This window comes from Oryctolagus cuniculus, chromosome 4 (genome assembly GCF_964237555.1).
Source record: "Oryctolagus cuniculus chromosome 4, mOryCun1.1, whole genome shotgun sequence".
Classification (NCBI taxonomy): domain Eukaryota; kingdom Metazoa; phylum Chordata; class Mammalia; order Lagomorpha; family Leporidae; genus Oryctolagus; species Oryctolagus cuniculus.
Window position 1 is genome coordinate 122,907,344 of NC_091435.1, and position 144,179 is coordinate 123,051,522.

General features: G+C 42.6%; 3 long non-coding RNA genes and 1 pseudogene across 5 annotated transcripts in view; 3 read left to right on the top strand and 1 right to left on the bottom strand.

The window, feature by feature from the left end:
• Nucleotides 1-39,998: 39,998 nt before the first annotated feature.
• Nucleotides 39,999-85,518, bottom strand: LOC127482885 (uncharacterized). Its single transcript, XR_007908776.2, has 6 exons — nucleotides 84,799-85,518; nucleotides 77,983-78,049; nucleotides 52,718-52,771; nucleotides 50,098-50,261; nucleotides 49,317-49,643; nucleotides 39,999-40,230 (listed from the first exon to the last, which is right to left on the bottom strand). It is a non-coding gene; the product is annotated as an uncharacterized lncRNA (long non-coding RNA).
• On the top strand, nucleotides 79,576-93,286 carry LOC127482884 (transmembrane protein 185B-like; annotated as a pseudogene).
• Nucleotides 93,287-114,488: 21,202 nt separating this feature from the next.
• On the top strand, nucleotides 114,489-117,720 carry LOC103350433 (uncharacterized). Its single transcript, XR_001794582.3, has 4 exons — nucleotides 114,489-114,937; nucleotides 115,080-115,120; nucleotides 116,081-116,184; nucleotides 117,537-117,720. It is a non-coding gene; the product is annotated as an uncharacterized lncRNA (long non-coding RNA).
• Nucleotides 117,721-124,322: 6,602 nt separating this feature from the next.
• The window catches only part of LOC127482882 (uncharacterized), a 36,119-nt gene continuing 16,262 nt past the window's right edge, over nucleotides 124,323-144,179 (top strand). For 2 of the 3 annotated variants that reach the window (XR_011388086.1, XR_007908772.2), the window contains exons 1-3: nucleotides 124,323-124,575; nucleotides 126,507-126,640; nucleotides 128,031-128,576. This is a non-coding gene — a long non-coding RNA (uncharacterized lncRNA). The remainder of the gene's footprint in view (nucleotides 124,576-126,506; nucleotides 126,641-128,030; nucleotides 128,577-144,179) is intronic. The other variant, XR_011388087.1, reaches the window with a different exon arrangement.

Sequence of the window (144,179 nt, forward strand, 5' to 3'; positions counted from 1 at the left end):
CCAAGTGATCAAAGCAGCCTCACCACTAATGGGACCAACCAACACCATGAGGCTCCTGATATGATCCCTTGGGAAGCACACAACATTATTTTTGTGATATTTCTGCCAAAAAGGCATACCCTGAATCTGATCTAATCATGAGAAAACACCATGCAAATCAGAGTGGAGGGACATCCTCCAAAATTCTGACTTGTTCTGTTCAAAAAATGTCAAGATCAGGAAAGACAAAGAGAGAAAGGCTGAGTAACTGGATTAAATGAGGCTAAAAAGAACGAGATGTCCAAGAGCAATGTGAGATCCTGGGCTGGGTCCTGAACCAAGGGGGAAATTGCTATAAAAGATATAACTGGGACACTTGGCGAAACTGGAATAGGGCATGAAGCTACAATATTGTATCAAGGTTCAATTTTCCAATTTTAATAACTGTACTGTGGCTGTCAATGATAACATTCTATTCATAGGAAACACACACTGAAGTTTGAGCAAATAAAGGGGATTACATACAACATTTACTCTTGGATGGCTTAGATGTGTGTATATATGTGTGTATATGTAAACACACACACACACACACGAGACAGAAGAGAAAAGGAATTGTAGCATGCTCAAACAGCCTCTTTCTCAGAGAACAGTGGTTCACCATTCTTAAAAGAAAAATACTATTCAAGCAGCAGGAAGAATGTGAGGACAGAGTGTAGTTATTTTGTCTCCTACCCTCATTGGCTGAGTGTACTTGTGTGAAAATGTAGGTGTGGTAAGACACCTACCCTGACATTGAGTTTGGGACTGTCTGGCTAAATGATTGCTTATCTATTTAAGGGGCTAGCGATTTTTCCCTTTCTGGCAAATCAGAATGTAGCCTCTTTTTATACAATGGTCTTTAAAATTTGAGTTTTTATTGTATGTGTACTTTAAAATTTGTGATTAAAACTACAAAATTGGGCCAACAAATTTGAAACCTTCATCTCTCTCTCTCTTTTCCCAGTTTTGGGAGGTAGATGGATTTTTATTTGGCTTGCTTTGTTATAACTCCTTATCAGTCATTCAACAAATGTAACTCCCAAGTAGAAGGGAGTTGTCAATAAGCCTCAGGCTCATTTTTTAAACTAAACTTGATCTTTAACTTTTATTTGCTCAATGTGATAGAAAAATACAGGCTTGGGAATATATTTATTTATATATTTATTTCATAATTTGCAGTCTAAATTTTACATATACATTTATTTATTCAAGTATACTTACTTCATAATGGACAGTCTAAATTTTATGTATTTTCAATATCAGATGCCTCTAAGGGTCTTCAGAAAGTTCATGGAAAATGCTCATTATGAAAAAAAAAAATGTTCTGGCTGGCGCCACGGCTCACTTGGCTAATCCTCCACCTGCAGTGCCAGCACCCCAGGTTCTAGTCCTGGTTGGGGCGCCGGATTCTGTCCCAGTTGCTCCTCTTCCAATCCAGCTCTCTGCTGTGGCCTAGGAAGGCAGTGGAGGATGGCCCAAATGCTTGGGCCCTGCACCCACATGGGAGACCAGGAGGACGTACCTGGCTCCTGGCTTCGGATCGGCACAGCACGCTGGCCTTAGCGACCATTTGGGGAGTGAACCAATGGAAAAGGAAGACCTTTCTCTCTGTCTCTCTCTCTCTCACTGTCTAACTCTGCCTGTCAAAAAAGAAAAAAAAAATATTCAAGAATTTCAAAATTTTTTGCACCAAAATAAACTTATCTCCTAATTCCATTTTCAGGAACTTTTTGAAGTCCCTGCATAGACTAGTAGAGTTGCCCCTCAAAAACTTAGAAGTGGGATAAATATTCTAATACACCTAAAGACACAACCATCTCAGAAATATCTCCTGTGACTGACCAGAAGACAAGGTGTTGGGGACAGACAGTTTTGCATCCAGTCCCACTTCCTCACTGACTGTGTCCTTGGACAAGCTATTTAGCCCTGCTAAACTGAGTCCCCTGGAATCTCGGTGGTCTACCCGGCAGGTGGGTAGTCAGCACAAAATGCGAGAAGGTATATGAAATGGACAAATGTTTTGTTGACTTCCATGGAACAGGTCTTTACAGCTGATCCAGGCAGAGACCCTGTCTTCACGTTCCTGCCCATCGTAGCAGAATGGGCACGTGCTGGCTAAATATAGGTGAGCTCAGTGTACTCTGGAAAGGAGACATTTCCTTGTGACACACAGGAGCTTCTTTAGATCTCGTCATGTCTATCTAATTGGGTGGGGGTGTCTTAAGGTTTTGCACCCCGCTTTTAAAAGTTCCCTTATCAAAATGAAGCATGGTCTAAAGCTTTCTCTCAAAATGTAGGCACTCAGTTTGGATGCCAGCTCTTTTAGAAAAGAGACCAGGTGCTGTGATCTTAGGATAAAGCAGGTAGTAGGTTCCACTCTAAAAGTCTAAACTTTGAGGAATTGCAGCTTTAGAGAAAATATGTTTGAGGTTGGTTTTAAATGCCCTGATACAAGTACTATGTGGGTCAGCCTTGGTGAAGAGTATCAGCATTCCCTAGGGCAGAGGCTTTGGGAGTTAAACACACGGTCAATTATGGCTCATGACTTGCTGTGGAGATGCTATAATGGACCTCATGGAGACAGTACTATTTTCTATTTTTTAACTTGCATTATTCTTACACTGAACTCATGAAGTTCTCTGTTCCTTGATTTAGTAGAAATTCTCCATTTCCAGAATAATCATATCTGATCTCAAAATCTTCAAACAAAATGAAGTAAAAGTACCTACGATTGAGTCACTTTAGTGTTAAAGTAATGTGTATCTTTGTTGTTTGTTCATAGCACTTGTTTTCATGATTCAGAATAACTGTAATTAAGACTTAGATTCAGCTTGCTTGCACTAGATTTTTCAATGCCTTGTATTCCTAGTATGTGGAGCAGGGAATTTCACGGGAACTGTATCTAGCATGTGTGTCCCGAAAGCAAACATTGCTAGTCACACATCCCATAAGTCAGATCAGACTATTAGGAAAATAGTAAACTGCCTAATCAACTTCTCACTAATTGTAATAAAATTGAACTTGGTAATTAATGTAGTCAATTTGCTAATTGAGGCTTAAACCACTTGAGCCTTAGCTGGAGACTTATAGGTATTTTGGATATTCAGTTTGGCTAAAGAGATAAAATTCCTTTGGGGGTTAGTGACAATTATTTTTTTTTCTTTCAGTTTTGTGGAGCATAGTCCAAATAGGTGAACCGGTCTTTTCTTCACCTCTTTGTGATTTTATTCTGAAGCTGGAGGAAGCATCAGAGTTAGTATCTAGGTAGAAATTAGGAGGAGACTCAATCAATTTGAGCTAATCTTAGCTTGATTCAATTCTGAACTAAAGCCAGTTTCAATTTGGCCAAAGCCGATGTTTCTTGTTTCTTGTTCGTGCTTTAGCAGTTGACAAATAGGAAGATGTGTTCCAGTTGCTACAATCCTTCCAGTGGTTTGTAGCCCCCACAGACCTCTGCTATGCGGGCTCCCTCAGTCCAGGACTGAATTCCAAGGTGTAAACCTGTACAGCTGCATGGGTGCCCTGTATTTGGTATAATGCTGCTGTCCTCATACTGAAATTTGTAGTAACTTTTTAACAAGGGGCCCCCCATTCTCATTTTGCACTGTGGCCTCACAATTATGTAGGCGGTGGTAGGTATAGCTCTTCTCCACCTGCGGTTACATAGCTGGTTTCCCAGTGTTTCCATGTGGTGTGAATTTCCTCTCTCTCTTTTTCTTTTCCTGAAGCCACTTCGGCAGAGAGCTGGTTGAGTCTTCTGCAAGTGGGTTTTCTTCTGTACAGTATTATGCCTGATGGAGTTTACATATTAATGGCAATAATATGAGATATGACGATAAAGAAATTCACGAAAAGTTAACTCAAGACTAGTTCATTTCTGAGATTCTACCATTTCTTTAGAAACAGACTTAAGAGCAATGGAGACTTACCATTTTTTTTTTTGACAGCAGAATTAGACAGTGAGAGAGAGAGAGAGAAAGGTCTTCCTTCCATTGTTTCACCCCCCAAAACGGCAGCTACAGCTGGCACTGCGCCCCATCCAAAGCCAGGAGCCAGATGCTTCTCCTGGTCTTCCATGCGGGTACAGGGGCCCAAGCACTTGGGCCATCCTCCACTGCCTTCCCAGGCCACATCAAAGAGCTGGACTGGAAGAGGAACAACCGGGATAGAATTCGGCTTCCCGACTGGGACTAGAACCCGCGTTACCGGCATCGCAGGCAGAGGATTAGCCTAGTGAGCCAAGGCGCCGACCTGTAGACTTGCTTCTCACATGAGGATGATTAAAGCAAGCCCGACCTCCAGAGGAGGAACACAGCGAGAGCTACTGTTCATGAAAGACTGCGTGCCCGAAGCGTGGCAGACGTGTGGTTTGTCACAGAATATTACAAAGCCCTGTGAGTGCCTCCAAGGCGCTGAGGGCCCAGAGGAAGCTGGGAGAAGCGAAGGAGGGCAGCCAGGACTTAAACTGGCTGACTCCCAAGCCCCCATGTTCATCCGCTGCCCTCCACGGCCTCTCATCAATTAAACAAGCACAGGGCTAACCTTGGAGTCACAGAGGCACCTGCCCAGGGAGTTGAAGGAGAGGGTGACCTGGCTGTGACCCTGCCACCCCATTGATTACCGGGGCCCATTAGACTGATGTGGTGGCCGGGTGTCTTCTTTCTCCCTCACTTCTGCCTATGTCAGGGTTCAAGTCGCTGGCTCAGACAACGGGAAGGGCCGTCCCGGATACAGGACGTGCTGTCCTCGGCAGGCTAGGCAGTGCCGACCTGCTCAGAGGGGCTTCGCCATGGGGCTTTTTCTGACACCTCAATTCCTCCCAGAGCGCTGAGGTGAGTGGGGGTGGGAGGAGGCTCGCGGGGTCTCCTTTTGCAGCTCAGCTAGTCTTCCTCGGTTCCCACCAGGGCAGGTTACCAGGGAAGCTTCCGGACGGCTGTGTTTAGCTTGCTCCCTCACAGTTGCTAACTTTTTGGTATTTTTTTGCGGATGAAAGTTATGAAAAGAGTTGGGAATGGGTCATTTGTTACAGAGAAACTCCTTTGCATTTCAATTCATTGTCCATTTAATTAAAGCAATGGTGAAAACACGCTGTCATGGAAGCATATACTCAATACATTAGAGAAATAGCTCATTCTTACCCAGGAACTACCTCTGTCAAATCAATGCAGTGGGGTCACTGAGCACATAAATTCTGTTTACATAGTGTGGAGGCAGCAGAGATAGAGCAGCTCCTCTGAGAAAAAGGTTTGGTTTGAAGTTTGGAATGAGCCTAAACTGCTATTGGTAAGAACCCCTCCGTCAAGTTGGTTGCTATCTCCTATCCCATGGATTCTTTCCCACAATTTTGAAGGTAATGGGAATCAAGTGTTCTTGTCTTCGACTAAAGTGAAGAAAAATGAGATAATGTGTATTAAGACATCAGTGCCAATATAAAAGAGAGCAGCAAATGCTGGTGAGGATGTGGAGAAAGGGGGACTCATACACTGTTGGTGGGAACACAAATGGATGAAACCACTGGGGAAAACAGCCTGGATATTTGTTCAAAATCTAGAAATAGTACGGCCATATAATCTGGAAATCTCACTACTAGGGATATACCCAAAAGACATGAACTCATTTTATCGGAGAAATACATTTCCACCATGTTTATTGCAGCACTGTTCACAATAGCTAAAATATGGAATCAACTAATGTGTCTATCAACAGATGAATGGATGAAGAAAATGCACACCCACACACCCACCTACCCACTGACACCCACACACCCAACCCACACCCACACACCTACATCCACACACCCACCCACATCCACACACACACACACACACACATCCACACACACACATTATTCAGTCATAAAAAAGAATGAAGTTCTATCATTTGCAGCAAAATGGTTGGACCTGGAGGACATCATGCTGAGTGGACATGAAGCAGACACTGAAAGACAAACACCGCATGTTTTCCCTTATATGTGAAACCTAAAATTAAAACAGAAAGAAGGAAAGAAAGAAGAACAAATGAAATACTCATGTCTCTCAGTTCTGTTGCAAGTACAGTGTTTTGTCAAACATCGTTTTAAATATTTGTTCAACAAATTGATAGGAATTAGGTATTATTACATCATTAATGGTTTGAGACTTCTAAAATTTACATAAGGGAAAAAGATAAATACATAGCATTTCCATGTATCTTTCTAAATTAAACCTCCTAGCAATCCATGTGTGTGTTAGAAAACACTCCATATGGGTGCTGGGTTTTGGTCCCGGTCGCTCCTCTTCCAGTCCAGCTCTCTGCTGTGGCCCAGGAGTGCAGTGGAGGATGGCCCAAGTGCTTGGGCCCCTGTACCCGCATGGGACACCAGGAGAAACACCTGGCTCCTGGCTTTGGATCAGCGCAGCCTCGGCTGTGGCGGCCATTTGGGGGGGTGAACCAACGAAAGGAAGACCTTTCTCTCTGTCTCTCTCTATCACTGTTTAACTCTGTCTGTCAAATAAATAATAATAATAATAAAAAGAAAACACTCAATACCTCCTATCTGTTAGCTACGCGTGTGGTGGCAGAGGTGGGTGCCCTGATCAGAATCAGTTTTCTCATCTAGCAATACCTTTGTGCCTCAAATTTTCCTCATCTGCCAAGTTTTAACTAAATGAATAGTAAAATTCCTTCAAACTACCGCAATCTCTGATAGTATGTATTCAGCTCTTTTTCTTTCTCCTTTAATGCTGCAATTTTCCCCAGAAACTTTGCTTTTAAACATTTTAATTTAAAAAAAGAATCTGTTTTCCTAAATTAGGCCATACAATTCATGTAATTTATGGCAAAACCTAAGTGAGGCTTCTCCCACTCCCTTACATAAGATACTGAAAAATAATTCTGAAATTTGTGTGGAAAAACAAACACGCTGAAATAACTGAAAAAAAAATTGGAAAAGGAGGGTGACTTGTTTAAGATGCCACATCCTGCATTGGAGTGTCTGGGTTCAACGCCTGGATCTGGCTCCTGAATCCAGTGCCCTGCTAATGTGGTCCCAGGGAGGCAGCAGGGCTTGCTCAAGAAATTGAGTTCCTGCAACTCATGTGGAGACCTAGAGTAAGGTCCCAGTCCTAGCTTCAGTTTGGCCCAGTCCTGGCTGTTGTGGACATTTGGGAAGTGAATCAGCAGATGGGAGCTCTGAATGTGTCTCTCTCTCTGCATTAAAAGAAAAAAAATCATGGAATCATGAAGATCAGGAATGGGTTACCCAGTCTGGAATTTTATGAATTACAATGGCTCAACACATTAAAGCTGAATGGTCTTTGTGCAATGGTAAACAGATGATGGAGTAAATTAGAAAGTTTAGAAACAGAGTCAGGTATATCTCATAATGCGGTAAAATGCACTCTAGTTCAAGTCAAGGAAAGAATACAATATTATTAAAAAGAAGATGTTGGGGAAAGTGTATTACTAGTTGGAAAAAAAAAGTGTTATTCCTGTCATACATTTAATACAAAAATAAATTCCAGGCAGATTAAAGATTGTAAACATGAAAGGTAAACTCTAAAAACATTTAAAGACAACTGTAGGTGAAATCTCAGGGTAGAGAATGACTTCCAAAGCTTGACTGGAGGCAGAACCCATGTACAGGAAGGTAGACAGAGTCTGTTTAAAACTGGGAAGGACAAAATAGTACGCAAATTAAGGTAAAACTCATGATAGACTGGCACAAGTGTTCCTATATATGAAGACATCTAAAGACAAGGAGTTTTAAAAAAATAAATAGAAGAATTATTATCTTTTATAGAAAAATGTGCGGAGAATTGAGCAGGTAATTTCAATGAAGCGGTACAATGACAATTCACATCAGAAAATGTTTGCTGGTACTTGTAAATAAAAAAACAATACAATTAGAAAGCCAAACAGACTGTGCTAAGTTGTAGAATTAAGAATCCAATATAACCGCAGAGTAGTAAAGGGGGCATTGTCAGACCCAAAGTATTGGAGGACATAACTTTTGTGTTGGCATCTTAAAGAAAATGATGGAATAAGTGGGCAATGTATATAAAGATGTTTATTTTGGATTTTTTAAATAATAGGGAACATTTGGAAACACTGTAAATACTTGGCAACAGGGGTCTGGAAATGTTTTTTAATGGAATACTCTGCAAACATTTAATAACGCTAATGTGGATATATAGTTAGTAAATAAAGAGTCACTATTATTGAGTAAAAAATAAGTGACCAGATAGTACATAAAGTATGATCACTTTTTTGATAAAAACGTTTGAATAAACGTAAAAGTTGAGAAGGGTTGACTTCTGGGAATGTTATTAGGTTAGGGATAAATTATATTTTTTTATGTTTTTGATATTCTAAAATAAAAATCAAATAAAAATTGGCAATAACCAAAAAGTCAAAATATAGCAAATGTCAGCAGGTTTTGAGGATAAAGGAACATTTGTACACTGTTAGTAGGAATGTAGATCAGTGTGACCATTGGGTTAGAAGTATGGAGGTGGGGCTGACACTGTGGCATAGTGGGTAAAGCTGCTGCCTGCAGTGTTGGCATCCCATCTGGATGCTGGTTCTAGTCCTGGCTGCTCCACTTCTGATCCAGCTCTGCTCTGTCCTGGGAAAGCACTAGAAGATGGCCCCAGTCCTTGGGCCCCTGCACCCACGTGGGAGACCTGGAGGAAGCTGGTTCCTGGCTTCGGATCTGTTGCGACCAATTGAGGAGTGAACCAGCAGATGAAAGCTATCCTCTCTCTCCTCTCTCTCTCTCTCTCTCCCTCTCCCTCTCCCTCTCCTTCTCTCTCTGTGTAACTCCAACTTTCAAATAAAGAAATAAATCTTAAAAAAAAAAAGAAGCATGGAGGCTCCTACAGAAAATAAAAATATAACTGTCATAAGACCCAGCAATCCCTCTTCTGGGCATGAATGTAATGGAAGTGAAACCACAATCTTGTGAAAGTCCCTGCACTCACATGTTCACTGCAGCATTATTATTCATGATAGTCAAGACATGGAAATAGGCTAAGTGTCCATCACCAGATGAATGGACAAAGAAATGGTGGTATTTATACAGCCATACATCCCATAATGATGGGGCTATATTCTGAGAAATGCATCACTAGGCAATTGTCCTTGTGTGAACATGACAGCATGTACTTACTGAAACTAAGACAGCTGCAACATCACTGGGTAACACCCCTACATAGGCAGTCCGTTGCTGGCCAAATGTTGGTCTATGGCACCTGACTGTATAGTAGTCTCCCCATGTGCAGGTTTACTTTCTGTGGTTTCTGTTGCCTACAGTCAAACTCAGTCTGAAAGTATTAAATGGAAACTTCCAGACAATTCCTAAGTTTTAAGTGGTGTGGCATTCTGAATAATGTGATGAAATCTTGGCTGTCTTACTCTTTCTTAACTAGATGGGAATCATCTCTATGTCCAGTGATGTTGGGCTGTATATACTACCTTTTAGTCACTTAGTAGCCACCTAGGGTATCAGACCAACTGAAGGTCACAGTGCTTGTGTTCATGTAACCTATATTGTGCTTAATAGTGACCCTTTAATGGTGACCACAGGTACAGTGGTGCTGACAATTTTATTACCAGAGTTAATCTCTTACTGTGCCTAATATAAAAACGGTATCATAAGTATGAACGTGTAGGAGAGAACCCATTGTATATATGGAGTTAGGTACCATTCTCAGTTTCAGGAGTCCACTGAGGGTCTTGGAACGTCCCCATGAGGATGAAGGGGGGTATTGTACAATGGAATATCATTCATCCTTAACAAAGAAGGAAATCTTATCATTTGCTGCAGCCTGGGTAAGCCTGGGGACACTATGCTTGATGAAATAAGTCAGGTACAGAAAGAAAAATATAATCTTTTATAACTCATAATCTCACTTATATGTAGAATCCAAGAAAATAGTCATATATACAGAACTAAAGAATAAAACAGGGGGTACCAGGAGTGGGGCAGGGGTAGGGTGGGAAGAAATGGGGGAGATATAGATCAGATGATACATTTAGCAGATATTAGACTGAATAGTTTTTGAGATCTAATGTATAACATAAGTATTATAGATATTAAAATTGTACTGTACCAGAGATTCCTGCTAAGGCAGTACATTTTAGCTGCTTTTGTCTCAAAATAAAAAGGATAAGTATATGAGATGATGAATATATTAACTTTGCTTCACAATAGTAATCATTTTACTGTTTCTCTTTCTATATATATATATATATATATGGTGTGTATATATATATATCATATATATATACACACACACCACATATATACATATATGTATACCATATACATATACACATATATATGTCTATACACTATAGTATAGACATAATAAATTTTATTTAAAAATTCTAAGAAATTACAATAGTAAAACAGTAAATTAGAGGTAACATTTCAAAAATAGTTAAACTAGTTATTGTAGGTTAAGTATTATAGGTGACTTTAAAATTCTTTCCCTAATTTCCCAAACTCATGCATTCAAAAGTGGTTGTATCTTATTATGAAAATACAAAAAAGCAGAAAGGAAGCAAATAAAATCTATTTATGAATATACACACACATGAAAAATCTGAACCTTTATATGTCAAAATCTTAATAACCTTCTGGATGGTGACTATAGGCAACCTAGAACAGTTTTCCCTTTATCTATACTTACTAATTTTCACTATATACATGCATTACTTGTGTGGTAGTAAGATTATGAAATAAAACTCCTAAAATTTTATATAGTGCAATTAGCCTTGTTGAAAAAAAAAAACTCACAAATTCTAACCAGAAATAAGAAATCTAGAACAGAAATCCCAAATAATGTGGGCTTATAGAGATTTTGGATGGAAAAATTTATTATGAATGTTTCTCAACATCCTTTCATGGGTTTGGGACAACGTGGAGTGAGGCAGTCACGGAGTCTGGGCATGCGAATGTGGACTTGGTTTTTAGCGCATTTTGTTGGCTTCCTTCACCAACACATGCTCACATGTACCAACATTTGGAATTGCAAAGCAAGTGTTGATTGATGGGTCTACAGGGACATTTAAATTTGGGATCCTGGGAACTAGAGGGCATGGATTTTATCTCTGCCAGGCTTGCTCTGTTCTGCCACATGGAACCTGGGTTGCACCCAGGACCTGGGCAATGGTAATTTTACCACAAGAATGCTTGCTTCAGCCTGGGTCCCTAATGACATGCAGGGTGTGGTGGGTCCCCACAAGTGGCCACTGAGCAGCTTTTGCTTCCATTAAGATGGTTGGAACCTCAACCAGTATTAACCTTTCAGTTTCCTTCCACTCTCAAGGGGAAAGCCTCAAGGGGAAGGCCCCACTGCTCTCGGCACTCCCTGCCTCTCTTCCCTTCCCTTGTTGGACCCCACACCTCTTCTGATGCCTGAGGTCCATGTGTGATTACAATAACCTATCCATCCATGCATGTGCGTCCTGTGGGATGTGTTGGGCTTCTTCTGCAGTTTTCAGTATGTGCATTGTGTTGTCTTCCTTCAGGGTAGGAGTCAAATCTCATAGTTCTCTGGATTTTCTATTCTTGTTTGACATTGATAGCCCTATCAGAGGGCAGATCAGTGCTGCGGGATCTGATTTCTGGTCCAGCTCGCCTCCCCAGTCTTTCTTTTCCGTTTGGAATATGAAGGTAGGAAAACATTTAGAATCACAAATGGAAAGGCTGAGAAAGATATGGGTACTAGGAACTATTGTGTGTGTGTGTTTAAACATTTATTTATTTATTTGAAAGTCAGAGTTACACAGAGAGAGGAGAGGGAGAGGGAGATGGAGAGAGAGAGAGAAAGAGAGAGAGAGTCTTCCATCTGATGGTTCACTACCCAATTGGCTGCAATGGCTGGAGCTGCGCCAATATGAAGCCAGGAGCCAGGAGCTTCTTCCGGGTCTCCCACATGGGTGCAGGGGCCCAAGGACTTGGGCCATCTTCTACTGCTTTCCCAGGCCATAGCAGAGAGCTGAACTGGAAGTGTAGCAGCCGGGTCTTGAACTGGCGCCCATATGGGACGCCGGCGCTTCAGGCCAGCGCGTTAACCCACTTTGCCACAGCACTGGCCCGGAACTATTGTGTTTTTTACAAGAACAACTATAGTAAAAGAACCAGATGGCAAACTGGCACTGTGTACATGGACACAGTAGGGACCTTGGCCAGTTGAGGGTTCACGATGAGGCTGTCCTGTGGACTGAGCCACGTTGGAATGGAGGCCAGTATTTCCAGGTTCTCAAGAAGGTTTAGAAAAGCTAGTTATGGAGCTGTTTATGTCAAATCTCCCATATCTAAATGTGGGCAGGGAATGTAATTGAGCTGTAAGAACAGTGAGAGGCAGCCACGTCTGAATGTCTGTAAGCCGCATCCATACGGAAGGCTGAAGGTTTGCACCCGTGGCCTCCAGGCAGCCTGGGTGCCCGACTTGCTCACTTATTCTGTCTCTTCCATGTGCTGGGGGTGCTGCTATGTGAGCCCTGGAGAAGCTCCTGATCAATTTCCCTGAATTCATTTTAAAGAAAATACCCACTTTATGCAGAGCGCATTGAAACATCTTCCAACGTCACCACGGAGGAAAATGATCAGGGCGACAAACGGCACCAGTCCAGGCTTTCCTGTGGCCCCTGGGAGCAGTAGGGTGGCTGAAGGAAAGCTGAGGGTGTGTCACACGCATGAGAATGTCGACTGGCCAGAGGACGCACCCACAGGACGGTGCCGCTCAGGCTGAAGCCACGAAGGGGGTCTGAGCGGCTAGCTGGCGAACAAAGGGGCCTGCTTTGATCTTCTGGCTGCAGCGAGGCGATAGGAACAATGCTGGTGCTCCCACACATGTCTCTGCCTTTAGGACCGAACATTTGTTTTCAATTTGAACAGTTACATCGCATGCTTTCATTACACCATTGTCTAAAATCTCGCCGAGGCCCTAACCGTTGTAATCTATCTTTTGTACGCTCTAATGTGGAGCCGTTCAGGCCAGCAAGGAACATCTGTACTGAAAGGCTGAACTCGACACAGTGTGGAGTTCTACACTGAGCCCGTTCTAAGGTCAGTTTCCTCATAAACTTCGTTATCACTGTTGGTTTTATTCATTCTATTTGACATATTAAGCTTCTGTATCTTGGCATAAAGGACACAATATTGCAGCATATTGGCAAGCTCATTTGCCTTTCCCAGCTAGTGTTGTGTCCAAATATCAATCCCCAGGGATAAACACGTGTGTATCGACTGCAGGAAAATGAAGCTTAGCAGCAGGTGGCCTTTTGCCGCCTAATGAACCTGGCAATCTGTTACTATCACCGCGGCGCTTTTCAGCAGACAATTAGGCAACTAAGCATGTAATTATTCAGGCCAACGCGAAGAGGCTCTCCTCTAATTTCATCTTTTCATTGCTGTTTACTCACCCACACTCCCCTCATTAGTGAGAGATTTTCCAGTCTATGCTAATTGGTTTCAATAACATTCATTTCAGTTGAAAGAGAACGATTCCGTTAATTGAGAATCGAAAGAATCTTTTCATTTTAAGTGCGTCCTGCTATGGAAATCTGAATACTCTCAACAGGTTCGAGCTAATGAAATTAAGTCACACAGCCATTAGTGGTGTAATAGGAATAAAGTAATTTATTTTCATTGAAGCATGTGCTATAGGTCCAGGACAATTAATACAGCTGGAAGAGGGTAGTAACTTGGAGGAAAAAAAATAGATTGAGGATGAACGAGATGATTTCCCTTAGAATGGCTTTGTTTAATTCCTGGTTTAAACCCCTTGTCTATTTGGTGCCCTTTTCTGAGTATTTCAAGTAGAGAGAACGCATTTGTCAAATGACACTTGTACTAATTGTGAATGAAAAGTGGCGCTATTTCTTACAGCAGCCACTTAAATGTATCAGAACGACTCAATTGGTTAGCCGTGTCGGATGGTTTCAGCTGAATGTGCTTATAAAACTTTTACAGCAAGACAATTAGTCACCCTGTGGGTATTTCAGTCTTCTTCATGTCGTATCAGCATATGTACATGCGCGGGATCTTGAGGTGTACTGAGTCCTGTGTCACGGCTCTTACTACTGTTTCGTGGCACCTGGAATCCATCACAGGTGTTAGGACAGTCAGATGCTATACTGTCAGTTCCAGTAGTGGGCAGGGACAGAATTTTAAAAGTAGTGTTAACAAAAGTGTGTATATAAAAAATTCCCCCAAATCAACTCAACGATCAAAGAAATAAATCTTATGTGTAAGTGAAATGAACGTCTTTATTTTGGGGCTACACGTTACAATTCCGTGCTTACAAGATACTCCCGATTAGAAGACCGGTCTATTTTCTTGCCAGCAAGGATTTATTTATTTTTAAAGCAAATCTCTTCCAGTTTCCAAGAGTAAAATATTGAATATATTACTTTCACACATACAAAAATGTACCTGGTTCGTGACACTTTCACCAAAATCCTCATATCTTATTTAGTTGTTATTTTTTTAATGGAATAATCAATATGGACCCGTTTGGGCTGCTGTCAGGCTGGCAGACTGTGTGTCTAATTCCCTTTCCTTCTCACCTGCAAGAACCAGAGTTCTGCTGCGGCCATTAAGCGGATAGTACATGTTTGTCTCTTTCTAGAAGCTGGTGGGGATGTTGGCTGGTCGGTGGGTGGGTGGGTGGGGGTGGTGCGTTATGCAAATGTTATGTCTATTTTTTTTTAGTTAGATTCAAAAATGCATAATGGGGACAGACTTACAAAATAATACACTGCATAGCGTTATGAATATTTCAAAGAATTATTTCTTTATTTTGTGCATAGCTCAGAGTGCTGACATTTGATTTATAGCTGCATGGATGTACCTGGGGTTGCTAAGGTTACCCAATTTCATTCACCCATAGATATTTGAGATCTACATAATGCCATCACATCCTCCACTGCATTTCAAAGTGATGTTGATAAATGGTGCCTTCCTTAGATGATATTTCCATTTAGATGTGATATATCTCATGATTTCTGTCTTTTAAAATATTGTGGTTGATGAAATTTTACATTATGTGCATATACAGAAAGCAGCGCTACATATTTTTTCAGTTTTAAAGGTTCTAAAAACTATGAGTGGGCTTCCCCTCCCCCTCCCCCGCCTTGCACCTATCCCCATATGTTGAGGTTTACTGTGACTAATATTGAGTTCTTTTTTTTTCTTAAAAAAAACCCCCACATTATTGTTTGTCTTATGTTTAGAGATATAACAAAAGACTAGCTAGTCACCTGCAATCGTTTTTATAATGTTTCATATCTGCAACAAAAGCCTAAGTTTTTTTTTTAATGAAAAAATTTTTGAGATTTTGATAGCAAACCTATGGAAGATTTTTTCCAACTGATCTCTTTAAAAGTCACAATTATAAAGTTTTACAAATACAGTATGTATGTGTGTATGTGTGTGTATTTTATAATAGATATTCTCTTATTCTTACAAGTGATCATTGACCTTTTAGCTTGTAATGTATCCCAGTCCTAGAAAGAAGTCTGGTTCAGGCTTTCCTAACTTCAAAGGAATAAGGGATTAGATGTATGGAAAAGAACAGTTAAAAACTCAAAATAACCATAAATTTTTGTGAGGAGAATAGATCTGGCTCCACGGGGCAATAAAGTTGCTGGGGGGGAGAGATGAACACACACAAAATGCTCTGAGCCCTGTCTTATGAAGGACTAATCTGTGACATATATGGTTTTGGTTCTCCCTAACCAGCTGGGTTGAGTTCCGTAAAATTAGTTTTTTTGCTTCCCTCATCTGAGTGAGAAAACACTTATGGAAAATGCTAGAATGATGAAATGCAGAAAGGATTTACAGGGCCTTGCTTAAGGCCTTTGGTGCATGGCCTTCTGAAGGAAGCAGAGACAGGCCGGTTAGGAGTCAGGGGTGCAGAGGCAGAGAGGGCGGAGCATGGAAGAGGTGGGGCTAGAGAACAGGCACGGGGAGGCTCGGGGAGAGGTGACCGCTGAGAGAGTGGGCAGGGAAGGAAGAGGTGGATTTCCAAGGGGCTGACAGCAGTGGCAATGGGTGACTGGGTCAGCCACACTTGTGAGGCCATGTGTTATGAGTCTTTTTAGGATGCAACATGGTGACTTGTAGCTCTGCTAGGTTAGGCTGTACCATGTTAACAGGAGTTTGAATTTGCTGCCAACATTTAAACATTGGAAGATTTCACAGAACTGGTGTGAAATTTGGATTCTTCTGCAAAATCAGAAGATCTGATGGTGCTGGGTCTGTGTGGACCCAGTTGGGTTGGGTGAATACAAGTAGTATCTGATCCCTCCCACAGCTGTCCCCTCCACCCTCACTTCTTTGCATGATTTCTCCTGGTTCTGTTGGGTAGGTGAGTGTACTCCGGCTTGCTCCTGAACTCAGTACTTTTTGAGTCTGATTCTGCTCTGTGCCTATGCTTAGCAGATAGTGGATGGTCAATAAATATTTGCTGACCGAATGGAAGATAACAGGTTGTTTTATGTCCATGTAGATCTTCATGGCTGAATGTGACATCTGGGAGGGTAAGGATTATCTGATCAATTTTGTATCTTCAGTGTCAGCACAGCACAGAAATTGCTTAATAAACATGGGTTCAATTATGTATGGATATATGTGAGCCTGAACATTTGCTCCCTCCTTGTAGGGAAAGAATCACATAGTGGAGACATGGAAGAGCAGGAAAGCTGGTAAGCAGCAGATCATGGCAGCCCAGGCCAAGATGTCAGAGGGCCTGCTGGCCTCCCAGGCTTCAGGAACTGGCTTCTGGAAGCTCTTGCTGGCTGTTCTTTCCACCGCTGGTCTCACTTCTCATGGCTCTACTGTACCTGCTTGGAACTCTCCCGTTTTCCCATTGGGATTCCTGTTTTGCTCTGACGTTTCTTTTCTTTTTTTTCTTTTTTTTTTTTTTTGACAGGCAGAGTGGACAGTAAAAGAGAGAGAGACAGAAAGAAAGGTTTTCCTTTTGCCGTTGGTTTACCCTCCAATGGCCGCCACGGCTGGCACGCTGTGGCCGGCGCACCGCGCTGATCCGAAGCCAGGAGCCAGGTGCTTCTCCTGGTCTCCCATGGGGTGCAGGGCCCAAGCACTTGGGCCATCCTCCACTGCACTCCCTGGCCACAGCAGAGAGCTGGCCTGGAAGAGGGGCAACCGGGACAGAATCCGGCACCCCGACTGGGACTAGAACCTGGTGTGCCGGCGCCGCAAGGCGGAGGATTAGCCTAGTGAGCTGCGGCGCTGGCCTCTGACATGTTTCTTTAACTGCCCTTCCTCAGGGTCTGGTTACCCACTCCCATATTTTCCTGTGCGATCGTGTCCAAACTGATGGTGCCCAAATTGGTCCTTTCTGTCATTTGTTTGGACAGGATTGTGGTTGAGTGGGAGTGAACGTGGTAGGGACTGGAACAGGAGAAGAATCCTTAGTGGTCTGCTCACCGTTAGTGTCTAATTCCTAATTCCTGAACAAAACCACTAGCCAATACCACTGGGGAAGAGATCAGGAGCAAGGGGCCAGACTTTGGGGTTTGTGCTGCCTCTTGTGGCTCTGTGACCTTGGGCTATGTAACATCTCTGGCCTCAGTGTCCTCATTTGTGATGTGACAACAGCCATCGTGCCTGCTCAGGGCCTCACTGTGAAGAGGGAATGAGTAAATGCGAGAACAGTGCTTAGAAGAGTGCTGGGACTCAGTAATTGTTAGCTGCCGCTTTCTTAATTGCTTGTTTATCCTCATTACAGAGCCCTTTGTGGGGCTCTGTGACTGTTAAATCACCAGTTACATAAATATTTTGTTTTCTAAATATTTTTAAATCTCTGGGCATAATAAAACATATCCTTTGAGGGGAAAGTAATGAAGCTGGATTGAACAAAATGAATGAAAAGTGTTCATCTATTTATATTATTTATATTCAAAGGGTAGTTTGGGCATCACCAGTGATGTCTCAAAGTCTTCAAGTCTCTCCAGGGGTGTTTTAAGTATAGATCCAGGGTCCACAAATCTCTAAAAGTTAAGTTTTTTGTTCATAATCTTTGGCAGCAAGATCTGACCCATATTTGATGGCTAAAGCTGCTGTGAGTCAGGAAGAGTCTATATTTTTCTACAAAAATATTAACACCTATTTTTTTATGGAGAACTGTCCCAAACCCCACTTGAGTGCTATATGATATAGTCATTAAATTATCCTGCTAGAATTTGAAAAATTCTCAATTCCAAAACAATCTATGTTCAAGGATATTTGGACCTGTAAAACCACACTTGTGCTCTTGTTTGGACCACAGAAACATCTGTATTTTGTTTTTCACCCAACCTCCCTTCCCCTACTCAAAGTGCAGTGTTTGGATCATCTTTTTGTTTACTCAGTATTTACCGAATGCTTATTTGCTAGATATCATTTTAGGTTCTCAGAGTGAAGAACAACGGGATCTTTGTTTTCATGGGCTTTATACTACGGTGGGAGAAGACACCAGGAAAGGAATACGATCATAGTCAGTGTTTTGAAGAAGATAGTATGATGGCGTGAAGAATTGCTAACTGTAGGGTGTGTGTGCGTGTATGTATGGGCATGCATGTGTGTACTGTGCGTGTGTATGTCATTACTGTAGGCAGGCTGGTTAAGGAAGACCTCTCTAATGGGGGGATTTTTGAGAAGAAATGATTAGAGGAAGTCAGCCATGCAAAGAGCTGGATGAAAGTGTCTTGCAGATAGAGCAAATAGGAACGGTAAAAGCCCCATAGCCAGAATGAACTGGATGGTTTACAGAAGTGGAAAGAAAACAGGTGTGTTGGGACAACACTGGACCATCTTGAAAAGGTTTGAGATGAGGTCAGCCATAGACCTGATGAAGGGGAGCCTTGCAAGGCACAACGCGTGTTTGTATTTTATTCTCTAGGTAAATGGAGTTTCAGAGGCTCTTAAGCATAGAAGTAATATGTTTTATGTGTTCAAAACATCACACTGTTGAGTGACAACCATAGGTATAGTAGGTAGGATGAATAATTTGGTCATATAACTAAATACTATATAAAACCCATAGATTATGTGCAAGAAATAGAGCTGCAAGTAACAGTGACTTAAATAGATTATTTCTGAACTATCTTGTGCATAGTAGCGTGGAGGCAGGCCATCCAGAGCTAATATGGGGGTTCAGCTAGGCTAACACCTGAGGGTGCAGTCCCCTTTCAGCTCCCTGACCCACTGTCCCTTTTTTTACGGTCCAATATAGCTGCAAAAGCTCTAGGCATTGTATTTATCTTCCAGGCAGCTCGATTGATCAAGGGGAAAGAACTTGTACCAGTTGTTTTTTAAGGAAAGTTCCTGTAGAAGTTGACATGTGGTCCTTCTGCTTATATCTCACTGGTGAGAATTTAGTAACATTTAGTTACTAGGAAACACAGTCTTCATTCTGGAAAGCTATGTGCTCAGCTAAAACTCGGTAGTTCTGCTCATATAGAAGACAAGGGAGGGCAGATATCTAGGGCTAATTAGCAGTGTCCTGGGCATGTAGTTTTGTGATTCTACTCAGTCACAGTTCATTGAAGCTGGAACCGACTTGGGGACCTGCTATGTCATTGACACGAGTTCTGTTTCTTGCAGACCCTTTGGCTGAGATGCAGAAGGGTGACAGGCTGCACCTATTGCCAGACAGAGAGTGATTGGCTCCACTGAGGGGCGTCCTGCCTCCTGAGCTGGTTCTAGAAGCAGTTGGGAAGTTCCGCAACTGCCCTCACCCTCCTGCACAGCAACAGATGGCAGAGTGGGGTGGAACAAGTGCACTCGAGTATTTGTACAATGCCGGCCTCAAAGCCCAAGGAGCACCAGTCTCAAGGGTTCCCATCAAGGATGCATGTTTGCTAGTTTCCCAAAACTGGGATCTTTGAAGATCAAGGTCAGGAAGTGCTAGTTTAGGCTGGGGATGGACCTTTAACAGGTGGGGTCTTCCATATCCCAGAATCAGCTTTCATTTCCCCCCTTTTTCTTTCTTATTTTTAAAAATATTCATGTTCTGATGAGCAACAAATTCCCCAGAGCAGAATGGAGATGACCCCGTGGAGCACTGGGCTCTGTTGATGGGAATTGCTTTTACCTTCTGGAAAGAGAATAGGCCACAAAGGATCAATCTTTTCTCTGTTGTATCTCTTTCAAGTTGAACTGCATCGGACAATGAGTGGATTAAAAAAAAATCCTGTGGCCTGGTGTGCCTCAGATGCATTTGCCAATTTTAACATCATTCTCCAAGTTATATAAAACTGGAGAATAAACGCTCGAGCCTTCTGTATGGTGAGCAGTTTACTTCCCAGGCAGGGATCACATTTGTAACAAATCTCCTCAGAGATGCATTTTGTAAGTGAAGTGAAGAAATCATTAGCGAAGCAATATTTGAAGAAGCAGACTGGCCCAGTTCTGAAAGCAACTCTATTTTAACCTTTAAAAGATATCATTTTACTTACCAGGCTGCTTATTACAATTACACAGTGTTTTCCTTGGCCCCTGGCTCCATTAAACATATGTTTTATAGCAAGTTCTCCATTACATTATCCTGACAGGCTGGCTCATAAGGGCATGTTATAAAGTAGAGAGACTGCAAAGCGGTAAACTGGCCCTCATTAAGTTTATAGTTTTATTACCTTGTTTAGGGCACTTTTTCTTCCCTTTCTCTCACTGACTTTCTTTTGTGACATTTAATTTATAAGAAGGAAGGGGACATTCTTGTCGCTCTTTTCCTCCTGGCTGGTGAACTTGCTTGCATGGGGAGTTTAAGGAATATGCGTTTAGCTGTGTAGTGCCCACCCCTTCTCTTGCACCACTCCCCTGAAAAGTAAAGTGTTTTTTGCTCCAGCAAAGGTTATCCAGATGTCGGTACCCCCTTGGTGTTAGCATCCATGCACTGTACATTTCGGTCTATCATGGCTTGCTCTTAGTTGGATGTGAGGGCTTCACAAGTTTGCAAAACCCACCGAGATGGACAGACTTTTAATAAATGATGTGCATTACTTCTTCCAGCTGGCTGGCTTTGCAGAGCTGGGGGAGAAAGTTCTTTTGCAGTAGCCCACAGTCAGCCTCCTGGAGAGGTCGAACTGGATTCTCTCACCGCAGGACTCAGGTCAGTGGAACTATTTTAATTTACAGGACATTATCCATGCATAAATATATTTATATCACCCGACTCCGACCAGGGAATTAAATCAAGTTGAGTTTATGTAAAATGTGTTATCATTATTGGAAGGAGCATTGTGCTAAGATGCCCAAACATCATGTGGCTGCTGCTAATTATAGGCATGTAAAAAATGGCTGGGGGTTGTCTCTGAACCCAGACAGAATCTGTGGAGGTTGATTATAAAGAGCTATTATATATTGATAGGTTAGGATTTATTACTGAAAGTATAAACCAATTGCTCTGGATTGGTTGGTAGTCGGACACTGGGGAATCCATCTTGGAGCTGTTAGACCAGGGTAATCTATCAGGAGGAGGGGAGTGTATTCTATCAATTAAGGAACAAGCAATTCTACTGATTTGCTATTGGCAGACTAATAGAGGTAATGGGTTTTCCTAGACAGTCCAGGTACTGCACGGCTGAGTTGGGGAAAATGGTGACATAAGACAAATAGAAGAGCAGTTCATTAAACCTGCATGAAGGCTGCGATGGAGTGAGAGCTGAGGACTCTGGGCTCTGGCATGTCCTGCGTGGGGGCCTCGGTTGAGTCAGTAGGAACGTGGATGCCTTTTGTTTTTGATATAATGGGCAAACGTATTCATGGGGTGCTCACGGGGACCCTTTGGGGTGACATGTCTTAATCCTGTATTTGTCAGCTAGGGCCACAACAGCGCTGCCTTAAAAACCTTGAGATCTCTCTTTCTTCACTGACAAATATTTAGCTTTCTTGCTCACAGTTCACTTGGCTGCTCTTGGCTCTGGCTCCAGGCCGGGTTTGGCTCTCTCCCATGTGTCCCTCTCTAGTAACAAGGCTGATAGGGCAGTGCCTAGCCAGAGCATGCTTCTCTCATGTCTCTGGCAGGGGCACAGGAGAGGTCTTAGTCAAATCGCACAAGCTCATTTCAACCTGTGTCACTGTCACATCCATTGACATCCCATTGGTCACAGAGAGTCACATGAACCAACCAAAGCTGAGGGGCAGAGAAGTCTGCTCAACCAATGTCAAGGGTGTGAGCGTACACTTTTCCTGGGGGAGGGGGAGTGAAGTAATGATTTGACCCACCCTCTTCTGTCTTCTTTGTTAGTTGGCATTTTCTGTGGTTGAGGCTGAGCGTGGGTCCCCTCTTCCCTCTTTCTTTGCCCCATCACAGTTGGTCCTCTTGTCCCCAGAATCAGTGCATTTGCTCTGACCACCCTTCTCCTCAGGCAATCACAGCATCGGTGTGTATTAAAGTGTAGACCAACATGGTTTATTAAGTTGGACCTACTTATAATTAAAACTTTGTACGAATGGGCAATTATGATATAGAAGTCACCCCAGCAAATCCCTTTACTCTCCAAATCTGTCTCCTAGTTGCTTCCCTTAAGCAAAGCCTGCCAAGCCAGAGGTAAGGGAGATGTAGCTGCAACCCCTCTGGAGGGAGGTAGGAAGGGCAGCGAGGGCAAGGAGGTCACCACACTTGGAACAGAGAGGGGGTGACGTTGCAAGTGGGGTCTTAAAGGCCACTCGATCTTAGTGTATGTATTTGTTCTTCTCTCCTGTAGCTTCTGGCTCCAGATTACCAGAATATAAACTCCATAGAGGCAGGCGTTTTGTCTGTCTTGTTCCATAACCATGTCCCCTGAGCTAACTTGATACTAACACTTTGAGGCCTCTCAATATATAGTAGCTGAATGACTGAATAAAGGTGGAAACAGAGAGCTTGAATTCAGGAGCTAGCAGGCTCTTGCAGCCAGTCAGTAGGAGAAATCTCACCCACAGCATAGACCTCTCCTGAGCAGGAGCCACGCTTTCTTCCTCTGGTCACTTGTGCAAGGTGCTTCGCTAGGAATGGAATTCACTTGTCTGTTGTACCACCTGTAGGGTGAGCGAAGAAGGGCAGCTGCAAAGCACAGGAGCTGTAACACTGGATTCGCTATCTGACCTTGGCACCAAGGTATTTCTAGTATGAATGTAATTTTCGGGCTCTCACCCAACAAATAGCATGAGCTGTTCAGTGCTGGGCTTTGAAGCACAAGCATCATTCTATAACAACTGCCCATTTTTAACCTGTGTTGCTTGAAACAGGCCCTGGTAGAATTATATTGTTTTCTGCCTCATCCGCTGATTTTTCTCTGTCTACCATGGGATATTTCTGTTCATCCTGGGCTCTAATTCCTAAGACCCTTTGTCTCTTCCTGTCTTGTCTCTTTGGCTCTGAGCCGTGAACTTGTCTACCTGGCAACTCCCAGATTTCTTGCCATGGATATTTCCCAAACCAACCTCTTCAAATGTCCCCAGGCTTTCTTTTCCTTCTAGAGCCCCTGTCTTAATTAAGTGCACCAATCCCCTGAGATGCCTTTTCCCATTCCATATCTAATTAACAGCCTCCTATCCATGGTTTGCCCTCAATATTTTCTGAATCCATTTCCTCTTCCCTGCCCCTGCCCACACTGCCCTTGTCTTGGCCTTGTCCTCTCTTGCTGGTACCATCACACTAGCCTGCCACCTGGTCCCCTGCCTCGGGACTTACCTTCCTCTTTGCTGCCACCACAGGGACCCGATTTAAAATGCAAATCTTGCAATGGGAGTCCCAGGTCTGCCATCTCTTCTCTGGTCACCTCCGGGAAAGTGTAAGCTCCTTAGGAGCACACGGGGTCTTTACTGCCTTGTTCAGCTTCCCAGCTTCAACTCCTGCTGCTCCCTGACTAACACTTAACCCCCTGGAGGCTTTGACTGGTTCTGTGGGTTGGCGTTGTGTGCATACTTTCTTGCCCCGGGCTTATCCTTATGCTGGGCTGTCCCCTCCTGAGTTGCTTTATTTGCCTGAGTGATTTCTATTGATTTTGCTGCTCTCATCTCTAATGCCATCTCCTGTGGGTGGGACCAACTGCTCCTCCTCTCTGTTCCCATAACACCTTGGGTGTGCCTTGACAATTTGTTACTAATACCATCCCTTCCAGGGCTGCCCACTGTATGGGGCCAACAACTATTTCAGGACAACATTTTTATGCACCTTATCATCTCTGGCACCAAGCCTAGGGCTCGATGCCTAGCAGGTGCTCAGTAAATATTGGCTATGCCAGGCAGACTTTCGAGGGTACAGTTTTCCTTGTCTCTCTTTCCCTTGCCAATCATTTCCTTGTCTCTGATTTACCAGCCTTCAATGATGAGAAGTCAGTGTGAGGTTGAGGTTTTCTTTTGGAACCTAAAATTGGTACATTTGTCATTGTACACTTAGCCAAAAAAAGGAAAAAAAAAACCCAACTTTGATTTTTTTTTTGGAGGTTACATTTGAAGTTGAAAGGTTGACGTATGCATCATGCTATAAAGTAGTAGTCTTTTCAAATGATTTTGCTTCAACCTTCCCAATAAAACAAATGAACTGTGTCCATGGGATTTCGACTTGCTGGTTTCTCTTTGACACTAAAATGAAATGAATGTGCAAAGGCACAAAAACAGTATGTATCCTCAATTGGATGAAAGCTCACCTTTATCTCCCTTTGACCCTTTTATTTTCACAATACTAAAGAAATATTAAAAATGGTAGGGGCTGGCGAATTTCTAGAAAAAGTATCAGTTCTCACTCCCTTTCCAGCCTGTTGCCCTGGTGTGACCTTGACCTCCTCTCGCCCTCACCTCTGCAAACCTTTCCTGGAATCGGCTTCCTTCTGCTTTCTGAAGCCACAATAGGCGTCTGTGCGCACAATGGCAAGCCCTCTGCTGCATCAGCTCTTCCTGGAATCCAGTGCCCCGGCATGTGTGTGGGGCTTGATCTCATCAGTGATCAGTGTCTGCCACCAGAACGGGCTGCAGGCACCCTGGGCTGCAGATGAGTGGGGCTTTGAGCAGTAACCCAGCCAGGTTCTCACGGCAGGAAGGTGGGCCTGGCGTGGTGAGGTGGGGGTGCCCGTTGGTGGTGGGAAAAACAGAAAGCAAGCACCCTTCTCTGCTTCCACTCCCGGCACCACCCTTCTTGTGGTGTCATCTCACCCCATGGCTGTGTACTATCTACAGATGGTGGGAAAGGCACCGTTTTGGGAGGATGAGCTCAGGAGAGACCATTGGCCCTCTTGTGTCCCTCTCAGTTTGCTAAGGGACTGGGATATTGGGCTTTGGGTACGAGTTAGTGTCAGTATTGTGTGAATGTGTAGGTCTGTGTTTGTGCATGCTTATGTGAAAGCATGTGTGGCTATGTGAGTGTGTGTGAGCATGTGTGTGTGAGTGTCCATGTTTATATGGATGTATTGTGGGTAATTCTGTTTGCTGCTGTGTGCTGCTGTGTGTACTTGAGTATGTGCTAGTATGTGAGTGTGTGTGTGAATGTGTGGCCGTGTGTGTTAATGTGAATGAATGTGAGTGTGTAGGTATACTGAGTGTGTACATATGTATACTGTGAGTGTGTATGTGAATGGGAGTGAGTTTGTGCATGCCTGTGTGCTGGGGGAGTGTGAATATGTGTCTGTGTGTGCATATGGGAGTATATGCAGGTCTGTATGTGTAGAGCTAGTGTCTTGAGAAGAAGCTGTCTTCTTCCACCTGCAGTTTTTTCCAATTGTGCTACACTGACAGTACCAAGGTGATTTTAAATCCCTCTTGAAGTCCATCATGCTCCAGCCAGCCCACCAGCCAGGTGAACTTGTAGTCCATGGATAAACAGCATGCTTTTGGCTTCTTCCAGCTACACATGCAGTACCTCCTTCTCTTGAGGAGATGTGCTGGAGGTGCCCCTGCTCCTGTAATGAGTCGTTAATTACAGGGACCTGGAGAAGAGCAAGTATCTATGTGCAAGTCTGGAAAGTCCCATGCTGAAGAGTGGGAAGGCTTGCAAGAGCAGATAGGATCAAGGGCCAGGCACGAAAGGCGGCAGCTGTAATTTTTTACAGATGCTTGTAGCCATAGGTTTTAGTGGGGGAGGGGAACCTGAAAGGCACTGACCAGAGCAGGATATACCTCCTAAACAGATACACTAAAGTGTGTTTAAAAGCTGGTCACGGCATTGTCTCCTTTCCTATGCCTTGGCAACATGAGCTTGTCTGCCATCTGTTTCTCCTCTTCTTGCATTTGGATTGACCTCGGATCTATTTTGACCAAAACGAGGTAGTAAATGTGATATCGTATAACTCCTGAGTCTGGGTGTTAAGATATCTGCAGCATATACCTTCACCTTTTCAGAGGCTCCTTACTGGAGGCCAGCCTTTGTGCTATTAGAAGTTTGAGTCAGGTGGCTCACATGGAAGAGAACAGCTGATGTCCACCATCAATTACCAGTCATGTGAGTCAGCCACTTAGATATTCCAATTCCTTTGAATCTCTGCACAACGGTAGCCACAGACTGTACTATCTAGAGCAGCAGAATCACCCCGCTGAGCCCAGTCAACCCACAAAATTGTGAATGAAAAGAAATGGTTGCTGTTGTTTGGAGACACTGACTGTTGGGGTAGTTTTTTATGGGACAGCAGATTACCAGCAGAGCAGATGGAGTTGCTACTGTAAGGAGTGAGCTGGATGGAGGTCAGCTTTCTTCACAGTTGCCAGAGAGTAAGCAAAAATGAAGTTGCAGAAGGCAAATGATAGGAGAAAGCACACTTCATTCACATTCTTCTTTATGGAGAGGTAGTCTTCAAATATTTAACCTTGATGTGGTGCAAAATAGTTAAGTAATGGGGGCTTATCTGTATTAAACATTTCTGCAATGAACATTTATTACTTCTGTAACAAGATAAAATATTATTAAAAATGGTTAATAGGCTTCTTCCTTAGCTTTTCTGTAGATGGAATAGTACCTTAAGGCAAGCTGCACCTCACACTGTGAGGAAGGTCAGGAAAATTTTTTCTTAGAACATTAGCTTTTACTTAATTGTTAGAAAATTTTAATGAAGATCATCTCATTTGCCTGATTTCCAATACTTCAATCCTTTGTTTAAAGGGAATGTATTTAAATTATACTTTGTCAGTTTCTTGAAATGTAAAATCCTCTTTCTGAGTCTTGGTTAAGTTGGAGCATAGATTTAGATGGATTTGGGGAGCACAGTCCGTGGGCTGGCAGGATGCAAGGTGCAGTACAGGACCTCCTTTCTATGCTTAGTCCTCTGCTAGCAATCTCTTGTGTCATAGAAGTTGATATGCGTGCTCTTCCTCTTTTCCTGGGAGCATGCCTCAACTACTTAGCCATCCCTGGGCAGGTATGATGTGTCTATGTCTTGTACTGGATAATGATATCATTAATTAAAATCCTTTCATATAATCCCATTAGCCATTCTCTTTCCCACTTTTACAGTTCCAGGAAGGCCACATGATGAAGACAGTGGCATGAACAGATGGAAGGAGGTCCCGAATGTCTAAGTAGACCACACCAACACAACATCCTACCTCAATGTGATGGACAGTGACTTGAATATGAAGGAGATATTTATTATTTTAAGACATTGTGATTTTCTTGTTGTAGCTTCTGACATTCCCTGATACATAGTTATAACTCCACAATGCTTTACATTTATAGATGCTTTCATAGGCGTTACCTAGTTTGATACCCACAACAGCTCTGTGATCTATGAAGGATTAAATATCCCCATTTTACAGAGGAGAAAAGGAAAACATAGAGAGTGATCCTTTGCTCAAACAATGTTCTACAGTCAGTCAATGATAGCACATGGACTTGCTTTTGAATCTACTTCTTTTTATCTTTCCTCTGTTGTCTTTCTGTAACACAGGTCTGTTTTTCTATTTGAATTTCATTTTAATTCTAGTCTGGGGCTAAACATCACCATGGATTGTTTTATCTTCCTCTTTTCCAATGAAGAAAGTCTGATAAAAGCAATACTTGTTCGTAAAGTCAAGGTATATTTGGCAATCATTTCCATGTGCTCCATAGTGGGTAGAACAAGAAAATGGATGGTTTATGCCAATGGTTCACAAAATGTGCCCCACCAACCCTGATTCTGATAAATGACTCCTCTAAAAATGGTTTCTGATCAAATATATCTATTCAGTACTGGACACCATATTTCTTTTAGAGATTGACCATACGCATTAGCATGTTAAAAGCTCTCTTAAACACCTATTTAATGGAATGACACTTCTAAACCTGTTCTGCAGTAGGTTTAATAATCAGAGTTTAGATATTTTCTTTCCTGAGTTAAGAAAAATGGGATTAAAAAATATCTTACAGTTTTCTTTGGTTCCATGGCTGTATTATATTATCAGATTCTCCAGCCTGTTTCTTTATTATTTTTAGTCACATTATTAAAAAAATTTCTATGTCCTCTTTCCTTCCTCTTCCTCTTTTTCTCATCCTCCCTCTCTTCTCCTCTTCCTCCCTCTTTCCTTCTCTTCTTCTACCTCTATCTTTTCATCTTCTTCTAAAGTTGATAGCTTCCAACTCTAGTTGATCAGAGATTGGGGTAGACATAAAGTATCTGACTTTGAATAACCACCCAGCAAAATTCATCCCACTTTCCTTGGACATAAGATGGATTCCTGTAGGTTAAATGGACTATAGTGATTGATAGGCCATGGGAGAAGTAAGGATGGCCACCTTCAACTCCACCCTGTTCAACACTTTTAGCAGTGATTGGATGAGCACATTAATAGTAAACTAATTGAATTTATGAATGACATGAAGAAAGAAGGTCGGATAAATGTACTGCATGCCAGGAAAAATCTTTCAAAATCTTAGACCAGGCTGAATTTAACATGATATCATTTAACAGGGATAAATTTAGAGTTATGCTCTTAAAACTAGAAGCTCAACTATATAACTATAGTATCCGATGACATGACTGAGTAGAACCAAAAAAAATCCTGGGGTTTCCAATTTGATTGCACATTCAACGTATAATCTTGTGGTCTACATTTTAAAATGGCAAAATAAAGCAATTTAACCCTCAAAATCTACCTAAAACTTAAAAAAATGAAAAAAAGACAAAAAAAAAATCTGTTCAATGAAACCAGAAAAATGACACAGCCCAAGCCACAAAGAAAAAAGTATACATGGCGAATGTTGAGACTTTCAGGCTGAGCTTGCTGACAGTAGAAAAGTGGATCCTTAGGGTAGGCAGGATTTATGGCTGTAAACCTGATGAATGGGGACAGTGCTCCCAGGGACAAAGAAGGGTCAAAGAGAGATTGAAAATATCCCTAGAGAGAACCACTTCCACATCACTGAAATGTGGAATTTGAAGGAGAAGCCATGCTGACATACTTTCTACCAGCGACCCATGATGCAACATACTTTCTACCAGGTACCCATGATGCAGTTTGCTAACAGAGAGAATGCTGGAGGTGAAGGGTAAAAGAAAGAAACTGGTAATCGCCAGATAACACAGAAACTTGTCTCCTAATAATCTTACTGTGAAGCCCAAAATGATGAGGAGGAAGGGCCCCAGGGTGGCAGAAATAACGAACTAAGTATACTTTGTTGAAGAAAAGATATACTTTGTATTTAGTAAAGTTCATAATCAGTTTGTTGTAAGCAATAATGGTGATGCCATTGTCAGTGGAATTATGCATTCATGCCCTTCCATGGCTTCATGCTGGCACAGAGTACTTCCCACTCTTTGACTTCGGGTTTGGTCACATGAGTTGCTTTGGACAATGGGCTGTTGCAAACATGATGCAGACAGAGGCATGAAATGCGCGTAGTTTGAGTAGCGGCCTTGCCCTCCTGTAATTGCCAGGAGAAGAGCATGCCCCTGCAAGCTGTGTCCTCTTCACCTGGTCCCAGAGTGAGATGGAGAAGATGCTAACCTTACAGGAACCATGACGCCAACGCTGAAGCGAGTTTTCCCAAGCCAACCCACAAATCTACAAAAACAAGTATTTGGGCAGACACTGAGTTTTGAGGTAGCTTGTTAAGCAACGTTAATTCTGCAATAGCCAATAAATAGAATCATACAGCTAAGTGAGAACCCAGAATTTACCAGGTTCTTCTATCTTCCAAAAATGTCAAACCTATGATACTCTCAAGCAGGTAGTGAGCCCTTTCAAAAAGTAGCAGAAAGATGGGAATGCTGTATGAAAATCTGCAAAGGATCACAGACAAGTAATATGAGGAGCAAACATCCATGGGAGGAATTATTTACAGAAAAGAATGGAAGACTTTAAATAGACCTCCCTATTTTGAGGATGTTATAGACAGTATGAATTCTGAAAATATAAATTCTGAGGTAATGGGAGGACTGAAGAAAGGTTATAGGCCATATCAACAGAAGGAGATGAAAGAAAACAAATAAGAGAACTAGTAAATAAAGGAAAAATAGTGGGGCTGGTGTTGTGTCGTAGCAGGTTAAGCAGCCATCTGTAGCACCAGCATCCCATATGAGCACCTGTTCAAACACTGGCTGCTCCACTTCCTATCCAGCACCCTGCTATTGGCCTGGGAAAGCAACAGAAGATGGCCCAAGTCCTTGGGTCCCTGCACCTGCATGGGAGACCCAGAAGAAGCTCCTGGCTCCTGGCTTCAGCTTGGTTCAACCCAGGCCCTTGTGGCTATCTGGGGAGTGAACCAGTGGATGGAAGACCTCTCTCTGTAACTCTTACTTTCAAATAAATAAATCTTTAAAAAAAGGAAAATAGAAAAAGATTGATACAAAAATACATCACATACCACATAAAGTAGAATCAAATTGACCAAAAAATAAGTAGCATTATGTATAGGTTTGAGAAAGTGAACTACAAAAGAAATAAGTGTAAAATTAATTACAGAGAAAGTGGTAGTTGAAATTCAATGTACACATAATTGATATTCCTAAAAGAGACAAAAAATGGTACTTAAAACATTTAAAGATATGATAAAAGAAAACTTTCTCTAACTGAAGAAATCAGAAATCACAGTATGCTTCAAGAAAAGTCAATATAGACTATTCCATATCAATAAATTATAATGAGTTTACCACAATTCATGGATTAAAAAAAGTCATGCAGGGAACCAGGCTTAAGAAATAAAAGAGGAATACATAAAAGGCATAAAATAAGGGCTGGTTAGAATATATGTAACAGATCTGCTGTATTAATGGCTTAATTTTTGAGCTCATAGCTACTGAATTTCCATCTCATGGATTTTATTTCTAATCAAAATTCTCCTGGAAATTATGAAAATAATTTTAGTGCTTATTTGTAAAATCAAGTGTGAAAAAATAGGGAACAATTGAAAATGAAGAGTAGAAAAGAAAATTTAACATATCTAATATTATAAAATGACAATAGTCAAAACAGTGAGATACTGACACCAGGAAAGGCAAACAAATCTTCTGTACAGAAGAGAAATCCTTGTAGTTCCCCACTATTGTCTGCCTGAAAGTAGCCTAATCATCCTCCAAGTTTTTGGCCAGAGGTCACTTCCTCTGGAAAGTCATCCTTTTTTCCCTATTATTTTTGTTACACTTTCTAGATACTTTTCTCTTTTTTTTTTTTTAAGATTTATTTGCTTATTTATTTGAAAGTCAGAGTTACACAGAGAGAGAAGGAGAGGCAGGGAGAGAGGGAGGTCCTCCATTCGCTGGTTCACTCCTCAGTTGGCTGCAATGGATGGAGCTGTGCTTTCCAAAGCCAGGAGCCAGGAGCTTCCTCCAGGTCTACCCACGTAGGTGCAGGGGCCCAAGGACTTGGGCCATCTTCTGTTGCTTTCCCAGGCCATAGCAGAGAGCTGGATCAGAAATGAAGTAGCTGGGACTCGAACCTGTGCCCCTACGGGATGCCAGCACTGCAGGCGACAGCTTTACCTGCTACGCCACAGAGCCGGCCCCTCTACATACTTTTATATTTGCTTTAGTAATCTGTGTAGGCTGTAAGGGTAGTAATGGAATGAGCCATATTTTAGCTTACATCTCCAGTGCCTGTATTACTTCAATGATTATCATGTTATAGATACCCAGTACTTATTGAGTGAATGAAAAAAACAGGAGATGGAGGAAATAGTCTTAAATCATAGATGTACTCAAAAGAGTAAGAGTTGGATGAATAACTTTAAAGCTCCAATTTTACATGAAATTTTGCAATATGTGACAGTTTCTGGAGGAAAAAAAGACAGTTAGTTAGTCACTAAGTGTTCTGGATTGTCTATTAGAAATGTAACAATTTCCCAAATCTGTATTCATTCATGAATTGCAGGGATGGAAGTCTGGGAACCACTTTTATCACAATCATTGCAGTGGGGTTGCAGGTTAGAGTTCAACAGTGAAAGGTATGCTATTTGGAAGGCAGAAGAGACACAGAAACCATTCTTACCCCGTGGAAGGTCAGGTAGGCTTCAGGATTTGGCAGACTCCTATTATGTTTTTCCATTGGCTTCTAGATTATGTTCCCCTGTAGATCACCCATTTTTGTGTTATAAGCTACCTTTTTTTTTTTTTTTTTTTTTTTTTTTTTTTTTTTTTTGACAGGCAGAGTGGACAGTGAGAGAGAGAGACAGAGGGAAAGGTCTTCCTTTGCCGTTGGTTCATCCTCCAATGGCCGCCGCGGCCGTTGCGCTGAGGCCGGCGCACCGCGCTGATCCGATGGCAGGAGCAGGTACTTATCCTGGTCTCCCATGGGGTGGAGGGCCCAAGCACTTGGGCCATCCTCGGTGATCCGATGGCAGGAGCCAGGTACTTATCCTGGTCTCCCATGGGGTGCAGGGCCCAAGGACTTGGGCCATCCTCCACTGCACTCCCGGGCCACAGCAGAGAGCTGGCCTGGAAGAGGGGCAACCGGGACAGAATCCGGTGCCCCGACCGGGACTAGAACCTGGTGTGTCGGCGCCACAAGGCGGAGGATTAGCCTAGTGAGCCACGGCGCTGGCCTTGTTGTAAGCTACCAATACTTTCACTGAGTTTCCTGCATCCTACAGTTCCTGATTTTCTATATGTCCATGAGTTAGTATACTTCTAATTCCTGATTTAAATCCCTTTCTTCTTGAACCACCCGAAGTAGTTTCTTTTTTAGCAACTGAATTCTGACTGACAAATTGCAGATTAAATAGAATACAGACTCCTTGCTACATGTTAATTGAGGGGAACCTTCAGCTTGTATGTCAATTAGAGTAGATATTTGATTTTTTTTTGTTACTTAGCAGCTACTTCTCCTTTTTACAGAACTTTGATTTCCTTTTGGGGAATAAACTTCCTTCCACTGTGTGAAATTTTGTTGGCATAGTGAATTAGGGGTTCTGCTCTTCTACTCTGTAAGCTGAAGGAAACCCGGGCATCAGCAACCAGATTTTCTCTCAAACCTTTAAATCTTGGAGATAATAACTAAAGGCCCAATGCATGTTGGAATGCCTTTATTTCATCAGAAGTGCCTCTTAAGGCTGGCTAGCCATCCTGTTTGCCAAGACCCTGTAGTACTGCTTGACTCCTATATGTTTTCCAATCTTCTTTCAGATTTGTGAATTTTTACATATCATTACAATACCATTTTTGCTTGTGATCCAAAGATGGACTCTGCTCCTTGTAATCTATGAACTCTGACACACACACACACACACACACACACACACACATATATATCTGGGAATAACCTAAAACAGGCATTATAAGTTTGTAAAACAGCAAACATTCTAGAAAATATTATTTCATTAATGGGAGGAGTAAAATATTTATTTATTCATAATAATATTCCTCCTTTCCATCCCATGCCTATAATACTGCTAAAGTGTTAACCAAGTCAGTGATCTAAATTGGATTCAAATCTAAAACCTAATTAAATAAAATGTGCTGCTACTGCTATTCGAAATGGCATCGCATTTTGCAAAGTACAAGAGAGTGTATTTTATCTTCACAATTAGTGATCTCACTATTAGTGAAACCCTGATCCCAATAATTAATGTCTGGTAATGCCACAGGTGAATTATGAAAGCCCCATTTCGCACACATGGATAAATGAATAATGCTGCAACTATAAGCCCATTAAAAATGCACAGGTTGCAAAGGGTATAGGTTAATAAAGTACCCAATAAATGAATTAAGATACTAGCCATAAATTATTGTGCTCTGTCAACATCAAATTTGTTAACCGCAGAACAGTGGAGAAGATTTTCAGTTGAATTACTGCTGTGGCTGAATTAGTAGTGGAGAACAGAGAGAGTGGACTCAGGAACAGGGTTAGTCACCTCAATGAGTCGGGGCTCATGTGGTTAAGAAAATTAACTTCCTAGTCAGCTCAGGTTAGGTTATGCTGCTGTAACAAAAACTCAAATCCCAGTGGCCTAAAACTATGCAGCTTATTTTTCTCACATGTCACATGTCCATCAGCAGGTAGCTCCTCATCATGGTTGTCCTCATTTCTAGACTCAGGATGGCACAGCAATCATCAGGGGTTTCCAGTTATCATGGAAGAGGGAAATGAAATCAAGGGAGAGTCTGACCCTTCAATGAAATGTGGAATTCAGAAGTAACCTGAGTCACTTCCGCTTTGAAGTGATTGGCCAGAAGCAGTCACAGGCTCCATCCAACACAATTAGGGAGGGGCAGGAAGTACAATCCTACCTTATGCTCAGAAGTTAGGCCAAATCTTCAATAAATAGATGAATGACTATGCCTTACTTAAAAAGAAAATGGCACATGATTTGAAATGACTTTTACAAATATCTAGTTGAAATATATGTTCTTCAGAAAATTAACTCCTGGCAATAAGGAGTTTAGTGCTGGTGTCAAATAAGTAGGATATGAGAGGACTCTGCTCACAGATTTTTCTTTTTTATATATCCCAATCATGATCTACACCTCCTTTCCCTTCCAGAATACTTTATCCTTTACAGAATCCTAAGCGTAAAATCCAATAACCTTACATGGGGGGGGTGTCTTTGTATCTTGGGGGTTAAGGTGGTAAAAGGAAATTGTTTAAAAGCATCTCATAAATTATAGACGGGAATCTAACCGCAAATATTGTGTTTTGCGTCTTTGGGTCCTCAGTCACATAGCAGTGTTTACATTTCTTCTTCTTCTTTTGTTGTTAACTTAAAATGCTTCAGATCATTGGACTGACACATGCTATTTCAAGTGTCTGGCTTTATTTTTATCCACTCATTCTTCCATTCCACTTCATTTTTTTTTTTTTTTAATTTTTACCTCCGGGAAGGAAATGTTGACAAACCCTGAGTCCCTCTTCCGGTTTCTAGGCTGCAGACGGGCTCTAGCAGAAAGCCACATGAAAAGAGCTTTTGGTATCCTTCCTCGAAACGACAGCAACAGAAAGGTTTGGATGATGATATTGCATTTCACTCTTGGCTCTCTGAGCGCAGGAGGAAACCAGCTTGCTAAAGTTGTCGTTAAAGTTCATGAAAGGCATGGTGCCGCTTGTTAGACGCCTCAGTCGAAGTCAGCATTGAGAATGGCACTGGATTTTAACCCTCAAGTCTATACACTTAGGAAAGATATAGAGTACATTGCAGATGAGGGTAATAAACAGAATAATTCACGACTCCCTAAGGGGTTGGGTTTTTTTTCTAGGGGCCAAATGAACAGGAACAGAATGCCTTCCAGCCCTTGAGGGAAGAATGTATTGTGTAGTTAATTCTCCTGGGCACAACTACTACTTTATTCAATGGGAAATTGTATTTTTTATTCAACATCTGTTTTATCACTTTCCTCCCCTTAATCATCTCTTTTTCAACATTGCAGACCACTGAATCATATCCCAAGCATGGAAAAACAATTGCTGGCGATCAATGATTTGTATCCTTTCTGTCTTGATCAGCGGAGGGAAGTTCATCATAAAATAGTTCACAGAGGCATTCGGACTTTATTCCAACCAGTTACTGGGTGCTTGTAGAGTGCAGATGCGTCACTATGTAGCCCAAAGTGAGCTTTTGATACTTGGAAAGCTTTTGAAGTGTATATAGGGCAAAGCTTTCTGTAGATTTGCTGAAACAGTTCCAGTCTTATGTTTTGGAACAAAAGGGGGTCTACTGGTGCAGAATAAAGGTCACAGTAGTGATTGATCAGTACATCCATTGATTTATACATACTGCATACCAGAAACTCTGCTACAGTTCTTTTCTTCTGGTACTTTTTAAATTCTTTGTGGGGCATATTTAATTCCCCCCAATTTGCAGATGAGAAAACTGAGACTTAGAAGCATCGAGTAGAATGCCCAAAGTCATGCATCTGGTCAGTAACCAATTACTAAGTTCTGGTCTGGGTGACTCTAAAACTGCATTCTTTTCTCTACAAAGCGACTTCAAAGAGTTTGTAGAACATGCAACTAGAAGAAGTGTATTTGGGTACAAAAAATAATTGCAATCCATGTATATTTTTCTCTAATACACCTTTCCCATGAGCTTTCTGAAGACCCCTCCTATTCCTTTCCTGTCGCTCTGAAATCTCCAAAACACAGTTTTGTGTTTGGACCCTAGCTGCTGAAATTAGACGAAGTAATGAAGCCACACTGTTGAATCTTTGCTGTCGTATGTCACCATTTCACACACTGCCCTCGGAAAAGGGTGTGAAGGGGGAGGTCCGACACCTCCTGGAACCGCCACTGGTTGCCTAGATGAGCTAGAGCAAGACAGTTCCCTCCGTGTTCTTGCCCAAGGCATCCACTAATGATTACCATCTACCTCTCTTACAGAGCAAATGAGGGCAAGGCCAGGAAAATGTTTGAGGACAAACTGCGGCATAAATGAAAGGCATTAAGTTTACCTGTGTTGATTTGTTGAAGTAGATAAGCAGTGGCTAACTAGAAATTTCAGAATTATCCTTTATCTTCACTTAATTCAAAACAAACAAAGCAAAAAGCAACAAATGTCAGCAAGGCCTTTCAGAAAAAAGAAGCCATCTTGAGTGGCTGCCTCTTTTTTATTTTATTTATTTGAAACACAGAGTTACAGAGGGAGGTAGAGACAGAGAGATCCTCCATCTGTTGGTTCACTCCCCAAATGGCCACAATGGCTGGATCTGAGCCAATATGAAGCCAGGAGCCAGGAGCTTCTTCTGGGTCTCCCACGCAGGTGCAGGGGCCCAAGGACTTGGGCCATCTTCTACTGCTTTCCAGGCCATAGCAGAGAGCTGGATTGGAAGAGAAGCCTCCGGAACACAAACCGTCACCCATATGGGATGCCGGCACCGCAGGCAGAGGCTTAGCCCACAATGCCACAGCGCCAGCTCTAGGTAGCTGCCTCTTGTGACTCTGCCCCTGTCCACTTCACCATGTTCACTCTCCAGACCAATTGTTCCCTTCAGTCTTCCCTTCCAGCTACATCTGATGTCTAAGGTTCTGTTTGCACTCTGGGTACTTTATAATACTTTGGGCTGTAGTCACATCAACATTGTCCCTCCTTTGCTATATTTACTGGTGGAAAATGGAATCTTCTGGTGTCTTCTAGACTTCTCAAATAACAATGACTTTAACTCTTTGTGTAGTGAATTGACTTCTATCAGAAAAGACATGTTTCTCCCTTCACATAGTGTTCAAGGCCATCTCTGGTCTGACCCTTCTGGAATGACCTTGTCTTTTCCCACTTCTCACTTTTCCCAGAAACACAGAACCACTTTGTTGGGTCCGCTGCACCAGCCGTGTGGTTGTTACCTCTGAGCCTTTATTCAGGCTGCTTCCTGTGCCCCTTCCCCACCAGGTTCTGTGTCTTCCCTTGGTTAAGGCAGGCAGGAGAATCCTCACTCTTCACACTTTCTCTGTGCCCACATAGCTCTCTGAGCACAAATGCCCAGTGTCTGTTCCATAGCAGTACTTGGATATAATCTTCTCACCTTCCTTGTTGTCCTGTCTAACCCAAGAATTCCCTCAGAGGGTAACATGATCTTCTTCTCATCCTATCACTTTCATTTTCCAAGAAAGCACTGATGGATGGTAAGTGTCAGAAGTGTTTGTCAAATGAATTAATTTTGATTTTAATGTTATATGCTGAAATTCGACAAATAGGTATTTTGCAGCATTGGTGAGGGGTACTCCTACGCCCAGCTAGTCAAACTGTTTCTGCATGGGCACTCCTTTCTAGTGGTTTCCCTCATGTCCCTCCCCACTGCTCTGCCAAAGAACAGCTTGTTATGAAGCTTTTCAGGAGATGAGGACAGATGGAAGTTATCTATCAAGGACAGATCCTTGAAATTATCTAATTAAAGAAATTATATAACCATAGAACTCTAAGCAAAGTCTAAAACTAGACGTAGCTTGACATTGAGAAAACAAGATCTTGTTATGCCTTTAATGTACCTATCACGGGGTCCAGGATGAGGAACATGGGAACCCACAGAGCTCACACAGTCCTCTGGCAGGGATCCTGGGTCTTCAGCTGTCCAGGGCCTTTGGCTGCTCTTTGTGTGACAAATTTCAACTGTGCGTAAGGCAAATCCTCTGTGGCTGTCTCTCCTATTTTCTAGCAGCGTTTCGTTCCTCTGATGCTCTGGTCTATATGTTCTCCTTTAGCTTTCCTTGGACTCAAGGGCCACACCCAGCAACACAAGCAGATGAATATGCTTATTTGGATGAGTAAGGCCACACGCCTCTCTCCCGCTGACTGAGAGCATCCGTTGAAATGAAAGTGTTGGGTTGCATGGGAGCTGGAATGAGCTGGCTAATTGCTTTGACTCCTCACCATGCTGTGTGTTCAGGAAGATGGAGCCTAAAGACTCTGCCTTGGACATGCATCCCTCCCTCTTCTTGCTGTTTGATTTTTGCTTCTTGTTCTGAGCTGAAGCTCCCTGCCTCCTCCCTTCTCCAAAACCATATTTCACACTTGAATACACTTTCTTCTCTGCTTTTAAAAATTTTGGTAATCAGATGATGATTTTATAGTCCTGATTTATGTTTTAGAAGTTACTTTTCATAAATATCCCAAATGAGATCTATTTGGCCCCTGCTGCAGACCAGATGCTGGTCAGATCTGGCAGAGCAATTGATTTAATCCTGTACATTTTCATAATTGGTAGGAATCAGTTTTCCTTTTATTCTAACATTACAGATTTGTAACAATATGTGAAACAGGCTTCATGCTTTCTCTCTTTGCTTTCATGTATGGTATGGCCTTAATAAACATTTAGTAGTTTCCTGCAAGAGTATCACATACATTAAGATGCTAGGCTTTCATTCTGCTTTCTGTTTTTAGTAAGTGAATTGGGTTAATAGGAAAGATTATTAAAAAAAAAAAAAAGAGGACGGGCATAAGGAAACAAGAATGTATATTTTCCTCATTGAATCTTTTCGTTCTTGCTAAGCATCTGACTCTCTTTCTTCTCAGTTTGTACATTCTCTTGGGAAACTCATCATGAGCCTTATTAGGACTTTTCTAGGTTATTCAGGCAAAACCAACTTGTGCCTAATTTTAAATGAGACAATTATTTCAACTCTCAAGCTGTCTTAGTTTGAGCAAGCTTGATAATGAGGGTAGAGATGGCCTCTTCCTTTTTTTTTAAAAAAAGTATTTGTTTGAAAGGCAGAGTGGCAGAAAGAGGGAGGGAGTGGGGGAGAAAGAGGAGAGGGAGAGGAAGTGGGAGAGGGAGAGGGAGAGGGAGTGGGAGAGGGAGAAGGAGAGGGAGAGAGATATCTTCCACCCATGGGTTCTCTCCTTAAATGCCAGAACTGGGTCAGGCTGAAGCCAAGAGCACAGACCTCCATCTGAGTCTCTCACTTGGTTGGTAGGGGCCCATGTCCTTGGGCCATCATGTGCTGACTCCCAGGATGCAGTAGCAGGAAGCTTGATCTGAAGCGGAGGAGCCAGAACTTGAACCTGCACTCCCATATAGGACTCGGGGGTCCCAAGCAGGGGCTGCTGCAGCACAATGCCTGCTCCATGTTGGGCTCTTTATGAAGAATTCTAGCCTGCGTGTGTTGGGCAGGGCTCTGAAGTCCCAGAGAGAAGACCCAGATCGAGTCTGTGCTCCACCGTCACACACCTGATGCATAATTTGGATAGATTCATGAATGGCTTTGGGCTTATATTTTCTCATTTGTAAAATGAAGATCACAATTCTTACTCCTGGCTTATTCTGAAGATTAAAATGGGGCAACCAATGCACAGTGTAACACAGTGCCTATATAATGAACATTCAAAAATATCCTGTATCTAATTTGTCTTCCATAATGAAACGGTGTCCCTCCTTGATGCGGACAACATTGACTTAACATGTCACTTCCAACACCTGTTGAGAGAGAGGGATAATAATGATGTCACAGAAACACTATCAATTCTTTTTTTTAACTTTTATTTAATGAATATAAATTTCCAAAGTACGGTTTATGGATTACAATGTCTTCCCCCCATAACTTCCCTCCCACCTGCAACCCTCCCCTTTCCCGCTCCCTCTCCCCTTCCATTCACATCAAGATTCATTTTCAATTCTTTTTATATACAGAAGATCAGTTTAGCATACATTAAGTAAAGATTTCCAACAGTTTGCACCCACATAGAAACACAAAGTGAAAAATACTGTTTGAGTACCAGTCATAGCATTAAATTACAATGCACAGCACATTAAGGACAGAGATCCTACATGAGGAGTAAGTGCACAGTGACTCCTGTTGTTGACTTAACAAATTGACACTCTTGTTTATGACATCAGTAATCACCCTAGGCTCTTGTCATGAGCTGCCAAAGCCATGGAAGCCCTTTGAGTTCACCAACTCTGATCATATTTAGACAAGGTTGTAGTCAAAGTGGAAGTTCTCTCCTCCCTTCAGAGAAAGGTACCTCCTTCTTTGATGACCCGTTCTTTCCACTGGGATCTCACTTGCAGAAATCTTTCATTTAGGTCATTTTTTCCCTCCAGAGTGTCTTGGCTTTCCATGCCTGAAATACTCTCATGGGCTTTTCAGCAGGATCTGCAAGCCTTAAGGGCTGATTCTGAGGCCAGAATGCTGTTTAGGACATCTGCCATTCTATGAGTCTGCTGGAAACACTATCAATTATAATAGATGAGATTGCACTTTGAAATGTGCTATGTGCTGGTTTTCTTTTCTTTTTGTTTCGAAATTTATTTATTTATTTGAAGGGCAGAGTTACAGAGAGACAGGACACACACACACACACACACACAGATTTTCCATCTGCTGTTTCACTCCCCAAATGGTCGCAACATCTGGGGCTGGGCCAGGCAGAAGCCAGGAGCCTGGAACTCTACCTGGGTCTCTCATCTGGGTTGCAGAGGTTCAAATACTTGGGCCATCTTCTGCTGCTTTCCCCTGCACATTAGGGAGCTGGACTGGGAGTGAAACAGTCGGGTCTGAAATCTGTGCTCATATGGGATGTTGGTGTTGCAAGCAGCAGCTTAATTCACTGTGCCACATTGCTGGCCCCTATAAGCTGGTTTTCATCTCCAAAGGGCAAGACCTCTGTGAATTGTCCTGAAAATGCACCCTGAAAAATCATCTTGCTAAACCAAATGCATATTTTTAGAACTGGGAAGCACGTTATTGGTGGTTTAGCCAAAACCCTCATTTCCAGCTGAGAAAATTCAGGGCTGTAGAGATAGATGGCTTGTCCAAGATCACATAGCTAATTGGTTATACCAGTTAATCAGTAAAGGGACCAACGTGCAAATAGCACAATCATCATTACATTGCTTAGAAAAGAATCATTTAAACTATTATAATAAGTGGCAAACAGATCCTCTAGAAAGACCAGAGACTCAGCTGGAGGAGGCATGACCCTGGAGGAGCCATTCTCTAATTACACCTGTGGAGGGCTCTGCTGGAGAGCCAGCTGCTATTGCCACAGGGCCAAGGCAGTGTAGTTCCCATGACAGGAGTCTAGTGCTGGGCCTGTCTTACACTGCCTCCCTGGGGCTGGATAACTTTCTGCCACGCTTGGTCTCCTGCACAGTGGATTCTGCATGGAGTGCTCTTCCTTCGTGTGTCTTTCTTCTCACTTGAAATAAAGCCCATCTGGTCAAGAGGTAGCTAACGGCCTGAGACTGGACCACCACCAAGGGAGTTCAGGGAAATCAGCTTCTGGCCTGCCTTAGCAGGCAGCCCTCCAGAGGGGGAAAATTCCCCAAGTGGAAAAGGTGTCAGACAGCCCCAGTGTACGTCAGGTGTCTGTCCTCGCTGGAAGACCCAGGTGGCCATCTGGTGCTACTTTTGGTATTCTGCAGTTCTCCCTCTTTAGCACAGGGCCGGCCCTGGTTTCAAATGTGAGTCACAGTTAAGTATGAATATTAAATTTGTCAGGATTCTGCAGGGCTCTTCTCTGGATATCTGCAGAATCTCAGATAGAGAAGTGCATCAACCTTCTCGGATAGAAAGTATCTTTCTAGGATATTAAGTGCAAATAGATTTGGATAAGTAAACAATGCTTCACCTGAGATAACCTTGGGTTTTTATACATATGCTTATATATACACATATTTTTATATAGTCCAACCTTTTGATTTGTGTGGATCAAAGTTATTAAGTTGCATTCTCTGTCCTAATGTGCCCTGGATTTTTTGAGAAATCAGGGAGAAGAGAAGAAGTCTATGTATTCTAGGCCATGAAATCTGATGCTAATTCAAAGAAGGTTCTTAAATGCATAGTTTACTCTCCCTTGCTGAAAAGGAAGCGGTCACTAGGGCCTGAGTGAATTTACAAAGTTGGAAACATTGTGTGTTTAGATCTATTGGGAATGACCTGCTCTAGGCCAGCTGTTGAATACGCGAATCATTAATGTTCTACTTCAGTGTCAGTTATGATTCAAACCTATAAAAGAATAAGGATAAAGAGAGAGAAGGAAATGTAGAGGCAGAAAGAGACTGGTGGACACACAGGAGTAAAAAAAAATTCAAAAAATTAAAAAAATTCATGGGGAAATGTGTATTAAGAAAAGTTATGTGTGGATTTCAGATTTTTTGCACAGAAATAAACTTATCTTTCAAATCCATTTCCATGAACTTTTTGAAGTGCCCTTGCACAAATTGACCTGTCACATCCATTTGGAATATGCCTGTTAAAATTTTTAAAACTGTTCTGGGCACAGATGGGAATTTTTTGTTCTAAAAACTTATTGCAGATTTATTTTATACCAGGCAAAGAAAATAAATATCTTGGTATGTTCCAGAGGCTATGTGTATCATTATTTCATTTAACAATCGCAATCTCTTCCCAGGTAAAAATCATACAATTTGTTGATTACATTATACTTTTTTTTTTTTTGACAGGCAGAGTGGACAGTGAGAGAGAGAGACAGAGAGAAAGGTCTTCCTTTGCTGTTGGTTCACCCTCCAATGGCCGCTGCGTCCTGCGCGCTGCGGCCAGCGCACCGTGCTGATCCGATGGCAGGAGCAGGTACTTATCCTGGTCTCCCATGGGGTGGAGGGCCCAAGCACTTGGGCCATCCTCCACTGCACTCCCGGGCCACAGCAGAGAGCTGGACTGGAAGAGGGGCAACCGGGACAGAGTCCGGCGCCCCGACTGGGGCTAGAACCTGGTGTGCCGGCGCCGCAAGGCAGAGGATTAGCCTAGTGAGCCGCGGTGCCGGCCTACATTATACCTTTTTATAGATCAACATATTATAGCAGAAAGTTGCTCAAGTAAATTGCCGAGCTGTTTCTTTAAGTACCAATCCCCGCTTAGGTCACACTGCCTCTCACGTGTCCCCCAGAAAGAAGCTTGTCTAAATGGGGACCAGGAGAAGGGACATTAGCAGCATTTAATCTGGATCTTTAAGATGTCACCAGTGAAAGAGAAGGGACACTACTTAGCACAGAAAGAACATGAGGCATCAATCCAGAGCCTTGCATTTATTCTAGGTTAATGAGTTGAAGCTCTCTCTTGGCCAATGGGGATTAACAATCAAGAAAATGATATGATCCTGTATTGTAAGTTGGTGTTTTACTTAACAGCCTAATGAAATAATTCTAAAGATCATATCTGCCTGAAGGAGTTAGATTCCTGTATGTTTTCTAGTGATGAGAGCTTATCTTGCGTCCTCCATTTCTCTGCCCCCTCCACCTAACTGAACACCACCACTCATAAACACAATGGAAGCCAAAGAAGAGAACAGGATTTGGTAAAGCAGTGAACTGAAGACTTTGGTACAATTATCAGTTCATGCATGTTGTAGACATGGCCATAATTTAAACAAAAATCTCCAAGTACTGCATTCTTCCAGAGTTTGAGATATTAACATTGCTAAAAATAATGTGGGATTGCTAACGGAGGAAAAACAACTTGGCCTTTGGGCAGCGCTCAGCCAGCGCAGCAGGCCCATGGAGTGCTGGTAGAATGACTTTGTGCTGTCTGGATTCTTTCAGCTCATCAGTCTGTCCTGCACGAACGTTATGCTCCTCTCATCACTCTTAGGAGCCAGGTCAGCATCTACGTCTGTCTTAATGTTCTGGATTGGAAGAATCTGAAGTTACCATTTTCAGGTGTCAGCCTTTCAGACTTCTCAGGGGCTTTGTGACAATGTTCTAAGCTTCATGGGAAATCCATGGACTTTACATGCTCTGGTTCTTACTCTGTGGTTGGCAGCTTGCTTGCTTTCTCTCTTTCTCTCTTTCTCTCTTTCTCTCTTTCTCCCTCCCTTCCTTCCTTCCTTCCTTCCTTCCTTCCTTCCTTCCTTCCTTCCTTCCTTCCTTCCTTCCTTCCTTCCTTCCTTCCTTCTTCTTTAAAAGTAGAAGTGGATCTGGAACAACTAAAAACTTTTTGGGTGCCTTAGAATATAATAAGTCTGTAATAGTAGATCTTCAGGACAGAGTCTTGTGTTAAGATTTTTACACAAAAATACGTTAATATGATAGTTTTTCTCAGGACAAGGTATCCAATATATGTACATGTAGCATATGTTTGTTGGAAGATTATTCCAAGACTAAAAAGACTTGAAATTGCCTTGATCATTGTTTTTTTTTTTTTTTTTTTTTTTTTTCCATAGTGCATTTGTGTTATCCTCAGCTTACAGACCACCCTCCCTCGTGCTCCCCCCTCCTTTGCTACCTGGGCCTATCTGTTATGCAGGTAGAAGCAGGTACACAATTCCCCTTTCCCCTCCTGGATCCTGATTTAGTAAGAAAATGTAGGAACTTGGATGTTCTCTGGGCCCTGGATTTCTCAGGGCTCCTGGAGAGGCTTGGAGTGCCTAGGACACCAGGAACCAGCCTATACATACTCTTAGGAATCTCCAACATGCAGGGATCAGTGTTCTGGATTTCATTTGATCAAGCTATAGCATTATGGAATTTTTTTAAAAAGATTTATTTTATTTATTTGAAAGACAGAGTTACAGAGAGAGGTAGAGACAGAGAGAGAGGTCTTCTATCCGCTGGTTCACTCCCCAGATGGCCGTCAACGGCCAGAGCTGCGCTGATCCGAAGCCAGGAGCCTGGAGTTTCTTCCGGGTCTCCCACACCGGTGCAGTGGCCCAAAGACTTGGGCCATCCTCCACTGCTTTCCCAGGCCATAGCAGAAAGCTGGATCAGAAGAGGAGCAGCTGGGACTAGAACTGGCGCCCATAGGGGATGCCTGCACTTCAGGCCAGGGCATTAACCCGCTGCGCCACAGCACTGGCCCCACCATCATGGAATTCTAAGACTGACTCTGTCCACTGCAAGATCTTGAGAAGTCTCCAACTACTTCTGAATAGGTGTGATTGTAGCGGGGATATGGCTATTAGGAAAGGTGGCACTTTGCCTTTTCTTCTTTCAAATCCAGATGCTGGGGAATGGGGAATTTGATATTTCACGTTAGTGTGCCTTGCAGGTAATTTGTAAACCCAATTCCATCAATAAAGTCGCCTGCCCCAGTGACTGGTGCTGTCACCTGTTGACATCTGATCTGCAAGTGACTCCCTGAGGTCGTGGGGACCAGCCTGCACCTGGATCAGTGGCCAGGTGCTCCTGAAAGTGGCCAATCTTGTGGGCAACACATTTGTTTTTGGAATGTAAATCGCTTCTCACAAGGCTCAACATTTGGACTGCCTGGCCCCAGTCAGGTACTAGGAAATCACACCATAGCCCCTCAGGTGGGACCAGGAAGCCAGTCAGGAGCTCCGAGAAGCCCCTGAGCTGCTGTTGACAAACAGCAATCTGATGTAGTGTTATTTCCTCCAAGTCTCCAAGGTTCTGGGGTCTCTCCTTGCTAGTCTTTGGGGAAATGAAGAAGCTTGCCCCTCTTCCCTCTGTCTGTGTCCATGGATCTCACATGGCTTGCCTCCTGTTCTCTCCACGTGCCGTTAGGCTGTGAACCGGTAATGCCGATGGTAATCATTGATCCCCCAAGATTTTTACGTCTTGTCTCTCTCAGCCTGGCAAGGAGTTGAGGTAGAAGCACAGAAAACCCCCTGGGTAGCCCTACATACGCAAGCCTTGCCTGTGTGTTGCTGAGGAAGTGGCCCAGCACATGCTTTTCTGTTTAAGTGAAAGGTTAGGGTGCTATAAACCTTGAAGCTTGTCACGATTAAGCAGCATTGGGCAGAACGATGTGCTGTGAGCGCCAGCCTCTAGTTATTGGGTCCAACCGCATTTTAGTGAAATGAGATTGCCTAGCTGGAGTTTCATTTGTGGGCTTGTAAGTGAAGGCTGCATGGCAGATGCTATGATTAAGATTTCATTTCCTGGTTGATGGTACCACAGTGATCACAGCACTAGCAGGGAAAGCTCCTATTTGCTGGCAAGGTTAAATAGTGAGTACTTCTGAGTTTAATACAAAGATTAAAAACAAAAAGAAACCACTCCCACCACTGCCACCACCACCATCTGAGCACCAGGTTGATTAAGGAAACTGTCTTTCATGATTCGCAAGAGGAAGCTCTTTCATTAATGCCTTAAAGATACCAACTTTGCTTGAAGATAACAACTTTTTTCCTCCCCATTCATTCCTTCATTCGTTCATTTATGGAGTGTCTATGGCGTTAGATGCTGGATATTAGTGGTGAATAACATAGCCACATCCTTGCTGTCATGGAGAAAGACAGAGATGTGTTTAAAACAAAGAAACAAATATGCTAGGTTGTGATAAGGATTATAAAAAATGAAGTAAGGGAGACAAAGCAATGGAAGAGAAGAGCAGATTGATAAAGGTACAGAAGGGCTTCTCTGGAGAGACGCCGCTTAAGCAAAGGCCGGAAGGAAGGGAGGGAATGAACTTGGAGGTATTGGGGGAGGGTAGCGTTCCAGGCAGCAAGGTAGGTGGGCGTGAGCTGGGAGCATCCTTGGCCTATGGAGGAATAGCTAGGGGCCAGAATGACTGGACTGCAGTGGCCAGAGTAGGGAAGAGTGGTAGAGGCTGCTGTTAGAATGAGTCTCCCACAGATTTTGAGAAGGAGGTTGATGGGATCTTTTAAAACTTCCCCCTGGCTGTTGTGTTTACAGACCGTTGCAATAATCTAAGTGAGAAATGATGGCAGCGTGGAGTCTGTGACTGGGTGGAGCGATAAGGAGTGGTTGGATTCTGGATGTCCATCAACGGCTGAGCTTTCAGGATGTCTCCCAAAGGTAGATGTGGCTGTGAGCCAGAAAGGAGGCCAGGGTGTGCTCATGTAGTTAGCCTAAGTACCCGGACAAGGTAAGTGCCATTTTTTGTTTGAGATGGAGAAAAGTGAAGAAGGGTGAACGTTTTGTGTGTCCATTGTCTGGGTTTAGACATGGTAAATCCGAGATGCTTAACACTCGTCTCAGTAAAGATGTTGGTAAGAAATTGGAAAAAGGGAGACTGGAGTTCAGGGGAGTGTTTGAGGCTACAGCTATCTGTTTGGGGGCTTCCAGCACAAAAGATGTGTTCCGCCAGTCATGGGACCAGGTAAGGGCCCCCAGGCCTTTGCTGGAGGGGGGCCTGTCTGACACTTGTAGGCTGAGGAGATGAGGAGGAACCAGCAGAGGGGGCTCGGAGGAGCTGCTGAGTGTGGCAAGAAAACCAAGAGAAATCCGTGGCCCAGGGGCTGTGAGAAGAGGCTTTAAGGAGGAGGAAGTGGTCCAGTGTGTCGAACGCTCCTGGAGGTAATAGGAACAGAGCTAAATCCCCACTGAGTTTGGCAATGGGGAGCTCCTCAGTGGTCCTGGCAAAGCAGACGGCAAGGAGACCGTGGTTATGGGTGGCTCTTTCAAGAACTGCGACTGTAGAGCAGAGGAGCTATCAAGGAACAGTCTTCTTCAGCAAACACCTACCACAGGTGGGTCCTGTTTCACTCTCCTGGAGCCCTCCGTTGGGAACTGGAGCGGCAGGGCCAGGGGCTTTGGCCAGGCAAGTGCCTCCAACATGATGACTTAATGGTGTAAGTGCCCCTGAGACTGATGCAGCCACACTTGAGCACTAAGTAGGTCCATCCAAACAAGTCCAGGAAGGCTTCCCAGAGGAAGTGATGCCTAAGCCAAGCCAAGCCAAGCCAAGCGGGAGAGTAGCCTTTAAGTTATGCATAGGTCCTGTTTAGTTACCACTTAATTTTGCCTTTTGAGGACTTTTAGCCATTGTTACATAATAATTAAAGGGTTGCTGGTGGGCAGAATATTGTCTTCTTTTTGTTCTATGCTGGTAAGGGCTAAAGTTTATCCCCTCCCCAAAGAGCAGACCATTCAAGCCCCTCCCACCCCCCAACCCCCAGCTTTTCCCCTGTCCCTCTCGTATGACACTCTTACACTTTATGCTTCTTAATATGGGGGGAGACCAGATAAGCCAAGTCTGAAGGGCAAGGTGCAGGTCTGTAAGTGGGCAGGGCAGCAGGGCACTTGCCAAACACGGTCAGGTACGGTCAGGTGTCTGCCTCCCGCTGTGGACGGCTGCATTAATGGTGTGTTGGGAGGGTTGAGAGAAAGACCTGGATGAGTCCATTTCCAGTAGAGTTTCCTTCCTATTTATTCTCCCCCCCCCCTTTTTTTTTTTAAGATTTATTTATTTGAAAGGCAAAGAGAGAGAGAGAGTCTTCCATCCACTTGTTCACAGCCCAGATGGCTATAATGTATAGGGCCAGCCCAGGCTGAAGTCAGAATCCAACAGCTCCATCCGGGTACTTAGGCCATCTTCTGCTGCTTTCTCAGGCATGTTGGCAAGGAGCTGGATCAGAAGTGGAGGAACTGGTGCTCATATGGGATGTGGACATCCCAGGCAGCAGCTTAACCTGCTGTGCCACCGTGCTGGCCCCCTTCCTATCTCTTTACAGCTAAACCACCCCAGCTCCTCTAGGCGAATATTGTGACGGAGAATGCTTGAAGGGAAAAGTGACTTACAGTGGGCAATTTCAGGCAGTGTGGTGACAGTCTGGGGGATAAGGGTGGCAGGCAAAGTTCCTCAAGAACCCCCCGGGTAAGCCCAAATGAACACTGACCTTGCAGTAGCAGACAGGTGAGTGGCCTAGTTGGGCTTGCTGCTGTAACATCACAGAAGGCCACGGACAGTGTTGGAGTGGGAGTCAGAGCTGGTCCTCCTCCATGCGGGCGTAGTATCAGGACTTACGCAGATCGAGGCTTCCTGGCTTCCTCCATGCAAGTCCAGCTTAGGATTTGAGCGAAGATGATTGCCTGGGCTCTCAGAGGCCTGAGCATGTAGTCATGGTGCTCTGGAAAATTGCTCAGGTGGGGCTTGGTTAACTTGTTCATTAGATGGGACTTTGCTGGACCATCTGCCTTGCGGGGAAGTAGACATCCAATGAAACCTGTCAGATAACGGTAAAATGTAGGGTTTTACATAAATGCAAGGCCTTACCCTTCTGGCACGAATTCCCTTTTGTTCCTCGTTGTCTTCCAAGCCCATTATAGGTGCGTGGCTGCGGAGGGCCCCGATGGTGGAATGGATGAGTGGAGGAATCAGGCGTGGCTGGCTGGCTGGCAGTGTGGGGCTGCCTTCGGCAGGGAATCCTGCCACACCTGGGCTGATTGACAGCGGCTCACGCGTTCCCTTCCCCCTCACTTCGGATGGGCCTGTGTTTTCCCCTTTTAAAATGCCATTTTGGAAATCGGCTCTCCCCCGGAGAATACATTAAGGTAACTCTGCTTGTGGTAATCTCCTTCCCTCAAAGGCTCATTATTTAAATGATTGCTCATTATTAGCAATCCTATTTCCCCTGGCAGCTGTGAGGTGTGATGACATTTTCAGGTTTCTCAAAGCACCTTGGGAACTGCTGTGCTAAGTCCGGGTTGCCCCCATTGGCGTGGCGGCCACAGGGAGCAGCGGAAGGAGGCGGCGGCCACCACCTCCAGCGACTGGCCAAGAGAGATGCTCAGACTTCCCCACGGAGGGCCCTCTTCTGGACCAAGCTCGTGTTCTGCACTTCCTGAAAGAGAGAGCAAGCCAGAGGGAACCTGGTTATCGTCCTGGGATGTGGTGAGCCCTACCTGACAAGGCTGGACCAGCCTGGTTTCTTTTGGGTTAAGGATCAGGAGCAAGAGTTCATCAACAAGGTGGGAAGGAGAGAAGCAGATAAAATCTGTCTGTGGTTTTAGAAAAAAAAAAGAGAGAGAGAAGAGAGAAAAGTTCCTGCTTTTCTTTTCTGCGTGAGAAAAACTATTTAACCTGGCACAAAATAGATTTAAGAAGCATATTCTTAGAGTGACTTAGGAAAAATACCCTGTATTTTCTGGCAGCAGGAAAATGTATCCTTAATAGAATTCATATGGGGCCTTCAATGATCACGATGTTTGGAGAGGAGCCAGATAGTAAGTAATTTAAACATCACAGGAAATTAAATTTTAGAATTCAATTTTGCATAAAGTTTTCTGTAATGAAAATGTCACACATAAATTATGAAGTCTGATTATATTCTTTTTTGACTTTTTAATAAAATAATAGAGGTACTTGACAGTCAAGAACAAATGCATATTTTATGTGAATAGTATTGCGTTCAGCCAACGTCCTCTGGAAATAATGGAACAGATGTTAACACTGCTCTATCAGCGATCAGGTGCTCTGTTAAACAGCTCCAAACACAAGTATTTATTAAAAAATGCTAACGGGGTTGTCTTTTAGGGTTATCTAATTGTAGGCTTAAAATGTAGTTGGTTAATGTAATTAATTATACATGTAGAATTATATAGTCAGGCTATAATTTATTATATGTATGCATATATAAATTATATAATATTCTGTTGCAAATTAATTTAATATGGGCACAGGGAATGACTTCTTGAAAATATTAAATAGTTCATAATGTGGTTATAAATCAAAACTAATCTGAATTTCCACTTAATTTTGAATTTTGAGAAGGAGGATGCTTTAACTCACTGTAGGGGACTTTGGGGGTGCTGATTGTGTTTTAGATTAAATCCACAGCCTGTAATTATTTTTAATAATATTCAACTAAAAAACGCCCCAAATAAAAAGCCTGAGCACTCTTAATTTGTTTCAGGCCAAGCAGCATTTTTCTTCAAAGCAAAAAATATAATGAACGTTTATTTTGAAAATTGACCTCCTCCATCATAACTCCAGGGCCCTAAGCAGGTCTTTCTTCAGGCTCACAATGAACTCTTGCACAATGCAGAGTTCATGGTGAACTCAGCTTGCTTTCGGGGGGAGCGAAATCTTGCCTATGGATGTCCCATTTAGTATTTCCGTCTTTGAGTCCCATTATGACCTAATCTATAAACTTCGTATTGGGGAGAGGGGGGCTGTGCATATTTGAAACCTTTAAAGAGTACAACAAAGCTTTCTTGCTTAATCAGAGTCACACAAAAATGTAGGCCAGACTGTGCATCCAGACGCTTGCGAGTTTTTTTGGAAAGTGGATCATGTCTGTTCACAATGGAGGGAAGATGAAGACCATGGATGTCTTTCTGTTTCCATCAGCTTTTCCGCAAGGACGATGACTAGGGTGACCAACTTGCTCCAAGTTGCCTGGGACTCTCCTCGTTTTAGCACTGAAAATTCTGTATCCCAGGACCTCCCAAGTCTCCAGTAAATCAGGGTAGTTGATCATCCTAGCCATGCGCCACAGAAGATACACGTGCAAAAAGCGTTTGCTGCCTCTACCCACGTGGCCTGGAGAGACAGAAGTGCCTGTGTCCATCGAGGCTGGCTGCTGCCCTTTGATTTTCCCATGTCCTGGAACTGGCCTTTAGCTTTGTACATTCAGTCTTGGATATTATAGGATGAGCTGTGGTCGATCAGTTTTCATGTGACCGACAGAAGAAGCTTAGTGGCTGAAGGAAGGGCGACTCCAGCTGCTTTGTAGAAGACTTAGTGTGAGCAAGCACTGAGTTCTGATTGAGCCAGCTTGCTAAGATGTGGGGCTGCTGTGTTGTGGTCATTTTGGAAGTTGTCTGGAAGAGGGGTGCTGCTGCTGGGAAAACCTAACAGACACAGCATCGCCTGGGCCTGCGGAGGTGGACTTTGAGGAGACTAAAACTGGAAGCTGGAAACTTGATGGCCGCTGGGGTGTTGTGGCAAAATGTCTTGGTGAGCTATTGTTTCTCATAAGCAGGCAGGCGGATCACATACCGAATGGACTTGCAGTGCTCTGAGAAGAGGGTGAAGGCAGGATCTTCGCAGTGTGTGATAGTACTGGCCACGTCTGACAAGATATGACAAGGAAGAGGTGGGCACAGGGGCGCAGTGGACAGCTTACAGAGCAGAGAATAAAAGGTAGAGAAGGAGTTCAAAGTTCCAGGCCTTGAAATTTGGAAGGGTTGATTTGCTCTAGAACCTAAACAGTCAGAGATGGCAATTACAAGACTCTGAGAGAAGAAGGCCTTTCAGTTGATTCACACGGCTCAAGGCCATGGTGCCTGTGCTCACCGTGCGGCTTTGCTGTTCAAGCCTGATCGTCTCATTTCAATATACGCCTCCAGGCTGAAAGAAAAAGGCACAAAGTAAGGAAGCAATGAAATAAAACAGATACAAGGACTCACCTGCTGAGACAGTCTTTACGCAGGTGCACTGACTCTCCAATGAAGTGAGAAGCTAAGATAGCTTTTGGGGAACGACATCATGCAAACAATCATGAAAAGGTATCTTCTCCACCTTTCATGTGGAGAACTTAAAGGCATTCTAGTAGGGAAAATTGGAACCTGTTGGGTGGTCCCTATGTGGTTAAAATTCCCCAGAGGGCTGAAGAGAATAATGAAAGGAAGACTCTGCTAGAGGATGAGTGAAAGAGCCAAGGAGAAGAGGAGGAGGGCGCTCTTGTCAGAGAGCAGAAGTGTGGCCCCACCGAGGAGCCTCCCCGCTGCCTGCCCAGCCTGGCCATGGCTCAGTGACGGCCGTGTGTCCTCCACTGTCTCTCTTCAAGGGAAGTGTTTAACCACAGTGTACACACACAGATGCCAGTACTTCAGAAAGATTGTAGAAAAGTGGAATGAAAAGATCAGTTTATTTGGGTGTAAAAGTTTGAGATCTATGTATAATTTTTTTTTCCATAATACACGTGAATTTTCTGAAGACTTCTCCCCTGCCTCCCCCTCATATGTGAAAAGGGAGTAGAAAATTTTTTTTTTTCAATTAGGACCTCAGGACCAACAAAAGTCACACCTATTTGGATCTGATGAGAGACAGCTGGACATGACCCAGAAGAAACTCTGAACCTTCAGTTTGATAGAGCAGTGACTGGATGTAACTTTGGCTTGTCTGCCTTGTGGAGGGGTTAAGTGAATTCTGTGTTGGAAGAAGGAAAAAAAAGAAATATTTGGTGATGAAAAGGGTGGATTGTGGCAGGTACAGTAAATGATGATCAGCTATTCTGTGTGCTCACTTGACATCTCCCAGCCTCCCTGCAGTGAGATGGGGCATGCGATTACTGAGTGAAAGTGCCTATTCCTACACGTAGTGATTCCCACTCTTTTCACACAGATTCTTATTGTTTTATTTTTAACTTTTGCTTTAGACAAGACCTCCTAAGTTGCTTTTACATTTCTATGTGTCCTTCTTGGAACCTACATGACTCATACTCACTACCAGTAGATGACACATTGTTTTTTTCTGGTGAAAATGTTATCTAGCATTTAGGGACCAAAGCTTAGTCTATGTATAACTAACACTGGACATGCTTCTCTGATCCACCCATCTTGGAAAGAGAATCTTGTTTTTTATGTCTGCCATTTTTGGAATGAACTAGAAGTGCTACATATGAATACGAGAGATTTCATTACCTCCAGAGCACTGTCTATGTTAAGCTCTCGCCGTATTTGTCAACTGGGGAAACTAGCTGAGCGAGTCTTACAGAGAATGTGATTGGCTAGAATTACGAGTTCACGGTTTTGGACCACTGCTCCAAAGTGTTACCCTAAGGATTTCAGCAATTCTATCTCTTGGCCTAGAAAGAAGATGACTCATTCAAGTAGAATCTTTCCTTGAGTGAAAATGTCATGAGAGAGACTATTGCTGATGTGGTGGCCAAAAGGGAGACCCTTATCCAAGTAATTGCTTCCTGACCTGCGGGTCTAGAGCCCTGATTTTATTGACATCTCTGATTGTCAGGAATACCAGCGGCATTGCTAATGTGAACGGCCTTATCTAAAGGTGTGCATTCCTTTCTTCTGAACTGCCTTCCACAGCACACATGTGGAACTCGCTCTACTTATGGATCTTAGCAGATGGGAGGAGTGATTTATCTTCCTCTGATCAGCTAATTCTTACAAACTACTGTCTTCCCTCTTAGCAAGTTTTACAATTTCAGGGGACAGCACTTGGGAAGGTGGCTAGCAGAGTAGGCCCAAGGAATAGTGCTGATGTCCACTAGGTGGAGGCCAGGGTGAAAGGGTCAGGGAGGGGAGTTTTCTCACATGATGTGGGATGTTAGTGGGATGATTTCTTACTGGGGCTATTGAACATGCCCCAAATGCTAGGTAATGAACTTCAGGTGGCTGGGGGTAGGAAGAGACAGGTTTTGTCTGTTGACAATCAGATTCAGGTTATATCATTCCATGTTATCATGCAGATGCAAAAAAAAAGTAACTTCAGAGAGTTTCCTCATCTGGATATTCAATACCCAAGTTTCCTTGGTTTCCAGTAAAAGTTACTGTGTCATAAAACATTAATGAATAAAGTGGTTTCCTATAAAATTAGCCCTCTCTCCACACTGATACCCATTTCTGCTCGTAGCATTTTGGCTTATTGGCTCTGCAGGTTTTCTGATGTGGCAGATATCTGATGATAAAATATAAACACAAGAGAAAATGAAACATTTTTCAAAAAAGTGCAAGATCTCATGAAGTTGACAAAAGTGATGTTGGAAACCTACTTGAATCACATGATGGATGATTGACAAACGAGCAGCTGTCAGGATTAACAAGTCCAAAGTCAGGAAGGATGACCTATCAGGGACGTTTGAAAGAGAAACGTTGAAATTTCCTTGTTTTCCCCTTGGAAAACTTGCTGATGCTCTTGGGTATAATTGTGACAATGACCTTTCCTAGGATCTTTGGGGCATGTAAAAGTGAAGACTGCTGTCATTTTACTTTAGTTTGAATGGGAAAGCTACATGAAACCCAAGCAAACCAATCAACACATGGTACATCCTTTTTTGTTCATTCTAAAAATTATCAGCTAGTCGCACTTAGGGGCAACACTTTGTAAATGCTTATCTTTGTAAATTTAGTTTTGTTTAACAGAAGCTTTGTCCACTATTTCATTTAATTTTCATAATAAGTAACTAAAATAGAGAATAGAGAAAATGGAATACCAAGCATATAAGTAAAATTATAGATATTTTTTCATAATAATGTGTAATTATGTAATTTTATTTATGTATTTATATATAATCACTCCACTCAAAAGGTAGGCTTTTGAAAAAACGTAGTGGTATTTACCAGATCATTTCCCCCTTTGGTTAGCCCCTCCAAGACTTTACACCCTCAAGTTTATTGTCTGCTGGTAAGCATTGTCTTGATATTTAAATGAGTCATTTATTTAGCCATTTACATGGAGCTGCTTACTTGAATTTATGTGTTCTGATCCTTAATCATTTCTCAGGAATTGATCCCTGCTCCCTTGGTCCTGTATGTTGGTGTGAACTCACAAGGTGAGGCAGTAGAAGACAAGATAGATGTAAATCAAAACCCTCCTCTGGGTCTGTGAAATCCGCTTGACTGGTTAAAGCCTTAGTTTCCTAATCTTGAAAATGGGGTTAACACCATCCTTTTATCTTCCTTACGTGGTTGCTGTGGTTTCAAATGGGATAATGTCCTTGGCTGGGTACACTTTATATGCTGGAAATGGAAGTGACACTGACTGAACCTTGATTAGGAGCCATGTGCTGGGCTGAGTGTCTTTGCAGACCTCATCTCCTGTGCAGGATTTGGATATGATTACACAGCATGACTGTCCTAATTGTCTTTGATTATTGTAAAGCAAATTCCCTGCTCTAGTTCTTTGCTCCCTCACCGTGGAGACCTCCAATCCCATTATGTCTTCCTGAGTTGTTTCTAATAGCCTCACTCAGCCTCTCCCTGGGTGAGTAACTCACTGTAGCCCTGTGACCCTGGACACAGCCTGCACAAAAGCAAGGACCACCCAGTAACTCAGGCTCCAGGTTGTGCAGCCATCTCAGGGCTCCCATTTCTTTCCTGCCCCCAACTTTCAGCAAATTAAAAAGATTTGTCAATTCCACCTTTGCAGTTACTCCTGAATTCATTTCCACTCCTCTCTCCTTAGCTATCCGCCTATTTCAGGTTGTTGTTAGGTCTCTCTCAGAAATCCCCTAAGCCCCCTGCTGGTGGAGGCTGGGCCTTCCTGAAGGCAGCTGAGGAGGCAGCAGGCCTCTGTCTAGGGCCTTGGTCTTAGGATTCACTTTGACATTGACTGACTCCTACTTCCTCAGCTCTAGCGGTGGTGCTGAGAGGGTGACTTGATGACATGAGTTGCAGGGCTTTAGCTACCCCATAATTTCCATCACAACTTATTAGACCCACCCTAAAAATATACCATCCAAGTTTAATTAGGTTCACATAGCTTTAAGCCACCAATATCCCTTCTGATGAGTGTGTCATTGCGGAGTTCCCTCTAATGTAGGAATTCCAGAGCCATGGGACCTAGCCCTGTAACTGGGTTTTCTTGACATCTTCCTGGTCTGATTTGACCTACTCTGTATGCTGGATTCAGCTTTGCTGACTGTTTTGCCTGTTTCTAAATTTTGATTTTATTCATCTTTTAGACTCCTGACTTCTTCAATTACCCATGGTCTGTTCCTATTCTAGACCACACTAATTCACCTACAAATGAAGGGAATGAGGAATACTGTAGAATGAGACATAAAAAGTGAAGTTTGAAGATGGTGGATTTAACACTGGTTTGACTATTTTACATTAAGACCAGACACACACACACACACACACTCATATATAGGCTCGTAAGTAATTACTGAAACTAATGTTCACATAAATAGTACCTAACACTAGCACATGTAATGAATTCTGATCTTTTCTATTCTATTGTATTCAATTTTTGCAAAAAAGTTACCATTTCTGACCCAGCAACTTCTCCTGATGGACTAAAGCAGCTGATTTTGCTGTATATAGGTGTTGTTCTAAGGAAAAGTGGAACTGAGCTGGGAAGGATCTCATATCTAAGAGTTACCAAGGTTCTATCAAAATTTGAATTGTTTATGAGTTGTCTCCTCTTCTTACAGTTTTTTTGTAAGAGGGAAAGGCAGAGGGAGAAAGAGATCTTCTATCTGGTTGGTCATTATCCAAGTGTCCCTGATAGCCAGGCCTAGGCCAGGCCAAAGCTAGGAGCCCAGAACTCCATCCAGATCTCCCTCATGAGTGGCAGGGACCCCAGTCCTTGGGTCATCATCTGCTTCCCTACAGGTACATTAGCAGGAAGCCAGATCAGAAGTGGAGTAGCTGGGACTTAAACCAGGCACTCTGATATGAGATGCAGGCCTCCTAAGAAACAGTTTAACCTGGTGCACCACAACACCCATTCCTCCTAATCTTTTATCTAGTATGTGTGGGTGCATTGGGGGGAGCCCCAATTTCTCTCTTTCAGAAGCATGTGTCTAAAGTATAACAATTTTTAGAAGTACTTATATTTCAATCAAATGACTGAAGGTATTTGTATCAAAAATGTTTTGTCTGTTATCTGCAATCAGGGATTGAGAAATGAAGCATGGTTGCTGGTGAGTAATTCAGCCATTCACGTGAGCAATTCTGATTCATCATGTACTATCCGTTCTACTGTTGGGGAATTGGAGATGGAAGTGTGGATGGCTAGAAGGTCCTCAGTTCTAGTCTAGAAGAAGCAAGTTTCTTCTTTCAGCCTGGGAAGGAACTTTGATGGTGACAGCTGATGCAGTTAGAGGACCTGGAGAAGAACCCCACTTACAAAGAGCTTGGATCCCAGGAATCCTCAGCACTGAGTTTACTGTGGAATTGCCTGGAAGCTTTTATTTATTTACTTTGTAACTTTTTATTATGAAAAAATCCAAACATGTATGAAAGTGTAGAGAAAGATACAATGATCCCCCATGTGTCAACCGCTCAGGTTTGATTGCTATAAACTCAAGGCCAATTTCCTTTGTCTATACTTGACCCAATCCTGCATCTCCCTCAGTATTTTGAAGTAAAACCCAGATGTAATATCATTTCATCTCCAAATGTTTCATTTCTTATTTTTAAAAGATGATAACTTCATTTTTAAAAGAAAACCACATAGGGAGCTTTTGAAGAATCCAAATTCCTGGATCCCATGCCAATTAAATCAGAGCATGTGGGGCATGGAACCCAAGCACTGGTGTTTTCACAAAGCTCTGAGGAGATGCTAATGCTATTATCATAACTATTTGGGGCAAAAATTGAATGGTGAGGGCTGAGGATCCCTATGCAGGGCAGTCATAGGTGGAAAACAGCTGCAGCAGCTGCCTCCATTAGGATGAGGGTCACTTCTGCCCTTGTCTCTGTCCACCCTCAGCCTCAGCAAACCACCTCACCTCCCACTTGACCTCTCTGTAGGTAACTCCCGACATCCACATCTCCAAGTCCTGATCCAGCTTTTAACTCTAATCTCAGATACCTCACTTGCTATAGATCATTTCCACTAGTAAGTTCTGTCACTTAAGACTGAATATTCTTAAAACAGACGTTTCCTCTGTCCCCTAAACCAGCTCCCTCTCTGGATGGCTTCATTTTTGTCATCAGGATGGTTGTCTTTTTTATTTTTCATTGTCACTCCTACACAAACCAGAACCTAAACAGAATTTCCACATTTGATGTGACTCACATCCAGCCCATTTTTTTTTTTTTCCCGTATTCTCACTTCTCCTTTGGTCCCTTGTCCTTTTAGGCTATACTATTGCAATAACTTTGGAATTAGTTCCTTCTCCTCTTTTCTCTTCGGCTTCCACCCCTCTTCACATTCACAAGTCATATGTGTCTTCTTAGAACACAGCTGTATGGCTTGCCCTGTGGTGAACAAGGTTTAGCCTCCCCCGCCTGTGATGTCAGCATCCCTTAGGGGCGTCAGTTCAAGTACTGGCGGCTCTACTTCCCATCCAGCTCCCTTCTTATGTGCCTGGGAAAGCAATGGAGAATGGCACGAGTCCTTGAGCCTCTGCACTTGAATGGGTGATCTGGAAGAAGCTCCTGGCTCCTGGCTTTGGATCTGCCCAGCTCCGGCCGTTGCGGCCACCTGGGGAGTGAACCAGCGGATGGAAGGCCTCTCCATCTGTCTCTCCCTCTCTTTGTCTGTAACTCTGCCTCTCAAATAAATAAATAAATATTTTTTAAAAAGGAACAATTCGCTTATTGGATAAATCCTAAATGAATTTCCTTTAGGGTATGTCTAAAATCCTTCACCAGGTATTTTAAATTCTCGTACTTGGTCACTCCTCACAAGACACTCTACCTTAGCCATATGATACACTATTCTTGAACCTACTGTATGCATTCTAACTTCCTCACCTTTGCCCATGTCATTGTGTTTTCCCTAGCCTATCCTAGCCTAGCCTATCCTATCCTATCCTAAACAGATCTCAAGCTCTCCTTTCTCTAGAAAATTTCTAACTACCAACAATGACATCTTTGTGTTTTGATCTCCAATAGCGCTCTTCATAGGAAGTCTTTTGTCTGTTACTACTTGATATGTACACATACATTTATATGTGCATTTTACCCAATTTCTGCCTGAAAAGAGCAGAGCAGAAACCTTGTTTAAATTACTGTATTTCCACCACATCAGCCAGCATCATATTTTGTATATAGGAAAAGACGTAATAGATGCTCAGTACATATTTATTGATTGGCTGATCGATTATGAGTTTACTCTCTAGAGTATAGCACTGCATTTCCAGAGACTCATCATTAGCACAGGGAGAATGCATCACACGGCACCTCTAGAAGCTTGATTGATTTTCTATTTGTTGTTCTTAATTGATGATGATCACTCCAAATTTGATAATTGTTTGTAATGTACTACAGACACCATAGGCAGAATTGAAGAATGGCCACACAGAAACCAAACACAAAATGTTCCTTCTCAAATGCAGCATAAATACCAGAGAGCTAACTTCCATCTCTGTTCTGAAAGTGATGGATGCGGAGAAGATGCTTCTATGACCTGGTGCCTTGCTCTGTGTAAGCAAGGCATGAAGACTGGGCCGCATGCCCTCTCAATTTCTTCCCAAGAGTTGATATCACTTGCTTCTCCTTTGTGTACTGTGGTTTCCCAGAATTTGAGTTGAGATGAAGAATAATGGAGACACCACTCATAGAGGATTTGTGTTTCAAAGGCAGTAGATATAAAGCAAGGGTTGTCCAAGTGTGTGGTTACGAGTGACCTTAAAGAATCTCAGGTAGACGTTTTCTTTGTACATCAGGTGAGGAACTGAGACAGGCTCACACTTAGGAGATATCAAAAAACAAGTGTCCAAGCACTAGAGACCATGGAGCAGGAGATACACAGTGAGAAAGCTCACAAGATCTGGGACCACCTGAAGGAACAGTAGACCCAAGTCCTTTTCTGTCCTTCCTTGGGTCCAAGTGTGCTGAGTGGAATGGCAGTTACATGACCTTCATGATACAATGTTCCTCTTTCTCTCTGCTGGGGGCTGAATTGGCTTAAGTGACCATGTGTGTAATATTAGGGGCACAGCTACCACTTACAGAACAGATCATGCTTCTGAAAGAATTAGGAGGAGGAGCCTAAAATGCCTTAGAGACAAGGTTCATTGTTTTCTTAAAAATCTGAGGCTAAGGGAATTGTCCCTTGCTCCCCGCTTCTTTTGCTTTTACGTCTCTCTTGGAAAGCAGCCAGTCCTCCCTCTGATCCCTTCCCAAGGCCAAATAAATGCCAATTCAGCATCGAGAGCCATCAGGAAGTGATTGAGAGGCTGGCAAAATCCCAGATCTCAGATTTGGGACTGAGCAGTATGAGGGGGGTCTCCTTATTTCTCACAGAGAAATGTCAAGACGTTGTATCACTCAAAGAGCAGACACTGCAAAGGAATGGATATGTGGATTTGGATAGAGCTCCTGGACTAATTTAATTTGGTTATCACTGCTCACATTTGGGTACAGGAGACTTATTTCTAAGCATCTCCCCATTCTTTTTTTTTTTTTTTTTTTTTTTTTGACAGGCAGAATGGACAGTGAGAGAGAGAGACAGAGAGAAAGGTCTTCCTTTGCCATTGGTTCACCCTCCAATGGCCGCCGCGGCTGGCGCGTTGTGGCCGGCGCACCGCGCTGATCCGATGGCAGGAGCCAGGTGCTTTTCCTGGTCTCCCATGGGTGCAGGGCCCAAGCACTTGGGCCATCCTCCACTGCACTCCCTGGCCACAGCAGAGAGCTGGCCTGGAAGAGGGGCAACTGGGACAGAATCCGGCGCCCTGACGGGACTAGAACCCGGTGTGCTGGTGCAGCAAGGCGGAGGATTAGCCTAGTGAGCCACAGCGCCAGCCACATCTCCCCATTCTTAAGGAAAGAAAATCCCAGTGGTTCCAAGCTTTACCCATAACCCTTCCCAAATTCCAATGTAATGAATCCAAGTATGAAGAGGGTGCACAATCGTAAAGGAAAGGAAATAAAAAAATCTTTAGATTAATTAAATTGTTTGGATTAAAAGAGTGAAGAAAATTAAGTATGTGTTCAGACTTTCAGTTTTATTTGAGATTTAGAGGGTCAATAAAAACCCAGATATAGCTCTAGACTAAAATTACTTAGGTTATAGAACTTATTTTGCAATAGGTATCATAAAAAAAACCTAAGACACTGGAGTGTTCCCCATGGTCAACTCTTACCTCCTCAGAAGCTTTCTAGAATTCCGAGTTACACTCTAGAAGTTGGCCCACAGAGGTTAATCATTAGGTGAGTGCTGGAAAGAAGACAGTTGACCCCCGCACAAATATTGCAGATGCGCAGTCTGATACCGATATACCTCATCTCCTCTCTGATTTCCTTCAACCCCCACCCTTCCTCTGTTGTCCGTCCCTCACTCCCTCATTCTAGCCACCTCTTACCTCATTGTTAACTAATCTCTTTAAGGCCTTAACAAGGTCTAGCTTAAGGTATTTTCTTTCCGTTCAAACTTCAAAGCACTGTCAAATGAAGACTTCTCAGGAGTTAGAGGAGATATTTTGATAGAGGGGAACTTGACCAGCATTCATTACATAAAGATTCCCATCAGACAACTCCCTCTGCTTGGGACTGTTCCTACACATTTGCCATAGAAACACACCTTTGCTAGAAGAGGGTAGAGATCATGTTCACCATTGTGTCTCCAGGACACAGCATGGTGCATGGCATGTGGGGAGTGCTCCAAGAGTGAAAGGGAGGAAGGTTTTAGAATGAAGAAGTGGTGAAGGTAGCAGTTGTTTTGAATGGAGCTAGCACTCTGTTACACCATAGGTAAGAATGAAGGCTAGGGGTGGGCCTTTGGTTAAGATGTTTTTTGGCATGCCCACAGACCCAATTAGACTGCCTGGCTTCCCCATGTTCATTACAGCATACTTCACAGTAGCTGAGATATGGAATCAACCTAGATGTCCATCAACTGTTGACTGGATAAAGAAATTATGGTGTATATACACTATGGAGTACTACTCAGTTATAAAAAAAAAAAGAAGAAATCTTGGCTTTTGCAACAAGATGGATGCAACTAGAAACCATTATACTTAGTGAAATAAGTCAGTTTCCCTGATCTGAGGTAACTAATAGAGTACCTGAAATATAATGTATTGGAGTGAAATGGACATTTTGAGATTTGATGATTGTTTACAGTCTGTGTCTCTTCTATTGAGGAACAGGTTTTTTTGTTTGTTTGTTTGATTTTACTGTTTGTTGATTTGTTGAACTCTTTTACTTAGTGAAGTGTTAACTACAATGATTAAGTAAACTAAAAATAGATCTTTGTAAAAATAGGAGTGGGAATGTGAGAGGGAGAAGGAAGAAGGGTTGGAGCATGACTGGGAGGGAGGGTAGGCGAAGAAGTATCACTATGTTCCTAAATCTGTATATATGAAATACATGAAACTTGTATAACTTAAATAATATTTAAAAAAATTAAAAGTATATGCATCCTTGGTATTGTTATATTTTCTCAATAAATGGAAGCTTTTATTTTTATGTAATAAAAAAAAAAGAATGCCTTGGTTCGAGTTCCACATGTGCTCCTGATTCCAGTCTTCTGTTAGTGTGCCTCCTAGGAGGCAGCAAATGATAACTCAAGACCAAGATTGAGTTCTGGGCTCCCATCTTCAGCTTGATGCAGCCTTAGCTGTTGCAGGCACTTGGGAATGAACCAGAATATGGGAGTTCTCTGCATTTCTTTTTGCCTTTCAAATAAATACAATAAATCCATCTAAAATTAACAAATAATAAATCTAGAAAAGATAAAGTTGCACTTTTTTTGGCATCACCATGTGCACTACCACAGACACTTGTTTATTTGCTGTATCTTTTCATTCTTCTAGTCTGCTCTTATGGTTAAAAGTTTTCTTTTTTTATTGTGTTTTCTGTCTTTTTGTTTTATTTTGTGTTTCTTATTTCTTATGGTTAAAAATAATTTTTAATCCCATTATAGATGAGAAGACTAAGCTTCATGCAGGGAATTTCCAAAGCCACGAAGCTGGCAAGTGACAGCTGGGATTTGCATGAAGTCCTGTCTGATTTTAAAGTTCACCCTCACCTTGTCTCATCCTCCTGCCTTCTTAGAAAATGTTTCAAGGTAGGTACCTGTTCAGAACTCATTAGGGGACGCAGCCAATGTTTAACCTGGCACCTCCTGTCTTCAATCCAGTTTGGGATCACTGATTGGCTATGAACAAAATAACCTTGGCAATTCCATCTGTGTCTGGTCCAATAAAACACAGGTCTGGACCAGGACAATGCATCAGTACAACAGTGGCCAAAAGAGGCCTCATTGCATGGCCCCTGTCTTCTGCTGCCATGGGAATGGGCCCATGTTCCTGATCACCTGAGATCTTCTTGTCTTTCGGAGCCTTTCTCATTGACAGATATGCCTTCACTCATTCTTCAGCCTCTTCTCTGAGTCGGTAAGTCTTCTGGAAGAACGACTTTGTCATTGAGTGGGGAGCCTTTGCAAAATCCTGGGCATAAATTGAGAATGGTTTCCAAGAAGATGACAGTCATTTTGGTGTTATTTTCTTGTTTGTGTTCCATGTAAATCTGGCTTGACTCTTGAGGGTTTAGGAATCTGATCATGTTACCATCATCTTAATGTGACGGGTGGGTTCCCACAGCTTACAGAATCCAGTCCAGGATATGGTTCTTACATTGGTTTTCCCTGCCTGTTCAGCCTTGTTCTCTTATGCTCTCTGCCATGTAACCCTTGCTCATTTGTAAGGCCTTCCTAAGTTTTCTGTGCCCTTCCTTGACTACATGTAGAACATTCTTCTCTTTGGGCAAATGCCAACTCATTTTTCAAAACCTAGCTCAAATTCACCACTTTTGTAGTGCCTTTCCTAACCCCAGCAGGGTGGTGTTAACAACCTCTGGGCTCTTTGTGGAGTATTTTGTACAAATCTTTCTGATAAGAGAAGCAGCACGGTATTGGGCTTAGAAGCATCCATTTTTCTTTCAAATCCTGGTTCTGGCTCTTTCCAGCTATACAATCTTGAGAAAACTGCTTAACTTCGAAAACCTGTTTCATTATGTAAAATAGAGGGATGGTAGAATTACTACCTTGTAAAGTCACAGTGAGACTACGTCGATGATGCATGTAGGGTGCTCGACACGAAGCCTGGCACACGTGCTCGCTGAATCACACTCTCATCGCCATGGGACTCTTTTTTGGAAATTGCGTGTCTACCAAAAGAAGAGCTTGCAGAAGCCAGGCATTTGAGGCTTATCTTCTTTAGGTCTTCTCCTGGTAGGTGATAGGACAGCTCCATGAGTGAGTGACCAGTGCATTTGACCATAGGCCCCATGCTCAGAAAGGTCCTGCCCTTGGAGTTTAATACTCTAGATTTGCTATTTTGAAATTCTTCATCATTTTACCTTGAAATTTGTATTTGTCTTTGAGTTAGCGTAAGTGAAGTTCAATGGAACAATGGTATGCACTTGGGAGCTTCGAGCCTGGGTTCACGACACCTCTTTCCCTCTCCAAGATGGATTCTCAACTGCCTGCTCACTACCCGCTACCTGGGGCCTTGGTCCTCCCTGGTTTCTTCTTCTGTGTTGGCCCCAAAACTGCTGGGAGTGGTGACCAGTTCGCACTTCTCAGGAGGGGGAACACTCACATTTCATTATACTCTGAGACCCTACTGGGGGCCTGGCCATAAGTAAGGGAGGGTTGGCAATGGGTGTGTGTCCCATGCTATCTCAGGGAAGGCAAGCTGGTGGCTATCGCCACTCAAGGCTGGCAGCTCCATGGTGCTTTGGTGCTTTGCTCTCCGTTGGCCTCTCACCCACTACTGTGTCTGAGTACGAGTGCACGTGGTGCAAATGTTGCGATCCCCTGGGGTTGCCCATCTGCTATGGACTATGGAAGTGGCTGGCCCATGGGAAGGGGAGATGGACTTCACTGCCCCGCTGACACCCTGCATTTTCATTTTTGTGCCTGGCCTGCTAATTGCACAACCAGCTCCGCTTGTCAGTGCTTAGCCAAAATTGCTTGTTGAAGGAATGCAAGGTGAAGAGGCCAGAGAGGGTGAAGATGGAAGAGAGCAGCATCAGCAATGACGGGGCTTTTCTTTTTCTTCTTCTTCTTCTTTTTAAATCAGAAACACAAGTCTAGAAAGACAGATGGCAGGTGGCTAGACAGCTGGAGGGCTGGAAGGGGATGCACTGTTTCACGCGTGCTTTCCCCTGGTTAAATGCGTAGTTCACTTTCACCTCTTGATTCAGTTTCATTTGCTTTCCCCCTCTGCTTAGATCTCTCCCAAGACCCCAAATATATCTTCTGGTTTTTTTTCTTTTGCCAGGATGAAGCAAGGATCTACATTTGGAAGACGGAACGAGAGCGATAAAATCTCATTAGAAAGAGTTCCTTATCGTGAATATAATAACCGCGCTCAGAAATGTGAAGGGCTTTCTCTTTAGCAGTCACAGTGCATAATGAAAAAGCAACGGGTGATAAATCCTGGGCAGCTTTTGGCACAAGTCTTTGCAGAGAACTTCTCACGGTGAGAGGAGAAGGGAGACTCCGGCGGAGGGCTTTGCGGATCTTTGCTTTGCTTCCAGCAGCTCCCTCCTAGGGGTCCTCCGTCTCCCCCAGAACCCCCAACTCATCCCAGGCCCTAATTACCATGCTTTGCCTGCTGTAATTCCTTCTCACATGTTATATGGCTTGGAAAGAAAGAGGCCTGAGCGAAATGTGGCTATGTCGTATCAACAAACAGTTACTGAGACCCAGTGGATTCAAATGTCTCTTCATTTGCTGAACCAGTTCTGGAAAGGCGCGTGCGCGCGCACACACACACACACACACACGTGCATGCACACCGGGCATCAATTTGATACCATCTCCAGTGCATGCAGACTAGGAATGTGATTTATAGCAAAATACTAATTAAAATGAAATCATCGAAAAATATTTGGGGGCACAGTGGAACGCTTCGTAACAGGGTGTGATCTAGCGCAGGCAATTAGAAGCGTACACGAAGTCAGCCTTCTGCTTGTTAGGGAAAGGCAGGAAAAAAGACAGAATGAGGAGGCCGTGGACCCCGGCAGGATGTGCTTCACAAGGGCCTGCGTGAAGTTCCGCATCCCACACTCCTCTCAATAGTGCTGAGTAAGCCTGCAGTTCCAGCTCGGACACTGTCCCGCTTGGATTTCCCAACCTTCTCCCCCAGGCCTTGGCCGGCCTGAGACCTCCAAGGCTTGGTCTGCCCTCCCCTTCTCCCCTTCCTCTGTGAGAGCCAGCGAGGACGTGTGAGATGTGAGCACGCTTCCAGGCTCAGCAGCATTCCACGGGCTGCATGTTTTTACATTAATTTATCAAAACACAAACATAGCAAAACTGTGATGCTAATCCTGTATAAAGAATATCTTCTGTCATTTTGAAAAAAGCACCTGGTGAAAAAATACACACACCCGGCCAGCATTCAAACTGCTTTGAAAATAAAGTGGGATTTGTTTGCAAGGATTTAAATTGGTAAATTATTTGAATTTCTCCACCCCTGGGTGAATGATTTAGATGGCCTTGACCCCAGCCTGACTGCAGGGATTAATGTGGGATAATGATTGCTGAGGCTATCATTGCAGCCGGCATCATTAATTATCCTTATTGATTGTAGCTTTCAAAGATAAAGCATTATGCTGACTGGAAAATACCCTCTTCCTGCAAGGTCAAGGCTAAAATAGGGAAGCTAAATAATTGCATTAACAAACAAAGAAATAAAAATAACCTCTCAGAACATTGTGTAATTAAGATCCAATTACAACGGTTTGTTCTTGTTTACAAAATGACAGAGTTCTTCTTGTCAAGTCATTTTCCCGAAAATTGCTTCAGTACATGATAATTGCATTATAGCAGGTAACCAGAAAGGCGCATTAAAAGGGGGATCAGTTTCCTTGGATAGCTGCCACGGCTCTTGCTGTCTGACTCACCTAGGAGAGTGTGAGAGCCCCGAGGGACTTGTCTAAAAATACTAATGATATGTTAAATGAAGGGGGTTAGATGGAGGAAGTAATAATTGGGCCTCCATCCTCTTATATTTCTTTTGGATAGTGTAATGGAGCTTAGAGATATCCCAAGGAGGTTATCACCGCGTCTTTCTTCACCCCCCGCCCCGCTCCCCCTTCTCTGGCCACATCATTTTCATTGCTGTGAGAATCTTGGCTCCAAAGCGCTATTTGGTTGTAAATTTCTCTGGTGAAAGGGATCAGGGTTATAGCTTCCCTGCTATTGATCAGATTTGGGACTTCTTATTTTCTTTTTTTAAACAAGAGGCTTTTAAGGGTAAAATCCGAAGCTACCTGTGATTTTCTGCGGAGAAATATTTCAAATAAATGACTTGGGTTTTTCTCTAGATAAAAGTCTAAAGCAGCACATAATACAGTCTGATTAGAAAAAGGCTGGGCTCTGGGGTCCTGGGAGCTGGGGCAGGGGCCGTGAGTCCACGGCTCAGTAATGGGGCTCAGACCTATAGCAGGCATTTGGTATAATGGGGACTTAGTTCCTTCACCGGAGAAAGTGGCATCTGCTCATGTGATCCTGTCTTAGGATGATGCAAGCAAAGGACATACGAGTACCAACAGAAACCTGCTAGGGAAATGATTTCTTCCTTAGTTGGACTCCGTGAGTAGAGAACTGCTTTAGTTCCTCTTCCTTTCAGTAAGGGGTTGTTGGGCTGGGGAGAAGAGAAGAGAGTGTGTCTTTATTATCACTTCTTGCAATGGATTAGGCACAGGGCTAATTAATCCTCACAACCACAGAGGGAGAGATGCGATTGTTATTCTCATTTTGTAAACAGATGGGGAAAATGGAAGCTCCCTCAGAGAGGGTAAGAAATCCTCTCCCACGCAACCGAGAAGTGGTGAGGCAGGGATCGGAACTCAGGTCACGCCTGACTGCGAAGACTGAGTTCCTTTTTGCTGCATATACAGCAGCTGCAAGAACAGACTGTACGTCCCGTGTCGTACTTCTACCCCTTGAAACGTTCTCCTTCCTCACATCCTCACGTCCTATGTTTCTCAATATGGAAGTGACAGATGGGTACATTCTTGTGGAAAATTCACACAATACGTAAATCTGTAGACTAAAGTGTGGAAGCTCGGTGTCCCCAAACCTTAGCGAGAAGGGTATGCATCATTTTTACACTCTTCTTTGGCATCCATAGATGCATAATACATACTTTTTATTTTACATCAATGGGATTATAAATTTTATTCTGCAACTTGTCTCTTTTCCTTAAGAATATATCTATCCTAGGGGCCAGCGCTGCGGCAGCCCCGGTCTACAGTGCTGGCATGTCTTATGAGTGCTGGTTCGAGTCCCGGCTGCTCCACTTACAATCCAGCTCCCTGCTGATGCTCCTGGGAAAGCAGCAGAGGATGGCCCAAGTGCTTGGGCCCCTGAACTCACATGGGAGACCTGGAAGAAGCTCCCAGACCCTGGCTTCAGATTGGCTCAGCTCTAGGCGTGAGGCCATTTGGGAAATGAACCAGCTATGGAAGACCTCTCTCTCTGTCTCTGTCTCTACCTCTCTCTGTAACTTCATCTTTCAAATAAATAAAATCAATCTTAAAAAAAATCTGAGAGATTTTCAAGCTTTGTGTATATATATATATAAAGTATATATGTATATACGTATATATATATATATATGGTGTGTGTGTGTGTGTATATATATATATATATATTTTCCAGTGTAGGAAAAGATTATAATTTATTTAACCTTTCTCTTACTTTGGGGCACTTGGGTTGTTTTAATTACAGTCAATACTGCAATGAACATCTGTGTACATCTTTGAACATATGTGAATGTTTCTCTAGGTTGTATTTTTAGAAGTCCAATTTCTGGAGCAAATGATAAGCACGTGGTAGATTTTGATAGATAATGAAAAATTACCCCTCAAAAAGTCTGTACCAGGGTAGGCATTTAGCCTCATGGCTAAGATGCCTGTGCCCATATTGGAATGCCTGACAATTCCCGGCTCCAACTCCAGACTCCAGCTTCCTGCTGGTGCAGATGCTGGGAGGCAGAAGTAATGGCTCAAATAGTTGATCTCTTATTGCCCATATGGGAGGCTGGGATTGAGTTCTGGCTTCAGGCTTCAGCCTCCAAAGCTGGTGGATGGGAACTATCATTCTCTGTCTCTCTGTTTTGCAAATAAATAAATAAATGAATTTTATTTAGAGGCAGGCATTTGGTACAGCAGCTAGGATGATGCTTGGGATCTTCGAATCCATATTGGAGTGCCTAGGTTTAAATCCTGGCTCTGCTGTCAATTCCAGCTTCCCTCTAATATGTGCTCTGGGAGGCAGCAGGTGACAGCTTAAATAGTCATGTCTCTACTACCTGTGTGAGAGACCCAGATTGAGTTCCTGGCTTCTGGGCATTTGCGGAGTGAACAATGGATGGAAAGTCTCTCTGTCTTTTTATCTCTCTGCCTCTCAAATACATTAAAAACAGAAACAATTTATAAAAAAAAGACTATACCAATCTGTGATACTGTCAAATGTGAATATTATGGAATATGTCTGTTTTCCTCCATATTCACAAGGATAGGATATTATTAGTCTTCTAAGTTTTCTCTCAGTTTTACAAGTAATTTTTGTTTATTTAATTTGATTAATTCCCCAAATGCCTGCCATAGCTGGAGCTGGACCAGCCTGAAGTTAGGAGCCTAGAACTCCATCCAGATTTCCCACTTGGGTGACAGGGAACCAACTGCTTGAGCCATTGCCTTCTGCTTGCCAGAGGGTGCACTAGCAAGAAGCTGGAATCAGAAGAGGAGCCTGGACACGAACCCTGGCCCTTTGATAATGAGCTGTAGTATCCCAAGTTCCTCCTTAATGGCTTCACCAAATGCCAGAACTTACTAGCAGATAATTTTGTTTTGTCGAGAGGTAAAATATTTTCTATGTTTATTGGCCATTTGTGTGTCTTCCTGTAAAGCAATTCTTCAAATACTTTGTTCACTCTTCAGTTGGATTATTTAGTGTTTTTTGTTTGTTTGTTTTTGTTTTTTTTGTTTGTTTGTTTGTTTGTTATTGAAACATCCTAGTGTTACAGTCTGGACAATTGTTGCTCTTGCCTAAGTCTCTGAAGCTTGAGGAGATGTAAAACCACAGGGACAGTTGATTAATTATCCAAGGTAGTTCTGCTAGTTCCAGGGGCTGTGTCCTGCTGGACTTTCTGTAGTGGAACCTTGGCCTCTCTATCTAACTTCCCTTTGTTTTCGTCCAGGTTTTAAGCTTTTTGTTGATATGGTAAGCTACCTGATGGCCTTCCCAAAATTTTCTTTTTTGTAAGTAGCTGGCAATGATTTCTATTGATTACAAAACAACTCCAAATGTTGTGGTAATTTACAAGAGAGTGGATCCTAGTCAAAAGACCCTCAAGGAGATGAGGAAGATCTGGAACTAGTTATAGCCTGAATGAAGATGAAGGCAATGAAAATCCTATCGGTATTCAAAGATGGTGAAGCAATTATTATTATCTAAAGTTATTTAAAATATTGCTGTGGTCACTTGAAATGAAACATCTATTGAGGATAAGACTGTTGTTGCCATAAGTGAGTATAGAGGGACGTAAGTTATTCAAGACTGTGAGTAGGACAGGTGCTTCAGGGCCCTGGGCAGCTTAAAGGAAAAGAATAGCAAGTGAAAGTTTCTAAAGTTTTGACTTAAGTTCATTCGATTGAAACTGGAAATTGTATTAGAGGTAATGTAAATGACTATCTCTTGAAACCTAACGACTGATAAAGTTCAATAGTAAATCAAAGCTTGATCCAATGAGCTGCCAAAATTACATTATCAGTTGAATTCATTGCTTTGTTGAATCTTTTATATGAGCATTAAGTAATCAATAAAGAAAAAGTGAGAGAGAATTGTAATAGGGATATACAAGAGACTTTAGAAGACATTGGTTTATATTGAGCTCCAAATTTCCACTAACGGTTGCTTGCTCTCCATATGGAGCAAAGCTTCCTCCAAGGTCAGATGAGGCTATTTTAGCAGTATCAGCTGACACAGATATGTTGTGAAAGCACACTGAACTCATCATGCCCTTCGTTGTTTCTCTAAGCATAAATAGGGTTAGGTGCCAGACTGTGGCTTGGGGCCAATTACAAAATTGAACATCTTAAAAGAAGAACAGGCCGGCGCCGCGGCTCACTAGGCTAATCCTCCGCCTAGCGGCGCCGGCACACCGGGTTCTAGTCCCGGTCGGGGCGCCGGATTCTGTCCCGGTTGCCCCTCTTCCAGGCCAGCCCTCTGCTGTGGCCAGGGAGTGCAGTGGAGGATGGCCCAGGTGCTTGGGCCCTGCACCCCATGGGAGACCAGGAAAAGCACCTGGCTCCTGGCTCCTGCCATCGGATCAGCGCGGTGCGCCGGCCGCAGCGCGCCGGCCGCGGCGGCCATTGGAGGGTGAACCAACGGCAAAGGAAGACCTTTCTCTCTGTCTCTCTCTCTCTCACTGTCCACTCTGCCTGTCAAAAAAAAAAAAAAAAAAAAAAAAAGAAGAACTTACACACAAACTGATTTAATTAAAAAGTCTCATTGCTGTATAGTATTCCACTGTATTTCTATGCAACCATTTTTACTTTACTATTTATGGACATTTGGATCATTTCTATTTTAAGATAACATAAAGAATGATGTGCCAATACATATTTTTTGGTGAACTGCATTTTGATTGATAATATATTAGGGAGAGTATATATGTTTGATTTTGGTAGATAAGTTGTACTACTTTACATTCCTACCAGCGTTTCACCTGCTTTACAAAGCCTTCTTACCATGATATTGCTAGTCTTTTTCATTTTAGCCATTCTGATAGATATGTAGTGATCTCACTGTGGTTTTGCTTGGCTTTTCTCTGCTGACTAATGAGCTTGAGCACTCTCTCCCATGTTTGTTGGCCATGTGGATACTCACTCATGTGCAGTGTCTCACAAGAAGTACACACGGTAAATTTCCTTGCCACTGTTTATCCATTGTATTATCTGCTTTTAAAAAATTGATTTGTAGCCATATTTACAAAGTATACATATGAGTTCTTTTTGGGCACTGACAAATGCTGCAAACATCTTCCACTTTGACTTTCCTCTTACTTAGCGATGTCTTTTGATAAATACAGCCTAACTTTATTTTGTTCATGGTATTTTTCTTTGAACAGAAGTTAAAATTTTTAGGTATTGCAAAATAAATTTTATTATGGATTATAAATTTTGTATCTTTCTTAGGAAGGCCATTTCTGCCTGAAGGTTTAAAACGTCTTCTTTCATAATTTCCATTTGTAAGTAGTAGTTATTAAGTATCACCTCAGTCTCCCCACTTCATTTTATACTAGTTATGCCCTGTTTAGAATAAAACAAGTGGTTTTGTATCTGTGGATTTGTTTTAAATTTCTTTATTCTATTCTACTGCATCAATATAGTTCTGTTTGATGTCCATAGCCCACAAATAAATTTTGACATCTGATAGGGCAAATGCCATTAGATTGTTTTTTTACCATTATTCTTGGTATATTCTCTTTAATATAAATTTAGAATCAGCTTATGAAATTCCATACTTTACTGTTGGAATTTTGATTGGGATTGCATTAAGTGTGTATTTTAATTTGAGAATAGAATTTGTATTTTTAAAATATTAGGTAGCATTATTTTGGAAAATAATATACCTCTCCAATTAGCAAAATATACTCATGATCTTTAATAAAGTTTTCTTTATATAGTTCCTATTTACTGATGGGAATTTTATTCCAGAGTACTTAATGTCATAACAATGCTAACTGTTGGTAATGGTGTCCTATCTTTCATTATATTTTCTAAACTATAAGAGTACTTCAAGAACTTTCTGGAAATTATGGATTTGAAAGATAAATTTAATAAAGAGGGGGAAATGGAGCTAATTGCCTTATTTGAAAACTTTACTCTGAATATATGTCTTGAAATATTGTACTATACCCCATAAAATATATTACACATTACTAACATTTTTGAAATTAAAAAAGAAAAGATAAGCTGTGTTTTGGTGCAAAAAATTTTGAAGTTTATGTATAATTGTTTTATAATATGCAATTTCCACCAACTTAACTAACATACTTAACTACTAACATACTTTTTTCTAGTCAATAAGTGTTTTTTAACTTTTATTTAATAAATATATATTTCCAAAGTACAACTTTTGGATTATAGTGGCTTTTTCCACCCATAACCACCTTCCCACCCACAACAATCCCTTCTCCCACTCCCTCTCCTGTGGGGAGCAATCCGGACCAGACTAAGTTACTCGAATTAGGACTTATTCTATGCATCTGCTCTCCCACAATATGGCGCTGGGAGAGAAGTAAACAGCTTCCGCACAGCTGCCTCCAGTTCAACCAATTAACTGTAGGACTTGCTCCTGATTGGAGAGCAGCGTACTCGGCGTGTGGGCAGCCGAGTTGGGATTGGCAGAGAAGGACTATAAAGGAGGAGAGAGACGGCATGCACCAGAAACATCTATGGGGAACATCTAAGGGAACCCGTGCAGCCCCCGAGAGAACCGGCCGGCGGTGTGCCGCTCCCCTGCGGAAGTGGGGAATGCGGCCAGGGGGAACTGCCCTTCCACGGAGGTGGAAGGGATAGTAGCCAACCCGGGAAGAACCAGCAGCAAACCCGGGGAGGGCCGAGCAGACGAAAGAACAGCGCAGGGTCCTGTGTCGTTCCTCCACGAAGAGGGGGAGCGACATAATGGTGCCGTGACTCGGATATGAAGCCTAGGCAGGTTCCTGTGTCGTTCCTCCACGAAGAGGGGGAGCGACATAATGGTGCCGTGACTCGGATAGGAAACCTGACTCGGATAGAAAACTTAGGACGGATTAGGAAACCTAGAACGGATAGCAAACTTAGGAGGGAAGAAACGGGAAGAAACGGGAAGAACTGGGAAAATATCGGAGAGAGAAACTAGCAAACAGCCTAGGGAAAATACCGGAGAGAGAGACTAGCAAACAGCCTAGGGAAAAGCCGGACGAAAAGGGTGCCGGAAGAAGCTATTGAAAGCCTAGGCATAGACTCAGATACGGACTACGGGGGGAAGCTGGGAGAAATCTCTAAGGTCGAAAGCGAAAGTGAAAGCTAGAACAAACAGACTCGGATGCGGACTGTGGGGAGAGGCCAGGAGAAAAGAGGGAGGAATATCGTTGGAGGAAAGCTTGGGGAAACATACCGGGTAGAGAAAACTGTTAGGGAAATTGAAGCCGCGGGGGGCAGGCCAAGGCGGAAACGAAAGCCACTTTGGGGTTCTCAGGTTAGCCCGGGAATAGGGGGCGAAAAGTTGAAACCAGAAGCTGAGACGTAAGCCAGATTGGGATCCGTCTGATTAGCCCGGGGAGCAAAGGACGGGAAGCCAAATCGTGGGGCGGAGACGTACGCTGGGTTGAATTCGCCAGGCTAGCCCGGGGAACTTAGATTGAATCCTAGTGGTGGAGACGCAAGCTACGCTGTGTTACTTGCGGAAGCCGCCGCGTGCAGAGAGAGCACGGGGCGTGAATAGATAGGGAACGCTGGCGTAGGCCGTGGTTCAGACGCGAAAGGGTTAAGCGTGGAGACCGCGGAGCGCGCAAAGCCGAGCCGCGCAAAGCCGGGAAGCTGCGCAGATGAGAGAGGCGCACGGGCTGAAGCGGCGAGGTGCCGGGAAGCTGCGGGGATAAGAGAAACAGAAGTTTGGAAGTAAAGTAAAAGAGAAATGGGAATGCTGGAAGATAGAAGTGAAATGGGAGAGGTAGGAATGCCCGGAGATAGAGAAATAGAGAAAAATAAGGCCTCCCCTCAACATGCCAATTAGAAGGCTTGGATTCGGTCTGCCCGATTAGTGAGGCGATGAGCACCTGGGCGGCTAGCCGCAGGTCACCGAAGACAGGCACGAATTAACATCAGTAAGGCTTCCCCACAATACCGCAATTAGAAGGTTTGGATTCGGTCTGCCTGATTTAAGGCGGTAAGCGCCAGCAAAGCTCGACCAGAGTATGAGCCGCAGGTCACCGAAGACAGGCACGAATTAACATCAGTAAGGCCTCCCCACAAAAAGGCAATGAGAAGGCTTGGATTCGGTTTGCCTGATAGGTTTTGTAAACACCTGCAGGCAGTTCTAGCAGAGCAGAGCATGCGCTGCAGGGCACCGAACACAGGCACGCATCAGCGCCTAAAAACCTCCTCACAATGGCGAAGAGAGGACCCGGATTCGGTTTTCCTGATTGATAGGACTTGTAAGAGCCTGTGGCGGCTCTAGCAAGTAGAGCAGAGTGTGTGCCGCGGGACACCGAGGACAGGCGCGTATCAACGCTAAAAAATAAAAAGAAAGGGGGATCTGTGGGGAGCAATCCGGACCAGACTAAGTTACTCGAATTAGGACTTATTCTATGCATCTGCTCTCCCACAATATGGCGCTGGGAGAGAAGTAAACAGCTTCCGCACAGCTGCCTCCAGTTCAACTAATAAACTGTAGGACTTGCTCCTGATTGGAGAGCAGCGTACTCGGCGTGTGGGCAGCCGAGTTGGGATTGGCAGAGAAGGACTATAAAGGAGGAGAGAGACGGCATGCACCAGAAACATCTATGGGGAACATCTAAGGGAACCCGTGCAGCCCCCGAGAGAACCGGCCGGCGGTGTGCCGCTCCCCTGCGGAAGTGGGGAATGCGGCCAGGGGGAACTGCCCTTCCACGGAGGTGGAAGGGATAGTAGCCAACCCGGGAAGAACCAGCAGCAAACCCGGGGAGGGCCGAGCAGACGAAAGAACAGCGCAGGGTCCTGTGTCGTTCCTCCACGAAGAGGGGGAGCGACACTCTCCCATCCCATTCTTCATCAAGATTCATTTTCAATTATCTTTATATACAGAAGATCAATTTAGTATATACTAAGTAAATATTTCAACAGTATATATATTCAACAGTAAATATTTCAACTAAATCTATTTAGTATATACTAAGTAAAGATTTCAACAGTTTGCACCCACACAGAAACACCAAGTCTAAAGTACTGTTTGAGTACTAGTAATTCACATAGTACAACACATTAAGGACAGAGATCCTACATGAGGAGTAAGTGTACAGTGAATCCTATTGTTGATTTAACAATTGACACTCTTATTTATGATGTCAGTAATCACCTGAGGCTCTTGTCATGATCTGCCAAGGCTATGGAAGCCTCTTGAGTTTGCCAACTTTGATCATATTTAGACAGGGCCATAGTCAAAGTGGAAGTACCTTCAGAGAAAGGTACCTCCTTCTTTGATGGTCCATTCTTTCCGCTGGGATCTCACTCACAGAGATCTTTCATTTAGGTGTTTTTTTTTTTTTTTTTTTTTTTCTCCAGAGTGTCTTGGCTTTCCATGCCTGAAATACTCTCATGGGCTTTTTAGCCAGATCCAAATGCCTTAAGGGACTACTAACATACTTAACTACTGTCTAAGAATTATTTCAATCCTGTAATCTTGTGTCTGTTCACCTAATTACCTTTCTTATTAATACTCATAACTTACATTAGATTCTCTTAGATATACATGTTATTTGATATCTGTTGTAGCATCAACCAATTTTGTGTTTTTGATGATGTATGATATATAAAAATGTGATTGAAATATTTTAGAAGAAAAATAAGTTACAAACAGCCATTGCTCCTCTCACTGCTGATTTGTCAAAGAGGAGTGCTGTGTTCCTGGTAGAGACTACATACAACTTTTGGAGTTCTGATTGGATGTGGAGCACCTTCATAAATGTCTGCAGCCTGCATTTGAGAACTAGTTAAAAGGGGCATGAGGAGAGGCACAATTTGTATCTATTGCATAATTGCTATAGCTTCTGCAAAATATTTTTGCAACATTTATTGTTGCTCTTCCTTTCCTGAATGAGCACAGGTTCCTGTGCTGTCTAGACATCCTCGAATCCTACCTATTCATTTGGCCGGTAGACATAAAGCTCGTACTGTTCAGCAGACACTGGGGATAAAGAATTAAGCAATATTTACCTTCTTTAAGGAGTGTGTTGCTTACTAGGATGTCCCATCAGTAGATGACTGATTAGGCCTGGAGTTCCTGTGTGTGAAATAATATTAAACAACCTGATTACACAGGTAATGAGAATTCAACTCAGAGCTTGAAATTGACACATAATGCTATGGAGGTTTTGGAATAGATCCAGAAAACGTTTGCTATTCCTCATCACTTCAGACTTGTGAATGTTGATTGTATCACAGAATTTTAAATCTGAAAGGATCACCCAGTTCATTCTACAGATGAGGAGAGGCCCAAAGGGGCCATTTACCTTCACCGAGTGAGTAATCTGTGTAAATGCCATGATGTGAAATCAACACCTGTCTAGACCTTCCATCTAAGACAGCTTTCATTATGCCATATATAATTTACTCTTCCTCAGGTGATGTTCAAAGCAGTGTTATAGTTGGATTTAGATCAGGTTTTTTTTTTGTTTTTTTTTTTTTGGTGTCAGTTTTAAGACATTATGAAATGTTACTGTTGGGTTTTCAGGATTTCTAAAACTAAGATTAATTTGAAATCATTGTAAAACAACTCATTATATACACATATATAATAGTCTTCCTTCCCTCTCTCTCTCTCCCTCCCTCCCTTCTTCCCTTCCCTTCCCTTCCCTTCCCTTCCCTTCCCTTCCCTTCCCTTCCCTTCCCTTCCCTTCCCTTCCCTTCCCTTCCTTTCCCTTCCCTTCCTTTCCCTTCCTGTCTTTTTATAATCTGTAGTCCAACTACACAATCAAATGGTTGTTGAAACAATAGATGAGCAATAGATGGCCCCTGATTTTAAGGAGTTTAAAGTGTAGTTAGGGATACAGGACAATGAATTCAGATCTAAAAATCATGGCAAGGTAAATAGAGAAGTCAAGGCTATGTGTATAACCCAGGGCAGAGCATTTTACAGTCTACTGGGTGAAGGTAGAGGAATGCTAGGTCTTAGTGGATAGGGAAGATTTCAGGGTGGAATGAATGGAAGGCAGACGGTTGGGGAGGGGTCAGTAGTTCAGGCAACAGTACTTGATAAGTTGACCTAGAGGGGAAACTTGTAAAAGTTTAGGCGAAAACCACGCTATATAGAGTGTTTAACTATGATAAGTATGAAAGTTAGAGTTAAGAACTTTGTTCTGTTGGCAGTGGGGAACAAGTGAAATTTTCAAGGAGAGTTAAATCTGCAAGATGGTGTTTCAGAAAGACTAACCTGTTGGCCAGACACAGTCTTAAGTCAGGGAGAAAACCAGAGACAAATAGATCAGTTAGTAGGCACAGGGGTGGAAACAAAAAGGATGGGAAGAATGCAAGATACATCATTAGGTTGAATTGAGTAAAAATAGTTACTGAGTGAAAATGCAACAAAGTAGCTTCAAGATCAAAATATTTAAGTGTGAAGGGCTGTGGAGAGGGGCCTTCAATGTGAAACACCATATCAAGGGGTGGATAGGTGGGAACCATGACATGGGAACTATTTTCCTTGTGATGTCTTGGGTAACTTCTTACCAGGTTTTGCATCGCATTTTTAGCACTCCTTGCTTAGGGCAGCCAACGTTGGATGGTGAAAGAAGAAATTTGTATTTTCTTTTCCCGGCATAATATTGTGCAAGTGGAGTAGTGTGGCAAAACAATGCTGTTGTTCCCTTTTGCAAAATCAGTAAAACTCCAGCGCTGGATTCCACGTGGACGATAACGGATGCTGCATCCTCCCGTGGAACTGAGTGTGCTGGTAAGTGAGATATTTTGCTTTCTCAGGTTATGCTGGCAAAATAAAGCAAAATCCAAGCATTTCCTGACAGAAAATTAGGAAAATGAATCTGTCAATTGCTGAAGTATCGTTAAGAGTGCTAGGGTTTGAATTTGCAGTGTTTGATGTCACAATTAATTTATCACCGTCAAAGTATGACTTCCTGTTGTTGACCTCACACCAAAAAGGCATAAAGGAGTTTGTGAAGTGAAGCTTCTTGGAAGTCGAATGGCTCATCCAAAACAGCGTTTTAATGATTTAAGTAAAAATGAATCAGAAACATGTGGCTTTAATTTCCCTTAAAATTCACATGGGTTTGAAACTTAAAGGAAAATAGTACTTGGCACAATGTGTTTAGGGTTTGGTTAAACTCAAAACATTTGAAAAACCCTTTGGAATACTGGAGGACTTCAAAATACATCTGCGTTTGCCCATCTGTGTGGGCATGGTTAGAAAACCCTCTTCCTTCGTGGCACTATTCAAACATCCTATCAACATGTCTTAGCTTTTAAAAGGTTTAATTAGGATGAAATCAACAAATTTTATTGATTGCCTACTATGTGCACTCAATAAAGCAGAGAGCCAAAGTTTTTCCCCATTTCACAGTTTTACTAGAGCCTGGTCAAGGGAAAGTCCCATGCAGACGAAGTCCAAGTGGGCCACTAGTGCGATCCTTTGGGTGTTAGCAATCCCATTACATTAACCATTCATATTCATAGCCTTGGCTGTTGTAGGATTCCATTAAGTTTCAGGGACCTGAAAATGAAAAGTTTTGTATACGTGGTATTGAGTCAGAATCATGCATTGCTTTGCGTTTTAAAAGACAATCTTAAAAGGTCATTTTGGTGTGTATTGAAAAGGCAATACATGCTTAAAAATGTTACATTCAGGATGTTAATTAAAATATGTAAAGAGCACCATGAAAATGAGGAAAACAAGAGATTGGCAAAGTAACCTCTCTGCAGTTGCAATCCCAACTAACATGTGGAAGACCAGTTGTTAGCAACTCAGTGGCAAGGGTATTTTGTAATGAAACCCACAGAGGTTCTGCCCGAAATGTGCTTGTATTATTTATAGCCAATTATATTAGTCCCAAAGCTGAGTGACACCTAGGGAGATAATTGAATTTCTTAGATTTCGCCCTCTACACTCTCTGCCATGATCAGAAAAACACAATTTTGAATGCTCCTGTCTCTTAGGGTAAGACCACGCAGCCTGTGTAATTGGATAAGTCTCCGGGGAAAGCTGGCTTCTCCACTGCATTTTATAAACGCTTTATGGAAAGTTAGCCTCGATTTTTTACGTAACTCTTTCAAAAGACAAAAAGGAGGAGATTTGCAATAATCTCTTGTCACTTTTACCCAAGGAAGCTGATGAACCTTAATCATACACAAAACACTCCTTAAGGAAGTTGCCTCCTAGGGTTTGGGCTTCATGAGAGCAATATGATTTAGCAAAGGACAGCAATGGTGACTTGAGTAAATAGCAAAACGCAGCTCTTTGAGAAGATCCCTCCCCCAATCCTGCCATTCTTAAAAAAAAAAAAAAAAAAATCCTGGATGATTGTGGTTGGTAATCAGACCTCGGGAGAGGCTGTCATATACAGTGCCCCAGGTAATTGTGATCAACTTAGATAACCAGTCCACAGGTTATAAAAAGATGACATGTTGACATATGGGAGATACCGGGAAATATCTATCTACACTCATATAAAAGTTTGTATAGCTCTTCTAATCTCTTTTCGTATTTACGCTCCTTGATGACCATCTGACATTCTTGGCAAACTTAGGAGGAAATCAACTGTAGATATAATATCCACCACTTTAATTTAGCAAATTTGAGATCCTGAGATTTGAGAATATTGGAGGAAGCAAAGCAGTGTGTCTTTCATTAAAGGGGGCAGGGAGGTTAATGGAGACTTCTGCATTACTCAGAGCCCAGTTTCCTATGATCCCTGAGCCACAGCTCTATTATTCGCATCTGCTCTGCTGGGGAGATGTTACAATATCCCCCACAAACCTGGATACGTAGTTGGGTGGAAGCTCTTCCTCATGGTTGCTAAAATCGCCTTGCTGTGGCTGCTCCTGCTGCTGTAGAACTGTTAAGGGAGGCACTGGTGGTGGACAAAGGAAATGGCCAACAAACACATTACAGGCTATAAGCCTAGAGAACAGCCACGGGAAACATTTCATTTCTTCAATTAATTATATAATGGGGCAAGGTGTTCCCGGCACTGATTGCTCTTCATGAAAGGCTTTTTGAGATGGGAATAAATAGAGGATTTGGGGGAGGGGATATGAATTAAAGCAACCTTTCCCCCTCCTCTCATATTTCCACATAAATTAATTCTACAATTTAATAAACTAACAGGTGGTTCCACTTCAGGCTGAGCAGATGTTAGACCGAATGAATGGAGTCCCCTCTTGTGTTCAACGTATCCCTGAGCTCGCCCGTTCTTTATCTCTTCCCTTTCCCTTTTCTTTCCCTTCGATTCTGCCAGATTTATGAGCAGCCACAGTATGAGCTGTTTTGTTTCGACGATATGAATATTAATGACTGACATGCGTTGATTTTAAACGTATTAGTGACATTCATAATCCTGAGTATGTAGACATTTTTCACCAGATAAAAAGGTACCAGATTGCCGTGCCAGCAAATTTCCTTCTCTGACTGTAAGTTGATCATTTCTAGGGCTGTGCAGAAGGGACTCTCCATTGGTAGCTTGTTCCAGAAGCAGTTAAGGGAAAATTCAAAATTCCATCTGTAATGCAGAGAATCCTTATGTGGCCCAGTGTTCCCTCAGCAACATCCTTGACTCCCTGCTCAGCCAGTTCTGGGAAACAATTCCCCAGGTTTGGGAAGAAGAGCTTTCCATGCTTCTTCCTCTTCAGACCTAGACATGATTCTTTGCTCTTTTGAAGTTTCACAGATTTTGTAAACAATGAGATATGAGAAGTGAATCAAGAAACTAAGACAATTGCTGTGGCCAATGAATCTTCTTACAATTGTTTCCCTGGGGAAAAGCATTCTGACAATATTCAAAACAACAATTGCTAAATTAAAACTTTTCATTGTTATATTAAAGTTATACATGTGTACACACACACACACACACACACACATATATACACTCAGGCTTTTGAAGTACTTTAAATTATACTTAATAAAGACTTACTGAATCATACTTCTTACTCTCTGCTAAAAATACACATGGAAGTTTATGGTGTGTTCCTGGCTCTCCCAAAGTTATGATTAAAGTCACTGTCTCCCCTAGGGAGTAGCCAGACATAGCTGAGATGTTGCTGATGAGAGGAAAAAGTCACCCGTAGTCATTGACCATCAAGATTGAGATGAGACTGAAAATATCCATCGCATTCTTTGCATTTCCTCTTTCATTCTTTTTCTTATGGCTTATGCTTCAAGAAGAAGGGAAGATAAAGAAGACAATAAAAAGGAAGGTAGGAATTCTCTAGATGGGACGATTTTCACAGTCATTCCTGAATTTTCGCAGAAAAACACCACAGCGTAAACTCTGTTTCTATCACTGAATGTCAGTGGGAAAGTTCCTGGCATCATCTCCATAAACAAAGTTGTTTCTTCTACTATAAAATGAAGTTCCCGGGACCAGTAGGGATGCAGAGAGTTCTAAGAATGCGAGGTTAATCCGTGAGCCAGAGTGAGCCAGGAAAGAAATTCCCCCTGGCGGCCAGCTGGGTATAAAGGCCCACATCCCTACTTCCTCTGAACTTGCAATGCCTCTCTGGATGCCACTGGCTTCAGCCTGTTGTTTCTTTTATCACCGTTACTCTAATTTTTGTTGCTCCTGACCTTGAGTTTATCTATCAGACCTTATTCAGCAGTGTACTTGATGTTGATTTGACAATGTGATTCTCATTTGTTACATTTCTCACTTGACTTCCTGTATTCAATTTCTTCCTGAATTTGACCTCTGAGTTCCTGACCCCATGCTGACAGCCTGACTTCAGCTCTGATAAATTCTTCCTAATAAGCTCAGTGTCAAAGACCTGAGGCCTTTCCCCTGGTAGAGGCTATTGTCCCCTGAATATCCTTATCTGAGATGTTAAAGAAATAAAATGTTGTTAAGGACACTCTCTACCAGGTATCAAGTACCTGTTGCGTTCTAGACTTTGTGATGGGAATTTTATGTTACTTCTAACTTAAAGTGGTACCTCTAAAACCTGAGGCTGTATGTAGTGGAGCATAACAGTGCAAACCCTGGAATTTGGATCGCTGAGTTTGTATTCTAGTCACACTCATTAACTCTGTGCCTTTGGGTAAATTGCTAAAACTCACTGTGCTTCAGTTTTCTTATATCTAAAGTGAGGATAATAATAGCTCCCGTCACATAGCGTTTTTGTGATGATTGAAGGATTTAAAATAAGGAATTTGATTATTATAAAGCGAAACCTTAATAACTGCTCATTATTATAGTTATTATTACTATTTTAGATCAATATTGTTGCGAAGTATGAGTACATTAAAATATCATGGAAGACTTTTGACACAGGGTTAAGATGCTGTTTGAGATGCCTTCAGCTTCCTGCTAAGGCACACCCTGGGGGGCAGTGGTTGATGGCTCAAGTAGTTGGGTTCCAGCCATTTAGGTGGAATATGCAGAATGAGTTCCCAGATCCTGGTTTTGAATTGACTCAGCCCTGGCTGTTTTGGTCATTTGGGGAAGGTACCAGTGGCCGGGAGATCTCTATCTGTCTGTCTCTCTCCACCCTTCAAATTAAAATAAGTATGAAATACTATTTGTTACTTTGCGCCGTGAACCCCAGGGGTCTGTTTCAGGACTTCAACCCAGGTAAGTTCGTCATCTACGCCTGCCTGCTTCTCTTCTCCACGCTGCTGCCCCTGTGCCTGGACAGTGTCCTCCAGGGGAGCTCCTGGGTGGTCTTTGCACCCATGTAGCTGTGGAAGCTCCTGGTCATGGTGGACACGACGGTGGGCGCAGGTGTGTGGATGTGCAACCCCGCTACTGCACCGAGCGCGAGTCCTGTGTGGAGCTCAAAGCCATGTTGATCGCCGTGGGCACCCACCTGCTGCTGGTCTCTGACCGGCTGGGGAGGGACACCCACTTCTCGCTTCTGGTCTTCATGCCCCTCTTCTTCGTGTCGCTGGTGTCTTTGGCCGACTGCATGTGGGGCTTCCGGCACTACCAGTTGCTGGAGCTGGAGCTGCTGTGTTCGGTCAACATCCTGCAGCCCCGAGGCTGGATCGCGTTATCCACTGGCCATGGCTGGTGGCGTTCGTGCCCCTGTGGATCCTCATGTTCTTACTGTGCATGGTCGTGCTCTACTACATTGTGTGGTAGCTGCTATTTCTGCGCTCGCCGGACTTGACTGCCGAACAATGGAGGGTGCACGAGACCATGGCGGTCAGCTGGATCACCACCGTCGTGCCTCTGTTCACCTTTGAGGTCCTGTTGATGATCACAGGCTGGGCGGCCACAACACGTCCTCCTGCGTCTCCATCTTCCTCTACGTCTGGCTCTTCATGCTAACCTTGGTGGCCACCACGTTCAGGTGGAAAAGAGGCATTAGCAGGGATTTCTGCCAGTTCCTGCTTGAGAATATTTCCTACGACCTCCATCACGAAGATAAGAGAGGCAGCTGAAGAACCGTGGGTTCCAGAAGTCCCAAAGAGTACTCCCGTGTTCAGGAAGTCCAGGGTGGTCACCCAGAGCCCAGGGAAGTTCTAGTGCCCTGCCTCCCGAGTTAAATATTCACCCGCTGGATGAGGCGCTGCCTGACGGCGCGGGAACCAGGCACATGTGTGCGCAGACTCCAGCTTGCTTGCTTCTACATCTTTGTTTACGCATCCCCAGACCCTGCAGCTGGAAACTGGCTGCAAACGCGGCGGTCCCTCGCCCTGTGTCAGACCGAGGCCTTGCAGCAGTGACTCAGTGCACACCGCGGAGAGAGAGGAGCTTATTTTCATACGTGGCTGTGGCATGTGTGTACACGTGTGTGTGTGTGTGTGGCAGGGGGGACCTTGCTTTTCAGGTTGCTGCATCAGTTGAATTGCTTCAGTGAGTCCTCACAAGGAGTCACTACACAGCTGTTTTTGTTTTTTTATTGCTACCATACCTATCAAAAGTATCGTTCAAAAATATTTTTTACAATAATATTTTAAATTTATTTTTCAAATAATATTTCAGATTGTGCCCATTGTGATGGGATGGCAGCTGCAGTGAGCTCTCTTCCCCACATTTTTTAAACCTCACTGTTGTGATTTCCAGTGTTGCTACTGGTAAAATAGTTTTTCTTTGGGCGTTGCTGATGCTGGTCTTTGATATTTTACTAGGTGAGTTTTTCTAATGGAGTGAGTCCATGCATATAGAGTATTAATATGAACATTTCGGCAATGTAATGTATTAGGTTGAATTCCAGTCCTCTGCAGTATGATGTTTTATGTTTTTTATAAAGGTTTTTATGTAAAGAAATGTGTTAAATGCAGATGTAAAAAAGTAAGAAATATTATTTGTTACTTTGTTTAGATTTGCTTTCAATTACTCATTTCATAAAAAGTTATGTATTTTATTCTCTTCTAAACAGCTATATTACATTACTTTTAGTTTTGTTTGCAATGAAAAGTGGAGCCCTGGAGATACCTGGAAGATCTTGCCATTTTATGATATTTCTACTTCCATGGACTCCTCCTGCCAAACAAGTGCAATTTTTGTTTTAGTGAGAAAAGGATTAGAAAATAGGAACACCCCCAGAGAAGGCTGACTTACCACCCACACCTGCAGCAGAAGTGATCCCCTGGGTGTCACCTGTCAGGTAAGACCTGAGTTGCATTTAATGGCATCAGGTACATTGTTGCTGTTCTACTGATGTTTCTGCTTCTAAACTGTCAGAATCTGATCTTGGCTAAAGCGGACCTAAGATACAAGTCATATAATTCTATAGAAGTGACTCATTTGACTAGTGTTTATGGAATAGCTTGCCTAGCTCTGGGAGTTGAGCCATAAATAGGTCACAGAAGTGCCATCTTATCTTGTTATTTACATACTAACGGAGGAAGTGATGAGATGGAGAACGAGAAAGATGGCGCTGTGATGGTGTGTGGCGGCATGGTGTGGTTGGGCATCTTTTACATGGGGTGGTTGAGGAGACAGTGGAAAGAAGTCAACCATGTGGAAACTTGAGGCTGAGGGTCTAACAGAGAGCATAATCCCACTCAAGAAAATTCCCTGAAGCGAGAACGAACATGGTCTTGGAGCAGCCTGCGATGCAGGCACTGCAGGTGGTGGCTTTACTCGCTATGCCACAGGGCTGGCCCCAAGGAATGGCTTAGATTTTAAGTGAAATTGGAAGTCACCAGAGGATGTTAAGCAGAGGAGTCATACTCAATCTATTTTTTTCCAGGTTCGCCTTGCTGTGTGGATAGTGGATGGCTGGGGGGCCAGAGAGCAAGTGAACAGACCAATGCAAACACCCCTGCAGTGGTCCAGGCCAGAGGTGATGGGGCTTAGGACTGGACCTCTATATGGTAGAGTTGGGAGTATGTTTGGAGGTAGGACTTGGCAATGGATTGGAATTTAGGAAGTGAGGTCAAAATGACCCAAGAAGGAATCCTAAAAGCTTGGCTTGACGAGAGGGATAAATGGTGATAGCACTTCCTTAGACAGGAAAACATTAAGAAGAAACAAGTTTGGCAGCAAAACCAAATGCTTTGTTTGGATCCAGTTATTTTTGGGAAACTATGAACCAAACATATCAGTGACTGCAAAAAGGTTCTTCCCTTGAATCTGTTTGCAGTGGAATAGGAGATTTGAGCTATAGAATCTAAGAATAACTTATGTATTAAAGAATTACTTTTCAAGACATAATATAGACTCATTAATAAAGCCATCTAATTAAAAAGCTCCTTTTGATATTTTGCAGATATGAAGAGAGTTTAAAGCTGAATTTTCATTACACTACCTTTTGAGGGTACTCCAAACATTTGTGGAAAATGTGTATTATGATAAAACGACACATGGATTTCAAACTTTTCTTGCACCAAAATAAGTTTACCATTGAATCCTGTATTTTTTTTTATTTCTTACAGTTTGTTTGAAGACAATATATCTGCTTTTAGAATTGTCATAGTTGATCATTTCAGTATTTCTCTGTGCCACTTTCACATACTTGTTCTTTGGAAATTTTTGTTATCAGACTTTAACAAATTTAATTATGAATGTTTCTTATTCTGACTTGATGTCGATTCTTAATGATGAAAAAGAAAACGACTAATAACAATGATCTAGTTCCTAACAGACAGGTGAAAATTTTATAGGACTTCCAAATCTTCATTACATCTTCAGTGTGAATGCTGTCATTGGGTTCCCTTTCAAGCAATAAGTTCAGGAAGATTTGGAACCCACACATTAAATTACTCTGAACTAATTTGGCAGTCATCACTTCATTTATAGTTTATCTGCCTTTTATTTTATTATATTTTTATAAACATACACTTGAATACTATATTATTTTGTTTTAGTTTTAGATATTCACAACTCTTTGTGATATATTAAAACATAGAAACAATGAATTCCAATCATTTAGAACATCATGAAATACTGAACTTTACTTATTCTCCTATTTAGCTGAGGATTAAATTACAAGTTTAATTTGCTGATTAAAAAAAACCCATCTAGTAGACTGTAATGCATGCAATGATATGTGCTGTTTATATAAATAGCATGGAGGTTAATTCAGACCATTTCATGGAAATGGTTTATGTATTGTAATCATGACTCAGTACACAATTCCCTCTAAATTTAAAACAATGTAAATTAGCCAAGCCAATTTAATTCTTGCCAAGAAAGAATATTCCTTAAAGCCATGTTTTTAAGTTTATTAGGTTAAATGCAACTATATTCTGTAACTAATAAGTGAGAGGATTTATTGAATTTTGAAACCCACTGATTGTAAGTTATGTTTTTAAAGTCATTTAAACAAGTTAAATATGTTTATAATAATTTCATTTCCTATGTGACATCTAACTAATGAGAAAAAAATAAGGCTAAGAGAGAACCGGAGTTGGTTTAATCTTTGTTATGGCCAAAGCCAAGTTTAAATCCTGTCCAAATGCCACTTCTCAATCACAGCTTTAAAAGATTAAACGTGATTATAGTGGTATTTCTCTACTTTTCTGATATACAAGTTCGTGTCAAAGCTATCTTGAAGGCTGCCATTGCATTTCACCTTTGAGGTGAGAAAGTTGCCTGAGCGTACTTCCAGTAAGAAGACACATTGCTTAATATAAATCGGATAGCATGTGCAGCTAATGTGCTGCACTCTCATTGTGCCAAATTCATGTGAATATTCTGGACTGTAAGAAGATAACTTACCTATACTTTTTCCTTTCAGATTATATTTTACAGATTTGAGTAGGTTTTTCTATGCTTAAGAAATTTTTGCTTAATAAGCCTGATTTTCTGCTTGTTTCATTTGGAAGAAAAGCCTAATTTGGTTATGTTGGTTTTAAAAATTTATCTGACCAAGCAGTTACCATACAGTAATTTCTTTCTTTACTCTTTTGGCAGTTGTGGAGTCTGGACTGGGAACTTCGTTTAGAGTTTTTCTTCTCTATTTGATTCATGTTGAACAATGTGAATATAGTTTCTCTACTACTGTCTTTCCTTATTCTTCTTTCTCTTGAACATGGCCTATGAAGAGAACCATGTCTTCCCAAGGGCAATTTTAGTTTTATTGATTTCTTTTTTTAAAACAGATTTATTTTATTTATTTGAAAGACAGAGTTACCGAGAGAGTTAGAGAGAGAGAGAGAGAAAGATCAGTCTTCCATACATTGGTTCATTCCCTAAATGGCTACAACATTGGAGCTAAGCCAATCTGAAGCCAGGAGCTTCTTCCAGGTCTCCCATGTGGGTGCAGGGGCTCAAGGACTTGGGCCATCCTCCACTGTTTTCCCAGGTGCATTAGAAGGAAGCTGGATGGGAAGTGGAACAGCTGGGACTTGAACCAGCACTCATATGGGATGCAGTGCTGCAGACCTGGGCTTTAACCTGCAGTACCACAGCAGGGCCTGCCCCAGTTTTATTTATTTCTGAGATATGTACCATGTATTTGAAGTCTATATCTTATGATAAAAATATTTGGCTTGATTATCACCCAGGATACATTTGGAATAGGTACAGTGAGTTCAGATGTCAAAAACTATGAGTGCTGCATTCCAAGTTTGTCCCCACTCCCCACGTCTCAACAAGCTCTGGCAGAGCTTGGTGTGCTCTGTGCCTCAGCGTCCCAGCCTTGGAAGGGGACGCTTGATGCCTTGCATGGCTGTTCTGAACTCCATGGTCACTTCCAGACTCCTGTCAGTAGCAATGTCTGACGACTTTGGTGCTCATTTAAAGAAGCGAGTGTTAGTGGAAGAGCTGCATCAGCTGACCTCACTTGGTATTTACAGGAGACTTTGGAGAAATTAGCTACTGGGAAGCTGTTTCTTCAAGAATTTTTTTGGGTCCTGCTCTGGTGATAAACCTACCACCTGATAAGCCCTTAACAGTAACTGTACATTTTCAAGATAATTCCATGGCAATAAAAGTGGTCATTGTATGTCACCAAAGGAAATGCATTTGCCTTGGCACTTTAGATATGATGTTTGTTAGAAAATCCACTTTAGAGAGGCTGGCGGTATTCCACATCAGTTAGCCTGCTCCTACCAGGAAGATTCTTGCCTTAGCTGAAGGATCCTTGGCTTCATGCATAAATGTAAATAAGGGTACTTCAAAGAGCTTATGGAAAAATAGAATTAAAAGGTGAGTTTATTTCAGTGCAAAAAACTTGAAATCTGTGCATAGTTATTTGACAACATGCATTTTACACGAAACTTTTTTAAACCCCTAGCGTGTGACAGGTTCTCTCGAATTTGTTAAACAAATGTTGATTTGATTTAACATTTATTACATGCCCAGAACAGTGCTACATGTAGGGGATATAATAATAAATAAGACACAACCTCTGTGTGCAAAAGATCTCTGCACAAGAATGGAAAGACATGTAAGCAGATGCGCACACCATATTTGATCAGACAGCAAGCTAGAAGTATACACGGGGAGTGAAAGGAATGAAGAGGAGTCAGTTTTATATGGGATGAGAGGTAACCAGGAAACACTTTGGGAGGTGTCAGACCTCAGCTGAGTCCTGAGAGATGCAGAGTGTGGGTGCGCAGAGGGACAACATTTGGGAAGGGCACCACTGCAGTGGCTTGCAGGTTACTGAGGCTGCTAAAGCAAAAAAAGCATTCATAATACTTGTTCAATGGATAAGACAGACGTTACTCAGGACCATATAATAGAGATTATGCTCAACTCTGAATACAAGAAAGCAAAGTGGGAGTTTGTAGCCGAGGAACAGGGTAGGGGAGTCTGTGTGTGGAAAATTATTAAGAAACATCCGGGCTTGAGGGGAGGGGGGAGTGTGGGGGCACTCTAGCTAAACTCACTTAATGAGATTCTTGCTGAAGACAGGCCAGAGTGATCAGACATCTGGGGTGCGGGATCCTGCTTACCCTACTTCTCAGGATTCTTGCTTAAAGTGGACAACACAGAGGAAAACCTGGAGCCCAAGTCGGAGTGTAGTCAGGACGATGCAGAAGAGTTTGATGGAGACTGATTGAGGAGATCATCTTTGTCAGGGCTAGGTGGTTTTCAGAATATTGTGGGAGACAAAGCTGGCAACAAGGCAGGAGCAAGATCATAGAGGATCTTGTAAGCCACTATAAGATGTTTGCCTTTGCTCTGTTTTGATGATAAGGGATGGCACTGTACCATCTAGAATTTCCCCTTTAAGAATGAGCTCCCAGAGCTGCATGAAGACTGGATGAGAAGGGAGCCTGTTTGGCACCTAGAAAATGAGTGAGAGGACCAAGGCCTAGCCCAGGAGGGACATCAGGACAGCTGAAATTGAGGCAGCTGTAGGGTGAGGTTAGTGGAAGAGTAGGTGGGATATCCTGGAATAGAGTGCATAGGTCTTGTCTTGGTGACTAATTGATTGCAAGAGGCAGAAAGGCCTGGAAGTTGTCCAGGACATTTCCTGGATTTCTGGTCTGGGGAGTCGGACAGATAGCAGAGTCACTTTCTAAGCTGGAGACACAGTGGGACCACTTGGCCACGTTCTAACTGTTGGATAAACCTGAAACAAGGGTGTTGATGAATTAAATATAGGATTAATCATGAAGTCCTTTTTCTTCAAGAAAACCTACTAACTTGGTAATTCAGGCCTCTCAGCAAACTCCTGCCTTCCTCTTGTCCAAGATGTGCAGGTAGTTGAAGCTGGATATGTGTTCATCTTGGATTTTCTGGTTGATTTCTTCCATTTTTCACATATGAATGTGTGCACAGCACAAATATTAGCTCTGAAAATATCTTTGTCTGCCTGCACAGTGATTTTCCTAGCAACTTCAGGAAACTGTCAAAGCCCCAGTGAAGTATACAAATATAAGCCAGAGGATTTATGAGGAGGTGAGAATGTGTGTGTAACAATGCTGTTTTTTAAAAAAAGTCTCAGACTTTGTAGAGAAATATAACTGAGGTTAGTGTAATTTTACTGTATTATGTGTGTACATGTCTCTTTAAGCTTTAAAAAATACATGAAAGGATGTGAATTGTCCCCTAGGATCCCCACAATAGAAAGCAATAGTAATTAAGGGAAAAAAATAAATAAATTGACATGGATGCATTGGAGCTAATATAAATCCTGTGCAATTGGCATAAAGGAATTTGTTATTTTCAAAACAGAACTAAATCTCTTTTCCATTATAGATTTAATTTAAGTAACATGATAAATAGTGGTAAATTGAACTTTATTATGTATTCATGAAATGCAGTTTAATACAATTGTTATTTCTGGCATTTGTGGTTTAAAGATATTCCCTTATGGGTAGATGTTATTTTTAATGTGCAAATTCAGAAATAATGACCTCCAGTTCCACTAGTGAATTAGGGCTGATGTATACACATGGACAACAAGGAGAAAACAGTCGCCAAATTCCTGCCTTTATGAACAGTTCTAGTGCGATCTGCGATCCTTTAAAAACTGACATTACACAAATTATTTTAAGGTTACAGTTGTATTTCCAGTGAAGAAAAAAGTAATAAAGTAAATATTTTCTAAACATTTTTTGAAAGAATGGTCTTTGACAAGGACATATCTGAAAGGGGAAAACTCACTTACCAAGAACAGGTTATTGAAAAATCTCTACACAATTTAAAAAGTATATTAAAAATTCACATGAAATGATGCCTTACCGGCAAGTCTAGAACATAAAATTGGAAACCTAAAAGGAATGGATAAACAGATAAACAATATACACTAAACAATTTCCACATGCCTCTTTTTCAGGGAATCAGTAGGGATATGTTCAAGAGAAAGAAATATTAGCTCGTTGCCATGATAACTTTCTCTTTAGCTTAATTCTTTTCCGCTTTGGGAAGTTTGTTGGATAGATAAAGCAATAGGAAGAATCAGGTAAATGAAAAGGCACCATCACTTCCAGAGGCGCTCAGCTCAAAGCCAGTGGTGAGTGGTGAGAATTCTGAACAACCTCTCCTTGTTGACCTAAAAGTGACTTCTCTGTTGAAGCTTAGTTTTGATGACTCTTTTTTTTTTTAAAAGATTTGTTTATTTATTTGAAAGTCAGAGTTACACAGAGAGAGGAGAGGCAGAGAGAGAGAGAGAGAGAGAGAGAGAGAGGTCTTCCATCTGCTGGTTCACTCCCCAATTGGCTGCAATGGCCAGAGCTGGGCTGATCGAAAGCGAGGAGACTGGAGCTTCTTCCGGGTCTTTCCTTGCAGGTGCAGGGGCCCAAGGACTTGGGCCATCATCTACTGCTTTTCCAGGCCATAGCAGAGAGCAGGATCAGAAGCAGAGCAGCCGGGACTAGAACTGGCACCCATATGGGATGCTGGCACTCCAGGCAGAGGCTTTACCCGCTAGGCCACAGTGCCAGCCCCTTGATGACTCTTTAATCTACCATTTTTTAAAAAAAAAAAAAACACAACTTTTTAAGTGAATGTTGGATGATAGAACTTGATTTTCATTTGATTATTCACTGCAGTTTCTGAGGACGTGGTCAGGCTCATGGGTAGGTAGAGACCTTGAGCAGTTAGTTCTTCAGGCACCTGGAGAAGAATGGTCAGAAGAATGGAAAGTTTGGGTTACCCACTTGTGACAAACGTGTGTGGAAGGGGAGGCCCACTGTCGTCACCGGGACCCAGCTTTTCAGTATAGTTCTGGTCTTTCTGCAGGCATCAAATACCTAAGCACAATTCTCCAGTGCTGCTCTACTTGGCAGGGTATCCAGGAGGGCTCTGATTGGCAGTGAGATGGCCGGTGGGGTGGTCTGCCCAATGAGAAGGCTGGAATGGGAGAAGGAAAAACGTCTGTCACAGAATCATCACAACCTCAGCAGTATCAAAGTCCCCCTTGGAACGACGACCCCACACGCATTAACCGGAGGGCTGCTTCTGTCGTGCTGATAACTCCGCAAAGGCCTTCAGGCCCAAGTTCATGATCGGATGCCTAGAACTCTGGGAAAAGGAAGCTACTTCCACAATTTATTTTTAGGAAAAAGCTGACCGACCCCATCTGAAGTGATGTGATTGAATATCTGACCTTAAGTTATGTGGGGCTTTATATAGCTTTTAACTCATTTAGCATAAATATCCATGCATTGTGATTACCAGGTAATGCTTCAGATTCAACCTAACATATAATATATGATAGACTCACTTTGTTAACTTGCTAAATCTTGAATTATTCTGAATTTTAATACTCATCCCTATCCAAGGGTTTTAGACAAGGCACAGAAGAGCTGCACCCAGAAATGAGTCCTGATTTTCTTTTTTTCTAAGTGCAAATGCCGACTAATAATGTCCTTAAAGATAATTTGTTTGAGGAAGTTAAATAATCTTTCTAAAATTTGATTTGGTCTATTAATTTGCTTAGCAAAATTGTATATTGCACTGGGCAAATTCAGCTCTGTTGTGGTAAAATTATCACAAGTTATAAATTAGTTGCCTCTGAGTTAATGAGATTTTATTATAAACACAAAGCAGCATTACTTCCAATGCCTGATTTTCATTAGTATAAAAAAGACCAAATAAAACTAAAGTAAAAAAAAGAGCAGCTTATGCTGTGTACCCTGTAAGCACTCGAAGTGTTACTAAATTTTTTATTTGTCGAGAGCTTAAAAGATATTTATGTTTCCTGCGCTTAGTTTGATTTTGATTAAAGCTGCCAGAAAATCCTTTTAGTTCCAGGTGCTTGTGAATTATTCCTGGACTCTGGGTCTCTTATTTTTTTAAAACAATTTTTATTTATTAATTTTTGTTTATCGGAGGGGCAGAGAGACAGAGAAAGAGGAAAGAGACAGACATCTTCCATTTTCCATCTGCTGATTGCTCCAGTGCAGTAGCCAGGGCTGGGCCAGGCCCCAAGCGGGAGCTGGGGACTCCATCTGGGTCTCCCTCGGCCGGTGGCAGGAACCCAACTCCTTGAGCCTCCTCCTACTGCCATCCACAGCCCGCTTTACCAGGAGGCCGGAATCAGCAGTGGACTTGAAGCCAGAAACTTCTACATGGGCTGTAGGCGTCCCAGCCAGTGCTAACTAGGCCAGATGTCTGCCATGGGTCACTTATTCTTTTTAAGATATTGATGATAGAGGAAGGATGTTTTAGGCCGAGGGGTTACAAAAGGCATCTTGCAAAGTGCAAGAGCAGGGAAGGTCAAGCAGGTTCGACACGGGGCCGCAGGGAGGATGGGGGTGGTGTTGGGGGGTCCTAGAACTGGGTTCACACGGGGTGGGCTGCAGGCTGAGTGCCTAGGCCGGGGTGCTCAGCCAGGAGTTCCACTCCGTTGCTTTAAAAATCAGTACCACGCTCCTTTCTGTTTGTTTGCAAGATGGAGCTGTGTGTTTAATTCCTATGGAGTAGCAGGTTTCCTGTCTTTTAACCATAAATCCACACATAAATACTACATAATAATCCCTTTATTAGACAAAAGGGTTTTTATCTTGAAGCCTATCGGGTTACTCTGAGCTGTGGCTCTTTTCAAGTCCGGGCCAGATCACCTTTCTCCTTCCCCTCGCTGTTCGGGATTCTTTCTTTCTGGCTCCTCTTTCAGGAGGATGCTGTCGCTTCTCTTCTGCAAAGCTCGCGGCAGGCAGAACAGCGGGCAGAGGTCGCCGGCTCTTCGCAGGGAGGATTTGAAGAAGGTGTTGATGTAAGCGGATTGGCTGTCCCTATCAAATACGCGGGTGCAGGGGCCCGGGAACCGCGACCGCCCCAACGAGGCGGCGCCGCGACGGATGGCAGGAGACCAGCTCACCCACCGCGATGCTGTTAGGGCTGGAATGACTTCTGTGGAAGGCCTGTCTGCAGTTCGGTGGGAAATTCGCAGGCCTGGCGTGGTGGGCGTGCAGGCAGTTGGTGTTGATCCAGGTGGTTGTGCGGGTGCCAGGAGCCCTGCGCCTGCCTCCGTTCCCCAGCGCTAATTGGTGTGATGGCGTCTTCATGAGGGCTTGCCATGCAATGGATGACAAAGCCCCCACCAGCGCCGACGCTGCGTCCCGGCCCTAGTCCCTGGTTAGAATCTTCCTTGCACGCCATGGGAAGAACGCAGGAGGCAGAGCGAGACAGTCCCAGACGTCAGAGGGAGGTCACGACATGAAAACTCGTTTCACAGCAACTGCAGTTGCCAGAAAATCTGAAATATCCACTGGGGGGTATTAAAGAGAGCGGGCGTTGGAGTTAAAGCAGGGGGAGAAGGCACCGGAGTATTTGGCCCAGGCCCAGGCAGCCTTCAATTCACCTCCCACCCTGCTGTTGGTTATCATTTGGAAAAAAAAAAAAAAAAGGAAACTGGCTAACTTAGTTACTTCTTATTTACAGAAATCAACAAATTCCCTGTTGCCTCCAGGATAAAGTTTAGGCATGTAAGGTTCTTTACATGCAGATTCCAGCCTAAACCTCTGCTTAATCTCCTGTCACTTCCTTCCTGCCCATCCTGGGTGCCTTTGCACATGGATTTCTTACCAACGTGGTAGCCTGCCAGACCCTTGAACGTGGGTCCTGTTTTCTTATTCCCTCTCTCCCCCCCTTGATGAGTTCCAACTCAGCCTTTAAGGCTTTGGTTCAAATGTTAGCTACTTTATGGAGGCTTTTCTCTCATTCATTCATTCATTCATTCATCAGACAATGATTACACAGTGTTAGGTACTGAACTGGGCCCTGGGGAGGACAGGCAGTGATGAACAGGATGGTTTAGGCCCTGCTTGTCAGGCGATGCAATCTTTGTAGGGATACTGCCAATCAGGGAAGGAGTCTTAAAGTGAATTCCTGTGAAGCTGAGAGCTCAGGTCTCTTTGCCAAGGAATGGGTTGGTGGCCTGTCCCATGCAGAGCGATATCACAACAGTGCTGATTGCCTGCTGTAATCTAGACATTGTTCTGTCATGTATTTTAATGTAATGATCATGTCATGATTTCTTGCTGCCTCCAGTTTCATCTGCAGTCAGTGAGATCCTTAGCAGAAAGACCTACAGGTTAGCTGCTTCTGTGGCCCAGTCTAGTTCAGTGGGTGGTATTGAGGGGCATGACTCACCTGGGTAAGTATGAATTGGGCCAGGGTGTAGGAACCAAGACTACTGCTGTCATGCCTTGGGATCAGCCAGGGCACAGTGGCAGTAATTTCCCATATATTAAATGCAGTCTCATGTATATTTTCTATAGTACTTCAGCTGGTAAAGTAATTTTTTAAGGTTGTATTATTTGGAGATGGAGGAAGCATCCTCATAACTTCATTTATCACCTGATAGTAGCATCCTGATGCCCAGTGCAGGTCCTGAAGGTGTTTTTCATTTACCTCATGGGACATCAGGAAGTCCTGTATCTGGTGCTGTTAGAAGAATGGTAACTATAGAAAGAGGGGTCTGGGAGAAAGAGAGTGGCCTCCTTTCCACTGGTTCACCCCCCAATGGCTGCAATAGCCGTGACTGGGCCAGGCTAAAGCCAGGAGCTTCTTCAAATTTCACACGTGGATACAGAGGCCCAAGCACTTGGGCCATCCTCCGCTGCTTTCCCAGGCACATTAGCAGGTGGCTGGATCATAACTATAGCAGGCAGGACGCAAACTGGTGCCCATATGGGATGCCAGAGTTGCAAGCAGTGACTTAACCTTCTACACCACAACACTGGCCCTGAAGAATGGTAACTGTTGGCCAGATCAGGAAGGGAGCTGCGGGACTTCCCACACTGTAAATTAGGGATGCCCCAAAGATGCGAATAACCTGAATGGACAGGAATGGAAAGAGGATCAGTAAGCCGACAGATGTGGCTTGCCACAGCATCGAAAAGTCTGAGCAGACGGGGTCTGTAAAGAGTAGTGGTGAGTTCTCTAAGAAACCTACAAGAAAACTCACTTTATCCAGAAATGAGCACTGAGGGTTGGTTAGGTTTGTGAATGCATGTCTGAAGAATCAAGCTGCGCCATGTGTAGATAAGCCGATGATAGTTTATCTAGAGTCACTTCCTTACATGAGCCCACGTACATCTGCTGATGGAGTCAGAGTTTGTCCTGGGCACCAGGAAAGTCAGCCCCTTTGAAACTAGGTAGAGAGGATGACAGGAATTTCATCTTAGTCTTGGGGTCCTCCTACCTTCAGCTCAGGAGTTGGACACCCCTTCCCTGAGGGTCACTCTCTGTTCATTCATGATTTCAGTCATTCCAGTTGTTCCTAATTTACTATCAGGAAGGGATAAGAAGGACTTGGGGGGCACAAATGCTGGTCCACAGGAATTCCTTCATCTGTGCCCCAAGAAATTATCTTCAATTCTCTTAAGCATAAGGGTAGAAAAAACCGATCAGACTTGGAATTTTGAAAATCAGTAAAAGCTAAGAATGAGTACCATAGAAAAAAGTTCACCAGGCATCAATGTTAAGACAAACATTAGGAGGGATCCTGTAATTGATTGATGGCACAGCATCTTTGAAAGGCACAGAAGAAGGGGTTGGGTTTCTGTTCTGATAAGGATTCCAAGAGTCCTTTCCAAGCTGAAGATGCTGTGAGTCTCTCACATTTCAGAGTCGTCCCCAATTTTCCTACCAAGTGCAGATTGAGTGACTAAGTTTTAAGGTGTGTAATTGAGATGCTTAATTAAATGAGGGAACATAAACAGATGCTAGCTTCCGACGACTCTCCTCCACCAGCTATGCAAATTTGCTTTACTAAAGGAGCAGAAATTGGTCACTGGTGACAAATGTGTTTCAGGGATCTCAGAGTCCTGACAGGCAATGATCCTGTGCTTTTTCCTTAATGGGTCAAGATCCTAGATGTGTGTGTTTACATTTGCCTCCTTTGAACTGCACAAGAGGAGTAGTGTTAGACCTCAGGAAGCTTCGAGAACACCTGTTATTCTGTCTAGTCAGCAGAATTAGAACACTTTCCCTGCTGGAATTGTGTATCACTATTTATTTTTAAAAGAGAAAAGTAATTTAATGATGGTTTTTGTGGTTGAAAGATCTGAAATGAATGGAGAGTCAGAGCAAGGCTAGTATAGAAAGGATTCCTGGTGCTGAATAGCTCCAGGGTCCTGGCCCAGAAAACTTTGATTTTGCAGTTTGTGAGGCCTCTGTGTGCGTGGATGGGCTGTCCATCTACTCTGTTACACTTTGAGGGAGTTACTTGCTCCACAGTATGTATTTTGTTTGCAGGTCCCAAAACACACAGCCCAGTTGAATTCTTTGGGCATCTTACTTCCTTAATAACAATGCCTTCAGTGCCCCTTGGCTCCATTGTATTGCTTGGGATTCAATCCTCTAAACTGAGGGCTGGCAAACTATGGTCCCCGGGTCTGACCTGCCCCTGTTTTTGAACTATTTGCCACCTTAGCATAGTTCTAGGATTTTGAAATTGTAGTATTTTAAGTCACTGGATAAATTGCCTACAAAGTGGCCTCAGTTTTGATGCTTGGCCCACGAAGCCTGAGCTGTTTACTCTCTGGTCCAGGACAGGACAAGTTTATCAGCTTCTGCTCTACAACCCTGCTTTTAAGTGTTGCTATCTGAAATAGTAGGGATTAATAATAAGAGCGCACAAGCATATATTCTTCGAGGTCATCAACGCAGTTACCCCTCTATGTTAGATCAGGAGTGCACAGGCAGAAGGCACAGATAATGCTTGTTTATTTTTCCCTGAGAAAGTGCAGTGCATTTAGTCAACCAACCCTTCAAGGTAACCCTAACCAGATGGTGCTCGGACAGGGGGGATGACAGCTTGGGGCTGGGGAAGCAGGGGCCCCGGGCTGACAGAGTCCCAGCTCTGCTGGGCAACATGGGTAAGTACCTTTACTTCTCTGGCCCTTGGAGTGCTCAGCTTTGACTCCTTGCCTTCTTATTTGAAAAGCACAGATTCTTCATAGTCGCCCCACTCTCCACACACACCGTTCTCCTGGGTTTCCCCGAACTTTCTCTTAGTCTTTCCTTGCTCCACTCCCTCCCCATGCCCAAGGCCCTGGAGGTAGAATGTTGAGGGCACCTTCCTAGGATGAGCTGATTAAATCTGAAGGAAGAGATCATCTCGGAGCAATATGCCATTTCACATGGTTTTTCATCATTTTCTTGGAGCAGCTTCTGGGTTTCGGCTCCTGCCCTCTCTTCAGGCTCATACATTATGGATGAGGTGCAGCTGTGGCCAATAAAGATCCTTCTTTCAGAGTGAAAACAGCTCCTCACAGTGTGGCCCACGGGCCAGGGCCCCCAGAAAAGGGGCTGACGCATTCTGGCACCTCTCTCTGACGAGCCTTCCAAAAATGTGCCCCTTATTTTGTTTTATCTTCTCTCCCATTCTGTAGCCACCCCCCCCCAAAAAAAAGCACTCCTGTTGACACATTTGGAAGCAACATGAGAAAACACAACATGAAATCTGCATTTATACCTGGAAAGGAAGAGTGCGGAGGCACTGTGACACCCATCTAGCCCCAGAGTTTCTTCTAACTTGAACTCGTGCACATGGGAGGGCGGGGCCTCTGTAGCAGAAGGAATATATAACAGGCAGCTCTCTTTAGAAAGATAAAAGGTGTTCAGCTCACAGTTGTGGAAGTTCAAGTCCAAGATTGGGTGGTCCCATGGATTGAGCCTCTGCTCAGGGCAGTGGATGGCAGTGGCATGAACGCAGGATGAGACAGGGAGCAGAGGGAATAGGTGGGTCCAAACTTGGCTCTCTCTCTCTCTCTCTTTTGGGGGGAAATGCTTTATTTCTATAATATATGTACTCCAGAAACACCTCCTACCACAGAGAAAATTTCACGTATGCAAGTCAGGGGTTGGAAATGAATTAGAGAGGAAGCTGGCCTCACTCAAGGGAGATGGACAACTAAATCAGGGAGCTGGTCAGGTGGGAGGAATCAGAGGTAGTCATCCATCCCTACTCAAGGGTCCCAAACGGGGAGGAGCACAGAGGCTGCTGCCAGGTTTCCAGGACAGAAACCAAGGCAAATGTGTAATGACCCTGTCTTGAGGTTTGTATAAGACCTGCCTTCTTGGGGCTGGCTTTGTGGAGTAGCTGGTTAAGCTGTCGCCTGAGATGCCAGCATCCCATATGGGTGCGAGTTTGATCCAGTTCCCTGCTAATGGCCTGGGAAGGCAGCAGAGAGTGGCCCAAATGGTTAGGCCTCTGTATACCCTTGTGGGATGCTGGGAAGAAGCTCCTGGCTTTTGTGGCCATTTGGGGAGTGAACTAGCAGATGGAAGACCTTTCTCTCTGTCTCTCTCTGTCTCTCTCTCTCTCTCTCTCTAACTCTGCTTTTAAATAAAAAGTAAATCTTAAAAAAAAGAAAGAACTGCCTTCCAGGAACACACTCCCAATGACCTGATGACCTCCCGCTAGGCTCCAGCACTTGGGGAGAGCCCCGCCTGGCCACGAAGCCTCCTGGGGACGTAGTCTTTAACGGTAGACCTCTAGGGTCACCCGAACTGATGTCTAGACCATAGCACATCCTGAGGGCAACTGCACTAACTTGTGTGGACAATAAAACTGAGACGCCTTGGAGTTGGGCAATCTGGCCAGTCCCAAATCCTGTGTGGTTTGGGTTGATTGTAGCTTTGACTGTTGGTGAGAGGAAGTGAAGAGAACATATGCCATTCCTTCAATAAATATTGAGCTTTTACAAGGGATGGGTAGCAGAGGACTTGACACCAGGGCTTTTCAGGCAAGGGAAGGGATGCAATATGTATGAAAAAGCTAAAGGTGTGGAAGTGTGTGCCTAGTACAGTATGGTGCACGAAGGTACCCTGGAAGTTAAGAGAAGATGTTATCCACAAGGAAAACATGGCGCTTTCGCAGGGAAAGGTTGCATCTGAGCCGAGCCTTGGGCGGTGGTGGGATTTCACCAGGTAGTGAGGAGGTGCTGCAGGGAGGGCGGGGGCAAGGGCATGGGGCGCAGATGGGGAAATGCGAAGGTGTTTGGGGTAAGTGGGTCAATGTGTTTGAGAGGCTTTCCATAGGAAACGTGTACCAGGAGTCACTGGGCAAACCACATGAGAGCACCAGATCTGAACTCACCTGCATGGCCTCGAGCTCTTGAGTTCCCATTTCTTTCTGACCATCAGGAATCAGGCGAGAGAGGTCTGGATGATTGTCCCTGGCACTTCATTTTAGAATAAAGGGCTGCAATCATTCAAGGAGTTGTCTCCGAAGTGATAGATTTTCCATCCCTATTTGAATAGTGGTAATATCTCATTTCTGGATACAAAATGATCATGCATACCCAGCAATCTTCTTTGCCACATTGCCATCCTAGCAGAGAAAATACACCCACACCCCATCATCCATCTAGAAATATTCATGTGGTTAGTATTCTTCCAGTGCAGGGCTATCACCTGTCTGATTGCTTCTCCACTTTGAGATAGTCCAGAAATTTCTTTTACTCCTAGTAAGCAAAGCCCTGATCAATTTAATCTGGCCAACATCAACTTGAAAAACATATGCTTGCTTTATAGGAAAAACACATGTGTATGTAACTGCCTGATCCCTCACCTTCTTCATCATCCGCTGCTCTCTTCTTGCAGGTGAGGCAGAGGTTTTGCATGCCTCAGAAGTAAGGTGGAATATGTTATTCCACCCAGGGAAATTACTGCTCATCCAGAAAAAGGGACTATTTATGTGAAATGAGGAAAATCAAACACTGAGGCCATTTATTTGCTAACTGGGAACCCTTTGGGCAGGGGGGACCGGAAAAGAAGATTTAAAATTCTCTGAGGGCTGCCTTGTCAAGTTTCAAACTTACAAGATCAATTTCTGCATTGATGTTTTACTGTGGATACATAATTTTCTTGAATGTTCTGCATCAGAATGCCGTGGGCCTACTCAGTATCCTGAGCAGAGGATGAGGTGCTGTGAAATTGCTGTTGTGCCATAGAAAGGGTAGCTTCCTCCCTGGCTTTGTGGGAGGTGATGCACAAGTCTTAGACTGTTTCTCTATGTCCTGGCATGAACAATAGCATGTCTTGAACTGAAAAGGCAAAGAAAGCATGGGAAAACACCGCAGAGTGGTGCGATGGCGATGTTGACATCTGCTCAAAAGGATGATAAAAATATCAAATACCGAGCACAGGTTGTGCCAAGGACTGTGCTAAGCTCTTTTACAGTGTGCCGGCCGCGGTGGCCATTGGAGGGTGAACCAACGGCAAAAGGAAGACCTTTCTCTTTCTCTCTCTCTCTCTCTCACTGTCCACTCTGCCTGTCAAAAAAAAAAAAAAAAAAAAAAAGAAATTTTGCAAATCATCTATCTAGGAAGATTATTTAAACACTAAATCTCGTGTTCTTTTTTCTATACCACTTAGCCTAAGAGCTCTCTGAAATTTACTTGTGAAACCTAATTGGTAGCCTTAATAATAGCTTTTTTGAATGTTTAATGAAGAAGTGATAGCTGTTGTCAATAAAACACACAGACTTTCCTTCTCTTAACAAAGGGAACGAAAATAAGTTAAATGCTGGGAAAGACTGTGAAAGTGGAATAAGGACAGCTAGAAAATGTTCACTAGAGAATTCAGAATCAAGTAGCCTTTGCCTCATGCAGTAGAATAAGTGCAGCATGGAAACATGGCTGACACATACAGTTGGGAAAGGGATGCACTGTCCAGTGCTAAGGTTGGCCATCTAACACTACTTCACACAGTGGTATATTCTGGAATCTAGCAGTGCACAACCTGTGAGCACATGCATGGGCACCTGTCCTGACAGAGTCCTGGGACTTGGCTACTGCAGTAGAATTAACCGGAGCAACTAATTTTCTGTACAGTTTTGGATTTTCCACTGTAAAATAATAGTGAACATTGACTTTGAAAATTTGATGTTTTTAAACTTGTAATAGATAATAATTTTGAGGTAAGAGTTGGGGGGAAATATGGTTAATAATTGTCTTTTGTGAGTTTATAGGTTGTAAACAGAAAACAACATTGCTTTTCAGATATTATTTTAGATTTTACCCTTATAAATGAGAATTTATCTTTTATGTTCTGTTACAGTTTTTAAGCATTATCTATCTGCAATCATCAAATAATACAATTTTTTATGTTTAACTTTTAGTATTTGTTACTTTTAATCAGTAAAAAACTTGGGTTATTTCCTACACATATAAGGAAAGGTTTTCCTTGCAGTGAATAAGCAGGCATGGGAAAGAGAGTACAGGGGCATTGTCTTGGTCATAGTCTCAGGAAACACAAAATTATTTTTAAATGTCTGAAACAATAGTGGGAGGAAAAATATGTACAACTCGATGATAAAGATGTGATAAAAAATAATATTAATCCCCAGCACCACCAGCAAAATGCTGAGAATAAGTTAAACTTTTTCTTTTGGGTTATATATTTAAATAAATGAAGTAATATGTAGAATTGAGATTTAAAAACAGTTCTTAAAATGTTCTTAAAGGTGGAAATAAACTATTCAGACTATAAATTAGATGATCAATAACGACCATGAGGCAGGCTGCAATAAATAACACTTCTGTTTTCATAAATTATCTATCAGGAAAGACGCTTTCATGAAAAATAAAATGGCCCAGAGCAAAAGTAATTATGACATTTACATCTTCGCTTTGAAATTGTCTTGGTAGTTATTTTTTTTATTGTTTCTGTCCAGCGCTTTTAAAGAGAGGTTAGGTTTAATAATAATATACTCTGTAGCATCATTTATGATCATCAGTTAAGTCTGGCACATTTGAGGTGGCTTTATACATTTCATTATTGGAGATAGATTTTCACAGTTTTCCTGTAAATATTGCATTATTCTGAATCTTTTGACTTGAGAATGTTTGTCCTTGAAATTCTAGGTTATTAATTTAATAGATACAGTCCTTGGGGATCCATTTATCATATCTCTGTAATCAAATATCTGGGGTTTAAGCAGATGGGAGGCAGAGGATCCAGGAGAGTGGCTCTAGCTCAGGAAGAGAACCCGCTGCCCTTGACTCTCTCCCAGCGTGCTGTCCTTCCCCTCTGATGGCTCAGACACAAGGTGTGCCAGCACCCTACTCTACAAGTGCCTGCCATAAACTCTGACATTTTGGTCTAAGCTCAGTTTCCATTTTTTTTTCTGTCTTTTGAAGTGTTATTTAAGAATAACAACATAAGATGTTGGTCTAGCTATGTATGGGCAAAGGCAAAAAATGGTTTATATTCTGATTAGTTGGCATTTTCATAGCCCAAAACACAAACCAGAAGTTAATGATACAACTAAACAAAAGTCAAGAATGCAGTGCTGTCGTCTGTTGAGAGTACAGTGTGAATCGAAAAGGCAGAAACCTCAAAGGAGGCTTTCTCCCTTTTCCTGACCTTTTCATATTGTGAACGGGAAGGACAGCTGGCCTTGTTGGGTTTTTAGGAGGTGCTCAATTTATCTTCGTGTATGTAAGATACAATTGAAGTCAGAAAGCATTGGCAGTGTAAAGCTGATAAAATGATGGGTAAACAATCAGTAGCCCCTGACCAAATTGAAAAATGCATTTTCTAGAGACTCTTGACAAAGGAAGTAACCAGTGGTAGATTTTTTTTTTTTTTAAGCAATCACAAGTAAGGTCAGCAATCATCAATGATTTGGAACTGCTGTTAGTAGTTGATGACTCTTCCTGATGTTTGGAGAACTCTTACCAGAACTAGTTTTAGTGTATAGTGCCTTTGTTCTGCTGTCTTCAAAATAGCTACAAAATAATACTTTTCAGGAGAAATCGTAATTCACCAGTATTTGGGTGCCCAACATATAAGGAGAATGACGCACCAACACATAAAAGAGTACTTCAAAAAGTTTGTGGAATGTGGATTTAAAAAAATGTTTATTTTGTTGCAAAAACAGTCTTGAAATCCAGGCATAGTTTTTGTAATATGCATTTCCCATGAACTTTCCCAAGATCCCTCATACAGCTTGCAATGTTATTGTCACTCGCAGTTGAAGAACTGACTTGTCTCATCATGTATGTGCCAGCACTGCCCATTTGACAGGCACCAATTTCTCAGTCAGTATACTCTTACCTGGAGGAAAACTCAGAAATAATAACCATCTTAGAACTATCTTTATCATTAAGGCAAAGGAAAACAAAGGGGTATATTGGGAGAATAATGCAAACATATTAAAAAACAAAAAGTAGATAGCAAATGTGATTGTGAGAGCTACAGTCTGTTACGAAGCTGACAGGAGAGGCAGCTGCATCACAAAATGATGCAAGGTGTTCCTTTCCTGAACTATATTGTTTGACCTGGTTCTCTTGTCTTCTCTTCTCTTTTCAATATTGTTTCTCTACTCATGGGAGTCTCTTCAGTAAGGGAACTCAAGTCAAGAGAAAAAGGAAATACGACCTACTGAAAACCCATAAAGGAACCAAAGCTGATCCCATGGAAAGACAAGAGCTTTGAGTCGTAAAAGAACATGAGGCTTTGGGAGAACCGAGAGGCCCTCTGCTCCAGCCCTGTGATCCTGTAGATGACTAAACTGAGGTTTTCATATCCCCTCATTCATGCATCTATCCAGTCATTTGGCCGTAGTCATTGCCCTAATTTAAGTACAGGGGAATGAGAATAATCATGTCTCTGCTACCGCTAAGTTTACATTCTAGTTGGGGAGGCAGACAATACACACATAAATAACTGGTAACTCAGTTTAGACTGTGGTACAAGCCGTGAAGAAAATTTGTCAAGAGGATGGGAGATGGGAAAGACAATAACCAGAGACTAACTTTAGATTGGGTGGTCAGGGAAGGCTTATCAGAGGTGGAATCATGTGTGCTGAATCCGAATGGTGAGAGTGAGCCAGCCACGTGCAGGTCCAGCTAGAGGAAGCAGCAGACACAAAGCTCTAAGGCAGGAATGAGCTCATCAAGCTCCAGTAACAGAAAGTCAGAATGACTGGAACTTGGAGGACAAGAGAGAGAGGGAAAGGGTGAGGTCAGAGGGGTCGACAAGGACAAGATCATGAAGATTTTGTTGGCCATGGTCCCAAGTTCAGATTTCGAGGACCTGAGTCTGATGGGGTTTAAGTGAGAGACACAATCGCAATGTCCCTAAGCAGAACCACATGGCATAGAGCATGTATCTGAGAAACATCGAGCCTTTTCTATGTAGAGGGCAGTGCTAGAGGTTGTATGCTCTGAGGAGTTACAGAAAAAAATCTTGGACATTCTTCCTGCCTTTTAGGAGCTCACACTTTGGTAAGCATATGGCACACACAACTGAAACCATTGGTGTTGCACTTGTCTGACAAAGCGTGCAACATGATGTGATGGAACGGGTAACAGGAACGAGCAATGGGTTAAGAATTGCATGATCTGCTACAATCTGCTTTGCAGTCTTGATACTGCCCTCCAGAAAGGAGAGAGAATAATGCCTTCCCGGCCTGGCTTATCAGCCTTGTGGTAGACAAAAAGAGACAAGGTTTATAAAAGTTTGTGGGAAAGACACATTGAAAACTATTGAATGCTGTGTAAATATGCCCAGCTTGGATAGTATAGGTAACTGGGATTGTGCAAGGGACCATACGATGGAGAATCTTAAATCTAGCTTAAGAATTGAGTGTGTTTTTTTTTTTTAATTTTTTACAGATAGAGTTAGATAGTGAAAGAGAGAGACAGAGAGAAAGGTCTTCCTTCCATTGGTTCACTCCCCAAATGGCCGCTACGGCTGGAGCTACGCGGATCCGAAGCCAGGAGCCAGGTGCCTCCTCCCGGTCTCCCACGCGGGTGCAGGGCCCAAGCACTTGGGCCACAGCAGAGAGCTGTCCTGGAAGAGGAGCAACCAGGACTAGAGCGCGGCGCCCATATGGGATGCCGGGGCCGCAGGCAGAGGATTAACCACGTGAGCCATGGTGCTGGCCCCGAATTGAGTGTATTTTGAAGTCAAAAGAGAATTCATTAGAGGTTTGGAATAGTGGAAAATCACGATGAACAGTCATTTCATTCATTAATTCATAAAACTGAAAAAGGAGTAAAGAGAAAAGGAAAAAAATTATTCTCAAAGTTTTGAATGTAATTCTTTGCAGAAAAGTGTTGCAACAGCAGGAAATCATGGTGTTTTGAAGGAGCCACTTTTCAGGGGTAGATCACGAGCCCAGGTCTGGGAATACCAACAATGGGGAGCTGGTGCGCTCTTCATGCTGCGGGGAGTTGGGGGTCCTGGGCACAGAGGCTCAGAGTGGACCACCACCACATACTGCAGGCTGTGTTGCAGGGCAGAAGTGGGCAGAGGAAGTACTGAGACATGAGCACCCAGAATCAAGGCAGGAAAGAAGTAGATGGAGGAAATAAGCCTGGTGAAGAACAGACGCCTGCTTTCCCTTTTGTGGGAACTGAGCCTTGACCTCTGGGCCCCACCCAGTGGAATGTTATCCAGGACATTTTCTTTGGCTTGGTTCATAGGGTGACAGGATCCCAACTGTGTGCTGGTTTACCTTCTAATAATATGTTGATGTTTGTTGGTAACTGCTGGATTCCTTCCTGGTTTCCATACAGGATTGTGAATTCCTTGAAGGCAGACACGGTGCCAACTCAGTGCTTAGAACAGAGCAGGGAGCATTTGATTGATACATGCATCCATCACAGAGCAAGATGAGGCTTTGAGAAGAAGCGTACACAGGACCAGCACATTAGTGCAGTATGAAATATTGAACCTGGATGGGAATATTTGACTCAGGATTAGGAGTCTTGAGAGATCATCAACAGACACGACGAGCAGAGGAAGACTGGAGTAGTCCCAGGGAAATCTCACAGTGGCAATGTGCGGTAATCACGCAGAGAGGGGGGACGGCTTCCTCACAAAGCCTGGGAGGGACATAAAGAGGAGGAGCAGAGATTTGGTCCATGCTTTAATCTTTTATTTTTGAGGGAGACTAGGAACACTGGGAACCGTGGATTAAACCCTCCACACTATAGTGAGCTAATAGGCCTACATCATGCCAGCCATTTGGGCACTGTGCTTTAGGTGTCACTTGGAAAATGCCCCCTGGCAATAATGAGAACAAAAGTGGTGGAACCATATTCCCTCATAAGCTAGCACTAAGTGCTCTGCCAATAGTCAGTCTTTGGACTATTTCAACCTTGATGGCAACTGCAAATTTTAATTTATTATTTATGAACCTTTACAGCTGTATTTCCATGAGAAGGAATTGCTGGCTCATTTATCAGGTGTGAAGAAGGGGATGTTAACAGGCAGGTCTGCAAACTCTGGGGAAGGGAAAACCCATTTAAATCACTGTCGGTGAAGGTGTGGAGAGGGGCCTGACAGGACAGTGAGGTCAGGTGGGAGGACGCCAAAGGCTGATTGATGTCCGTCCATTGGGTCAGAAAGTACGAATTTCTCTCATGTAGATTTTGAAGTTGACTGCATTTGCAGCTCCACAGCTCTACCGGCATGCACGTGAAAATGGTCATTCCATTTATCCCAATTAAAATACACGATCGCCTTATCCCTTTGTCCACATTTCAGGAGCCAACGATGAGGCCACCTCTGAAAATTTCCCTAACTCATCCAGTAGATTCAGCGGCTGTTTTTCTCCAAATTTCTTCAGTAGCTGGTGCTGTGTGCACTCTGAGGACTGCAGTTTATTTTGTACATGGACTTCTCTGCTGGACTGAGCTCTCTAGGTCAGAGAGGCTTTTAGTAAAAATCTGTGGCATGGATGAACGCAATGGTGGAGAAGGAGTCCTGTACAAGTGTATAGATTATTCTTAGGCATTTGGTTGGTTGATCAACTTTTTTAAAAAGATTTTATTTATTTGAGGGGCAGAGTAACAGACAGAGAGAGGGGTCTTCCATCTGCTGGTTCACCCCTCAAATGGCCGCAACAGCTGGAGAGGGGCTGAAGCCAGGAGCTTCTTCTGGGTCTCCCACGTGGGTGCAGGGCCTAAGCACTTGGGCCATCTTTCCGCTGCAATCCCAGGCCATAAGCAGAAAGGTGGATCAAAAGAGGAGCAGCTGAGACACAAACGAGCACCCATATGGGATGCTGGCCATGCAGGAGGAGGCTTAGCCTACTTCGCCACAGTGCTGTCCCCAATCAACTGTGTTTTAAGACGACTTGTGTTGAAGTACAGCAGGCAATTGAGGAGGGGAGAGGGCTTAAGCAAAGGGAGGTAAAGAACCCAGGAGAAAAAACAGAACCCAGGCAATGGTGCTGTTGGCTGGTTTAGGCTGGAGATTGGGGAGGAAGTCGTGGGCACTGGCCAGTGTTTCCTGGGATCCTACGTGGCATTGCTAGGGAAGTACAAAGCGTGTGGGGTTTACATGATGTGGCCGGGGAAGGGGAGAGCTCTTTCCTGAATCTGTGCTAGGCACATCCACACAATTCTACCTCAGGTGGGAGAAAGTGAGTTGTGCTATAAATAGACACAAAGAAACTTGTCTCAAGTGGGACAGAGGAGGCAAAGGAAACTCTGGGGTGGTGTGGGGGGGGGGGGTCAGAATGGCTTCTAGAAGTTTCTGGACAACAGAAGTGAATTGGCTATAATTGCCTGTGGGAACAGCTTCATATGTCAAAGAGATTATGTTTTATTGTTGCTTATTTTTTTTTCTGGATTTTCCCCCCTTGAAGTGTTTTTTTTTTTTTTTTTTTTTTTTTTAAAGTATAATCTTTCTTCCATCTTTCACTGGAGGATTCTGCCCAGAAACTACAAAAATCTTCTGTTTTACCAACATGTAGTGTTTCATTTATTTCCAAGAGTTTGCCTGCTTCTCAAAAACTAATATTAAAACCAGTTACACTGTTTAAAGTTTGGCAATATCATGTTCCCTTTATGTGAAAATATAATAAATTTACATGTAAATTCAATTAGCATACTGAGTGGTTTATTTGAACTCTAATGAAACCTAATGATTTTGTGAGCAAATAAAATTATAACTGATGTTATTTCCTGTTCCATCAGCTAATGAGTAATTTTACACTTGCAAAAGTTTTAAAAAATCTTACAAACCTTAAATATAAGATTTGCACATATTTTATTGCTCCAAATCATTAAATTTCACTCTTGAATATTTCAGGAGATTTGTCATCACTAATTGGTGTGAGCTGAGAAAGGCTGACACCTCATTTGGATGTGAGTTGGTGAAAGGAGGCAGCGAGAGTCCTGCTGAGCATTAGGGGAGGATGCTTGGGCCTGGGATTTGGGAGCAATCCTGTGACGGAGGTCCCTGCGGTTGCCCTTCTTAACGGCGAGGTGGGTTTCTATGTTTGGTTGGCAGGTAAGATGGGACTGCCCTAGCCCCTTGTGGCTGCTTGGGAGATCCAGAGCAGAGGGTAACAGAAGGAGCATTGACCCGGGGTCCCACCTTTGTCACAAACATCCTGAGTGACGTTGACCTAGTAATTTAAACTTGTCTCGCCTTGGTCTGATCATGCCTCACGTACAGCAACTGATATTCGCTCCATTCTCTCTGCAAGTTCAGAGTCATAGAAGCCATAGAAATGCTACCATGGGAATTCAGTGTATCCTCCAAACATGAAGTCTTCCTTTTCCAAGTTAGGAGTTAAGGGGCCTTGGACTGAGGGCCACTAGAACTTTTGAAATTGGCCTTCTCGGGACCTATTCTGTAGGAGTGTGCACATCCTCTCTCGCGAGGGAGATTTATGCATAAGATTCTCCAGATCTCGAGTCTCTGTCTTTATGGAGCATGTCCTGGCGCGCTGTCCAGGGAAGTACTGCAGCAGTGGCCTCATAGGCAAGGTCCCCTGGCACTGCAGGGACCCCTACAGTCACAGGGGACCCCCAGGGGGACTCATTGCTGACAAACGAGCTAGGGGTTAATTCAGTAATGAATTATTTTTATAATCACATCCTGTTGAGGACTGAGTTATCTGAATGACAACATATGGATATTTTTACAGTTTTTGAAAGAATCATTTAACCACATCTAATGTCAGCTGTATCTTTTGAATTTTTTGAAAACACAATGAAAATATCAGAAGAGAGTGTCGTACTTTTGGACTTTTAAACTGTCAAGTAGCATTTTAGAGTTTCTAAAAATATCATCGAATACCTTGACTATCTTGGTTCCTCCACCTTCCTCTCTACATGACCCTGCCTCCCACTGCTCCCTGAATGTTCCCCCGTCTGCCCGCTGTGGTGGTGCAGCCTGTGGGTGGGGCTAAGGTGCTCTTTCAACACCCAGTCGGGTCCCTGCTCTGCACACGCTGCTTTGGAAGGAATGGGAGAGTTATTCAGTCTCTTAGAAGAAATCCCTTTAAGATAATGTAGTCTGTGTACTCACATCTAAGAAATATGAAAAATAGCTCTCCAGAGAAATTTAAGTGTGGAAATCGACTTTATCTTTCATCGTTTGACTTAGATAGTTGGGTGGTGGTAAGTGAAGAGCCCACCCTTGGAACAGGGAAAGACCATTCTATTTCACTCTCTGGTGCACTATTTCTTAACTTTTTTTGAGCAGCATCGCTTTATGATTCTGTTGAAAACTATGCACAGCTCCTCAGAAAAATGCATGGAATCTGTAGAATCTGGTTACTCATAAAAGTACTGTTTGTGATCACTCTTTGCTTAAAGCCAGAACATTTCACACTTAGAAATGCACTTTGTATTTCAAAAATAATCTGACTCTTGTTTCTTTTTCCCCAAAAGGAATTTTAGAGTTTTGCACAAGGAAGGCAGTTTGAGGGTTTATGGAGTTCCTGCCCCAAAATGATTTCTGTTAACCGTACCCTGGGTTTATCTACTGTATATTTTTTTTCTGCTTGGGACTCAATGTTTGCTGTTGGGTAAATATGATTTCCTTCCTTCTCATGAGGAAAAAAAAAAAAAACTACTCTTTGAAAGAAATGACTTTGAGAGAGCTTTAGTTGATTTTTGTATTTGAGATAATAACCCAAAATATCCTAAGAGGAGATTTGAGTTAACCTGTCAGAACAAGGCTGGGTTACTAAACAGTGACTATATATGTTTGAAATCACACCATTCAGTTGTTCCTGAAAAAGAATATATTAACCACTCCTTTCAAAGCGTCTGCCGACAAATGGCAGGAGCGGCTGGAATTTACAGGACCAGAAAACGTTTTTGAAATAATCAAACCATCACAGGCAGGGAGAAGAAATTTCAGAGGTATCTTTGAACCAGCACAGAGGTTTTTTTCACGGTTAAGGTAACATCTCAGGGCCACAAAATGATCTTATGCCTCATGGTTTCCTGGGATATATTTGACATCCATGCCTCTAAAACTGTGATCAACTCCTGACCTAAAATGGAAAACTTAGCATGAGTGTTCAGAGTGTGGTAACAGGCATGGATTATTTCATGTTCCAAATGTAATGAAGATGCATTGATATTTTTCCCTATGTAATACATTCTCAAACTTGGCAAATTTTAGAGAAACATACCATACAGTATGGGGGACCAGCGTAAGAGCTCAGTAGGCCTGTATGAGTTGAGCAACTTTGCTTTAGCACTTACTAAAATACTTGCATGCCCGAGAGACTGATGAATCCAACACAGATTGAAACGAACATGGAAGCCTGAAGTTAGGCCTCATCTCAAACACAGCAAACTATAGACTTAGACGGCTAAGACAGAGCAAATGATTTCCCATTGCGCTGCTTGATCTCAGGAAAAGCTTCTTGTGGTGGTTATTTATAATTCTTTTCTGGCTTCTCCGTGAACAAAACCCCTTTGAAGAATTCCCACCACCTTGTGAGATTTAGTGGGAAGCAGAATGTCGCACTAGGGAGGGGGAAGGTGCCCGTGTGGGTTCTGCCAGCCACTCGGAGAGCCGGGAGCAGGCATGGGACCCGGCCTCACTGGTTTGGATTCAGAAGGCAGAGACCCCAGAAGCCCGGATACAAAGACTCCATTCCGCTGTGGGAGGCTGCGGCAGACGTGGTGGTAGAGCGAAGCCATGGCGTCTGGCCGCCGGCACCGAGGCCGGTACTGGTGCAGGCGCCGGTCCGTGCCAAAGAGCATTGGGGTTCTCGCAGAACCACCCGGAAGTGTGCTTGGGGGCCATGTACCAAGAGTGCAGCCTCAAGCAGGCTCATTTTTTTTTCCCCAGAGAGCAGCCTGTTAGGAATTCTTCAGCTGTGCTGCCGAGAGCACTGACAGATACAGCGCAGGTTTGAGTACATCCTGTTTTAAGTCCCCAGTGTCTTTAAGCTCCTCGTGTTGCTGTGATTTGACTGTGAGAAGGCGGCCCCTGCCAAGACATCATAAAGCCATGCTTTTCCAAGGCTCGGCACTTGTCATAATTGTCCACAGTGCAGAGAAGGCACTGAAAAACACTGTGCACTTGATGGTGGTGCCTAAGATAACACAACTCTGATCTACTCAAAATCTGATACTGTGTCTGACTTCCATTGTGTGCCAACATCATATTTCTACTTTAAAGGCTATCACGGGAGAACAAGAAGTTACATACACTTCCAAGCGAGACAAACCTGCCAATTGGCAGAAGCCAGAACCAATTAACGGCAAGGAAAACAAGTTCTCCAAGATCTTTCTAGACCGGGGACACGTTTAAAACATCCTCCTCATCAGACTCCACACCAGATCTGCTGAACTGGAAGCCTTGGTGGCTGGGCCCAGGCCTGGGGATTTTAAAATTCTCAAAGTGCTGGCACTGTGCAGCCACGATTGTGACCTTTGCCCTCCAAGCTCAGGGTGTGGTTTCACTATCCTGTGCACAAAGAGGTAACTATCGACTTTTCTGTAACGTATATGCCCTGAAATAGCCCTGACCTTCCTGACTCCCGTATCATTTTGCCCTGGTATCAGATCAGTGACACTGGGCGCTATCCCTGACACGTCTCCTCTTACCTTTGTGTCTCTCTAGGTTTCTCTGGCCTGCTGATATCTTGCTGGGGATGCTTATCTGTATGTAGTAACATTTAATTCATCGTTCAAACTATTTTCCACGGGACTATTTCCCATATATATTTGTCTGCTCTTCCATTTCAAAATTTTGTCTTCAAGCAATTTAGATAATTGCATTTTACATCTGTGATTTTTTTTTAAGGCACAAGAGAATATATTACTGTATTTAATTTTAGACACACCAATTCGTTCTCTGTGTTAATAGGACAGTCTTTAGAATGTGTCAGTCTACCTTTTACAATGATTGGCTTTAGTTGGTTTTCCACTTCAGAGTTTGGGTTTAGATTAAAAATTCAATATACTTGAACTCTTCTCATTACACCATTTTTCATACATCTAATTAAATTTTACTAATTAGCTTTCTACCATCATTAACGTTTAAATGTTGTGTGCTCAGGCAAAGACACTGTTAACTTCCAACTATTCATATCACCAATTATCTTACCACCAGATTTTAAAAACTTCACTCTGGAGTTCTTTCAAATTGTGTGTGTGGTGTCTTCAAAAAAGTTCATGAAATGCATATTATTTTTAAAAAATGAATATATTTCACAAATTTTTGCACCAAAATAAACATCTTTTAATTCTATTTTCCATGAACTTTTTGAAAAGCCTCTATATGTATAATTATATAAGTATGTATATGCATACATACATACATTTACTGAGAGTTAAGTTGTCGGTTTGTCTCTACTGTGACTGGAGTAACACTTGAGGCTGTAGATGCTTTTTTAAGGTTTATTATTCAATTAGAAATGTTAAAAAGATCAAGATAATGTATCTTAGCCTTAAGAGGTAAGCAGTGGGAACCTTTTCATATTCCCCATTTAACAAGAATTAGAAACTCCCACTCATTGACTCAATTTCATCAATCCACACACAGCGCTGTGAACCTCAGGACTTTCATCCTTCATTCATAGCAGGGTTTTACAAAGTCTTTGTAAAATTTATCTATTTTAGGTGTGAAAACCCAAAGAGCCAAATTTTCACCACATCACATATATGAGATGGATTTTTCCACTTTCTGCATAAATGTTGCATTGAAAGAACAGAATCTGCTCATGGTAGGAACTCTTCAATACTCATTGAAATATTTAAGATGAAAATAGCTTATATTTTACAGACAAAAATAAGATATAAAAGAGTATCTGGTTGGTGTCTCTTGATGGAAAAAAGAACAGCTGTGTGAGTTTAGGCTTAGTTTTAGTGATTATATACATCTATGATAAAAAACTCTTGTTGTCTGGGTCACTGATGTGCACATTATGCTGTCACGTGAGCCTTCAAGTTGCAGCAGCGAGATGAATCTTGACGATTCAGACTGTCCTTTTCTCCTGCATGTTTTTTTTTTTTTTTTCCATCTGTAAAACAAGAAAGTAGACAGGATGATGGCTAATGAATGTTTGACCCATCTCCACAATTTGAGTTCTTGGCCTTGCCCTTCAAAGCCTAGTATGAAATCAAATGTCAAGAAGTCAAATATATCAATGAGAATAACACTGCTGTATTTCACTGGTTCAAAGTTTTCAGTTTAATCTCTAAAATCAGAGTGTGTCCTATAATCAAGGAGTTGCCAAAATCCACTGGGCAGTGAGTTCCTTGTTGGTCCTGCACTTGCCAGTGGCATATAGATAAATGGTACATCTTGCGATAAAAAGTAACTTTGATTCAATGAAATATGGCATGTATCCCCGCTTTGAAGAATCTGAAGAAGTTTAGCAACAAGTATAAAATAAGTTTATATATATACATATATATATATAAAAATTCAAAGTAATGTTAAGTAAAACACACACACACAAGCATTAAAAGGTCTGGCCAATTTGCAGCTGTAGGCTCTAAATTTGTCTTTAACTTTTCTGATATCTGTGACAAAATGAGGAATAAGCATGATACTTTCTTTCTAGTAAATCCATAAAGTAGAGGTGTGTGTAAAATAGTCTTTAACATGCATAAGCATGCTGCATACACATTCAGTTTCCTATGTCAAGATTTCCTAGGATCTCAGAAATCTTCCTTCCCCTGTCACCCAGGCTCTTGCAATATTTTTCTTTCCTTTATAAAAATTTTTTATTGCAATGATACTATGTCTCATTTGCCACTTACTCTTAATTTCAGCTTATCAAAAAACAAAATTTATTGTTTTTCAGTCATAAACCAGTAACTGGAATTGCGTATCCAGCAAGAGCAAATACGTCTGTGTTTTTTTTTTTTTCAGTCTCAAATTGATAAGATTAGGATGATGCTATTTTAGACCCAGAATTCAAGCAAATGGTTACTGTTTGGCAATACTTTGAAGTGTTGCATCTGCTGTAGAGATTATCATAGCAGTAAGTCTATTTAGAATTTGTGATTATTTCAGCTCTTTTTTTCCTTCCATCAAGGAACGTATTGATGTATGTGCCTAAATTCTCAGGTTTATCATCACCTCAACACAGTCTAATAACAGGCTGTGGAGAAAAATATTCATCTGGGTAAAAGTGACAGCACCAGGGGCTGGAGTCCATGGCTCAAGTGTATGGTGGAGCGACCGGGCTGTTCTGCTGTTGCCTCAGTAAAGCAATCTTTCTCTTGCTGGGTTGAAAAATAAATTTTCTGTTTTCCACGTCCAGTCTTACAGAATTATAGTCTAGTTTTATTATTCTGCCTACAAAGTTCTATGTGTATTGAAACAATATTTAAAATAACATTAAATATTTTAAAATGTTTGTTCACAATTCTCATTAGCATCTTTATTCAGCTTGTTGATGAGGTTTTTCTTTGGTGGTAATTATACCAGACAAACCATTGACATATTGAAATACACTCACCTGGTATATAATTATGTTATAAAGCATGCATAAGTTAAAACTTCTTGGGAAGTTTTATGGGAATGCATGGGAAGTTGGTGATGCTTAGTGGTATTTAATACACTTAACTTTTAATCTAGTACAAGATTGTTAAAATATTTAAAAATCATTTATTCCAATTTTTGCAAGGTTCATTGTATACTCAGAATACAGCTTGAAAGTGGAAAAGAGCTTATCTTGCAATAAAAAAAAATTGAAGATGTTTTCCTATAGAACAATTAGTTCTCCACCAGAAGCACACGTCTGTTGAAGTACATCTGAGATACCACCTCCGCTTCTGCAGAACCTAAGGTTATCTCTGAGCTGTTTTAGCCGAACATGGAATGGGATGTCCATGACAATTCAAGGCCGGCGGCCCATGTGATTCTATAATTACTTTTGCCACTTTGCTTTTGTGGAGTCATTTATTATGGGACTGGTCTTATCTTGTCATACCTCTGTGTCATTAGCAATGTTTTAGTGCATTAGTGACCAAATGCAGGTTTAGCGGTCAGTGATTAGAGTGGGCCAGCTGCCAGCAGAGTAAGCAGGGCTTAATACTTTGCCATTGCTTAGTGAATTTGTAAAATGGTGAATTTGTAAAATATTGTAACAATAGATAGGAATCATGGAGAATGGCATTTTCTCTAGAGAGCAAGAGACATGAACATCAGGGTTCATAGTATAGAAAAACAAAGCCAATCCAGTGGTTAACAATGATAAATCCATAATGCTTTCCAAGATAAAGTAAATTAACAACTTAACCCTGACTTATTTAAAAGTTACAAAAATCTGAAGAGTCTCATCTTTCCCAGGGGAAGAGGAAATAAAAAAGAAACTGAACCCAAACTGGACTCTCAGATGTGATGAACTGGGATGAAGTCTCGTCCATTCTGAGCTGATGCACTTTGCATCTGTGGTTCATCGGGATAGATGAGTGTTCTGTTCAGTGAAGACTGTTCCTTCGTCCGCACAGCCGCCCCCGTTCAGCTCCCTGCACTGAGCGCTTCTTTCTCAGTTGGCCTAACTTGCCCTGGGAAGGACCATGCGAAGGTGATGTCCTCATTCTTGGCTGGGGGAAGTTTAAGCAGTGTTCTTTTTTTGTTACAAAAATAGGGAAAAGTTCATTTTCTTTTAAAAATGTGATTTCTTTTTTTTTGCTGGATAACAATTGCATTATCAGTCAGATACAAAGGTACATCTCCTATTTGATATTGGTTTTATATTAGGAAGCCTCCTCCACCGAATTAAACTTCTTCAGATTCATTTGTTTTTAATGCCATGGGTTGTTTTGGCTTGTAGGCTGGACTAAATACACAATTAGATAATTTCGTGGTAGCACATTTCCAAACTCTTAAAAGATTTATGAAAATGTCAGGCTTTTAGGTTTCAAAATAAATTATAGGAGGAAGTCACCAAAATTTTATTTTTAACTGTATGCCAAGAAAATAAACTCAGTCATTTCATGGCAATCTTAATAAAATGACTAAATTTCACAAGTATACAATTTGGAGTGAAAATGTGAATTTTACCAACAGCTTAAACAAGATGAACAAATTGCCCTGGCCATGAAAATGTCCTCTTTGGTGTTTTGGGTTTTTTGTCTGTGTTGGCATCTATGAAATCAAATGTTTTCAGGTCACTGGTGAAAAATAGAAGCATTAAATTGGGGGGAAAGAATTGAGTTAGTCCAAAATGAGTCTTGATTAACTTGAAAAAATATGTTAACCCTTATAATCCATCCCCACTGGGGACTGCATGACTGGGATTTGGAAGGCATTTTAAATCGATAAAGGCATTCCATTCCATTGAGAAGCACTTGTCTGACCCCCAAAAAGTTGTTTTGCGATAAGATTTTATAAACTTTTTTCCTTTGATAGGAGAAATAAAACATCAAAATCTTACATAAGAGATGATTAAATAAGAAACAGTTATCTAAGTCTTTTGTGTGGAATTAGTGGTTAGATTTTTGTCTTTGTCATGTCCCACGAATAAACATGAGGATCACATAAGAATTTTGACCCCAATATAATCTAAAAGGAAAAGGAATTGATTCAAATTACTCTTCTGCTGAAAGTAAGTTGCCCTAAATAAAGGTCAAAATCTTGAGGATTTTTATGCATGTAAAACCTCTTAAAGTAAAATCATGTGTTGCATTAAATTAAATATGTGCTATTTTGATCTTTTTTTTACATTTGTGAATATACTGAAAGGTTTATCATTAAGTATAATAAGTGCAATAAATGTTACATCATTTTTCATGGAAGACATTGTGGAGAAAGTTGAGTCCAAATAGTGTAATAATAAATCAAAATGAATAACAAATACTAAATAAATCTTATATATGTAATCTAGATCCAGACTGATGTATAAGAGGAAAATTGTAGAGACAGTGCAATTGGACCATGGAAATCATTTTTAGAGAATCAAGTTCACAGCTGGCTCTCTGGAGTTGGGCCATACTTTATTATCTGAGAATGTTCTTTCCTTCTTTCATCAAATTTCGCAAATGTATTGCAACATTTCATCTGTCAATCCTAATACTGAAAGGCCATCTATGCCTGGCAATTGCCCATTTTCTGCCTTATAAGTAAAATCATGTGAGTGGGCAAAAATCTCTGCCAGTAGAACCCAGACCATGTGGAAAATGATAGTGCAGCCCGTCACTAATAGCTCATACAAAGGAAGGGTCGTGTGCGTTAGGGGAAGTGTCTTGTAGGACACCCAGCTCTGGTAACACCTGTCAATATGTACACTTAAGTTTAATCAGTAACTAGAACATTATTCAGAATGATCTAGACAGAAGCCTGTTTCTGTAATTGAAAAGTGTGCAAGTCCTCCTTTCTGGGACAATGTGATTCAACTGGCTCTCACTGTTTTATTAAATGGCTTGTTTAAGATCAGGTATGGATTTGCCTTTACAGAGCTACTGATATCTTTATAGATTGGACAAAATCCAGGAAAAGGAGACAAATTAAAGAAAAACAACACAGAGCTATGACGTTCAGGGAGTTAAAATTGACTGGTAAAATAAAAAATGACAATAATGCGGTGGGGTGGCCCTGGGTCCGGTGTCTTGTCTCCTCCACATGAGAAAGGATTCAAGGAAGAGCTACACAGGTAAGGGTGAGGGAGAGGCAAGATTTATTTAAAGTGAACGTATCCACTCAGGAATGAGTGTGGGAGAGCTTGTGAGAAAATAAGCTGCAATCAACAAGGTTCAGCCCCTCCTTTTTTTTTTTTTTTTTTTTTAAGATTTATTTATTTGAAAGAGTTACAGGGGCTGGCACTATGGCGTAGCTGGTAAAGCCGCCACCTGCTGTGTTGGCATCCCACAGAGGTGCCAGTTCTAGTCCCTGCTCCTCCACTTCCAATCCAGCTCTCTGTTATGGCCTGGGAAAGCAGTAGAAGATGGCCCAAGTCCTTGGGCCCCTGCACCCACGTGGGAGACCCAGAAAAAGCTCCTGGCTTCAGAGTGGCTCAGCTCTGGCCGTTGCAGTCATTTGAGGAGTGAACCAGCAGATGGAAGATCTCTCTCTCTCCCTCTGCCTCTCTGTAACTCTGCCTTTCAAATAAATAAAAATAAATCTTTAAAAAAGAAAGAAAGAGTTACAGAGAGAGGGAGGGCGAGACAGAGAAAGAGATCTTCGAACTGTTGATTCACTCCCCAGGTAGCCACAAAGGCCAGTGGTGGGCCAGACATTAGATAGGAACCTGGAGCCACTTCCGGGTCTCCCATGTCACGTGGGTATAAGGGCCCAAACACAGGGCCCATCACCCGCTGCTTTCCCAGGCCATTATCTGGGAGCTGGACTGGAAGCGGAGCAGCCTGCACACAAACCTGTGTATACGGGATGCCTGCGTTGTGGGAGGCAGCTTTGTCTGCTGCACCACAGCGCCAACCCAGGCTGTCCTTTCATACCATCTTAAGGCATAGAGGATTGTTTCTGGGGCTAGGGCTTAACTGAATATTCACAGGGGGTGGCATTTGGGTCATGGCTTTAGTACGGTGCCTTGTTTTGGAAGTCTTGGAAGTGTCTTGGTGTCAGGTGCTTGATGGGATCGGGAGTGTCAGTCATGGTAATTTTATTATAACATTATAGTGACCTAAATGTCATCACAGGGACACAGTCTACAACCATATTGGATATTTCTAGCTGGTGCTGGTTCTGAGTCGCCAAATCATAGAAAGCTGTAGTCTTCCACAAAAGCGAAGAGGAAGAGGGTTTGACTGGTGGACAGAAAGGGGGTTTGAGCAGTGTGTGAAAAGGGGGTGGGAGTGGTGCATGGAAGGGGAGTGGTTGCAGCAGTGTGTGTGGGGGGGGAGGCAGGGCTACAGCAGGCAGAGGAGCAGGGCGGTGCTGGCAAAACCTCAGCTGCCCTTGCTAGTGCTGCTTACCCAGCTATGTCATTAAGAGTAAATTGTTTAGTGCTGAATACTATCAAATGCAATACTGAGAAAATGAAGTGGGCGTTTTTGTTTCTTCATTCAAAGAACAGCTGCGAGACAGCCATACATGTATTACCAAGAAAACAGAACCGTGAACAGCTATTGAACTTTATTTATTGCACAAAATTGCAGCGGATATTATAACCTATGGATACAAGTTTCTTTGCAAATCTATCTCATGAACAGCAACAATCTTGAATTTATAACATTCCTGAATTATAGCCAAGTGTTTCTGTTAAACCTTTGAGCAGTTTTAACAAATCAAACCAATTTCAACTCCCGTGGTTATCCTTATCATTGCCCTCACATTTCAATGTCCATAAGGAAGGGTTCACTTCATTAGGTGGAAGTACATAGTGAAAATTAATACAGCTGATAAGTGAGACTGAAAAACAAACACCTGCTCTTTTTAGAAGACAGGAACAATCCATACTACCAGTTCTCAAACTTTAGCAGGTATCAGAGACACCTGCAGAGCTTGTTAATACACAGAGTCGTCTCAGGAGTTTGTGACTCAAGAGGGCTGGGGCTGATAATTTGCATTTTTTTCAAGATGTATTTATTATTTATTTGAAAGGCAGAGTTACAGAGAGAGAAAGAGAGACAGAGAGGAAGATATCTTCCATCTGCTGGTTCACTTCCCAAATGGCCACAAAGGCTAGGGCTGGGCCAGACAGAAGGCAGGAGCCAGGAACCTCTTGCTGGTGGCCCGCATGAGTGCAGAGGCCCAAGCATTTGTGTCATCTCCCGCTGCTTTCCCAGGTGCCTTTCAGGGAGCTGGATTGGAAGTGGAGCAATCCAAACTTGAATGGGCACTCATATTGGATGCTGGTGTTGCAGGTGGGGACTTTACCAGCTATGCCACAATGCATTTTTAACCATGCTCCCCATTTCAGGCATGGAAAGCCAAGGCACTGTGGCAAAAAAAAAATTCTACATAAAGGATCTCTGTAAGATCCCAGTGGAAAGAAGTGGCCATCGTAGGAGGATGTACTTTTCTCTAAAGGGAGGAGAGAACTTCCACTTTGCTTATGGCCCTGTCTAAATATTGATGGAGTTTGTGGATTCAAAAGGCTTCCATATTCCATAGCCTAGGCAGCTCATGTCAAGACCCTCGGGTGGTCACTGACATCATACATAGAGTGTTAATTGTTAAATTAACAATAAGAGTCACTGTGCACTAACTCCCCATGCAGGACCTCTGTCTTTAATGAGCTGTATTATGAGAGTTAACTGTGATACTTGTTCTCAGTGGTTTTGTGTGTGTGCAAATTATTGAAATCTTTACTTAGTATGGAGTTGGTCTTCCGTGTACAAAGTTAATTGAAAATGAATCTTAGTGGAGAATGGGGCTGAGAAGGGGAGAGGGAGGAGGAGGAGGGGTGGGGGTATGGGTGGGATGGCGGGTATGGGTGGGATGGCAGGTATGGTGGGAAGAATAACTATATTCCTAAAGTTGTACATATGAAATTTGTATTCCTGAAAAATTAATTAATTAAAAAAGTATGAAATAAGAAAACAAAACAGTGCTCCCTTGTGATGCTGATGCTGCTGGTTTGGGGATCAGTGATTTATTTTAACCAGAAGAAAACAGTATGTTTTCTGGATTATTGCTTAGTTTCTAAGAAAATCAAAGCATTATTGTTTGAATTTGTTTGTTATGAAGCCAGGTCAAAGGTTGGGACTCAGGTGTAGGACTTTAATTGGTATAATTATATATGAAGGGGCTTCAAAAATTCCATGGAAAATGGACTAAAAAATAACTTCCTTTTGGTGCAAAAATTTTTGAAATCCCGGCTTAAGAGACATCTTCAGACAATTTATGGAAAAATGCATATTTTGGAAAAACCAATGCTTGGATTTCAAAAATTTTTGCAGCAAAATAAACTTACTTTTCAATTCTATTTTTTCCACAGATTTTTGAAGTATCCTTCTATTGTTATAATAAGCCTTTGCCTATGGAGATATGGTATGTCTTTCCTAATTCATGGGACAGTACTTTCCCATGAGAGACTGCCCACTGAAATATTTTTTAGCATCAAAAATTTGGTAGTAATTCAGCTGATACTTGTCATGCTGACTTTATGCCTCCAGAACTAAACGTTTTGTTAAAGGTCGCTCAACCAGTCCTCACAATTGTAAAGCGCTGAGACTCCAAAGGATGAAGTAACTTGGTGGTAAGTGACATGACTGGGGCTTCCAGACCATTGTCTAATATTACCCCTATCTTTTATTCTGTTCAGAGATGCTAGGCAAACATAACTTGGGCAGTCAGTGAAAACCCATCCAGAAGGCATTGCACTGAAGGCAGTGTTTATGCCTCTTTGCCGACTGCAGATTTTTGCTAGAGCATTGGTATCCAAAGTAGGGGCCAGCGACGCTGAGGGAGAGTCAGATGAAGCACTGGAATGTTTATTAGAAAACAAAAAAGAAGGAAATCAAACTTCACTAATTACCTAAGATGCTGGTTGGCACGGTTGCCCTCACTGGGGCCTGCAAAGCAAACCACTGCGTGACTCCAAGGATAGACTGGGAGGGGGGTTGCAATGTGGAGAGGGTGGCTGGAGAGCACTGGGGAGACTGACACCCATGTTGGTCTCTAGATGTGTCCAGTGTGCTTACAAATGGTTTGGTGGAAATAATTAAAAAAAAAAAAAAAAACTCTCATGAAGTAAGTAGTTAAAGGGATTGGTTTTAATCCAGTGCTAACAATGGAGAATCAGCAACTCACAAGGCTGATCCTTTTCCTCCTGCCAGATGGACTTCTTTCGCCACTTCACACGGTCAAGCCAATGCTGAGCTAATCAGACTGACAAGCAGTTCAGCCAAAAATACTCAAAATAATCGGCAAGGCTATTTGTCATGTGGACCTACAGCTAGTATTTTAAAGCCACAAGTCTTGCCCTAAGTTGATATGGTATCTAGAGACATGGCAGCAATATATACTGTATGCCATACAGTTTATAATAAATGACTATGTTTGTCTTGTGGGTGCCTGCACAAGAACTTTTCTCTTATTCTGGGAGCAGAATGTGCTTTAAAAAACAAAATTGGGAGCTGTTTATTAAAATAGTGAATTTCTATAGTTGGGGAGAAAAGATTTTCAAATATCTGATGTTTTTGGGTCTATCGATCTTGCTATCTGATAGAACAATCTTCAGTTTTGTGTCTGACAGGAGTTACCCTAAGGCTGGTTCCCTGTATGTGAGTTTCCTTTACTGTAAAGTGGAAATATGCACAGGGCCCTTGTGCAAGTTGAATATATTATTGCATGGAGAGTGGCTAGCATAGTACCAGACGCGGAGTGAAGGTTCATCCCTTCTACAGTATGAATGTTACTAGAACAACAACAATATCACTAGAAGAAGCTCTATTGTTCAGTCAACAATCTGATAGATAGTATAGTGGCTTCTCTCCAGTAATATTCTCAGCACACTCAGAAAGGCTCTAGAAATAAACCCTTTAATGAATGAGAGTGAGCTGATTTATTTGGATCATAGAATTTGCGTCCACTTTCTAATTCTTATTTTTAAAGATTTATTTATTTATTTGAAAGGCAGAGTTAGAGACAGAGAGAGAGAAAGGGGGGGGGGGGAGAGAATCGATTTTCCATTTGCTGGTTCACTCCCCAAATGGCTGCAATGACCTGGCTGGGCCAGGCCAAAGTCAAGGGCCAGGAACTTCTTCTGGGTCACCCAAGTGGGTGCAGGGCCCAGTATGTGGACCATTTTCTGCTGATTTTCCAGGTATATTAGCAGGGATCTGGATCAGAAGTGGAGCAGCCAGTACTTGAACAGGTGCCCACATGAGATGCTGGTACTGCAGGCTGTGGCTTTAACCTGCTGCACCACAGCACCAGCCCCTAATTCTTTTGTGTATATATATATAAAGAACTCTGGAGATGCTCAGCATACCCTAAGACAAGTATGTAAGAGAAAAATGGAATATGGAAAATTCATCTAAAGTTATATTACTCTTTGAAATTGTTTCTAGGTGCTTAGAGAGTTCCCAAGGGTTATGGTTAAATCTCAAATGGCTAATACATTTCTGTTATGGAAAGGCCTTTTGACACAAGACTAATAGCTGTCCTTCTTTCCATCAATTTTAGATTCACATAATATGAAAAATATCAGGTTCTTGCAAAGTAACAAAGTTCAACACATCGCTATCACATTTGTAACAAACCTGGTGTGATACGTCTTTGCAGGTATCAGTGAGACTTAGCTCCCCATGACGACTTTGGTGAGTGGTTTCAACACCTCCGCTAACGCTGTGCCATATTTTGTCATAACTTTTGGAATTTTTATGTTTCAAGGTCTGATTGCATTTATTTCTCATTTGAACAGATTTAAAAAAAAAAACAGGAAATCTGTACTTTATTTACTATTTAATCAAATACATGTGATATTCCTTTTGCCTCTAAACAATGAGACATATTTACAAACATCAGCAGCATTGAGAAAATAACTGGCATATGTCACCATTTCCTCTAAATGAGCCCTTCCTTTGTGTAATGACTCAAACGCCAGCAATTTCTAACATGTACTGTTGGATCACACTTTAGTGGATTTGCATTTGCACAGTAGAGGCCGTCTTGTGCTCTACTTAATAGAGTAGTGCTTTGTTTCTTTTTAACTTCAAAACTGCATTTATTTTTGAGTAATATATTTTTAATTTACATTATAGCTAAAGGCATAATGCCACACTAAATAAACGGTTCAATTTTACTTTTATTTGTTGGACTCTCAGTTTGTTAATAGCCATATTTTCTTCTATGGCCATATATAAAAACGCTATGCTGGGGACGAACCGTTTTGGTTCATTGTAAATAGTGAGATAAACAGCCTGTGAACTAAATTCAGTGTATGTGCATACTTTACATAGGGTTATAAAAACACTCCTTAATGTTGATATTCTTTTAGCTCGGTGGTAAAACAAAATCAATGCTAATTTAATAGGATCTCACAAACTAAGTTTTGCTTTCATTGCTGATGTAAAGGGCTATAGTTAAACACAGAATTAGTAATTGCTTGGCTGATATGCCTATCGAATAGCAGAAGATTTTTATTCAGTCTTTCCTTTTAAAATCACTGTCCTTAATTTTAGAGATATTACTTGATAACAAGCCTGTTGATCAAAATGGTTGCATTAGACCTGTTTATAATTTTGTAAAGTGATTTTTAATTCCCCTTAAGCACCCTTCCTTCTGGCAGAGGGAAAAAAAATCGCTTGTAGGTTGTTCAAAATTAGCCCTGTTTTTCTTAGATGATCTTTAATTACACTTTAGAGGAAGATTTCTTAATGGAGAATTGGAGTTCTGCTTGTTAGAAAATTACAGCGGGTATTTGGGGATCAGCTATTAGCTGCAGAAACAAATAGAGAGATTAGTGAGACAAATGATCAGTAGCCTAAAAAAATGACCTGGGGGAGACAATGATTAGCCCAGGGAAGAGGTGGTTGTGGTCACAAAGGCTGACTAGATTATGAGCTTATCAAAGCTGTTGTAGGAGCTGTTCAGGAGCGAAAAGAAGGCTTAGATTAGTCAACAGGAACCAGGGGAGGGGTCATTTTGGACAGTAGTAAGTTTGCTGTGCCTCTTCCCATGTCCCTCTGTCTTTGCCCATCGCAACAGTGACCTAGACTGGAACTGGAGAGGAGAGAAGAAGCAGTAAAGACCCAGGAGTGTGAGACAAATGAGGACCCACCCACTGATGGTGCCAGGGGACAGGTTTTATCGTGAGACTTTGGAGCAAAGAGGCAGACGCAGAACACACACAGAGCAGGGCAGATTTCGTGCTTTGATGCCTCTTGCCTTCCGAGGAGTTCCTGGGCGCTCAGTAGTCTGCCTCCCACGTCACTGCCCCCGCAGAGGGAGAGGCTGAGAGCCTCCCCAGCTTATGGGACAAGCATGCCCTGCAGCAGCTTTCATCAAGACCTGGAGGATGGCCGCTTCGCCAACGCACTTCCCAAGCTTTCTTGACGCCTGCGGATAGCTCCCGTGTGAGTGTGATGATACGCACTGCGCATGTGCCTAGAGGCGGGGAGCCAGTAACGGAGTAACGTGAGGCTGGTGAGGACAAATCCAGCCAGTGTGGAGGGAGTGGGTCGACCGGGCCGCCGAGCTCCTGCGTTCTGGTCACAGGCTGTCTTGGGGTAAGAGTGCCCTTAAGCGTCACAGGTGAGATGAAGGAGGCGCTCATGGCTTCCATGACCATGGTACCTAGATCTGCTAGCATTTTTTAAAAGTTTACTTATTTTAAAGGTAGAGTCATATTGAGAGAAGAGAGAGAGAGAGAGAGAGAGAGAGAGACAGATAGACAGAGACAATCTTTCATCCCCTGGTTCACTCCCCAAATGACAAACAGCCAGGGTTGGGCCAGGCAAAATCAAGTGGCCTTGAACTCCATCCAGTTTCCCACATAGGTAGCAGAGACTGAAGCATTTGAGCCATCATCCACTGCTTTCCCAGGCATGTTAACAGGGAGTTGGATTGCAAGTGGAGCAACCAGGTCATAAATCCAGTTCATATGGGCTGTTGGAATTGTAGGCAGCGGTTTAACCTGCTACATCACAAGGCTGGCCCCAAAATCTATTAACATTTTTTAAAACAAGGAACTAGACTTCTGGGGCTTACCATATCTGTCTCCTCATCCCCCTGTTCAGGAAAACCAAGATTAGAGAGAGGTGCAAAGACTCACTCACCGATCTCAGGCAGCACATCTGTGTATTCAACTGTGTGCACACACACATAAATACACTGAGAGAAGATGGTGCAAGTCATCGGCGTAGAGTGGGGTGGAAGCAGTTGAGGTTATCTGACAATCTTCTCGTGCCTTAAAAAGGTGCAATGTCCACCTTTGACCAAGGCTATCGTGGTACCCAGCCCAATCATCAGCTTCATTATTTCATTTCGGAAGGGCTTGACTCCTGCAACACTCAGAGATTCACTAGTTTCTGAAAGGAATATTCCTAGAAGAATAGTCACTGGCAACTTGGTATGAAGAATTTTAGTCCAAATTGCCCTGAGACATTTCATTTTACGTTACTGTGCAGAGAATAAAGTTTTTAAGTTAAGCTGTACATAGAAGCATTCTTTAAATACATAACAGCTATGTACATATGCATACCATACTTTAAACAACCTGAGAGTCAGTTCTTTTTTTTTTTTTTTTTTTTTTTTTTTGACAGGCAGAGTGCACAGTGAGAGAGAGAGACAGAAAGGTCTTCCTTTGCCGTTGGTTCACCCTCCAATGGCCGCCGCGACCAGTGCGCTGCGGCCAGCGCACCGCACTGATCCGATGGCAGGAGCCAGGTACTTATCCTGGTCTCCCATGGGGTGCAGGGCCCAAGCACTTGGGCCATCCTCCACTGCACTCCCGGGCCACAGCAGAGAGCTGGCCTGGAAGAGGAGCAACTGGGACAGAATCCAGCGCCCCGACCGGGACGAGAACCCGGTGTGCCGGCGCCGCAAGGCGGAGGATTAGCCTAGTGAGCCGCGGTGCTGGCCAAGGGTCAGTTCTGTTGTTTACTTTGTGCTATGAAAAATTGGACAAACCCAGTGGTGACAAAATATTGAGCTGCGAGCCTGAGACCTGGAATTTCTGGTACTATGTAATTATGTTTACGAGATCTATAAACTTTAGTTAAAGGTCCACAATTGCACATCACTCTATTCAAAGTAAACTAAAAATACTTGCTCAGTTTGATAACTTGGAGACTTTCCAGAAGAGCACTTTTTATTGATCATTGATATTTCCAAAGTTTGGGGGAGGTTTTCATTGATGAAGTCATCCAAAAATATTTCACGTATCTCCCTGTGAAACCAGCATGCATTTATTATCCCCCCTCCCCTTTTTTTCAAGACTCTGAATAGAAATATACCAGCTCCAAGTGGCTGTAGACTTGACTTAGTTTAAATGGTAGTGGCAGAAAGAAAAACAAGATCCCGTGTTTACCACTAGTGATTTCCAAATTGTTGTGTCTTCCAGATGGCTTAGAAAGGTTAAATTACTACACTGAATATTATCATTTTGAAAATGTTTCTCTTGGTATCCAAAAGCATCAACTTAACATCTTAGCTTTGTGGAATTTGAACATAGCCCACATTTGGGGGTTGGGCATCACAAAGGGCTTTCCCTATTGTTTTCTCAAAACCCTGCAATGTTAGCTGCCCACCAGCATTGAGTGCTTTGTTGTCTGGGGGGAGATAATGTTTTCCAGCTGTTCCGTTACCTCCTCTTCCTCCTTTCTCTTATTTGAGTCACCACTTTTCTTTTTTTCTTTCTTTCTTTCATACACTTATGATTTTTATTCATGAGAATCATGAACAAAATGCTAAATAAAACACAGTAAAACTCAGGCAGCTGAGCTTGAGGGCCCCTCCTTGGGAGAATTTCCCTTGACTTAGGCTACAAGGGAGCCAGTTTCCTTGCCTGTCCCTAGGGCTGGCACATTACAACATCATACAGGAGATGGAGGGGCCCCCTTGCACCCGCACCATCGCCTTACTGGGACACTTTCTTCTGTCTGGGAGCAGCTCCCTTCTTCCAGGTGGCCCTCACTGCTCCTGGTGCTGCGGTGGAAGGGGAGGCCACAGGGCCTTGCTGCGGAGCTGGTCTGGGGAGTGGGGTTCTGCCTCACCATGCTAGGTAGGGGAGAGTCTGTTGTGCGGGCTCTTCTGAGGGCTTTCATCTCAGCCGACTGGTCCACTTCAGGTAGTAGCGGTTGGGAGCTGGGGACCGCATGCCCACGCATGCTCCTCCTGAGATCCAAGCCATCAGGGAGGCTCGGAGGAATAGCAGGCTTTGAGGGGAGCAACCAGCCTGAGGCCTACATGTCAATTCACCCTGGGGTAGCCCCTCTGCAGCCTGAGGGGTAAGGCGCTGCCTTGTTGACTGGAAGTCACGGAATCTTCCTTATGGCCCAGCTGAAAGCCCAGGCCCTCCAGATGTTCTTAGATCTGGGGGTCCTGAGGAGAACCTGGAGGCTCCATATTCATGATTTAGGTCAATTCCAGTTAGGTGTAGCCCTTCTGCTGAGATTTCTCCCAGCACAGCCCAAGGGACATTGATTAGGTGTCAGGAAGCCTTCTTCATGGCCCAGCTGAAAGCCCGCCATGGATTCTTAGTTCTCGGGATCCAGGGGAGATCCCTGAGGCTCCACATTTGCCACTTCACTTCTTTCTGGTTCTTTCTGTCCCATGTTGAGCCACTGGTGGCCCGTAATGTCTTCCACTATGGGCTTTTCCCTGGGGTCATCGCTCAGCACTCTTTCTGGGAGGTGTTTCAAGCACTAGGCTTATCTAAGGTGGAAGCTGGTAATATCCAGACAGGATGTTATCCTCCAGCTGCACCCTGGTCTTCTCAATAAGGAGCAGGGACCCTGTCACTGTAGTGTACAAGACCACCCCCAGGCTCCCGATGACTGCTTTGTCACCATTGAATTCCTCATGCAGGAACTCTTCGGGGTCGCAGTACCTGGTGGGGCTGGGGAGTGTCCCATGAAACGCAGAAAGTTGTTGTCCCATATGCTCTGTCTTGCCTTATCTGCAACAGCCTTTTATGTGTGGGTGATGTATGCCCCTCACTGTGTCCACTTCTACCCACACTTGCTGGAAGCTGGAAGAGCCCCTGTGTTCTCTTGGGATGACTTTCAGGGCCACTATAGTTTAACTTTGCAGATGATTGGTTACATTGGCTGCCCTGGCCAATGATCCCAATGAGCTGGCGTCCACTGAGGGCCTCCTTGTGGTGGAAGGTCATGAACCCTTCTATTGTGGTAGAACCCAGCTCACTATTGTCTGTAAAGCACTTGTAACATAACCAATCAACTACACTAGGTATGATAACTGTGAAACAAATGAAAATTAATAATAACTGTGCTAATATTACAGGTAATACTAACTTCATTAACTACACCATACTATCACCATGACAACTAACATGGTTGAAATAAAAAAAAAAAAAACACAAAAAATGAGCAAACTGAATAGAAAACACTGACCGAATTAAGTACACTAATGATGCTAATCAGTAGGTCTAATAGTCGGATCTAAACAGAAGCATTGAAAACGAGAAAAACAAGAAATGAGATAAACACAAGAAATGGAAAATGAGAAAATGAAGACAACAATGGAAAATAAGCAAAAGAATTGACACCAAAAAAGAAAACAAAAAATGAGGAACTATATAAGGAAAATAAATACAAAAAGTGAAAAACAACAGACACAATAGAATACAAGAACAAGAACAAAACTGATAAAGACAACTAACTGAGCACCAAAAAGGAAACCTGATGAAATAAAATGGACACTATGAGAAAGAGTGACTTGATCGGCCCTTGTCCTGACTGTTGATGTACAACTTAATACTTTATCCCTTTCAGTATATTTTTTTGTTCTACTTAATACTATTGGTTGAACTCTGTAGTTAACACACAATTATTCTTAGGTTTTTAAATTTAACTGAAAAGTGATCTCTGTTAAATATAAGAGTGGGAATAAGAGAGGGAGGAGATGCACAATTTGGGACATGCTCAAGCTGACTTGCTCCAAATGGTAGAGTTAGAAATGTGCCAGGGGATTCCAATACAATCCCATCAAGATGGCATGTACCAATGCCATCTCACTAGTCCAAGTGATCAATTTCAGTTCACAATTGATCATAACGATAGGACTAAGAGTCAAAGGGATCACATAAACAAGACTAATGTCTGCTAATACTGACTGATAGAATCAAAAAGGGAAAGAATGATCCAACATGGGAAGTGGGATACAGAGCAGACTCATAGAATGGCAGATGTCCTAAACAGCACTCTGGCCTCAGAATCAGCCCTTAAGGCATTCGGATCTGGCTGAAGAGCCCATGAGAGTATTTCAGGCATGGAAAGCCAAGACACTCTGGCAAAAAACAAACAAACAAACAAACAAACAAAAAACAACACCACACCTAAATGAAGGATCTCTTTGAGTGAGATCCCAATAGAAAGAATGGGCCATTAGGCCAGCGCCGCGGCTCACTAGGCTAATCCTCTGCCTTGCGGCACTGGCACACTGGGTTCTAGTCCCAGTCAGGGTGCTGGATTCTGTCCCGGTTGCCCCTCTTCCAGGCCAGCTCTCTGCTGTGGCCCGGGAGTGCAGTGGAGGATGGCCCACGTGCTTGGGCCCTGCACCCCATGGGAGACCAGGATGAGTACCTGGCTCCTGCCATTGGATCAGCGCGTTGCGCCGGCCACAGCGTGCTGGCCGTGGTGGCCATTGGAGGGTGAACCAACAGCAAAGGAAGACCTTTCTCTGTCTCTCTTTCTCACTGTCTAACTCTGCCTGTCAAAAAAAAAAAAAAAAAGAAAGAAAGAATGGGCCATCAAAGAAGGAGGTACCTTCTCTGAAGGGAGGAGTGAACCTCCACTTTGACTATGACATTGTCTAAATAAGATCGAAGTCGGCAAACTCAAAAGGCTTCCATAGCCTTGGCAACTCATGACAAGAGCCTAGGGTGATTACTGACGTCATAAACAAGAGTGTCAAATTGTTAAGTCAACAACAGGAGTCACTGTGCACTTACTCCTCATGTAGGATCTCTGTCCTTAATGTGTTGTTCGGTGTGAATTAATGCTATAACTAGTACTCAAACAGTATTTTTCACTTTGTGTTTCTATGTGGGTGCAAACTGTTGAAATCTTTACTTAGTATATACTAAGTTGATCTTCTGTATATAAAGATAATTGAAAATGAATCTTGATGTGAATAGAATAGGAGAGGGAGTGGGAGTTGGGAGGGTTGCGAGTGGGAGGGAAGTTATGGGGGGGAAAAGCCATTGTAATCCATAAGCTGTACTTTGGAAATTTATATTTGCTAAATTAAAGTTAAAAAAAAAAAAAAAAAAAAAAAAAACAAGGGAAACACAGCTAGTTTGGTCCAAATCTTACAAATCATCACCAAAGAACTTCATAGGCAAAAAAGAAAAAACACAAAACCTAGACCCAGCCAGAAACTTACATAGGAGATTGGAATTACATAACAATGGATCCTTATGTGTCAGAACAAGAAATGGACCCATCACTGCTAGACTCTCCACAGCAGTTTTTTCCAAGAAACTTTCTGCTTGAATAAACAAAAATGACCCCAAAAGCTTTTTGCTTACATTTCTAATACAGATTGACATTTTTTGAGAAATTAAAACCTGTAGGGGCTGGCACTGTGGTGTAGAAGGTCAAGCCTCCTCCTGGAGTGTTGGCATCTTATATGGGCGCTGCTTCAAGTTCTAGCTGCTCCACTTCCAATCCAGCTTCCTACTAATGTGCCTGAGAAAGCAGAAGATGACTCAAGTCCTTGGGCCCCTACATCCATGTAGGAATCCTGGGTGAAGCTCCTGGCTCCTGGCCTTGGTCTGGCCCTGCCCAGCTGTTGCGGCCACTTGGGGAATGAGCCAGCAGATGGAAGATCTCTCTCTCTCTCTCTCTCTCTCTCCTTTTCTTCTGTATCTCTGTTCAAATAAATAAATAAATCTTAAAATAAAAAAGAACCTGTAGGATGTTTCAGTGGCCTTTTCCTTTCTAGTTTGAAAATCTACAAGAATTTTTGGCCTTTGAAAACCTCCTACTCTCCTTTTCAAACCTTTTATTTCAGAATGATTTTAAATTTACAAAACAAAAATTATGAAGTAGTAAAACAAAGAGGTTTAATATAACCTCTCCTCCCATTTTCTCTATTACTATCTCAAATTAGTCACTTTGTCACATTTTATAAACTCACTTATCTTCTCCTACATTTTTCATACAAAATATTTTATCCCTGCCTTTCATCCAGCCTCCAGTTATCAACATTATGTGTCCAGGTTGAGTTTTTGTGTTTTTCAATTTTAGCTCCCAAATATAAGGAAGAATATGCCATGTTTGTCTTTCTGTGTCTTGCTTGTTTCATTCCACATGTTATCCCATAGTTCCATCTATTTTGCTGCAAATGACAGAATTTCATTCTTTTTAATAGTCAAATAATATTCCATTGTGTATATGTACCACATACACACAACCATCTCTTTGATAGGAGTTTATGTCTTTTGAGTATATACCCAGTAATGGGTATATATCCAATAATGGGATGGGATTGATATGAGTAGCTTGAGGTGGTTTTTTTTTTTTTTTTTTTTTTTTCAGGCAGAGTGGACAGTGAGAGAGAGAGAGAGTCAGAAAAAAGGTCTTCCTTTTGCCGTTGGTTCACCCTCCAATGGCCACCGCGGCCAGCACACTGCGGCCGGCACACCGCGCCTATCCGAAGGCAGGAGCCAGGAGCCAGGTGCTTCTCCTGGTCTCCCATGGGGTGCAGGGCCCAAGCACTTGGGCCATCCTCCACTGCACTCCCTGGCCACAGCAGAGAGCTGGCCTGGAAGAGGGGCAACCGGGACAGAATCCAGCGCCCCGACCGGGACTAGAACCCAGTGTGCCAGCGCCGCTAGGCGGAGGATTAGCCTATTAAGCCGCGGCGCTGGCCTTGAGTTCTAATTGTTTAAAGAATCTCCATATTGCTTTCCACAGTGACTGTACTAATTTACATTCCTACCAACAATGTTTAATAATTCTTTCTCCACATTCTTACCAGTATTTGTTTTTCTTTTGATAATAGCCATTCTGACAGGGGTGAGATAAAAGATATCTCACTGTGTCTTTGATTTGCATTTGCCTGATTGATAGCTAGTGATATTGAGCATTTTTTCATATATTTGTTGTCCACTTATGTTTAATCTTTTGCGAATTGTCCGTTAGGTCCTTTGCCCCTTTCTTGACTGGGTTGGTTGTTACCACTTACTTTTCAAAGTAACCAAATTGTCGTGTCAGTGTTGACTTTGGTGCTAGATAAGGAAGGGTAGGCTGAGTTTGGATCATGGAACCTCCCAGCTCTATCAATTAGAAAGCCAACTCTGAGCTTCCAGGTCATTGTCATCCAGCCTAGAGAAGGAGACCAGGCCCAAGGCACGCTACACAGAGAGAGAGCAGTGAGTCTTTTTCCTGAAGTGCAGAAGTTCTCATAGCAGTTAGTTTTAACCCTGGTAAGTCAATTATTTACTATTAATGCAGAAATGGAATTGTAGCAATGCACATGGGTGTACAGACTCCAATTTTGACTTGCCCTACTCAGGGCAGAGTCATGAAAAGAGACAATTGCTCATCGAATCCCCATATGACCACAGGGCTTTCAATATGAGCCCACAAGGCAGCCCTCCCCATGCTCCATACTGCCTTTTAAAATATGTCTTCTTAAAGTGCTCACAGATTTAATAAAACCTCCATCAAATTTTGGTGTTGCTGCAGCCCCAAACAATCAACTTTTAAGGACTTGTGAGGCCTCACCTGGATTTGCGTGGCCCTGGAGCCAGACGGAGTTTTTATTAAAGCTGATCTCACACTGTTGGAGATGTCTGTGGAGTCAAGCGCATGAGCAAACGTCACGGTGGGGCGCATCCAGTGGGCAGCCCTCCTTGCAGGCAGCCCTCGACATTGCTTTCCTTTTGGATGTCACAGTGTTTACATAGAGTTTTCACAGAAGGATTCATTTAGGATTAACTTAATTGAATAAACACAAAGCTGCATAATTTATGGACCAAAATAGTTTTTCCTGGTGGATTGCTGACTAGCATTTCCTTTCGCCCTAATGGAATATTGCAGAGCCCCCATATTGTTATAATCAGAATTTCATCTCTGAGTCAACCCAGTTCATTTGCATGATATGATTTTATTATGAGCCAGATGTATAAATAACTGCTTATGAAGAGAGCCTTTCAAGCCAAGTAATGGAAATATATTTATGTATATGTACATATATAATTTATTTTATTTTTAAAATTTTTTTCTAATAGAAATGACTAAGTCCAGTAGCAAAAACTTCCCATTATGGGAATTATGCTGAATTGTTATTAATGTTTACAAAAAATGTAATTTAGGAAAATAAACTTCGGTGGCTGAGACTTTGCTAAATGAGATGGAAGAAATGAAAGAGTACATGCTGGAAAAATGTGGTGATTACTTTAGAACCCTAGATCATTAATTCCCATGATGCATTAAAGATTTTGTGTTGCCTTGTACATCAAGTTTGGGCTTCTTTACTTGTGCTTCAACGCTAACTGCCGAATCTGATGAACCTGGCTCATTACTCCGTGCCCCCATCAAGGTCTTGTGAGCAGTAACAGTCACGCCCCATGAGTGCCACATACAGCCTCAGACCTCCTTTACTGAAAACATAAGTTGTTCTTTGCACCTGCTGTTCCCTCTGCATTGCCCAGCTTGTACCTGCCAGTTTAAATTTTAGCCGTTTTCTGCCTCCCAAGATCCATCATCTCAGAGATGGGAGGCAAACTCTGACCACTACATCCTGCAGTAAACTGTGAACTTCTGTTCACAGTAGGATGTGGAAGGGGAAGGTTGAAAAATGCAGCAGCTCCCTCCCGAGATATGACTGTGTCCTTATTTCCGGAATCTGTGACTGTTGTCTTATTTGGAAAAAGGTCTTTGCAAAGGAAATTAAATTAAGGGTTTTGAAATGATGAGATGACCCTGGATTACATATGTGGGTCCTAAATGTAATTACAAATATCCTTATTAAGAGAAAGAGAGAGAAAGATTTGACACACAGAGAAGAGAGGGAGGCAGTTGTGACCACAGAAGCAGAGACTGGAATGGTGTGGTTACAAATCAAGGAATGCCTGGAGCCACCAGAAAGAGAAGAGGCAAAGACGGAATTCTCCCGAGAACCTTGGCAGGACGTGCAGTCCCGCTGAGGCCTTGATTTTGGAGTTCTGGCCTCTAGGATTGTGAAAGTACATTTTTGTTGCTTTAAGCCATCAAATTTGTGGTAATTTGTTACAGCAGCCGCAAGAAACTGATACCCGTTCTTTGGGAAGTACTGAACATTATTTATTCTCTTAGGTATGGGAAAGTGCCTAATGGTTCCCTACTCTTTCCTGAGGGGTTGCTCTTTTCTCAAATAGATTACAAATTCATGATAGGCTCTTAGAGGTTACTGGCACATATATGGTCATAGAATATCAGCAAAGTCTTTGGAGTAACTTGTTGGTTATTTTTAATGCACTGGGAGAGACTAAATGCTGGTTAGATCTCAATGATCTGTTGGCCATTGATACGCCAGGTAAATAGGTAACCCTTGGAATGAGATGGTGAATTTTATAAATGGTTTCTCTTAAACTGGATGTTGCAGGATCATTGTAAGTGTAGGTCTTTGATATGCCTTTGCTATCTGGTTCACCCTTTCCTCATCTGCAGATCACCCGTATGGTGATTTTTGTTCTGGCTCCCAGGGTTGCTGACATACCTGCAATTCATTCTCATATGTCACAGTTCATTCTCATACATCAGCACTGTAGCTGGCTCCTGCTCGAATTCCTCCTCTTTCCAGAGGAAAGGGACAAAAGGACTTAGGAGATTGGCAGTGTTGGATCTTGGCTAAATATGCTGGACTTTTGCAATTCAAATGAAGTTAGCAAAGTTAGCAGGTATAAAAAACACCAACACTGCATTTGCCCTGATGTGCTGGGCTGTCTGGGGCAGGATCTGTAGTGCCTCAACATTCTCTCAAAAAACAAGGATTGATGGGAAATGAAGGCCAACATCCTGACCTTATCATCTGTTGATGGTCCTTCAAAATGACCTATTTATAAGAAAGCCAAGTTTTTTTTTGTTTGTTTGTTTGTTTTTGTTTTTTGTTTTTTAATTTATAGGCAGAGTTCTACAGACAGTGAGAGAAACAGAGAGAAAGGTCTTCCTTCCGTTGGTTCACCCCTGAAATAGATGTAACGGCCGGAGCTGTGCTGATCCAAAGCCAGGAGCCAGGAGTCTCTTCCTGGTCTCCCATGTGGGTGCAGGCACCCAAACACTTGGGCCATCCTCCACTGCCTTCCCGGGACACAGCAGAGAGCTGGACTGGAAGAGGAGCAACCGGGATTAGAACCTGGCGCCAGATGGGATGCTGGCGCCTCAGGCAGAGGATTAATTTAGTGCACAATGGCGCCAACCCCAAGAAAGCCAAGTTTTCAAAAATCAATCCCTTCAAGTTCAAGGTTTTGGGTTTCATTTTAATTTGGTCACTTGCTGTAGCTGTTAAATGGTCACAAATGTTAACTATGTTAACTCTGATGGTAGAAAGTGCCTGGTTCCAAACTTTAGAATTGTAGACCCTTCTCTAAGATGAATAAATATTTATATAAATCTATATGGCAGAATGGAAGTTCACCTAAAGTTTCATCTACAGGAGATATGGACTAGGTAGGCTGGTTTGCCCCAAAATAGCCTCATGGAAATAGAGGTGAAAGCATTTGATCGAATTAATCTATTATTTTAAAAAAAGATTTATTTATTTTATTAGAAAGGCAGAGTTACAGAGAGGCAGAGGCAGAGAGAAAGAGAGGTCTTCCATCTGATGGTTTACTCCCCAGACGGCTAAAATGGCCAGAGATGGGCCGATCCAAAGCCAGGAGCCAGAAGCTTCTTCCACGTCTCCCACTTGGGTGCAGGGGCCCAAGGATTTGATCCATTCTCTATTGCTTTTCCAGGCTATAGCAGAGATCTGGAGTGGAAGTGGAATAGCTGGGACTTGAACTGGACCCCATATGGGATGCCGGCACTGCAGGCAACAGCTTTACCCACTGCACCACAGCACCACACCCCATAACTGCATTTTAAACCTTCTAAATAGTAATCCATGGAGTTATTCTAAGGAGAACCTCTATAATAGTTTTAATCACAATACCGTGGATATCAAGTCCCCTTTCTTGCTCTTGGTGAGCCTGGGTGTAGGTCTCAAGGTGTTCCTGGCCTGACTTCCCAGAGAGAAAACATGTAAGCAAAATCCTCATGACAATGAGATAAATAAGTTTTCCCAATTCACTATTACAAAAGTTGTATGTATTTAGATGCAGTGACTTTATTCATTGTAGCACTTTTGTTAATTTTCTTTAGGTTGAGAGAGGGAATTCTTCAGGTATAAAAGAATTTAAATCTCTTTATAAGTGGTGCCTCAACTGGTTTAATTCTTCTGAGTTAAAAGTAAGATGAACACACAAAAACCAGCAAAGTTAGTTTATAAGAAAACAATCATTTACATCAACCAAGTCTATCCAGTTGGCTTCTGAGCACCTCCTCAAAGCTCAAGATTAACTTTCTTTCCAATAAGTGCATTTCTGAGTTTCTTGGTTTGTTAGTCTGTGGGATAAGCAGGTTGACCCTAGGCTTAATAATTTTGCCAGTAAATAGGACCATATTTGGCATAAATAAATTGAGAAAAATTTAAGAATGATTTTAGATGTTTTGTAGCATTTATTGGTTTATCAATGGCCCTTGTTTCATAGACAAGAACTGTCAGTTTGGCATGACATGTGATCTTGGTCTAGCCTTTTAAAGTTTCTTTATAGCATTTGTCAATATACCACATCAAAATGCAGTGGGCAAAGCACATTCCATTTGTAAGCAGCATGAGAAAGGGCTTCTTCTTTTCATATGCATGTCTAATAATTTTCTGTAGTTCTAATATGAACTGAATGCTCCTTACCAAATGTAGTCCATACTTTGCATCCTGCTAAATGTCACCTAGATTTAACATTGTCTTTGGACTCAGGGATGACTTCATAGGGAAGGTGACACTTGAAGAGTGGCTTTGTCAGGCTGATAAGGGATGAGTAGGCCCTCTGGCAGAAGGAGCAGCATACTATTTATATGAAGGTGGGAGAGAGCCTGGCACTTGGAGGCACTTTAAATGGTGCTTAGAGCCTATTGCAGACCAAAGCTACTACCAATTCTAAAACTGTAGCCTTGGAAGATTGAGGCTGCAGCTTTAGCTCCCTAAATGAAAGTGTGGAAGGCATTTGCTTTTTGGTCCAGAGAATTGCTTTGGTTTTTGCTGCTCATTTTATGCTCTAAACCTGCCTTGACTTCTATGTGGGTTCCTTGAATTTGGTTCCTTTGCCTTCAGACAATCTCTTTTCTCTTGCCCAATCTTGGAGACAACAGCTAGCATGGAGATTTGTCAGGATTTTCATGCAGCCTTTATTGGGCTCTCTTCTAGGACATCCTGAAGGCAAGTGACACCAGTTCCTGACCATCCCAGGCCTCAGGTCCAGACCTTGTCTTCCTGGTACTACTGGGCTAGGGATCTGGTGTCCAGGAAGTAAAATTGGAGTGGTAGGAAATGTCCAGGCTGCTGAGATCCTTGTTAAGACATTTAGAATCGGTCCGAGGGATGGTGAGCAACTGGATGAATTTAAGTGGTGGAATCAGAAGAGCAAGATCCATTTTAAAAAGATGACCTTGATCATCTGGTGGAAGTGAGCATTGTGTGGAGGACCATTATGAAGCTGTGCCGGTAAGCGAGAATTGAGGAGCAAAGATAGCATCAGAGAGCAAGTGAAAATATTCAAGAGATTTGGCCGGCGCCGTGGCTCAATAGGCTAATCCTCCACCTTGCGGCGCCGGCACACCGGGTTCTAGTCCCGGTCGGGGCGCCGGATTCTGTCCCGGTTGCCCCTCTTCCAGGCCAGCTCTCTGCCATGGCCAGGGAGTGCAGTGGAGGATGGCCCAGGTGCTTGGGCCCTGCACCCCATGGGAGACCAGGAAAAGCACCTGGATCCTGGCTCCTGCCATCGGATCAGTGCGGTGCGCCGGCTGCAGCAGCGGCCATTGGAGGGTGAACCAACGGCAAAGGAAGACCTTTCTCTCTGTCTCTCTCTCTCACTGTCCACTCTGCCTGTCAAAAATTAAAAAAAAAAAAAAAAAAAAAAAAAAAAAAAAGAAAATATTCAAGAGATTTTAAAAGGCAGTGTTGATGAGGATTGTTGACTTGGTGAAAGGGAAAGAGACAGATGTCAAGGGAACTTGGAGGGTGATGGTGGCCCATTTCTTTCAATCAGGAGCAAAGGACAATAGTCAGGTTTAGGGAAGTGTGAGTAGGACAGTAACACACTTAATCATATGAAAGCTTCAGTTTGAGACACCTATGAGAAATCCAGGTGTTGCAGCTCAGTAAGTAGATGAAAGTATGGTAAGAGAAGGCTAAAGAAATAGGTCTTATAAATTGTTACTGGCAGCCCTGAGCAATGTAGCTATGTAGAATATTATTCAGCCCATATAATTATAATGATTAAGACATGATTAAGATAATGATTAGAAAAATGGGAATATGAGAAGAGCAGGATAAAAGAGTGTGCCTATTTTATATTTTAACTACATAAAAATTGTGTTTGCAAATGGATAAAAGTGAGAAGGGAAAACAGAAAAATTAAATGTAACAGATTTGTTAAGATTTTGGGTTCTTTTTAGATTTAAGTATTCATATACTGCCTCTTTCCAAAAGCAGTTTAATAATATCATGACACATTGTTAATTTTTAAAAAGATTTTATTTATTTATCTCAGTGGTAGAGTTACAGAGAGAGAGAGAGACAGAGAGAAAGATCTTTCATCTACTGGTTCACTCCCCAGATGGCCGCAGTGCTGGAGCTGGGCTGATTGCAGATTTGGCCCTGTATGAAATAGGGAGCCTATGGAAGATGTCAGCAAAGAGAGTAACTTGATTAGAAAGATTATTCTAGATGTAGCAAGGTAAATGGGTTGTCAGGGATCAGGAGAGGCCAAGAGAGCTGTAGCTGTTGCTATAATATGAGAGCCTGATAGGGAAAGAGGGCAGGAGAAATGGGATGGAGGTGAGAAATATTCTTAAGGAAGAATCAGCAATTCTTGGTGATCATGTAGAAACCGAGAGAAAGAGAAGAGTCGAGGATGAATCTGGGGTTTCCGGCTTGGGTGATGAGATCTTGCTCTTCACCAGAGAGGGGGAAAACAGGAGGAGGAGCAGGCTGCGGTGGAGAGATGGTACGTTTTGTTACCCGGAGGTAAGGTGTCTGTGAGACAGCCACGTGATGGAAAAGTCTAGTGAGTAGTGAGATACACCAGTCTGGAGCATGGCTAACAGGTCAGGGCTAAGCTTTCTCAGACAAGGCAGGTAAGCCCCTGAGCTGGCGCTTGAAGGAGTCAACGCTGCCTCTATTTCACGCACCTGTTATATGCAGATGTGAGAGTATAGGTATCCACGAGTGAATTAGTGAAGTTGTGGATTCTGTGGCATTGGAAGGAACTTTGGGGACTACCCGGCCTCTCAGATTACCAATGAGCAGGTGAGGACACTGCAGTTGGAGGAAGAGAGGTTTGCCCAAACACTAAAGTTGGATTCAGAAACCTAGGCTTTGTGAATTTTTGGCCAATCACCTTTCTGCTCTGTGTGTCTGCTGGGGCGCATGCAGATGAGAAAGCTGAACGAAGGAAGACATGAAAGAGAAAACTGGCTAAGCTGGAGCGGGAAGCAGGAGTTTGCCACTCAGCAGCAGTAAACGTGGCAACTGTCCTTGACTTACGCCACACGCCAGCACGGCAGACCAAGGCCTGAGGTCCTGTGACAGTGACTTTCTCAAAAGGCAGTCAGATTCCCATGGCTCAGCTGGCATCTTGAGGCCCCGATTTGTAACCCTTTCCTTAGGCTAAGGGTCATTTGCTTCTATTGAAGACCTGTGTTGTTCTGGAAGAAACGTTGTCACCTGTCCAAGTCAAAAGTCATGACTTCCATTGTGCTGCAATTCAGGCCCATCCATGGACTTTCAAAGAGAAGGATGCAATTGGGTAATTGCTTTCTCACCGCTGTGATGTTTCAGGGCAACCAAACTGTAATGTCATTTCCATGCTTCGAAATTGTTTTTTATCGCAGATGAAATGAAATGAAGTTGTTAATGACAAGC